The sequence below is a fragment of the Myotis lucifugus genome, unplaced genomic scaffold, assembly GCF_000147115.1.
Source record: "Myotis lucifugus unplaced genomic scaffold, Myoluc2.0 scaffold_23, whole genome shotgun sequence".
Taxonomy (NCBI): domain Eukaryota; kingdom Metazoa; phylum Chordata; class Mammalia; order Chiroptera; family Vespertilionidae; genus Myotis; species Myotis lucifugus.
The window spans coordinates 4,682,244-4,826,422 of NW_005871071.1; the positions used below are offsets into that span (position 1 = coordinate 4,682,244).

At 40.5% G+C, this 144,179-nt stretch overlaps 1 non-coding gene and 1 pseudogene across 1 annotated transcript; both read left to right on the plus strand.

The window, feature by feature from the left end:
* Nucleotides 1-18,407: 18,407 nt before the first annotated feature.
* On the plus strand, nt 18,408-110,646 carry LOC102418949 (annotated as a pseudogene).
* An 11,787-nt stretch (nt 110,647-122,433) lies between these two features.
* On the plus strand, nt 122,434-122,540 carry LOC111825378. Its single transcript, XR_002828543.1, has one exon. It is a non-coding gene; the product is annotated as a U6 spliceosomal RNA (small nuclear RNA).
* The last annotated feature ends 21,639 nt before the right edge of the window (nt 122,541-144,179 follow it).

The window sequence follows — 144,179 nt, forward strand, 5'->3', positions numbered from 1 at the left end:
AATATATTTCCCTGGAAGGACAAGTACACAACAAGAATGTGGGGAAAATACATCTTTAGTCTTGCTCATCTTCCCAGGTGCATTGCTCTTCACATCTGGGAGAGCTGAGGCTAAGTTCCTGTCTTCTCCACTGATAATAGTTCACATTCTTGTTTCTTTCCTTTTTATCTAAGCCATAACTCTCTCCCACAGTCTCCATTGTATGATGCAGTAAAAGACACAACTCATGAACCTCCTCAACAGTCCTTCACAGAATGTTGAACACACAGTAGTCAATAAATACTTATTCATTGTAATGCTAAGCATATTTTCCATGAGAAATGTGGCTGCAAGTAGCATAGCATTGCTATGCTGCAAAATGCATTAAAGATCAAATAAAATAGTCTTGCCTGACCCTGTTATCATTATGCATATTTCCTTCTTATATTTTGTCAAGTCACCATAACTTCCATATTGATAAATCCAGTAGTCATCTTGATCTATTACTGGTATTTGACATAGTTAATTACCTTCTCCTCCTTGACACACTGTACTCACCTGGTTTTCAGAATACTACATTCTTTCTTTTCCTCCTATTAACTGGTGCTCCTTCTCCCCAAACTTTTAATGTTGAAGTAACTGGTTCTTTTATATTCTTTATCCCCTCCCCTTACTTCCTTATCAATATCATCAAATCCCATTATTGACAAACTATTTGCCAGCAACTACCAGACCTCTTCTGAATTCCAGACTCAGTGATCAGCTGCCTACTAGTTCTAATAGATATTTCAAAATCAAAATGTCTAAAAGCAAACTCTCCACCATAGTCAATGTTGACTGCATTCCCCCTTTGCATCATTCTTGACTCCTCTTTTTCTCTCACACTCCATATCCAGTTTTTCAGAAAATTCTATGGACTTCACAGTAAATCCAGAATATGGTTACTTCTAATACCTCACTGCGGGAGCCACTATCATCTCTCCTGAATTACTCTAGTAATCATCTAACTGCTTCTATTCTTGTCCCTAACAGTCTCTTCACAACACAGCAACCAGAAAGAGATCATGTCACTTTTCTGCTCCAAACCCTCTAATGACTCCCAATTTCACTCAGAGTAAAAATTGTCCTTAAAATGGCTTACAAGATCCTGAATGACCTGGGGCCCAATTACCTCTCTGATCTCATCCCCTACCACTGCCCCCTCATTTACTCTGCTATAGCCACACTGACCTCCTTGCTACCCTTCAAACACATCAGGCATGCTTCTACCTCAGGGCCTTTGCACTAGTTGTTCCCTCTGCCTGACATGTTCCTTGCCCAAATATCCACATACTCAACTTACTCCCACATCTTCTTCAAGTGTTTACACAATGTCACCTTCCAAAATAAGGTTTACACTGACCACTTCAGTATTCACATCACTTACCTTCTTCTAATATGCTATATATTTTCATTTGTTGTATTTAATATTTATAACCTGTGTCCATATAGTCTAAGCTCCATGCAGGCCTGTATATTTGTTAGTTTTGTTCACTGCTGCACCCCTGATGCCATTAATATTGCCTGGCATGTAGAAAGTTCTCAAGAAACATTTGCTGAGCTAACTGAATGAAATAATGTGGAAAATGCATTATCAATGCTTTGACTTATGAAAGGATTTTAGAATGTAACCCATAGGGTAAGTATCATTGGCAAGGTAGGTATCATTGAAACAGCTAGTGAAGGTTGAGAGGGAAGTATGAGTATTAACAAACAGATTTGAAAATCATCAGCCAGAGAGTAGTCAATTTTCTCATTTTTCTGCAAAAGCAGAGCATTCCACCTATGATATAGGCATTCTAAATATGACCCTGGGGAGCACTATATAAGACTGGTACTTGATTAACAGCATCAAATATATAGAATAAAGGGTGGGAACCAGAGTACATTTTTAAACATTTGCTCAAATATATACCCTGATACAGAATTGCTTTCTGTGGTTTTCATTCCATCTCATTAATCCTTTTAGATCCTTCTCTTTGATCACCTGGGAAAGCAGAGTGGCATAAAAGTTAAGAGAAAGGACTAGGGAGCCATATTGTGTGGGTTTAAAACTCCACTTCACTGCTTACTACTTTAGCTGTTACTAACCCTCTCTGTCCTTTTCACTGAAGGCATTCAAGTATAAAATATGAAATAAAAAAGTCTGAAATGTGGTCCTCCAACCTGGTTTGTACAGTGCTAAGTTCATTACTTGAGGTAGTCTGCTGAGCATCCTCATGTGTAACAAAGATCTATATACCACAGTGAGCTAAAAATCTTCCTAATATAGTTACTACAGTTAAACAACAAAGTTAGCTCTGAGCTTCCAGAAGGAAGCTAAAGGGAAAGAATAAAGGCTCTCATTATCTGATAAAAGAAAGTATACCACTTAATTAAGAGAAACAAACATTTTTCCTAAAAGAAATTCTATGTGACTATTATATAAACAACATTGAATACTATAAATATTTTTCTGCAATTTAAAAAGGCATAGAAATGGTCTTTCTTTTGGATTTTTTTTTAATCCTCCCCCGAGGACATGCTTTCATTGATTTTTAGAGAGAGAGGAAGAAAGAAACACTGATGTGAGAGAAACATTGATCAGTTGCCTCCCATAGGCACCCCGACTAGGAATTGAACCCAAAACCTTTTGGCGTATGAGATGACACTCCAACCAACTGAGCCAGGGCTCTTTTGGATTTTTAAAAAGTACATCCTCAGTCCTGGCCAGTGTTCCTTAGTGATTAGAGCGTTGACCTGCCCATCAAAGGGTCTCGGGTTCTATTCCCTGTCAAGGGCACATACCTGGTTTGCAGGTTCAATCCCAACCCTGGTCAGGGCAAATGCAGGAAGCAACCAGTTGATGTGCCTCTCTCACAATGATGTTTCTCTCTTTCTCTTTTTCCTCTCCCTCCCTCCCTTCTACTTGCTCTAAAAATCAATGGAAAATATATCCTCCAGTGAGGATTAATTAACAGAAATTAAAACTAAAAAATAAACAAATCTTCAAAGTAAAATCTAAGAGCAGAAACCAACTCTAGGCAGAAGCAATTAGTGAAAGGCAGAAGCCTATGGGATTGGAAGGAAGGTATGGGCATGGTTTGCCAGCAGGAGGGACAATCAATGTCCTGGGTGAGAGCTGGGTGGTGGATGCAGCAAGTGCAGTATCAGGAACAAAAAGGTGACCTCATCGAGGTCCCCACCCTACACAACCTGGAATCATGCGAACAACTAGATAACGCACAGAGTGGGGAGAGGGGGCATTTTCAGCAAAGGATCTTAAAACAATAATGGGAAGTTATATGTAATTCAAAACAGATTTGGGACTCTTTCAATATTATTATTTGGTATTACAAGAAGTAAGTTTAAATAAATGTGTGCTTCTGGGTGGCCGCATTAATAAGATAATTCAGCTCTGTCAAGATAATATCTGGGAAAATGGATAGAAATTATCAGACTAGGAATTTCTGGATGAGGGCTAACCAACCAGCCTCATTTCCAAACACTCCCTGCTTCACCTGATGGTCCCAAAATAGTCACTGTTCTCACCTCTGTGCTTCGTATGTATGTCCCTCTTTTTGAAATGACCCTCTCTTTTCCCCTTTTAGCTCCATTCAACTCCTCACCCCTGCTCTGGATGTCACCTTCAGATGACCTTTCTTTCCTCCCTCACCTCAGGCTGCCAGGTGCCACTCCCCAGACATTTCTGTCACCATAACCAAGAGTACCTTCCACACTATTTCCTCTGGGTAACTTAGCAGCTCCTCTAGGCCAAGTACCAAGACTTATTCAACTTGATTTCCTCAGCACAGCACTTGACACACAATAATCAACCATTAAATGTCAACAGCAGGAAGAGAGTTAGGGGATAACGTCAGATGATTCATTCTTACAGAGTATCAGAGCATAACAGGGCCACTGAGGATAACATGACCATAGAAGGAGTGGTTATGAGGAAGAATAATAACAATGTTGGCATTTCACTTGGCAATGTAGGTATCATTGAAACAGGTAGTGAAGGTTGAGAGGGAAATGTGGGCATTAACAATACACATTTGAAAATCATCTGCTAGAAAGTAGTAGCTGAAACACTGAGAGATGAATTTTCCTTTCAATTGCACTCTAATGAGCAATTATCCTTTGACTAAGATCTTTCCATCTTTTTTTCCCTCCGTTGGGGACCATTACCACAGCATCAGGGTTAAATTTAAGCTTCTCAGCTTCATTTGAATAAAGTTCAAGGCCCTCCTTCAGACAATGCTACTCACCAACTCCAGGAAACTCATTGGCAACCCTCTGAACACATCTTGCCAATCACTTCCTGGGTGGTATTGCCACTTCCCTCCAATGAAATCCTTGAGGCATCCTTACTTTCAATGCCCTCTACCTCACACTTAGCTAATTCTTTCAAGTCAAAAATACAAAAGGTTCTTCAAACCTAAGACCCCCATATTGCTTCGTGAATATGTGTCTACCCAATCAGAATGCAGATCCTTGGCTACACTGAGTCTAAGTATAATAGTTCTGCATATTGAAACAATTGATGTTTAGGATATTAGTGGGAAGGAGACAGATTATTGAAACCCTGAGGCAGTTTTCAGATCATTGCTTCTCTACCAAATATCAATAATCTCTCTTCTTCTAAAGCCAGCACTATCCACTTTTTTGCCTCCATCCTGGAAGCTTTAGGATGGTGATTGTATTTTTTCTCCCGTATGACTCTAGCTCTGTTCTCATAATTCTCTGCATCTTTCTTATGGCTTTAGCATCCACATAGATGACCCTGGCTCACAGTTAGTTGATCACTCCAATTGGAACAACCTTCAATTCTATGTCATTTAAGCTGCCAATGGGAAAGTTTAAATATCATCACTTAAACCTTCTAGCTAACCTGTTCATTTTAAAAACCCGAAATGCCACATGGTAACCCTCCCACTCCACCATCCAGCTTCCTCTCCCAGGGAACCTGCTCTCTCTCATCAGCCATCTCCCCCACAGCTCTTAGACTCTTTCCTTCTGTGTATGAGAGTGAAAGATTTGTGTAGTGGTGCCTAGAAGATAAAAAGAGTTAATCAGGGAAAGTCCCAGCTCATAGTATGTGTTCTCTGAAGTAACCTTCTCCTCTCTCCTTTCCTCTTTGAATAAAGATCTAATGCTTCCCAAAGCAGCCCTTATAACTGTGAGCTTCTTAGACTATTCTAGAAACTCTATCCTCTTTTTGAATCAAAATCTGTCTCCCAAGGTTCCCACCCAGTGGTCCCTGTTCAGCTGTCTGGAATGCTAAGAATGAATGACTTTCTTCCCCCAGGTCAGTCTGCCTGCAATCCTCAGACAATCCACATAGCCGACATAGCCGCTGGAATCTTTTCTTCTCCAGGCTGACCACCTTGACGCCTCCTGCCCTTTCAAACACATATGCAGCAGCCATGTTAGTCTCCTGATATACTCCATTATCTCACCCACTAAGCAATAACTTCTGCCAGAACACCAGCCCCATTCAAAATTCCCCAAAACTATAATGTGAACACTTTCCTGGCTTGACAATTTTCCTTGTTCCAAAAATGCTTGAAAAATAACTCTTTTTTCACAACTTTATTTACAAATCAAACTCTACAAGGGAGGGAAAGGGGGGGAAAGAAGCTAACTGCCAGGACTGCAGAAAGCACTAATGCCAAGTGAATGGGGATTTTTTTAAAAGAGTCTTGAATCCTGAGGGCTTGTCTTGTTCTTTTAACTAGAAAGTTTGAGTCTTGATCCATTAATCCAAAGCTAATAAATGTCTGGTGGCAATTTGCCAGTCTGAACTCACAAGTGCGAGCTTATTTATTATTAGGAAGTAGCAATCTCTATGGGGAAATGCTTGCAAACAGGATTAGCAGAGCAAGGGGAGGGCAAAGCCTTTGGTGAAAAATGTGCCCATTGCTAATCAATGGCCAACAGCTTCTTGCTGGAATGAGTTGCAAAAAGCAATTGTAGCTCAGTGATCTTTGCATTCATCATTTGCCAGAGCGAGGAATAGACTTTGTATACTGGCTGAGTCAGGATTTCCAAAACTTTTCCACCAAAGTGCCCCTCATAGCATTAACCAATAAGGTTGTGTCCCTAAGAGCCCAAAATGTTGTTGAAGTCTCCTGTTTGTTCTTTAATATTCATGCATATTCAGCATCTCTGTCCATACTATTTCCACATTGGTCTTAATTTAAAAAGAAAAGGTTTCCCCATATCTTCATGTAATTCTGAGCCCGCAGCCCACAGACCATGCCCCTGGGGCTGCATACCCCTTATTTGAGAGAGGGAGCTGGGTCCCAATCCAAGAAAGGAGCCATACCCCCAGCAATCTGAAGGAGACCAGATTGTAGGTATCATGGCCATAGACCTGAATTTCTTATTCAGATCTATAAGTTAATTTATTTCAGGAGGAATTACAACAGAGAGGGTATAGCATTGTAATATCTCAGTATTGAAGACAGACAACAGCTTCACATTCATGTAACGTGACTAGAGGCCACTTACCCCCTCCAAGCCCGTTTCCTCACCTGTATCTACTGCCTAATTTGTTCTAAGGACTAAATCAGACCATGTGTATCAAGTGCTTAGCACAACAGGTGCAACGGAAATATTTGTTATCATTATATTGGTGGTATTACCAACCAAAGGGTTCTACAAAACCCTGTCTTTGTGTGCTAAAGAGAAACCTGGAAGTAGACTCTGAAGACTGGGAATCAAGTTTTGATTTTGCCATTAGCTGGCAATGTGTTCTTAAGTGAATCATTTGAGCTGAACCCAGCCTTCCTCATCTGTGAAAATGGGAATATGACACCTATTTATAGACCATCCAATGTCATTGTGAAGATCACATGAAATGACATATGCATGATGTATTTGAAAACATTTGATAAAATTATACACAGATATAAGCTAAAATTTACCTTCTCTTCTTTAAAGGTACACAGTGTTTACTATTTAAGGAGTTTTGGTGTATAGGAGAAACAAGGAAAAGATGTGAATAAAGCTATAATCTGAGCAATGGGGATGACCTCTGCCAACTGTGAGCTTTTCTCCCTCCAAAGCAATGCATAACAAAAATAAGAAATGATAATATTGAGCCTTCCACATGCCAGCCAGTATGCTAAATGCTTTACCTACAATCTCGTGTTTAATCCAAATAAACTATATATATTATGCTCCATTGATAACTAAAGAATTAAAATTCAGAGAGGGTAAGAAACTTGCCCAGATTAATAAAGCTAGGATTGGAACCAAATCTTAACCATTATGCTCTATTATTCCACTAGTCCAGTGAAAAGAGCCTATTCTGGAATTCTCTCTTGAGGCCCTTGTACATTCCTGGCTGATTCTACCTGCACGTGGCCAACCATCGGCTGAGGCTATGACATCAGTGACTAACTAGTAATGTCAGAGAAGGGGTGAGACTGAAGTTCTACACCTTCCCCTTCCTTCTGAGGAGCCAGCAGGTCTGAAATACTGTGGGGTTGGAGTTATAATGTCTAAGATTTTAATTCCAGCTCTACTGCTTGCCAAGTCTGTGACTCTGGGCATGTTACTTAACTTCTCTGAGGGTACAATAAACTTTATCATGCATAAAGTGAAATATTATCACCTCTAGCTTACAAAGATGGCTGGGAGGAATAGCAGATATTGTATAAAGTTTATAATACAAAGAAAGTGGCTCATAAATAGGAGCTATTATTATTAATTATCATTTTTATAATAAGGTTTAAATATTTCATAAAGAAAATCAAGATAAGTTTTCAGATGTCACATTACATGAAATTTAAAATCTCGGTATCCTTTTATATCTCTCCAAAGCATTAAGCAAGTATGAGCAACTATCCAGTAATTTATGTCCATTCCCAAATGGTCTGAATCTAAAAGACTTTACATCTTTTTTCCTAATCAAAAACCACCCTGAAGTGCTTAACTTCTGATAGGGAGAAGAAATCCATATAGGTTAGCAGAGCAATCTCCTAGGAGCATTAAAATGATTCTTGAATAATTTTCAAACCTAATTGTATTTGCACCTCCCACAGCTCTAAAGCCAAATCAAAATTCATTGACAAACAAGCAGAATCTTGCCAAGATCTCATGATTTATCATGTGAAATTTCATACACAGCACGTAACAAAGTAGCATGGGTTGAAGAGACATATGTTCAAATTTCCTGATGATTCGTATTTTCCCTCAAGAAAAATTGTCCAGGGAGTCAATCACTGGACCTCCTGGATTTGAGTTGATAAGCCCCTAATAGGCAAGCATGGATTTGATCAGGAAGAATCACCCCTGAAGTCCTGAAGATAAAAGGAAGGTGGTGGGTACCCCAGGTGGAGTACAGGAAGACATGCAGATTCTTGTTCCTCTAGGGGACAATAATCGTGGCTGAATCCTGAAAATGAGGGGGGAAAGGACAAATTCAAGGAGTAACTGTAAAATGGCCCCACAGGGTTCCTCAACTGTTCCTCCATCTCTCACACATTCTACCATAATTGCACAACAGCTTCCTGGAAGAGCCAGAAGAGTGAGTGAGAGACTGGAGGGAGGAGTAGGGGGATTCAGGTGGCTACACTCATATTACCCACAAGTCCCATGCCCAATGGTCCCACATAATTTAGGCCTCACACTTCCCTGAATGAGTAGGTCTTTATTGGTAAGACCAGCCAGTCAGCCAATTTAGCCAAAACAAGGACTAGACTGGTAATTCTCAAAGACCCAGACCCACTTACAAAAACCCACTGCTCCTAGAGAGGCATATAAGTAGAAGAGTTAAGATCTCAGATTCTGGAGCCAGGATCTTCTCTGCTAGGTTAACTAACAAGTTGTTTAACCTCTCTGTGCTTTAGTGTCTATATCTGAAAAGTGGAACTAATAATGATAGTACCTGTCTCACAGGGGTTGTGATGACAATTAGATGAGTAACCAGATATAAAATAGTTATAACAATGCCTGACACATAGTAGGTGCTCAATGCATGTTCTTATTATTCTAAACCAGGCACCCCTTTGTCATGTAATGACATAGCTTATTTACAGTTCACTAAATGTTTTCAGGTTCCCATTCAAATCTCATGACAACCCAGAGAGGCTCAAATACAGAACTCCTGGCTCAGAAAATCTACATGGTTTATCCAATGCCATGAACCTAATAATTATCAGAGGGGATAGCCTAAGGCAGTGGTCGGCAAACTGCGGCTCGCAAGCCACATGCGGCTCTTTGGCCCCTTGAATGTGGCTCTTCCACAAAATACCACGTGCGGGCGCGCATGTACAGTGCGATTGAAACTTCGCGGCCCATGCACAGAAGTCGGTATTTTGTGGAAGAGCCACACTGAATGGGCCAAAGAGCTGCATGTGGCTCATGAGCCGCAGTTTGCCAACCACTGACCTAAGGGTTTGGGTTTCAATTTTAGAGATCTTCTGTTTACATATCAATTACATAGCTTACTTATAGTTTTGGCTACAAAAATAAATTACATCAAAATGAACACTTTAAAATAAATCTTTATTGTGGAAAGTATTAGAGATGTTCCCTTTTGTTCCCCCACTTTCTTTTTTAACATTGCATCCACGTATGTATCTCAGCTGGGGATTACTCATTTCACGAGTGGGCTCCCGTATTCGCACTGGGGTCTTAGCACTCAGCTTGTGGGGGTGCCCTGTTAGGGCACAGGCCATTTCCAGGAACCAGATCCCGACCCTTTTCCATTTGTTCTCTTGGGTTTGAAGTGCTCCACCATCATGTGGAATAGGACCAAAGCCAGCAGGCAAAAAAACCCCCAAAAAACAGCTGTGGTGAAACTGGAGTTACCACTTAAAAACAAATAACTATTCTGGCCAGAATTTAGGTTCCTGAATTTCCATGTGTCAAGACAAGCAGCCCTGTAATAAGCTCTCTCCGCAAATAAAATTCTATCTGCACACCAATTAGATTGCACATATCCAAAAGGCAGACTAATCACACCTTTTAAAGTGGCCGATGATAGGATAATGTCGTAGCTGCAGAACCACTTAGGTACTCTGGGCCAGTTGGGGAATGCCACCCGGGCAGGTTGGAATTGCTCAGATTTGCAAATAGAACAGGTGAAAACAGAACCAGTGACAGCTGGTGGGTGATTATTCACAGATCCTCCTGATTCAGACAGGAGTACTGTCACATAAAAGGGAAGAATAGAAAAGGAGATGCCAAAAAAGCATTTGGTCCTTGAGTTCTCTGAAGAGGAACAGATGGACATAATCAATTACCTAAATAATTCAGAAGAGAGAAAAGGCTGCTTTCACCTGAATTATCCAGATAATTTTTAAGATCTAGTTTGAATGAGGGTTTCCTTTTCATCCAAATGAACTGCATGTATTTCCTGGTCCATCAAATAATTTACTTCTACGTGAACAGGCCTGGCTTACGAGACTACTATAACCAGGGGGATAACTGCTCCTGGTGATGTCCTTTCTCTTATGTTTGTACTTCAGGGAAGAATTGGTTTCAAGCCGAGTCCTTTTTTCTCCTTTGTGTAGTGGGAAGCTTTTCCTCTGGAAATGAACTGGGCTGGCTGGCCCTTTGATCCCATTGTGCGATTCTATCTCGTTCATCAAGCTTTGGCACCTGACCTGTTACAAGGGTATAGAAAATAGTACAATTTGAGCATTTCAAAGTGCCGGTTTTCTATTAAAAAACGGGGGGATGTATTTGAAAGCCACCTTTAGATCTACTTGCTTATCTGGGTTGCATTTTAACAAATTTTTGTGAAAGCATACCATTTATTCACCAAAATTGGAAAAAAATGAACAATGGTGAGTTTATATCCAAGCAAATATTACTTGAAACATACAAAATACAGCCACGACTGACAGAAAGAGAGCATCATCATATCAGGGTGGCATGTGAAAATAGCCCAGGCCTGAGCTTCGACACCTGCAATAAAGAGGACCAAGCAGCTGGGGTGAGAGCTCAGTGTTTTTTTTCCAGCACAGAAGGTTGTAGCTGTTTCCCCTCCACTCCATCATGTGGGTAGATCAGAAACGACACAGACATTTCCCTGGCCAGAAACCTCTTGGCTCCATCTTCATCAGGGGCGATTGATCAGCTTTTACTGATTACAGGAAATGGCTGTTAACTGGGTGAATAAATAACACATCTGGAGGCAGAGGTTCTAAGACGATTCAGAGCCCCCTCCTGCCTGACTCTCCTGCATAGCTCAGTGGAGTGAGCGCCTTCTCCCCACAAGAGACATATCGCATGCCCTATCTTTTCATCAGAAACGGAGAGCCTTGTAATTTCGGGCAACATAAAATGTCAAACATCAAAAAAATAAAAAGGTCATATTTTTTTGCAATAACTATGTTATGTGGCAAAGTGGAAGCAAAATCAACAAAGCCAAGGTGTTTGTCCTCCCCTGCTTTCGACTGAGATAAAATTCTACTCTTAGCTAAAAAATTATTTCTATTGTTTCCAATCAAATGCAATTTTAACTGTATTGATTCTCCTCAATTAAGTACACTTTAATGCTTTCCTTCATCATTTTTGTTGAACATTTTGAAACCTTCCCTTGTGGATTCTAACCCTGAGAAGAGTCTTCCTTAGCGACAACATCCCTGTTGGTGTTTAAACTTCCACAAAGCACTTGATGGAGACTAGCCCCGCCCTTCGCTGTACTGAGAATTCATGCCGCAACTCACTGTTGCTAGTCACACTTTTGCTTCCATTTGCTTGTGCTTCTGATTCTAATTCAATATGCTTTCATTCAGTTTGTAGAGTGCCCCTTTTTAGCCTCTAGCTGCTGGATGACACCATCTGTGATTGCCAAGGAAATTAAATTAAATTAAGTTAAAATTCAATCAACAGAAGATTGTTGCTTCTATGACTCTACTAGGAACCTTGAGAGCCTAAGTGTCTAAATGCCTCTCTCTTAATACAGAAACAGGCCAGCTCTGCTATGGCAACATTGGCCCATGGCTGAAGGCTCCCCCAGAGCCAGGGGCCAGTGACTGACCCCTTCCGTCTCACCTCGCATGGCCTGCAGTGGCTCAGACAGATTGGTTTGCTTCTGCAGTCTTTGCTTGGTTTAGGGAAATTTGTGTTTCTTACCAAAAGGACAGAAAACAAACTAAACCTTTTGGGTTTGTGCAAAAAAAAAAAAAAGATTGTTAATTTGCACTCTATACCAAAATAAATTCAAGATGGATTAAATGATTTTACAAATAAAAAAAATTGAATTTTTTTTAAAAAAGCAGTGCATTGATCTTAAGAATTTCTAAGCATTAAAAATACCAAGAAAAGTATTGATAGAGTTAGAGTTAAATACACTAAATTTGAGAAAGTCATATCAATGATATCATAAACAAAATATAAATACCAATGAAAAAAATAGAAAAAATGTAACATTTATGACAGGCATTATAACTTTAAGAGATATATAAACATACCCATACATATACAAATGTGTATAGACGCATAATAAAATAAAAATATTCCATTTATGGCGAACATATGTTAATAGAAATTAATAAATTAAAGAAATACAAATAAGCAACAATGCTTTCAAATTCACCTATTTTTTAAACCCTAGCACATGCACACACATTACAAAAACAATGAGAGACTACACAGCAAACTAACAAAGATTCAAAAATAATTATGTTAATTTGTGATGATGAAGTAACATAAAAACTTTCATACATTACTAGCAAACTGCAATATGCCACCATCTTCCTAATAGGAAATCTTAACATATTTAGGGAGAAATTTATCCCAAAGACAGAACCACCGATGTGCATAGAAATTTTTGTGGAAGAATGATTATAGCAGTTTTATTTATAACAAAAAATTTGGTAATAACCTAAATGCCAAACCGCTACAATAATTATATTAAATTTATTACAAAATATTACTCACTTTTAAAAATGTAATTATGTGAAGAAATGTTTAACATACATTACTACTACAAGCAGGATATAAAATTACATATGTATATGTATGTAAGTACATTTTTATATATGTACATATTAATTCAGATTTTGTTTAAAATATTATATGAATCATTTAAATATCATATGCTGTATTTAAAATATATGCATAAGTACATATACAATTGCAAAGATTGAAAAAAGGAAAAGAAAAACTTGACAAAATACAAACTAATTATCACCAAATGGTGAGAACATTTGTCATTTTAATAATCTTTATATATCTGTGTTTATCAAAAATGTCGAAAATAAAATAAGATGACTTTATAATATAAAAATAAATGTTGCTTTAAAAAGGGGGGGTTGCTTTTCCTGTCTCTCCCAAATGGCAAAAGTCTTGTTCCCTCGCTGTATAGTAAGGTATATTTCATTATCATTTCCCATAACCATGTTATAATTATCTTCTTAACCAGTTCATAACAGGAAGTGCAAAGACTCACAGTAAGGCAAAATACCAGTAAAAATTTCCCAAGGGAAAGAACTAAGTGGTTGAGCCAGGAAATGTGGTTTGCATTATCACATGTGGCTTCCCATTCTGCCTCCCCCACCTCAGATCTCCATGGCCCTGCCCTTTATCCCCCACCAACACTGCCCTGGAGCAAATGTGTTCAGATTTGGAAAGGAGATACTGCCAACCCACTCCTTGTTCCTATGTCATCACTTGAACCTTCACTTCCCAAAACCTGAGGCTCCCACAGGTAAACCCCAGGCACAGCATTCGGAATGATGTGTGTTCAGGAAGTCCAAGAAGTGTTTGTTATTTTGAATTCTGGTACCCCCAAATAGAGAACTAACATGCCACAAACCATTTGTTGAGCACTTACAATGTGCGGTTCCTCTGCTGAGCGTTTTACATGTATTCTCCTATTTTTATTCCTAAAACAACCCTGTAAGGTGCGCATAATTATCCCCATTTTACAGATAAGCCCCAATTTGAAACCTAGGAGGAAAAATAACCTGACTACATCCTTTAGTCAGAATCCAAATTCAAGTCAATGCCAGTGCCTACACGATAAATCATAGCACCATATTATCTCCAAATAAGTTAGAAAAACATGCTTTTAAAACCAACCTGGATTCAAGTTCTGCTACTGAATTTTGGTATTTAGAGGGGAGGCTCGGGGGCTCATTTATTTCCATCTTTCCCTCACTTTTTCAGTAGATTGTTACTTGTCATTATTTGTGGCTTTATTTTCCCAACCACCCATTAAGCAAACTTTAGTATTAGAAACCCACATATTATTAGTAGATCCCCAAAAGTAACTGAAAACTTTGTGTAGTTCAGGAAGATGTGTTGTTGTTATTCCTATTTTATGGATACATCCAAGGTATCCCAAGACATCTGAGGGAATCGCATAGCTAAAAAGTAAGAACCCCAAACTCAAGTACCTTGCAACCTGTCCCTGAGAACCAGCAGGAAAAGCCAGCAACATTAAAGTTTTTCACTCCCAACAGTTCTTGTCCCATAGATTGTTATCCCTACGCCATTTAAAAATAACTTGGCCTCTCTCTGAATAAAGCTAGCTGTATTTTAGAAGGCTAGTACTCTTTCGACATTCTCTCTTTTTCCATGGATTACATCTCTGTGATATTTGCTACATGCCAGGTATCGTTGTGAGTTCTTTATGTATATAGATTCATTTAGTGCTTTGAATAACCTATGAGTTAGGCACTATTATACCCATTTCACAGATAAGGAAACTCAGGTCACGGCTTAAATAATAGGCCAAAGTGTCAGACCTGGGATTTGAACCCAGGCAGCCTGACAAGTCTATACTCCATGCCACTACACTGCACTCTCTATGCCAGCCGTGGGCAAACTACGGCCTGCGGGCCGGATCCGGCCCGTTTGAAATGAATAAAACTAAAAAAAAAAAGACCGTACCCTTTTATGTAATGATGTTTACTTTGAATTTATATTAGTTCACACAAACACTCCATCCATGCTTTTGTTCCGGCCCTCCGGTCCAGTTTAAGAACCCATTGTGGCCCTCGAGTCAAAAAGTTTGCCCACCCCTGCTCTATGCAAATACATGGAAACTAGACCCTACAAGGGCCAGAGCTTTTATTCTGGTATTATTTACAACACCGCTGCTTAAAGATGTAGAAAATTTGGAGCAAATCCAGGGACACATAATGAAAATTATTAATGTTTGGAAAATGAAACATGTGAGGAAAGGTTAAGAGAAATGAAACTTCTCTTAGCCTTACAAAGAGAAGTATGAAGGGAAAGTTAATAGCTCTTCAAATGAATGAAGGATTATTATGGAGAGAATGGTAACCAGAATTTATTTCCACTCCACAAAGAGTATAATAGAAAACCAGCTTAAATCGCAGCAGGAGGAAATTAAACCAACTATAAGGAAGAACTTCCATTATTAGCATTCTTACTATGGTGAACTTCAACTTAACCAGCCTATTGCCAGTTCAAGCATTGATCCTAATGAGATGAAGAATTCCTTTTGACACTCCAATGATTAAATGGTACTCAGGATAATATTAGTTTCAAATGTTTTGTTTTATTTCCCAATTATTTGACAATCAGGCACCCATACCAGGCTAATATGAAAATCTTCAAATGAGACTATATGACTAGTCACACTATATGATTCCCTGACCTGTCGTTAGAAGGAGGTTACATGAAGCAACAACCTAGAGTACATATGGCATCACTTTACTGAGATCCCTGTGAACAAAAGCAGACAACCATTTATCTGGGCATTTTTGATGGAGTCCAGGTCAGAAGCAGGGTGGTGAATTGCATTGACCTCTTGTGGTTCCTTCCTGCTTGGTGATTCTATAACCCCCTACATTTGGTCATCCATCCCAATAAAGCTTCACTGTTAGACCCCATGGTTTCTTCACAACTGAAAGAATCAAGTACAGACATGGTACAGGTCAGAATTGTTGATGGGTAAGATGAATTGGACTCCAAGCTAACTTGAAAGAATCTTACTGTGTCTCTAGTTCAGATTTCCTTGATGTTGTCCTTGAATCACTTTGCATTAGAATTGCCTCTAGTCTGGCCAGCGTGGCTCAGTGGTTGAACATGGACCTATGAACCAGGAGGTCACTGTTCGATTCCGGTCAGGGCACATGCCCGGGTTGCAGGCTCAATCCCCAGTGTGGGGTGTGCAGGAAGCAGCCAATAAATGTTTCTCTCTCATCATTGATGTTTCTATCTTTCCCTTCTTCTCTGAAATCAATAAAAATATATTTTAAAAAAATAGAATTAGCCCGCCCCTGCAGGGATCCGCGCTAGGACAGAACCCCGGGTTCTCTCAAACCCGGAATGTGGGGCCTGGGCCCACAGTTCACAGCTCCCTGTCCCGCTCTTCCCCAGGCCCCCCACCTGCTGCTGCTGCCCCCGAGGAGCCAGGGCGGCCATGCCCTTCTGCCCAATGCCCGTGAGGCTGCCACCGCCCATCCACTCCACCGGGACAGCTGCTCCTTGACCCCGAGAACATCCAGTTTGATGTTTACTACAAGCTTTACCAACAGGGACGCTTATGTCAACTGGGCAGTGAATTCTGTGACCTGGAAGTTTTTGCTGAAGTATTGAGAGCTCTGGATAAAAGACATTTGCTTCATCATTGTTTCCAGGCTTTGCTGGATCGTGGTGTGAGAGTCGCTTCCGTTTTAGCCTACTCATTCAGCAGAAGGTGCTCTACTGAATCAGATGCTGCAGTAAAGGAAAGAGCCATTCAGGCTGGCTTTGTTTTAGGTGGCTTTCTTTCCGATGCAGGTTGGTACAGTGATGCTGAGCATGTTTTTCTGTCCTGCCTTCAGTTATGTACTCTACATGATGAGATGTTTCATTGGTTTTGTGCAGTAGAATGTTGTGTGAGTCAGAAGAAATAGCTTCCTAGAAGCCTAGCCTTTTCTCTTTGCTTACCTCTCTTTGAAACTAGTGAACAGGGACACATTCTCACGTCCTCCAACCCATATAAGATGGTCTGGGGAGAAAAACATTTTTAATTTTGCATTTCGCTGCCCTGAATATACTTATGGATCTATGCTAGGGGAGGGGAATCCTGGATAGGTAAATATCAATCCAGGGCCTGTCCTGGCTGTCTTCAGAAATTAGAAATAGGAAATTAGAAAACTATCCGGACCAAGAAACAAAGCTAAGTATAATACCAGCTTATTCCTTGTATTTCTAGACATTTTGTTCTTATGAATTTGAAATTTCAAAATAAAATTTGCTTCTACACACACACACACACAAAATAGAATAACCTCTTATACTATACTTGATTACAATTAATTAGAATCTCTAAAGAGGGCCCCAAGAATCTGCATTTTAAGCACTCTTCCCCTATATTTTTAAAAATCTACATTAAGCTCTAAGAACCATTGAGATTCATGTCTAACACCTTCATCCCACAACTGAGGGAAAAGAAGCCTAAAGAAACTAATGTTTTACCACTTAGTTACTTCAAGAATCAGGAATGGAATCAAATGTCCAAACTACCAAGTTAACAAATGTCCCATCTACTTGGAAGCATTACAAATAGATTTTTAGAAAATGTCCTGTGGAATATGTACTTGGCATCAAAGCAGTGATAAAACTGGTTTGTCTCTCTGAGAAATTCCACTCTTTGTCACAGAGAAAAATACTAATGGTCTATCTCAGTCAAGTGCTTGGCACTGCAAGTAACTGAATCTCATCTAAAAGTGACTTAAACTACAAAGAAATACATTATCTCATCCTAGAAGCAGTCCAGAGGTGCAGCAGGCTTCAGGGCCATTGATCCAGTGGTTCAATCCTGCCATCTGAAACCCCGTTCCATCATTTCTCCACTTCGCCATTCAGATCATTAGGCTAACTGTCACTTCTGTCTCTTAAGAGCAGAACTTTTTTTTGAGAAGGCCCAAGAAAGATTTTCCTTGCCTTTCATTGGCTCAAAGAAGTATAAGCTTATCCATTCCTCAACTGATTACTAGCAATGAGACTAAAAAATACTATAATTAGCTGTAATAATCAGCTGATATGGAATGGAGGTAGGTGAGTCCCCCATAATGTCCATATAAGCTGACAAGCAAATGGCCAAAGAAGCTCTCACACCTTTCCCTAGAAAGGGTTGATCCCCACATTCAAGGGCCTTGCCCACACCAAGTACTTTCCCAAATACTAATGTGCAGAGAGCTATTTCCACTTTCAGGGTGTGTTAACCAATTTTACCCTGGGACAAGGCCTTCCTGCCCTGTGCCTGCACCTACATTCATGACCACTGACTCAATGCTTTGGAAAGGGTAAGGTATGCTTTCTCATCCTTTATAATAAAAGCCTAATATGCAAATTGTTCCCTCAACTGGGAGTTCAACCACTCACTATGACGTGTGCTGAAAACCATGGGGTGGCACAGAACATGGTGGGCATCAGCAACCTGGTGCTGGCAGTGGACAGCAGTGCAGGCACTGCTGGCCCTAATGGGCCGGGATGAGAGCGGGACCGTGCAAGATGGTGGAGCAGGTGAGTGGGCAGCGCCAGGCCAAGACAGGTGCAAGCAGGACTGATCACCCCACTGATCACCCCACAGAGGGCAACCAGCATCCATTACAGAGAAAAGGCAAATAGCAATATTAAAATATTTCTTCTAATTATTTTCCTTTCAATGTGCACAAATCCGTGCACCAGGCCACTAGTAATAACATAAAACAAAACCCGTCATTACTGTGAAATATCAAAGCTGAAAAGATATGTCTGTCCCCTTAGAGACTGAGGTTTAAGTGCAAAAGGGTAAAGTATCCATGAAATAAAGAAAAGAGACAGGTTTCCAGTAATCCTGACTGTGTCTAGACAGGCGACATCTAAAAGCCATATTGGCCAGAACTGTTTTTGCCATCAATCTGCATGGCAATGGGGCCCAGAAGTATCAGTGACACCAGTGCCATTAGTATATAAGCAACGGAAGAGACAGGAGACAGCCCAGAGCACAGCTAGAGAGATCTTTCCAGCCCAATTATAGACAGGACTTCCGTATCATCAGAGTCCATTTTCCTATTTAATACTTTTCCCTGAAAAGGTAAAAACTAAAACCTAATATAAGGTGCTTGATGAAATGTCACTCAGTTGTGTTGAATAATTCATATTTGAGTTAATTCTTGGCATTCACAATAACAATATGACAATATTCTTGTTGTTTTTGTCTAATATAATTAGGTTTATATTTTAACCTAAACCTGCACACTATGCTTCTCCTACAAAACACAGGCATGTATCTTGCTATAAGGAAAACCATGTCTTTTTAAAATAATTCTATTTGTTAAGGAAAGGACAAAGGGCCTCCCTACAACTCAGGTTTTAAAAAGAGAAGTTAGTTTGAGTTTTGAAACAAACATTATAAATACTTCATAAATACTTCTTCTGGGTCAACTTTAGTGCTAGAAGTCAATGCTAATTAGCCAAAGTCAATGCTAATTAAAATGCATTGATAAAATAGAGACGGTAGAGAGAGGAATGACTAGTTAGTAATACTATGTTAACACTGCCATCATATGCAAATAGAAAGGTATACATAATAAGGTTTGATAGCAATGAAGAAGATCTAAGTTTTCCTCTGTTTTTCTATTTCTAATATAAAATAGAAGACTTTGCGACTAAAAGATTATTTTGGAACTCAACTTATAGAAAAGGTCTTCAGCTAAGGCAGTCTTAATAATAAGAGGTCAATGCAGAGAAATTAAGTCTGCAACAGCAGCTCAGAGGAGGTGATGTCTAAGCTGGAATTTGAACAATGAATGAAACTTTGCCAGGCAGAGGGGAACGAAGAAAAAAACATCCCCAAGAGAAGAAAGGGCAAGTGCAAGGCAGAGATGGGTGCAGTCACCTGCTATATTCAGGTCAACACACCACTTCATGCCCCTGAGGTGAAAAAGGGGATGTGGGATTCTTGAAAACAGGAGTGGGCCCCAAATGTCAAGTGCTGCAGAGAAGCTGACATGGGACATGAACGGAACATTCCCCAGAATGTCTGTGATATGGAAGTCAACAGAGACCTTGCTCTGAACAGTATCAATAGTCAAGGCCAGGTTGGGTTTAGTAAATGGGACTGTGAGGTATAAAAAGAATGAGCTCTGATAGGAAAAGGAAAGGTTGTCTAAAAACTCAAAACCATCATCGAACAAAAAGTAGGTTTTGTTCTGGTTTTGCCTAGAATGGGAGAACTTGATCACAGGTTAGTGTAAGGGAATGAGCAGAGAGAAAGAAGCTAAAGACACCATAGAAAATGGAGAGTGTTGACAGAGCAGCTAAGGTTCCAGATGAGAAAGGAGGAACAAAACAGGGAGGATAACACCTCCTTTGGGTCTAGAGAATGGAATCAGAGGAAAAGAAGTTTGCAGACAAGGAGGAGACAAGAAATTAAAAAGTTCCTGATTAATCTCAAACTTCTCGTAAGTATAAACCAAGGCTATTTATTTATATTAAACACTATTATGTTCCATACATGATTTAAAGTAGCTTTATAGGGTCATCCATCTACTGAGAGGTATTAGTACAGGCACTGGAGAGGGGACAGAGCTGTTGAGGGAAGGGAAAGCACTGACAAGAAAAGAAAGAGAAGTGGTAGGGGATCTTGAGCCCAAAGGGTACTAGAAGTCATGAACTTGGACTGACACAAATATGTATCATTTGTGACTTTCCTGAACAGTAGTCAACAGATTGGCTGTGCAGCTAGACATGTGTAAGAAATGTGTCAAAAACATAAGCGGAGAGAGATATAAAGGTATTGGTGAGAGAAGAGTTACGATGAACAGCAGCAATTTCAGGCTGGTGCAGAAAGAAAACAAGTCAAAAGAAAACTGACAAACTGAGAAGCTTGACAAATAGGTAGTGTTGGAGTTAAAGAGAAAGCAGGGAGGATGGAAGTTGCCATCATAAAGAAGAATCATCAAACTTGAAATTTCAGGCATGGAACAGTCTGCATGATGGGAAGGTGTTGCTGTGGATAAGAATTGTTAACGTGGAGCAGAGATGAAGGCCACTGGCGTTGAGGAGATCAAGGAATTGGAAAGAGGGTGCCAACTGCCTACATGATGGAAGACTTCACACGGTTCTTAATAGAAGTTGGAGTGGAGAAAAGTCTGCATGTCACAAGGGGGATTAGAAGGGGAGGAGAGCATATCAACAGCAATAGGGCATAGCCAGGAAAATAGCAAGCTCCACTGTGTGGGCTTCAAATCAGGGAGAATGTTTGGGGAAGGAAGAGAAATGGTATCAAAGAAGCCATGGCGAGTGAGAGACGCCATGGACAGAGAGAAGCTCAGACTCATCTAGGACACAAGACAAGTTGTGTCGCCGGATGAGAAACAAGTCATGGTTAGTGCCAGAAAGGAGGAGTGTTGGGAGATGAGGCTGAAGTACCAGAAACACAATGGAAAATACAGAGAGGGAGATCTGGGTACAGCCAGGAATCAAGGAAGAAGATGCCCCAGAGAAATATGGAGGCAACAGACTGAGGGAAGATTAGTAATAGCATATATAAGATGTCCAAGAACTTGGACTTGAATTGAATTAACTGATCTCAAGTTTTCCACTTTCTGGGTAATGCTGTTAGGGGGCAAAACAAGCCAGGAGCCAGAGAAGTATGGGGCCCAGTTGCATCTTCTCCCCGCGTTAGCCCTGTACAGAAGCTTCCCAAGGGCCCCCAGTAATATCTGGCCCAATGGCCTAGGCATCTCAATGTGCAATTTTATTAAGGTTAGCTGTTACCAGTAGTATCATGCAACTTTTTTTTTCTTCTGGCATGTTGGTAAATTTTCTGCTGAATTGTAGTTTATCTTTCCCAGCTTTAGTGTAGATGCTATAAAACTGTGATTGGTTTTACTGACCAGTTTAGTTAGGTTACAACCTGGCTAGTAGTTCTTCTGTTTTGTAATCTGGGAAGGAAATAAATTTTAGATGCCAATTGCCCTTCTTCTGCTATGGTCAAATGATCCAGAGAAATCAGCCCACTAATATTCACATCTTACATGAAATGGCATCTAGGTATTTGGGCCACAATTAATTAGTTATTAGAACTGGTACTACAAGTATTTATCATCTAAATTTCCCTGTCAATACTAATGTAAATTTTAACTATTTTTGCCACTTGTGAACCAAATGTTTTCTATGGGTTTTCTTTCATTGCCTATGGTTAACCATCTCAATTACAATAAGACCAGATATTTATAGACTTCCTTGTTCTCTTTATTAATTTGATCTTTAATCCTTTAAACCTATCTGTCACAATTGTCATAGTAACCCAGAAAATATGTCACCTCCCCAACCCCATAAAATGCCTAGATGAACATTTATACCATAATTATATTTATTCACGTGTATTCTTCCCAGCATATCCTTTGCCATGTACACATTTTGAAAAAATAAATCAAGAGCAAGGTTGTTTTGCCTGGCCAGTGTAGCTCATTGGTTGAGCATCGATCGACCTATGAACCAGGAGGTCACAGTTCAATTCCCTGTCAGGGCACATGCCCAAGTTGCAGGCTCAATCCCCAGTAGAGGGTGTGCAGGAGGCAGCTGATCAATAATTCTCTCTCATCATTGATCTTCCTATCTCTCTCTCCTTCTGCCTTCCTCTCTGATATCAATAAAAGTATATTTTTTTAAAAAAGAGAGAAAGGTTGTTTCACATTTTCCACATACACAACTTTAATGGATTTTTCTGTCTGCTTGTTTGAATCTATAATCACTGCTGCCTGCAGAGGTGGGTCTATGCACATAAACCTTATGCTCACTATAGATTAAGAGTTAAATTAAAGGGCCAGCCAGCATTTGCATCTAGAAAGAAAGGAGCAAAACCCTATAGGGCCCCCTCTCCACTCATCTAACTGTGTTCTTCATGAATATAGAGTAATCTTCATGTAAAGTAAGGTCTCTCAGCCTCAGCACTATTGATATTTGAAACTGAAAAAAATTTGGGGTGGGGGGGTGGGGGCAAGGGCTATCCTATGCATTTCAGAATGTTTGGCAATATCGCTGGCCCCTACCCAGTGTAGGGGATGTGTAAAGTGCCATGCCCCATAACCCCCAAGTTATAATAACCAACGAGGTCTCCAAACATGGCCAAATGTCCCCTTAGAAGCAAATCTGGTGAAGAACACCATTTAAAACACCACCTTCCCTCACCACCACCCCCACTCTCCGGAAGAATTGCTAGGGTTGGTGGGAAAGGAAAGAAACAGGGAGGGAGATGAGAAGGAGGGGAAAAGATCAAGAAGGGAAGAAGAGGGGGCAAGGCCAAGAAAAAAATAAAGGAGAGAAAGAAAACAAAATATGAGAAGAGAAAATAAAAAGAGTGAATGGGGAAATGCTTAGGAGGAAATTTAGATCCTAAATCCAAGTATGAGATGTATTTGTCTACCTTCCTCGAAGCCTAATCCTAATTTCAAAGATGAGAATTTTATGGCAACATCCTTAAACTCTCCCCACTTAAAAAAAAAGACCTGAGTTGATAAAGTTGCACATATAAGGGAATTTGAGAAAATATGAATCAGATTCTGTTAGATTCATCAATCAGAAATCAACCAATCCCACTGAAAATACTCACTCCCGGGAGCTGACTAGCAATTGTTGGGAGAAGGCTGTAGTACAGAGGGCTTTGCTCATCTGAAACTACTATTTGTCGTTTGTATGTTTGCTTAGCTTTGTTTTCCAATCATTATTTCAATATTCAGTTCTATGAATAAAATTTGAAACTTAGTTCATTGTTCTTAACTGAGGTTAGGACATGAGGCTGTGATGAGAGAAAACTGATAGCAATGGTATTTGGAAGCTGGACAATGGCTGGAGACAGCAATTGGTGAATCCCTTCAGGAGTTTAGATAAATGAATACTAACAAAGAAATCCAAACTATCTACCCATTGCTTTAGCAAGTTCACTAATTAGCAGCATGTATATACTAGTGTGTTTTTTACACTTTAAAAAATATTTTTTCACTGATTTTTTTAGAGAGAAAGAGAGAGGAAGAGAGAACCGTTAGCCAGTTGCCTCCTGCATGCACCTCAACCAGGGATCAAACCTGCAACCTGGGCATGTGCCCTGATGGAGAATCAAACCAGTGACTTTTCTGTGCATGGGACGACTCAACCAACTGAGCAACACTAGCCAGGGCAGCATGTATACAGTTTTTATGGGAATATCATTCCTATGCTTTAATAATATTGAGCTCCTAAAATATTTAAAACTATTCAAACTCAATTAAGGTATATTATATGATGGCAAACAGGTAGAAATTATAAAATAAAGTAACCTGGTTTGAAATAAATAAGTGATTTAGATTGTTCATAAATAACTATAACTTAACTAAATTAGCACTAGGTATCTCTCCACATGACACTAGCCTGTTAGCCTACAGATACAAACAGGATTGCATTAATAATAATCCTATATGTCACTGGCCCTTGCTCCCAACGCATCACCAAGACCCAGCCTCCTGGAAAAAGCTCCTAAGTTTGACTGGAATCCCAAGGGTTCTCCTAAGAATAGGTACAATGACTCAATCTATCATCCTAATCAGGCCTCTTCTGCTGGCAAGAGCCAATGCCCAGGGGGACCAAAGAGCCACGTGTTCTGAGGCTAGAGGGAAAGGATATCTGTTTATCTGGCTCCCTGTAGGCATTATGTTCTCTTGGAGAGAATTCAAAACATAGTTTCTTGAGATTCAAACAGGCCTTTTATAAAAATTTATCTTTATTGTTGAAGGTATTACATATGTCCCCTTTTTTCCCATTGATCCCCTCCACCCTGCATTCTCCACAGGCCCTCAGCACACTATTGTCTGTGTCTATGGGTTATGCATATATGCATGTAAATTATTTGGTTAATCTCTCCCCACCCACTCCCTGATCCCTGTTTTTCCTCTGAGATTCATCAGTCTGTTCCATGCTGCTAAGTTCATCAGTTTATTTTGTTCACTTAGCATAATACTCTCCAAGTCTCTCCATGATGTCTCTTACCCTTCTTTTTTACAGCTGCATAGTATTCCATGTCAAATAGGCCTTTTAAATATCACCTATTGTCTTCCTCTCCAATAGGGCCCTGACTAAAAGACTGTGAATGACAATCACCACAATGTTTGCCCCTCCCTCCAACTTCCACAACATGGTCAGGTACCACATGCTTGGCTCTCTCTTACCTTACGAAAAGATCCCTCTCTGGTGGCTCTTCAGGTCCTCATGAAAACAGACCTTTAGCCACCCTTCCCTACCAGCCTGCCAAACATGTGCAAGGGCCAATCAAGAGCCTTGGAGAGTCTTCTCCTATCAGACAGACTGTGATGGACTACACTGACTGTGTCTCTTCTCAGGGAATCAGATGCCACCCACAGCCTTTGCTAAGAGGGCCGTAGATGACGCAGCCCCCTTCCCAACCCAGGACAGTTTATTAGACCAAACGGAACCCCTGACCTGAAGAGGGGGCTTCCCAAGGTTGGTTAGAAACCTGTGCCTTAGAGAAGAAAGGAGAGCTGGGCCAATTAGATTGCTGTCTTGGAAACAAGTAGTGGCAGAACAGAAACCAACAAACATGCAATGGATTTATATCATCGGTATTAAATCCACTGACTTCTGCTGCCCTTGTCTTACCCTTGTGGAGGCCTGGGCATTAAATGAGCCTCTTGGTATCATTATAATCAAACTTCCTTTAAGTTCGTATCAGTTAGATATGATTTGTGCTCCTTGACACCAAATTCTGGTTAAAATTACTATATAGAAAAACAATCCCCAAAATGCTTAATTTTGGCCTCTCATTAATACTACCTGGTTCATTCAGAGAAAATTAATATACTTTCTGAACACATTAGAGGCTTCCCTGAATGATATAATTATCAGTCATTCAGGAATATGACTGGCATAGGGCCTCTGAGCTCAGGAGCATAAGAGACAGAAGTAAAGCAAATGAGGAGCTCAGCTCTTGGCCATCTTTGCTTCTCTTTGAGATGTTCTAAGAAAAGTCCAGGCTGTACTGCTGTCCCTGGTAAAATGTTTGAAAAGCTGTTCTTTATCAAGCCAATCTGTAAATATCATTAAATTTTAAAACCTGTGATTAAACTTTCTTAAGGCAAAAAGTCTGGGGGATGATGCAATAGACCTCTCTCGCTTGTGATTGCTAATGATTTTATTAATCCATTTCCCCCCATTTTGGTAATTTTCCACATTGTGGATTATGCTCTTCCCAAGCAGAATACAAAACTCGCATTTCAAGCCTCCCTTGCATATGACTAGCTCCCACCAAGCAGATTTGTCCAGTGAGACTTGGAAGAGAAAGGTGAATTCTATGAGACCACAGGCTCCTGGAAAGCATGGTCCTGGAGGGGTTGTGTTCATCTGCAGCCGTAGCAGAGGTTCTGCTGCTCAGGTGGTGGATGCATGAGTGACAGGTGGCAGCAGCAGTGGACTTTCTGCTGGAACAGTCCGTGGCATGATTGAGCATTCTTCCTGGCTGTGTGGCATCCATGCCTGGTTCTCTGACTGCCCCCCAAAATCTGTAAGCTCTCTGATACTGTGTAATAAATCCTTTTCTGCTTAATCGAACTTGAGGTGACTGCAATTGAAGCCTGTGATAGAAAGGCAGTGAGGAAAGCCTCTTCCACACCGGCAAGGAAAGCTGCTGCATCAGGGCTGAGCTGAACAACACAGAGAAAAAGAATGTCCGCAATGCCCGTGTGGGTCTGTGATGATCCACAAAGTCTCAAGTGGGTGGTTTATGAGTGGAAACGGAGAAGAACATTTTCAATGAAATGCAACAGAGTTTGCTACATGAAGTACACTTGCAGGGTCTCATCCTTCCCTCCTCTCCTCTCCTCTTCAAGCACTTATTTTGCTGTTTTCACATTCACTTGCTATTTATGTGTCTGTCCCCTCACTAGACTATGAGCTCCTTAAGAAGAGAAACTGTGCTTACCTTTTTGCTACTATGTTAGTGTCTGAGCACAGTATTTGGACTTAGTAGGTGCTCTAGCCATCCTTATTGGGTGTGTATGGTTGTTAGTTGCAAGATGCCCCCTGCTTTTCCTTTCTCAAATGATGGAATAGACAAGGGGGGAAACTTCCCCCGATTCTTTTTACTTTAGGATATGACCTCAAAAAGTCTGTATGGGGTGAGATCGAATGTATCCCGCCTACCAGGAGTCTTACTGACAGCTAACACTGGCCCTGGTGGTTCTCCAATTTGTATTTATATCTACACACGCCTCTTCCATCAAAATATGCCATATGCAACTAAAAGATACTGAATCAAATATTAATGCCCAAGATGCCCATGCGTTTTTGTAATGCCTTCAACTTTCTTTACAAAGGATTTTAATGCACTCTTGTAATTTTACTTCAGTACAGTGCAATCAGCAAATAGAGATTTCTCTCTGGGACCACAAAGACTTGTTAACTGCAGATTTACTATGCACATCCTAGTGAGGGAGAGAGCTGCTGTGTCAGACCCGCAGAAACTATCTCATCTCTGAGATCTTAGCATGAGGAAACCATGGAGCATGAGAAATACGTTTATTTGCCAGGCTCCTGGTAATTGTTTTTAAAACGTGAATTCAAAGCATTTCTTCTGAAGTGCCCATCCCTTTTTCTCTGTTAAATTTCTACCTGTTCAGTGAGGCTAAGCTTAAATGCTGCCTCCACAAACCCATGATTATGCAACCAGAATTAATTCCAGAGTACTTTGTTTCCATTTCACCTATCAAAAGCTCCTTTGTTTACTAATTATTTGTTTACATCTTATATCACCTACCAGATAAGCACCTTGAGGATGAGGACTAAATATTTTAAATCTTTGCATCCCAGAACATTGATGAAATTTTTGTTAACTGGATAAATGGTAAACTTTGTCACTTCTACTACCAGGATTAGGATGAAGAGATCCTGGCAGCTTAGGGAAAACAATAGCTTAAATAGACCATTGTAGTTAGGAATGAACCACTTTTTAAAAACATTGTTTCCTGGAGGACAAAAATCTGATATACAAGACAACTTGTGTATGAATTAGGATTGACAAAGCACACTAAGTTAGAATCAGCTTGTGGTAACTTCAAATGCTGGACCCCTAAAGGAAACGTAAGGCCTCTTCTGCCTTTTTCAATAACAACATACTCAGATTCATTGTTCTTCATATGCACTGCTACGTCCAGGCAGAGGGAAACTATAGCAGGCTGCTGGGTGGAGCTGTTTCCCTTCTCTCACACTGGCCCGCTCTTCACTGCCCTGTGACTTCTTCCTGCAGAATTATAATTAACTCTCAGCAAAATGAGTCACCAGTATTTAGCAAGCAGTTCTATGGCACTGTCAGATTTCAACTTATGCCACCCAGAAATGTTCATCAAGTGTGAACACTTAATAAATAGGTAGGTACTCACTAAATGGTACCCTGGAGACTGCGCTTATTTCTGCGCTCTCGCTCTCGCTCTCGCTCTCTCTCGCTCTCTCTCTCTCTCTCTCTCACACACACACACACACACACACTGCCAGAGGATTTTTTTCAGTTATTAGCAAAGATTTTCATAGTAATTTAATGTTGGGGTGTTTAGTTCCGGATCTATAAAAACAGCATTTCCTCCTGGGTTCCATGCCTACAATGCCAGCAGATTGCCCCTGGGCAGAAAGTGCTTTTGTCTTAGATTCACTTTTCCCAAAGTGTTTTTGGGAATGTTAACAGGCAAATTGTGAAATGCAAATCCTGTGGTCAAAAGTTTGGAAAATACTGAATTTAACAAAATTAAATGGCCTCACTGGGGGACTTCGCAGAGCCTTTCACATGAGAGCATGTACTGTGAAACTCACAAGGATTTATCGTTGGAACTTGTGTTCTGAACACACATTTTGAGAAATGCTAACTTATAATCGGACTGTTCTGAACTCCTTTCCTATCAAACTACCAATCATCTGTGATGGAGAAAGCACGAGTGAATGTCACTTTAGTGCTTTTCCTACAAATAATATCATAAAATGTAATGAATCTCATTACAAACATTTGCAAAACAAATTTTCAATACTGTAAAAAGAAATAAACTCCTAGGCATTACAAAATTATCTGACAACCATCAACTTTTGTTCATCATGCTTTACCTAGCCTTCTTCTTAGAGTGAATAATAATGATTATTATAGCTATTCTACAGGGAGTTTTTTAAATGTTCCAGGGATTGTGCTAAATGCAATTCTTAATTTAATCCTTAAACCTTACAAATTGCGGGGAGATACAAGATTGCCGTGGAGTAGGTGGAAACTACACTCACCTCCTCCCAGGACCAAACTGGAATTACAACTATAATATAGAGCAATCAACCTGAATAACAGCTGAAGCCTAGCTAAATAGAAGTCTTATAACCAAGGATTTACAGAAGCCACATTAAGACTGAGAGGAAGGGCAGAGACGCCGAAATGGCTGGCCTGTTTCCACGGGCAGTGGCTGAAATTCTGGAGGGATATCTCAGCTAAAAGTTTTCCCCAAAAAAGCATGGGGTCTCAACCCCATGCCAGGCTCCCCAGCCCAGAGCACTTGAACCAGGAAGAGGTGCCCACAGAACATCTGGCTGTGAAAAGCAGTGGGGATTCTGTCTACCTGGGAGAGATGGGAGTCTCCACCCAGTTCCTACCACACCCAGGCCTTCAACACAGTACTGTCTGAGTCCATGGGCTATGCACATATGCATATAAGCTCTTTGGTTAATATCTTCCCACCTCCCCTACCCCCTTCCCTCTGAGAACCCTCAGTCTGATCCATGCTTCCATGCCTCTGGAACTATTTTGCCTATCAGTCTATTTTGTTCATTAGATCCCACATATAAGTGAGATCATGTGACACTTGTCTTTCTCTGAGTGGCTTATTTCTCTTAGCATAATACTCTCCAAGTCCCTCCATGCTGTCTCAAAGGGAAAGAGACCCTTCTTCTATACAACTGCATAGTACCCATTGTGTAAATGTGCCACCGCTTTTTTATCCACTCATTTACTGATGGGCACTTGGGCTGTTTCCAGATCTTTGCTATTGTAAATTGCACTGCTATGAACATACATACATTGTATGGTGTTTCAGGTTTCTTAGGATATATTCCCAGAAGTGGGATATCTGGGTCAAATGGCAGTTCCATTTTTAATTTTTTGAGGAAACTCCATACTGTTTTCCACAGTGGCTGCACCAGTCTGCAATTCCACCAGCAGTATACTAGGGTTCTCTTTTCTCCACATCCTGGCAAACCCTGGTTGTTTGTTGATTTATTGATGATAGCCATTCTGGCAGGTGTAAGGTGATACCTCATTGTCATTTTAACTTGCATTTCTCTGATGATTAGTGACTTTGAGCACTTTTTCATATGTCTCTTGGCCATTTGTATGTGTCCTCTTTGGAGAAGTGTCTACTTAGGTCCTTTGCCCATTTTTTAATTGGATTGTATGTCTTCCATTTATTGAGTTGTATGAGGTTCTTTATATATTTCGAAAATTAACCCCTTATTCGATGTATCATTAGCAAATATGTTCTCCTATACAGTGAGTTCCCTTTGCATTTTGTTGGTTTCTTTTGCTATGCAGAAATGTTTATTTTGATGTAGTCCCCTTTGTTTATTTTTTCCTTTGTTTCTCTTGCCCTAGGAGATGTATCTGTGAAAATTCTGCTACATGAGAGATGATGAAATTTATATAATTTTATTAACCAATGTCACCCCAATAAATTCAATAAAAAATTTAAAAAAGAAAAACCTTACAAGGTGGGAAGTATTACTAAGGAAACTGAGACTTACTAGTAGAGAGCTGAAGGAACTCACCGAGGTAAGTGGCAGAGCTGGGATTCCAGGCCAGGTCTCCAGGCCCCAGGGTTCATGCCACTTTGGGGGTGGGGGTCCTCATTATTATATAACTCTCTACATTAATGTGCTATTCTCAGAGGTTTCCATACCGTGGCTGACTCTATGTTCATGTAAGCATTTTACCAACCAATGCCCTCCAAGAGGCTGAATTGTGATCCCTCCTTTGACTATCTTTTTAGGGCTAATGAGAGGGGAAGGTGCTAATGGCCCATTTCCCTCTCAGTCACTGCCTTTGGCTATTCTCATGGACTCCTTCAAGCACATCAGAATCAGAGAGGCTTCTTTCATGCTCTTTCAAAGAAAGACAGTCTGGAATTTAGTCACAAACTTTTCTTTTTAATTTTTAAATTACAGTTTAAATTAAATATTATTTTGTATTAGTTTCAGATATACAGCACAGCGGTTAGACAATCATATACTTTGCAAAGTGTTCTCCCTGATATTTCCTAGTCACGTTTGAATGTTGCCTCTCCTGCATTCTCTCATTTGGACAGCAGAGACAAAGAACTGTGTTCCTGATATCAGATTGCCCCCTGTGCGCTGAGGTCTAGGCTTCTCTCCCTCTTCATCCAAACAGGTAAGCATTATTAGTACCCCACCTTTTTTGCAGGTTATTCTTTAATCAATAAGGCTGTGGGGTAGCCATGGCATCATCCTAATTTTAATGTGAGGAAGCGAGGCACAGAAGTGAAATGTGAAAATTGAACCGGAATGCGTGGTGTTCCCCTGGGTAGAATAGCTTCCCAGGTTCTTGTCCAGGTGGAATTGAAGAATGAAACCAGGGACAAAAGGTGGTATAGGAAAAGATGGAAATTCACTGAGATACAAGCACAGGCTCCCACGTGGGGAGAGGGAGAGAGTCCCACTAAGTCCCTTTTTTCTACAGTTTATAAAGGCTGCAGTTCTTTGTATCTTGATATCCCCTCTGATTGGTCATTGTAGCAGCTTCAGAGCTCAAACCTCACGTGAGGTTCCCCTCTTCTTCTCCCTTATTGTTTTTCTATTCCCTTTGGCCTTCCTCCTCCCTCTTTGCATGAGGGGCTTCCTTCCCTTTATTCTGTAAATATATACCTTCTGGCAGCTCCCAGCTCTGCAACCCTGTGCTTTTCCCATGGACCCCTTAATTCCTAAAATTTCCTAAACCTGCCTATTTTACCCCTAAAAGCTCTTTTCAGAAGGACCCCCAAAGGTCCTGGCAGTGATAAGTTCTCAGGCTGTTCAAGCAGGGAATCAGATATCCACAATGATGCCAGATCTGCCTCTTCTGTGTCCTCACGGTACTCTTGTTCATCTCCTATGTGGATTTTTGCAACTGCCTGACCCATTAAAAGGTTAGTCAAGACTGCAATACAAACTCTTTGAAATGCTCTACAAGAACAAAGTGACTTTAACCCAGTGCTGAATAAGAGCTTTAGGTATGAAAGTTATAGCATAGGCTTTAAAGAGAGAGTTCGTTTACAAGTCTTTGGGATTAAACCACTGTCTTGAGTTCCTCTTGGTCTTCCTGTCTCCTGATCCCAGCATCATAATTCCACTAGACCTTCTTTGGGGACTTCTAGACTTTGTAGCCCTCTAGTCACCAGAGAGTAGTAACATGGGGTTTCAACTCGTGGGTTCTCACATCTCCATCTGGCCGATACTTTCAGGGTCAAATATCTTGAGATCTGAGTGTACATATGTAGTGCTGACACAAACACCTCTAAAGAATAAAACAAATGACCTCAATGTGGGTGGGGATGGTATTTGCTCCTTCTCACAGTCATCATATTCAAGTGAAAACAGCATACACTTAGGAACAAAGCAAACCTGGTTACTCTTAACCCAACTCTACCACATACTAGCTCTGTGAATTGGAGCAAATTATTTAACTTTTCTGAGTCTCAGATTCCTCACCTATGTATGGCAATTAATATACTCCTAAAAGTTTTAAGACTAAAATTAAATAATATATAAAAAATTCCAATCATATTGCCTGACACATAAGAGATAGATACTCAAACATACACGTCCTTCCTGCCCCTCAGCTTCTTGATTATAAAGTAACTAGATAATAATAATGTTTTGTCTCAAAGGAAGCTTTGAGAAAATATTGTGGGAATATCTAAAACACAGTAAATATTTAACAATGATAAAAGTAATAATAGTAGCATCTACCATTGCCATCATTACTGTATCATTACTATTATTATTATTACCCTCACCCAAGGATGTTTTCCATTGCTTCTAGACAGAGTGGAAGGGAGGGAAGGCGGGGAAGAGAGAGAAAGAAATATCAATGCGAGAGAGACTCATCGATTGGTTGCCCAAGGATGTTTTCCACCCAGGTACATGCCCTTGAGCAGGAATCGAACCCGAGACCCTTCAATGTGCAGGTGGATGCTCCAACCACTGAGCAACACTGGCCAGGGCAACCTGTTATTGTTATTAAAACACATGTGAACAACCTGATGATATGATTCAATTTTGTCTGTGATACTTGTGTGTCCCCACATGTCCTTATGACCAATGGAGGGAATGGGCAGATAGGTGAAGAGACCGTGAGTATCTCAACATTGCTTAAGTCTCAGGGGATTTTCCTTCCTTGAGTCAGTTCTACCCGAGCCTAATTTCTAATCAGGTAAATTGGAAAATCAGAATAAGGAATTGTTAAGCCTGATGACTGAAAATAAAAGCCTAGAGTATTTTCTTTGCTTTGCTTCTAGAGTTCATTAAGGATGAGAACGTTCAACCTAGACATGGAGGTTGCGAACCACCTCCCCTACCCACATTTCCTTAGGATAGCTTGGTCTTCTGTGGCTTACACAACCAAAGGCCCTGGGGTCACGTGGCTTCTTGTAGGTCCCAATTCACTGTGCTTGATTTGATTCATCTGCTACATATGAGTGAGTTTATCTAGTCTCTGCCATACCCCATATATATGTACATGTAGTAAAAAATCAAAATTCATTTACATTGCTAATTTTAAAATTCATGCCACCTTTCTCTGGCATTTTAATTGACATTAGCACAATAAATGCATTTGTATAACCCATTCATGCCATGGGGGGAGAGGGGGTTGGTAAATTTAGACTAAACTGTCACAAAAGAGTAAAATATTATCTTAAATGTACATTCACCTGAAAAAATCACCATCCTACCCATGAATTCTATCATCGTTAAACAATTCTTGTTTGTACTAATGTCATTGTGCATCTTTCTGCATGCTGTCTCTGCAACAGAACTATATTCAGGACTCTCTTCTGGAGCTGAGATGAAAATGTAGCATTATTTTATCCAAGATTTTAAATGCCTAGAGATATTGATCCAGCCTGCTAGCCTGCTCAGAAGGATGCCCCACTTGCTGCATTGTGCTTAGAGACAATCTAATAAAAGCTTGCTGAATAATAAACAATGGGAGCTCACCAATTCTAAAAATTTAGATTGACAGGAATAATCCCCTCCCTGGAAAAGACAGACCAGCAGGCGCTTCCCATAAACCCATTATTGCCCACTCACCCATAAGCCAATAGAAGATGTTGGATTATTGGAACTCCGAGCTTTAAGAGAAATTGCTTTCCTAAATTTGACCTCCCACACTAAATATAAAATATGGTCCATCTGTAATGAAGGGATTGCAGCCCAAACAGCCATCATCTCTCTGAGGCAGAGGTTAGAAGGTTGATGCACATTGGTTCCAAAGGGATGGGGATGAGGATGACCTTTTGCCTTGAAAATGGTCACTAGGAGCTGTAATGTGAGAGAAAGGGGTCAGGTATTAGCCAATAAAGAGTCTCAGAAGCTTCTGCCTTGTTAGATTCTTACATGGGGTGGGGTGGGGAAAGCCACAAAAGCAATATGAGCAAACAGCATCCATTCTTACAAACATGGGAATATAATACAGAGAGAATGTGAAACTGGATATACTTCAGATGCTGAATATGTTTCAAAGCCTTTCAAAATAAACAAGTATCTATAGATAGAAGACAGAGGATTTGTTTCAAAGCCTTTCAAAATAAACAAGTATCTGTAGATAGAAGACAGAGGATTTGGAAAGGAAAATAACTTCTATTTACTTGTGACATAGTTTTGACCATTTGATTGGTGTATCGGTATTGCTCTTTGCCCCCTACCTTCCAGGCTGATTCTTAAAAAAAAAGAAAGAAAGAAAGAAACTATTTTAAAAAACACACTTTATAAAAAATAATATATGTGCAATGACATGGATGAACCTAGAAGGTATTATGCTAAGTGAAATAAGTTAGACGGAAATAGACAAACATTATATGATTTCCCTCATATGTATTGGTTAGCAGAGGGGAAGAGGGTACAGGGAAGGTGAAATAAGTAAAGGAGGTAAACTGTATGGTGACGAATAGAAACTAGACTTTACAGGGAAGGTGAAATAAGTAAAGGAGGTAAACTGTATGGTGACGAATAGAAACTAGACTTTTGGTGGTGAGCATGATGTAGTATATACAGATGTCAACACCTAATGTTATAAACCAACATTACTGCAATAAAAAATAAATTTTTAAAATACCATAAATAATAAAATAAAATGGGAACAAATATTTTATGGAGTTCCCCACTGTTCATGTCCTGAGTTTTGTTGAATTCTAACAAGAGTCTCTGACAGCAATGGAAGGGTGGCCCCAAAATGTTGGATGCTTTGTCAGCAGCAGCTTTTAGCAAAAAATAAAATAAAATAAAAGTAAGGCTGCAGATCAAAGATTTCATCTGAGAGCTAAGTGCCCCATTGAAGGGAGGGCAATATTAAGCAGGGATCTGAACTGCATAGGCAGGAGTGGGGCACACCAGACTGATGGGAAGATGCACTGATGTATGCGTGCATTGATGCTGGAGCAGGTCAGAAGATAGTTCTAATAAACGCACAGGCACACACACACACACTCATCAGCCTCATGGATGCAATTAACAGGTTTCTGGCATATAGTTTCCAAATATAAGTGAGGGGAAATGAAGGTATCTGACTATGGATTATGCCATGATTGGTAATTTGGGAAGGCAAGATTGACCTGATGAATTATGAAAAAATTGAATGTGATACTGACTGCTCTCCTTTATCTCAAATAAGTCTTTTCTACTCAGGTCTCCCTCTCAAGCCATCTCTTCAAGGCCAGTGTTTTTAGCAGACCATTTTCAATGCATGGTAAACACATGGAAATTAAATTTTAAAGAAAAAAGAAACAATTAATAGGGATTTCAGATAGCAGTACACTCATCGGCTTAGTATGAGAAAGAAAAATGACAGAGTAATAGTGCCACTAGCAATTCTTAAGTCATGTGATTTTTTTTTTTTGGACAGATCAATGATGGTTGCCAAGCAACACACACACACACACACACATACACACGAAAAAGAAAAAGGGAGGGAAGCATTGTTATGTTTTGATAAAGATCTTTTTAAAAGAAATTTGTGAATTCCATACTGATATTATCATTATATTTTTCAGCTGTACGTTACTATAAAGGAGGGTTAGCCTCACTTATTGAAAATAGCTTTTTTGAACAATCGGCAACATGCAACATACATTTGGTAAATGAATAGTGAACTTTAAGAACAAGGGGTGAAAATTCATAGTTGCTATCTTAGAATGTTTTATTAATGACAAGTCTGTGTTTATTAATGAGTTTATTGCTTTTGTGTCATACTTATGTCACCATCAAATATTAATGTTTTCTATATTATAATAATATCTATTGATATAACTAAAATTTGCTTCCCAGTAGGTGTCATCATAAATAATACTTCTGAAATAACAAAATCAATAACAAGAATATTAGGGGGGCTTTATAGTATGTCAATGAAATGAATTCCACTTAAATGCTACATGTAAAATAAACCAAGTAAATATACCAACTTATAAATTTTTAATATATAAATATACAAATTATGGATATGGATCATATAATAGTCAAGAATAAGTTATCTGAAATAATAAAGACACTAAATAAATGAAAAGAGATTCCGTAAATTCTCTGATTTAAAGTCAAGATCCTGTTCATTATTGGAAATTAATAAGCATCCATTTCTTTCAATGTGACAGAAGATCATGTAGACAAGAGGTAGACTAAATGGTTCAAATAAATCCTAAATTCATTTACCCTTGGATAAGATGGCTGCTGTCCCTCCCTCCACTCCTCCTTTTACAATTGTAATCTCTTGTTCAGGAGCCATTTTTTTCAACCTTACATTGCACAGGATTGGATAGCGTCTGTGTGAGCAAGAGGCCTTCCCAGTGAATACCAAGGCAGCAATGTTTGCAGGCTTCTGGACCCTGAGTGGAGGCAACTGCCAGGGCAGATGGGAGCTTGGCTGTACTGCCTGGAGATCAATAGAGGACTTCAGTCTAGTGCTGCACAGAGCTCCTAATAAACACAGAGGGATGTATGCTTCCTTAACCAAGGGAGAAAACCATGGATATTCAACAGGACACAAACCTACCTACATTCTGTTTAAGTATCAGAATACCTCTATCATTGATTTCTCTCATAGGCAAGGCTGATAAAGGAGGCAAAACAGAAAGCATGCTCTTCTCTTCACCTCTTGCTTAATGCATCATTGGGTTGCCCACAGAGGTCCTGAACTTGGTATGTCCTGCTGGAACTTTCTTGATTTGCTCATACTGGTGCTAATCTAAGGGCAGTCCCTCTGGGCCTGGCTATCTCATGTGACAAAATCAAAGTGTATCACAGTGTAATGCCTTCACATGTAAACCTCCAGAATCATACTCAACCATTCAAGAATCTGCCATCTTAACCAAGAGCATCCATAATGGTACTTTTGGGCCCCAATGATACCCCAGAGTCATGAGGCTTTGGTATCTTTCAAGTCCTACATCACAGACAACTGCCTGTGTTACTATGGGCAGAGAAGAGTTAACCATAACAACATTCACTCAGGGGCTGTTTTAAGCCCTTCGCACATATTTCACACAAGTTTGGGGCAGGATTGTGAACCCCAAGCAGTCAGGCTCCCAAGGCTAGACTCTCAACCACTAACCCTCCGGTGGCCTCTTATGGACTGCCACCGTGTAAGAGGCTCTGGGTTGATATGTGCAGTTTCTAGCAGGGGACCCAATTTTGATGCTCCTATAGTGTCTTTTACTTTTTATTTTGAGGACCGCCTAGTTCTGAGGTTATTGATTTATACTACCTAAAGGAAATTTCTCACTCTGAATGTTGTACAAGCTACAGTAAGAATCAGTTGGGAACATCTAAAACAATACTCAGGGGCAATTCTATACATGTAAAGGTGGAAAGAGAGACCAAACTCCACGTGATGTAGACACAAGAGGTATTGTGCCATCGTCTCCTTGCTGGGCTCTGTAGTACTCTGGCCGAAGCTACAGGCAAGATCTCATTTGGGCTGGCTAGCTGCAGGGTCCCTGGGCCCCCAAGACTTTCTTATAGTACCCGGATTGCCAGCTCTAACTGCAGGAAAGAACTAAGCTGCCACTGGCATTGCTCTGCCCACTGTTTTCCATGTCCCTGGCCTTAGGTCTGTCTCCTCCAGCCTCCCACTTGGTGCTGGTCCCTGTCTTAACTCTCCGGGTTAACTCTGTATTAAGATGCTGCACACTGGCTCTTCAAAGATCATCTCCCAGAGCCAGGTCTCAGGCCCACCATCTTCTCAGCAACTCCATTCTCCTGATTATTTGATCAGAAGCCTCCAGGAACTCTCATGCGAAGTCTCAGAGTTCTTCAGTGTCTCACTGGCCAGTCTGGCCTCATGACTATACTAGGCACCCCCTGACCATTATCACTCTGAAAAGGTCTAGGGATTATGCCTCCATGTCCTGTAAGAAATACTAATTTTTGAACATGGCTTTTGAAAGACAGTCCTCAGTGAAACAGAATGTTTATTCTATGTGTTTATCTTTTTTTTTTCTTATATATTTTATTGATTTTTTACAGAGAGGAAAGGAGAGAGATAGAGAGTTAGAAACATCAATGAGAGAGAAACATCGATCAGCTGCCTCCTGCACATCTCCCACTGGGGATGTGCCCGCAACCCAGGTACATGCCCTTGACCGGAATCGAACCCGGGACCCTTCAGTCCGCAGGCCGACGCTCTATCCACTGAGCCAAACCGGTTTCGGCTATGTGTTTATCTTATAGAAATGATTCTTAAATTTCAGTGAGCATTGGACTCATCTGAGGTGCATGTTAGAATTACAGACCCACCTCACCTCTATCCACCTTCTAGAAAATTCTGCCTTGAAATGATAAGGCCCAGGGATTTGTATCGTTTAAAAGACAGTGCACTAACTATACTTCCAGAAAGACTGCACTGTGGTTTGTCCTGGTTTCCACTTCAACACTTGCCCCTGACTAATGAATCTGTGTCCCTGGGCCCAGAACAGACTGAAAATACAAAACAAAACAAATTTTTAACTCTTCCTTGTTCTTAAAATATTGCCTACTTCAATTGCCTTGGGAAACTAAGGCCAGAAAAAACAAGTGATTTGCTCAAGTTTTCAAAGTTAGCAGCAAATCTTAGAGGAGAACACATCTCCCATCTTCTAAAAATTTCCTCTACCACATCTCACTTTCTTCTCTAAAGTATTTTTTAAGACAATAAGTGGTGGGAATAATAAAACTAATATTTGACAGGGATCCAAGAATACTCATGGAAAAAAGACAGTCTCTTTAATAAATGGTGCTGAGATATAATTGGATATTCACATGTAAAAGAATAAAACTAGCCAGTATCGTAACACCACTCACAAAAATTAACTCAAAATGAACTAAAGACTTAAATATAAGACCTAGAATAAAATAATAAAAATCTATATATTAAGATACCATTTATTAGAAAATCTATAAAAGGCTGTGCAGATTTTTACATAATTCAAAGAATCACAGTTTTAGAAATATGGCATAGAAGTAACAAAGTGTTGATTTGATAGCTTAAAAACTAGCCATCTTGATATCCAATCCTACTTTTACCTTGCGTAAAAGTTCTCTGAAAAAAGAAATCCATCGGTGCCTCAGTTTCTTTATCTGTCATCAGCCCATATAAACATGGTACAATTAAAGATTATAATCAGCATTCAAAAAATTCAAAATACAAACATATTCTCACCTTCAACAAATAAAATAAAAGGTATCCAGGAGAGGTAAACTGAAATGATTCTTTCCATTACAAAAAGATTTACTACAATTACCTGAAAAACCATTCCTAAAGTATCACCAGTATGATTTATCTTATAGAAATTTTCCTTTAGAGCAACTATCCCCAAGATTGTATTTTACATTCTGGAAAATTGGAAAGCAAAAGCATTTTCCTTGGCAATGTTAGCAACAAGAAAGGCACAGAGACTGTCATCATCTAAAATGTTAAGAGAATTCAAAAATTCACTTATTTCATTCATATCAAATAAGAAATGATCACTGTTTTCTATGAAGAAACCATACTGCTAGAAAATTTGGTATTTGGCAAACTCAGCAATCGAAGGCCAACCAGGATCCAAATATGTTTAAGTTTAGTGAGTGAATGTGAAGGACGAAAATGTGTGTTGAATTATTTTTATATGGAAGTTATGTAGTACCATACCAGAAAGACATAATCATTGCTTTAAATTATGTGAAAACTAATATTTGACAAGGGATCCAAGAATACTCTATGGAAAAAAAGGCAGTCTCTTCAATAAATGGTGCTGAGATAATTGGATATTCACATATATAAGAATGAAACTGAACCCATATCATAACACCACTCACAAAAATTAACTAAAAATGGACTAAAGACTTAAATATAAGACCTAAAACTATGACACTCCTAGAAGAAAACAAAAGAATAAAGCTTCTTGACATGGGTCTTAGTAATGAAATTTTTAATATGATAACCTAAAGCACAAGTAACAAAATTTAAAAAATAAACAAATGGGACTACATCAGACTAAAAACCTTCTGCACAGCAAGAGAAACAATCAACAAAGTGAAAAGACAACCTACAGAATGGGAAAAAATATTTTCATACCATATATATGATAAGCGGTTAATTATATATCATATATACACTGAGTGGCCAGAATATTATGACCACCTGACGTTTGTAGGCAAATTAGCTATAATTTTGCGCTGAAGTTGCTAGAGGGCCAGACCATTATAAATAGGGAAGCAGGTTGTTTACCACGACAGTAGAAGTGATTTTTTTTCTCAAGATATGGGTAAACAATGCGATTTAACAGCCTTTGAACATGGGATATATTTGAACATGAGTGGCCAGATTATTATGACCACCTGACGTTTGTAGGCAAATTAGCCGTACACTGCATCGTATGGGATATGTAAGTCGAAGGCCTGTTTGAACACCTTTGCTGTCTGCAGTTATCAGGATAAAACGTCTCTAATTCGCACAGGAACACAAGGATTGGACAGTCGAGCATTGGAAAAAAGTCATGTGGTCCGATGAATCACGTTTCCAGTTGCATCATGCAGATGGCAGAGTGAGAATTTGGCAGAAACAGCATGAAAGCATTCACCCCATATGCATGAGTACAACCCTTCAAGCTGGTGGGGGCAGTGTTATGGTTTGGGGCATGTTTTCCTGGCATGATTTGGGCCCTTTAATTCGTGTGGAACAACGTCTGAATAGCACAACATACCTAAGTATCGTTGCTGATCAAGTTCTTCCTATCATGTTGATGGTGTATCCCAATGGAGATGGCTTCTTCCAACAATACAATGTGCCATGCCACGGTGCTTGTATTGTGCAGGAGTGGTTTCAAGAACATGAGGGAGACTTTACCTTGCTTAGGTGGTCCCCACAATCACCAGATCTCAATCCAATTGAGCATTTGTGGGATGAAGTTAAAAGAGCCATCAGGCAGCTGGTTCCACAACCATCAAATCTCACAGAACTGGACAGTGCTATTCATCAGGCATGGTGTCAGATTCCTCGCATCACCTTTCAACATCTCGTGGAGTCAATGCCAAGAATTGCCACAGTATTGAAGGCAAAAGGTGGCCCAATGAAGTACTGATGGGGTGGTCATAATAATCTGGCCACTCACGTTCAAATATATCCCACGTTCAAAGGCTGTTAAATCACGTTGTTTACCCATATCTTCAGAAAAAAATCACTTCTACTGTCGTGATAAACAACCTGCTTCCCTATTTATAATGGTCTGGCCCTCCAGCAACTTCAGCACGAAATTATAGCTAATTTGCCTACAAACATCAGGTGATCATAATAATCTGGCCACTCAGTGTGTATATATATATATATATATATATATATATATATATATATATATATATATATATATATATATTTCAGCCAAAGAAAGGAAACCCTATTATTTGCAACAACATAGATGGACTTTGAAGGCATTATGCTAAGTGAAATAAATCAGACAAAGACATTAAATACTATATGATCTCACTTATATGTGGAATTCTACAAAAAATAAATAAGAAATAATTCACAGACAAAAAGATCAGACATGTCGTTATAAGAGGCAGAAGGTAAGACGAGGGGGAATGGAGAAAGGTGGGTAAAAATTACAAACTTCCATTTATAAGATAAATAAGTTCTATAATGTACAGCATGATGACTATAACACTGATATATAATATATAGGAAAGTTAAGAGAGTAAATTCTAAGAGTTTTCATCAAAAGGAGAAAATTGTTTTCCTGTTTCTTTTCTTTCTATTGTATCTATATGAGAAAATGGATGTTGGATGAACCTATTGTGGTTATCATTTCACAATATATGTAAATTTAACTATCATTCTATATGCTTTAAATGTATACAATGATGTGTATCAATTATTTCTCAATAAAACTTAACCAATAAAAGAGAATTGTGTGACAAGAACTATATCCAGTGACTAAAGAAAAAGAGAGATCAATGCATTACTAAATAAAGAACTTTCTAGTTAACACTGCTCTGCAGAGAAGATGCAGTAGGCTCTATCCAGAAGATTAGGATCTCCCAGTAGGTCTCAAAGCCTTCTTTAGCTGGTTGTTTAACAATCTTCTACATAGCTCCTTGTTCAAATTCTTCCTCCATGACCTTCCTTCTTCATCCCCCTTCCCATTTACCCATTTATCATTCAGCCCCCATAGAGATCTTAAAGTTTGGGGGAAATACCAGCTTTTTATGGGAAGATTAAAAATCCCTGTGTAGGGCAATGCTCTCAGTTATAAGCAAAATAGATTTTGTTATTAAAAAGACAATTGCAATTATAAAGTTGCTTTGATAACATTACAAATCATGACAATTATATTTGCAGGGATTTTTATTTTACTGTTTCTTGACCCTAAAAAAACTTTAAGGAAATTAAGATTTATTTGGTCAAAACATGACATTTACTTCATTACTCAGTGCACTAAATTCTGTCTAAATAAATCCCATACTGATCTGACTTTACCCATGAAAATCTGTACAGTGAACTCCTAGTTTATTATGCCTACTTGAAAAGGGTAATTTAATAAGGCATCAGTACAAATACTTAATTGTGCAATGGCTATCGACAATGCCTTTAAACAGTTGCATATTTGCCAGATTGAGCTAATGGAAGTAGAATTGCCACTTAATGTCTCAGCTTGCACTGGTGGAAAATAAATTGTATCTGACATTCCTTTGGCTTTTAAAGGACATACTTAGATAATATTTACAGTCAAATTGATCTATTGTTGCATTTATGTTTTCTTGGGTTAAAAAGGGGGATCAAATGGGTACTAAAGGACAATATTTCTTTGTATGTGCTCAGTTCGGAATGCTTTTGCACACACTTGCCTCATTTACTGGGTATCTAACCAAAGTCTAAATATCTGAATGGAGAGTGAACATTTCAATCAGGTAAACAACTATTTTAGCTACAGCTCAAAGACCATATGTGTGGAAGGTCAGCTGGTCAGTCAGCTGGATTGTTCACTTTTCATGGAGGTCATGTAGTCAGGACTTGCTTCATTAAGCCACTGACACATTAAATATTGCAGTATCTTCTTCTGTTGTTGTGCGAAGGAAGAAGAAAGAGCTCGGAGAAGAGATCTAGTATTTCAACATCCGTTCCTTGCCAGGCAGTATGAAATTCAAAAACAGGCAAGTCTTATTATTGATGATGTCAAAAATCAGAAAAGTGTCTACTTGGAAGGTAGTGACAGGAAGCAAGCACAAGGGGCTTTAGGTACACTGTGATGTCCCATTTCTAGATCAGAGTACTGATTGCATGAATGTGTTTTGAACTCTCATGGCCTCATAATTTGGTTTTAGTCTAACACTGAAGAGTTGAATCTATTTTTATTTCAGCCCTATATTTGGGATCACTTTTCTCTAGAAGTCTATCCAACCTCCACCATGTCTTCAATGAAGAGAAAGAAGCTAGAAAATCTTTCTCTACACCATTCCAAACAGGAACAACCCTCACTCCTCTTACCCACTCATGTCCACAATAACAAAGGGAGAAATGTGAAATGTAAAGAGTCAAAGTCTAATCCTTTCAATAATTGTAAAAATATGTAAAATGCATACCTATAAGTGAGTGTGTTGCTCACATGGATTCACATTTTATATCCCCAATTAATTAGTAAAATTTTACTTAAAAAAAACACCTGATTACCCTAGAGTTAAAAGGCCATCTCAACAAAAAGCTTTGATAAGGTTATTTAAAACTTAATATTCTAGACAAAGAATAGCTCAACTATTCCAAGTAATATGGTAATGAATCGAATGTCATCGTGGATTTAACTACCATATCTGCCCACAATCTTCAGAATGTTCTAGGGCTCCAGAGAGCTTACCTAACTCTGACAGATCTTCTTATATAAAGCATGACACTGGACACCAAGTAATATCAAAAAAGACTCAGCAAAGTTAATTACTGTTCCTGATAAATCAACTCACAGTACCTGCTTAGTTTGATGGAGGATCTAAAGCATTAGGTTCTCATATACAGTTTCATTGACTTGTGTATAAAAAATTGACATGGCCTACATTCATTCATTCTACAAATACTTTTTTAATACTAGCAATATGCCAACATATAATGTACTAGACCCTGACTATACATTTCTAGTCAGTTAGGACAAATCTTATAGCAGCTAATGTTTCTCTCTCATCAATATTTCTCTCTCTCCCTCCTTCGCTCTGAAGTCAATAAAAACACATTTAATTTTTTTTAAAAGTACCTAAGATGATATTCACTCTTTATAATGAAAAAATGATCACAGATAAATTTATACAAAGGAGTTTTCATTTTTTAAACTCTTTATGCAGTGATTCTAAGTATATAAGTGTCTTTTCATTTTAAAATTAATATTTTTGTAGGAATATTAATGTAGGAAAAAATGCAGATGAATGGAACATGTGCTTTGGCCCTCCTTCTCCGTATTAATATCTTTTAGCTCAAGAATAAATGTCAATTCACCTGATGGCAGGTAACCACAGTGGGTATTTCACTCCAATAGAGGGAGACCCCCATCCATTATATAGTCAAAGTATGCAAGAGCTTAGCATACCTGACTTCATCTATATTCATTATTTTACACAATTATATGCCATTGATAATTGAAAGTGAAAATTATATTGTTTACATATCTCAAAGAAAAGTCTCTTTTCAATATTTCTTACCTTTATATTATATTATGTTTTTAGATAGACAGATAGAATACATTTTATCCTTAGTATGCTAAAGGATATTTTTAAAATTTAATAATACTCGAGAAGAATCAAAAGTGCCAAGTGTTTACATAATTGAGTTGAACAACTATTATTAAATCAGTGGCAATGGTTACCTTTTTCATAGAAGGTAGTTTGGATAAACTGTAAAACTATTTCAAATTCCCATAGAGTCTCCACCAATAGTTAAACTTCCATTCCTGTAACTAAGAAATGCCCGAGGGGATGATAACAATTTTCTTTTCCTCCTATTTTGTTAAGAACTAATAATAAAAAAAATCACAAGGAGTAATGAAAATCTACAGAATGAGGATCCATGTACACACTGTAAGAGGCATGGTTTATAAGGATCTTCTTATTCCAATTGGGGATTGTTCAAAGTGGTGGATTCTGTTGTACATCATATTGGTTCAGAGGTTTGGAGCAACAAAATTTCATCCTAATTCAGAAGATCAAAACATGAAATGAACAGGTCAGAAAAATCTGATGGGGTTAAGAAAGGCTAAAAGGGAACAGAGAAAGAAAAATACATGGTTTTACCTCAAGTTTATGCTGTTGAAATAAATAAGGGAGAACAATTATTCTGGAACATCCATTATTGTGGGCAATAAACACAATAAAGATAATTTAAATCAGTAACTGTTCAACCTTAAACTTTTAATTAGCCAACAGAACTAACTACCATGATCACAAATTTGCAGAGTGACTGATTCAGGAGGGTTTGAAGATCATTTACTTCATTCTTTTCTTCTTTTAACAAGATGAAACTACAACCCAGGAAAGAGAATCGGTTCCCCCAAGGTTGCCCAGCTACTGATGGACAGAGCTGAGTCTAAAACCCTAACCTCTGGACTAACATTCTTTATACTACACTCCAGGCTCTCTTCTGCAAAGAAAAACAACCAACAGTTATTGAGGAGATACTTTTTACCAACAATAATTCCCAGGATTTTCCAGAGATTCACTCTTTTGATCCTCTCAACAATAGTAAGAGTTGAGGTCTGTTACTGTCTCCATTTCACCACTGAAGAAACTGAGGCTTTAGTTAAGTAATTTACCCAAAGATACATAGCTATAGTGGCAGAGCTGAAATAACTATTGTTTGTGTACTCTAAAAATAAGTTGTGAACCCTAAATTATGAGTTTTATATACAGCTGAGCAGTTATTGAAAAATCAGCTTAACTTTCAAGAAAAGGTTGTCAGTTAAACATGATGTCTCATGTGTTGTCCATAATCGTCAAACCATAGGAGTAAAAAACACAAGAAGTGCACCTACCATATGTATAAATTAGGGCCTCCTATGTCCTATGTAACTCCTTCTCAACGAGCTCAAATCTAGCAGTAACAGTAGAAAATTAGACAAGTTTGTAAGGACAAGTGTATAAGGATAACAATCCTAAAGAGTATCTCCTAATCCTTAAGAGTTATTTTTATTTGTTTCATTTTGTATTTTTTAATATAATGACCTTTTAAAAAATGATGCCTGCTCATTATTTTTTTTTAAATCAAGCCACTTTGGAAAACATTTTAAATTTTAAAAATCACCGTAAGTCTCACTACCAAGAAATATCCATTAATCATTAACCTTGAGTGAAAATCATTATAGCCATTAATATATAAATAGACAGAAAGACAGATAGATAGATAGATAGATATGTGGAGAAATTGTACTTGATTTTAATCGAAGAAAAGGAACCTGAAATGAAACCGAGGATATTGCTGTACTTTGGATAAATGTTTTTTCATCACCTTCTAAAGAATCTTCTATAGTTTTAAAGGTTTAGAAGTACCATAGTTTATTTTTATCACGTTTCAACTTGACACAGTAGTTACTGATTTCTTGCTATGAAAGGTGAGGAAATAATCTCACCTACACTTGCTTTCACCTTCCATCTGCCTGACTCTCTAATTTGGGCTAGTTATAATTTTACATTTTCCATAGTTTATAACATTGGCATCCTATTCAGCCACCATAACTTTCACACTTCTTTAATCGTGGTTCTAACTTTTAACTGGATTCAAAACTCACTTCTTGTTTTTTCCATTATTTTGTCACTTTGAGGGTCTTGAATACATTTATTTTATGATATTTTATCAAGAAGTTATTTTAGCCCTAACCGGTTTGGCTCAGTGGATAGAGCGTCGGCCTGCGGACTGAAAGGTCCCAGGTTCGATTCCGGTCAAGGGCATGTACCTTGGTTGCAAGCACATCCCCCGTAGGAGGTGTGCAGGAGGCAGCTGATCAATGTTTCTCTCTCATAGATGTTTCTAACAATCTATCCCTCTCCCTTCCTCTCTGTAAAAAATCAATAAAATATATTAAAAAAATAAAAATAAAAATCATTAAAAAAAGAAGTTATTTTAAGTCAAAGAGTTTGTGGATATTGGATTTTCTTCATTCATTTCTTGCCTTTACAGATGCAGGCACTTCTCAGGGTGATTCCAATGTCTACCACCTCCCAGACCCAGAACCACATGTCACCTTCTCTCATCTACCCATAGTAAAGCAATTTAAACTTTTATACTGAGGCATATTTTATTTAATCCACTTCAGCTGTATAATCCAGTGATATTATTTAGTAACTTGAGTGATGCAATCATCACCACAAATCAGTTTTAGAACATTTTTATCCCCCCAATAAAAGCAGTTTATTCTTTTCTATTGCTGAGTAGTATTCCATTATAAGACTATTCCACATTTTCTTTATCCATTCACCAGCTGATGGACATTTAGGTTGTTTTCAATGTTGGGTTCTTATCCAGTAAGGCTGCTATGGATATTTGTGTGCAAGCCTTTGTCTGTACCTATACTTTCATTTCTTTTGAGTATATACTAAGAGTGGAATTGCTGGGCCATTTAGTTGTCTTTTGTTTAACTTTTAAAGAAAATTACTGTTTTCAAGGTATATGCACCATTTGACATTCCCATTAATGATGTATGAGGGTTCCTATTTCACCAAATGTTCACTGACATTTGTTATTCTCTTCTTATTAGTACAACCATCCTAGTGGGTATAAATCATTTCCTTAATGAGTAATGATAAGCACATTTTCTTGTATTCATTCGTTAGGCATTCATATACCTTCTTTGATGAAATGTCTGTTCATATCTTTTGCCCATTTTTGTTTGGGTGGTTTGTCTTCTTATTGCTCAGTTCTGAGTTCTTTGTAAATTCTGGATACAAATTCTATTACTAGGTATTTATTTTGCAAATATTGTCTCCCAGTTTTTTGTCTGTCTCTTTATTTTCTTAACTAGAGGCCCAGTGAACGAAATTCATGCACTCGGGGTTGGGGGGGATGTCCCTCAGCCCAGATTGAGAGAGGGCACAGGCCAGGCTGAGGGACCCCACCGGTGCACGATTGGGGCCGGGGAAGGACTGTGGGAGGGCTCCAGGGAGTGTCTGGCCCATCTCACTCAGTCCCGATTGGCAGGACCCCAGCAGCAAGCTCACCTACCAGTTGGAGCGTTTGCCCCCTGGTGGTCAGTGCACGTCATAGGGAGTGGTTGAGCAATCTTAGCATATCTTTAGCATATTATGCTTTGATTGGTTGAATGGCCGAACCAGACGACCGGACACTTAGCATATTAGGCTTTTATTATATAGGATGGTGTCTTTTGAAGAGCAAAAGTTTTTTAACTTAATGAGGTCCACTTTATCAATATTTTATTTTTATTCACTGTACTTTCAGTGTTATATCTAAAATATCATTGCCTGATTTAAGGTGTCAAAGATTTTATTCTGTTTTCTTCTCAAAGTTTTGTTTAAGCTTTTGCTTTTAAGTCTACAACTCATTTTGAGTTAATTTTTGTGTAGGATATGAGCTGAGGGTCTAATTTATCTTTTCAGATATAGATATTCCATTTTCCCTGCACCATTTATTGAACTGACTACCCTTTCTCCAAAGATTACCTTGGCACCTTTGTAAAAAAAGAAAAATTAATTGATTGCAAATACAAAAGATTTATTTCTAAACTTACAATCTGTTCCATTGATCCATAGCTATTCTTATCCTAGTGCCACACTGTCTTGATAATTGTAGTTGCATAATAAGTTTTAAAATTGGAAAGTAATGCAACAGCATGGATGGAACTGGAGAGCATTATGCTAAGTGAAATAAGCCAGTCAGAGAAAGATAAATATCACATGATCTCACTCATTTGTGGAATACAATGAACAACATAAAGTGATGAACAAAAACAGATCCAGAGACCGAGAAGCATCGATCAGACCATCAAACCTCAGAGGAAAGGTAGGGGAGGGTGGGAATAAGGGGGAGAGATCAACCAAAGGACTTATATGCAAGCATATAGGCCTAACCAATGGATACAGACAATAGGGGGGTGAGGGCATGAATGGGGGGATAGAGGGTAACGTGGGAATAAGGACACATATGTAATAACTTAATCCATAAAAAAAAAAACATTGCAGATATTGCCTCCATGAAGCCTACCACCTACATGGAGGCAGCTGCTGAGTCTTAAGTTCTACAATATTATTCCACTGCAACATTGAAACTTTTGTCCTAGTTTCATCCCTTTTCACTACTATAATAAACCAAAACCAACCTATGACAAATTGTTGCCATCTGGACACAAATAAAGAACTAAGCCCTCCAAAAAATAAAAAACAAAAAAACAAAAAAAAATTGGAAAGTAAAAGCTCTACAAATTTATCCTTTTTCAAATTTGTTTTTGACTATTCTAGATGTTTTATTTTTTTATATAAATCTTAAAAATCTGCATCAATGGGATTAAGGATAAAACAGATTGGTTTTAAGTCATTCAAACCACCAAAAGTCTGATACATCTTTTTACATAACAATGAGGCTTATCTGCTTCATTGAATAGCTACTTTAAGGTAATTTTTGCTCCTTACTTAAAGTTTCCAGGCTTTCCCTTATTTCCAATGCTGGTATTGACACACATGCCCCATTTTTAGATTTCTTCAGCCATTTCCATGGAAATTTGGGATTGGAGGAGTTAAATTGACTCATATCTCCATTTTAAACAACTTGCTTTTTAATTATAATTTTACAAGGGTATGTGAATAAAGAAACAAATAATGACACTGATATTGATCTTGTTTATAGGAACTACAGCCAAAAAATGTTGATTATAGTTATGCCATTATGTAGCAATGCCTTTGCTTCAATCAAAAAAATGTCCAAATTCTACTTGAGGCAAATCATTTCCCTAAAGCAGGCTGTCCACTCACAGAGTCATGGTTGCTTAAAAGCAATACAGTCTAGGCCAACTCCAATTTTTATCCTTCTTTCAGGATATATGCTGGTGTCTAAAAGCAAGCCATTGAGTTGAACTGGTCAGCACCAGTGGGAACAGAAGCAGCTTTCTTTGAAGCCAAGCTAGGCTGCCTGGCAATATGCTCTAGTAAACTGTTCAGTTTGAACTGATCTGTTCTGTCATAAGGCAAGACGTTTCCAGCTCCTGTTTGCTGATCTGGTGAATTACTTTCATGTAAACAATAGAAACACCATAGAGAGATACTGCTGAACCTACCCCCTTACAAACACAACCTGCCTACAACTACTGAGCATGCTCAGCCCAGACTACATAAATCATTTATGATGAGGGAAGACAAGAGAGAAAATTTACAAAGTAATTTAGACTGAAAAAGAAAATGGCACAGCAAAAAGCATGGGAGAGTTGGAGGACTAGGGTGGGAATGAAACAGGGGGGCAGCCACCACAGAGATCAGAAATGTCCTTGGAGAATCCCTTTTACTCCAATCAATCCTTCCAGTGCTTTCTCTAAAGGGAAAACTCACTTCTCTCCATGGAAGCCTAGGGCATCCTGGTGTTCATTTTAAAGCCAGTAAAAGTAAGCTGAAGATGTCACTTTTCAGTGGTTGAATTTGATCATCCCATTGCTGAGCCAGGCAAGTCCCACGCCATCACTCATGTACCTGCCTTCTCAAAGCATTTCAGTGTAGGTAATGAGGCCCACTTCAACAGAATGGAAGATGGCCCAGGGCAGGAGCAAAGCAGGGGAACACTCTTGTCCTATGTAGATTTGCTCTCGTCCTTGGCTCAACTTGGATTTTCTGTTATGTGATCAAGAAAGAAGACAGAAAAATCGGATGCTAATGCTCTTTGCTGGAGCCCAAGTCTGATCATTCAGGCATCAGCTCAGGTCCTGCAGATACTTACAAAACAGCACAGGATTCAGAGACAGAGCTCCCCGGGCCAAGGCCACTCTCTGCACTCTCTGTCTCTTTTGAGATATGTGTGGGGTCCAGGGAGATACTCAGGCCTTAAATAACCCACAAAGCCCACTGTTATTAAGGGTGTTGTGAGAGAGACACTAATTATTCATGCCCATCGTCCTATTTTAAAATTCCAACAGAAAGAAGATGTTTATAACTATAACTAGAGGCCCTGTGCATGAAATTCATGCACAGGGACGGGTGGGGGGGGGGGGAGTCCCTCAGCCCGGCCTGCACCCTCTCACAATCCGGGACTGCTGGCTCCTAACCTCTGATCTTCCTGCCTGCCTGATTGACCCTAATCACTCTGCCTGCCTGCCTGATCACCCCTAACTACTCACCTGCCTGCCTAATCATCCCTAACCACTCGCCTGCCTGCCTAATGCCCCTAACTGCTCGCCTGCCTGCCTGATTGCCCCTAATCACCTCTGCCTGCCTGCCTGATCACCCCTAACCACTCTGCCTGCCTAATGCCCCTAACCACTCGCCTGCCTGCCTTATTGCCCCTGTCTCTGCCTGCCTGCCTGGTCGCCCCTAACTGCTAGCCTGCCTGCCTGATCGCCCTTAATCACCTCTGCCTCGGCCCCCACCGCCGCGGCTTCATCCAGAAGGACATCCAGAATGATGTTCGGAAGGCCATCCGATCTAATTAGCATATAACACTTTTATTATTATAGATTCTCTAGTAAAGTGTAGAATAACTGGGTGAAAACACTGAATTTCAATGTGACTAGTTGTTATAACTGAACTTGGTGAACCAGGCAATGTATTCAGGTCATAATACTAGAAGCATATCACTGCACTTAGAAGAAATATTTTCCATGGACAGTGGAGTCTCATCATAAATGCATTTAACTTGAATTATATTGCATGAGTTAGGGAGAGAGATTGTTATTTAAATAATATTCTGTTATCGTTTTAAAAACATGCTCAGATTAGGAATGATAAGGGAGAAGTAAACCCACTATCCCCTCAGTTGAATAAGGGACAACAACCTGCAGCCCCCATACCCCTTACATATACACACACCCCTCCCAGCTCCCAATCCCATATGCTGTGTGGATGATCTTAGGGCCATTCATTTAGGGATAATTTTAATCACTCAGAATTGTCACCTCCTGTGCACACTTTACACCTAAACTCATTGCAATAAGGTTTGAGTGATTACAAACCTGGCTCCACACAGCTTATTGCAAGGCATCAAACTTTCATGAGACTGCTAAGTACCTGGGGATCTTGTTCAAATTCAGGTTCTGCTTCAATAGGTCTGGCATGGGGCCAGAGAGTCTGCATTTCTAACAAACTGGCAGGCGATGTCAATGTTGCTGAACCACAGACCACACTTTGAGTACAAAGGCTTATTATATGGATTTAGATACACAACATTCAACACATTTCTTGAGCATCTACTACATGCCAAGCACCATGCTATTTGTTGATGATAGAAGATACTATTTCTTTTTCTCAATGCTTTCACAGTCATGTTTGATATAAGTAAAACACTGCACAAAATAGAAATCTGCCCCCTAAAAAAGTGTGCCTTACATGGGTATAGTGTCTTACCACTTACAAAGCACTTTATTAAATTTTGTCCTATTTAATGCCTCAAACACAGGATCTTGCCTTTCCCTCCACTGTAGCATGTAACAGATGATTTTTTATGTTGGCATAGCTGCATGCATACTCCCAGTGATGAGGATTTCCTCATTGCCCCACTTCATGGATCGTTGAATACTAAAAATTGATTAAATGAAACCTATTCAGTGACATACTAACTGCATGCTCACATGTGTGTGAGAAGCATATAAAGCATATTCTGCTTTTGTTTTAATATAACCTATGTAGAGTAGTGGAAAGCCCAGGAGGATACATCTCTTTTTCTAATATGAAGTCCTCTGCTGACTAGCTATGTAACCACATGCAAGTTAGTTAACCTCTAAGGACCTCAATTTCCTCATCTTTAAGGAAGGAGCTGGACCAGGCGACCTCTGAGGTCCTTTCCAGCTCTACAATCTATGAGTCTATGACCCGCCCACCTTGAATTTGCTATAATCTGTGTTTTAGATCCCGAAGATAGATCTTTTCAACACCATCAGCACAACGCACCTCCCCTCAAGCCTTAGCTATGCTGGTTCTCACAGCAAAGCTTTGAAATTCCCAAATACTGTAAGCTCAGGCCTGCCAGAGCCACTGGAGCTGCTACTTCACAATTCAAGAAGTCAGCTATTGACTCCTGGCAATCTATATCTGCATTAAAATGGGGAGTTTTGGATTAATGTGGAGCTGAAAGCCCGACTGAGGCTCTTTGCTGCCAGCCTGTCTCTGTAATTGCAGCATGGATTTCACCAACCACAAAGGGCAAAATGAATGTGATCATCCCTAGTAGTCAATAACCCATCGATTTTTTTCTTTTGACTCTATGATTCACACAAATATTGAAGCTCATTTTTTAAGCAATGAGGCTTATTAATCTACATTCTTCAAAACGAGTGGCCCCTTCAATGAGGTGACCTCAAAAGGTTACTTAATATGCAAGACATGAGTTGATTAGTCACATTAAATTTTGTTTAATTCTTTCTCACATACACACACACACACTCATGTCTTCACTCTTATTTAAAATTGGCATTCCACGTTGGCAGAGGAACTTTGTGCTCATTATCATGCTATTATGTGTCTGATTGTGGAGGAATTATTAGGATGGAAATGTTGGCAAAGCTCATTCTGGTCTGTGGTGACTATTTTCTTGGTTGAGTGTTGTTTTTCACTCACCCCTACGGTTATAAACAGAATGTGTACAATAACACCTGTGGTTCCTAAAATGGAACAATGATCCAGGGCCATTTCTTCCCCAAATGGACGCTATTAATCTGCAGTAACAAATACATGTTAAGGTCGAGAGACAAAGGCAGCTCCAACAGAGTTCAATTGTGGTTGCTTCAAACCATACCAATTCTTTTAATTTCTTGTGATGCATGTTCCATTTTATGTTGCTTCTGGTTATTATATCTTCTGATATTTCTTTAGTCTATTATCTCCTTAATTTTGCTGTAAATTGAGACTCTGAATGGTTTGAAACCACATGTGTCAGATTTGTTTTTGTGTAGTTTGCTGTAAAATGCAGTGGTCTTCTCTCTTCCAATAGTTCTAGCTTTTGAAAATAATCAATAGTGATAAAAATTGGTCATCAAATCCCATCAGCTTTTTTCTTCAGGTAAGCTTCCCAAATTTGGTTCCTACTCTCAATCCCAATTTTAGATTAGTTGTTTTGGTTTCAAGGAAAAGATATAATTTGGTTTACTTCAGACAAAGAGGCTTTGGTTTACTTCAGACATGTAGGAATTAAGATGATGAAAATCTTGACCATGGAAATTTGGCCACACAGCATGGCTCAAAGTGATAGAACTTGCTTGGGAACTTGAGGTTCCTTCAGGATCCAGCATGACTAGTTACCAAGGTACCTTGCCATCAGGAATTTATTGATTACAATCCAACTATTTCACCACAGAGTGATTTTGCTTTGCTCTATGTCCTTTCAACTTTCACTCTGGCTTCTGGCTATTTAATTCTTTCTCTATTTCTCAATTTCAAATACTTCAAGTCACAAATCTAATTGTTCAACCACCCCTACTGGCCAATACTTTTGTGACAGATTATTCTATTGACCACTAGTCAAGTCTATAGATGGGCTATTCTTAGATTAAGCACCCATTCTTTTTTTTGACCACTTTATTGAGGTATGATTGACACATAAGAATTTTATATATTTAATGTACGCAACTTGATCTCCATAAGTATACATGTGTGAAACCATCACCACAATCTATAACAGAAACATACTCATCACCTCTAAAAGTGCCTCTCACTCTATTTATTTATTTATTTATTTATTTATTTATTTATTTATTTATTTATTACTAGAGGCCCGGTGCACAAAAATTTGTGCACTCGGCGGGGGGAGGGGTCCACCAGCCCGGCCTGTGCCCTCTCGCAGTCTGGGACCGCTCCGGACATAACGACCTGCTGGCTTAGGCCTGCTCCCAGGTGGCAGAGGGCAGACCCAATCCCTAGGTGCAGCCCCTGGTGGGGCTCAGAGCAGGGCCGATTGGGGAGTTGGGGCTCCGCCCCATCATGCACAGAGCAGGGCGGATCAGGAGGTTGCGATGCCACCCTCACTCACGCTCAGGGTAGGGCCGATTGGGGGGTTGGGGCACCGCCCCCTGTCACACTCAAGGCAAGGTCGATGGGGAGGTTGCGGCGCCACCCCCTGTCACGCACAGAGCAGGGCCCATCAGGGGGTTGGGGCGCTGCCCCCTGTCACTCACAGAGCAGGGCCCATCAGGGGGGTTGGGGCTCCGTACCCTGTCACACACACAGCAGGGTCGATCAGGGGGTTGGGGAGCTCCCCCCTGTCATGCACAGAGCAGGGCCGATCAGGGGGTTGAGGAGCTCCCCCCGTCACTCACAGAGTAGGGCCGATAGGGGAGCTGGGGCACCGCCCCCTGTCACACACAGAGCAGGGTGGATCAGGGGGTTGGGGCGCTGCACCCTGTCACACTGAGGGCAGGGCCAATGGGGAGGTTATGGCTCTACCCTGTCACACACAGAGCAAGGCCCGTGGAGGGGGGTTGGGGCGCCACCCTCTATCACCCACAGAGCAGGGCCGATCAGGGGGTTGGGGCGCCGCCACTGTCACACTCAGGGCAGGGCCGATGGAGAGGTTATGGCTCTACCCTGTCACACACAGAGCAGGGCCCGTGGGAGGGGGGGGGGGGGGTTGGGGCGCCGCACCCTGTCACACACAGAGCCGCAGGGCAATCAGGGGATTGGGGAGCTCCCCCCTATCAGGCACAGAGCAGGGCTAATCAGGGGGTTGGGGCGCCTTCCCCTGTCACGAACAGAGCATGGCGGATAGGGAGGTTGTGGCCCCGCCCCCTGTCACTCACAGAGCCGCAGGGCAATCAGGGGGTTTGGGTGCTGCCCCCCTGTCACGCTGATCCTGGTGCCGGGAGGCATATTACCCTTTTACTATATAGGATAGAGGCCTGGTGCACAGGTGGGGGCTGGATGGTTTGACCTGAAGGGTGTCCTGGATCAGGGTGGGGGTCCCCACTGGGGTGCCTGGCCAGTCTGGGTGAGGGGCTGAGGGCTGTTTTCCGGAAGCGGGTGACTGAAGCTCCCAACCGCTCCTTTTTTTCTTTTCTTTTTTTATTCTGGGCCAGCTTTAGCTCTGAGGCCTCGCTGCTGAAAACATCGATACAATGTTACGGTCCGGCTGGGTGAACCTGGCTGAATGAAAGCCGGTTTCTGGGGTTTTGTTTAGCTTCTTATTTGCAACATAGTACATAGTTGCTTAGAGTTGCAGCTGAGAGGCGGGCAGCAGCAGGCGGGGAACGTTGGAGTTCGCCGTCACTGGAGCAAGCAAGCCTCCCTGTTTGCTTCAGTGCATGGCTGCCAGCCGCCATCTTGGCTGACAGTTAATTTGCATAAGGATATGCTGATTAGCCAATGGGAAGGGTAGCAGTTGTACGCTAATTACCATGTTTCTCTTTTATTAGTGTAGATTAGTGTGTGTGTCTGTGTGTGTGATAAGAACACTTAATAAAATTCTACTCTCAGCAACTTTGTAAGTATCTAATACATTATTATTAGCAATAGGCACTGAACTGTACAGTAGCTCTCTTGGACTTTTTCATCTTTCATAATATTACCCCATTTCTCCCTCCCCCAATCCCTGAAAACCACCATTTCCTCTCTCTGCTTCTCTCAGTTTGACTATTTTAGATTCCTCTTATAAGCAGTATCATGTAGTTTTTGTACTTCTGTGACAGTCCTATTTCACTTAGCATAATGTCTTCTAGGTTCATCCATGTTGTTCCAAATGTTAAGCATCCTTTCTTGATTCAACAGATAATAGTCTATATCAACATGATTATTTATATGGAAGAGTATTGTAGCAGGAACCCCTTAAAGGGGAAATATAAGCAAGTCAGCATATTGAAGCTTGTCCTACCCATCATGCCCATGGTCTCTTGCTGAATTGAAACCTACATCATCAACTACCTAGACTTTTGCAATAATTTCTTTACTAGGATCCCAGTGCCTAAAGTCTATCCCAATTAATCTATTATCCATGGTGGTAATAACCTTGGGAAAATACCTAAACTCTCTGAACCTTATTATCTTTATCTATCTCATTTATTTAATGGGCATGATAGTTGAGAGTACTTGAGGATAGAATGCATGCAAAGTCTTAGTCATTTTTATCATTGTCCTATGACTACCTTATCCTGATTCTAAGAATTGTATTTGTTTATAAGAATGTCTCTCCCAGAGGAATGTGGACTCCTTTAGATCATAGATGAAGTCTTACTGACCTCTTTAACCCCTAGTCCCTGGCCCAGAGCCTAGCACAATTATCAACTCAAAATATATTGAATGAATGAAAGCATTAGCTAAATCCCAGAGAATACCATAACAAGGCTAAGATGAAAAAATAAAACCCATGTTTCCTTTAAAAACCAACTTTTCTTAATCTTCTTTATAACAAATAAATTTTACCTCTCCGTGTAAATTAGTTTAGAAATGGAAGATTGGTTGTGTACCTATCTGTGCTAAGGAAATGGAATGAGACCCTTTATAAAGTGAAGACTCAGCTATAGGAAGTGTCTCATGTCCCCTATATCATGGAATGCCAAACCCAGAGGGACCCCAGAAATGATATCTTCCAACCCTTTATTTTACTTTACTTATTTTATTTTGTAGAATTTTAACCTTTTATTGTATTTTTTATTTAATTTGTTGGGATGACATTGGTTAATAACATTATATGAGTTTTGAGAGTACAGTTCTATAATACCTCATCTGTATATTGCACTATGTTCTCACAACCCAAAGTCTAGTTTCCCTCCAACACCATATATTTGCCTTCCTTTTCCCTCTTCATCCTCCCTCACCCTTCTTTCCTATTGGTAACCACCCTTCTGTGGTCTGTATCTATGAGTTTGTTTTGTTTGTTTGTCTGTTTGTTGCTTTCTGTTTTATATCCCACAAATGAGTGAAATCATATGGTTCTTGTTCTTTTCCATCTAACTTATTTCTCTTAGCATGATACTCTCAGGCTCCATCCATGTTGTTGCAATGGCAGTAGTTCATCCTTTCTTATGGCTGGGTAGTGTTCCATTGTATATATGTACCACAACTTCTTTATCCAATCATCCATTGAAGGACACTTAGGTTGTGTCCATGTCTTGGCTACTGTTTAACCCTTTACAGTCAAAAGGAAGACCATGAGGCCCAGATAGGTGACATGGCTCACATGACTTTACTCTATAAGGTTGTACTAAGAACATGCCTGAAAACAAAAGTCATGTGTATGGACTCCCAAGGATGTACTTTACCAATGACTGGGGCCTTTCCTGCCTCTAAGATGGCATGCATCCAATACTTACTCAACAAGTTTTAAAATGTCCTGAAACATTTCCAAACCAAATTTATCTCTACTGGTTTGGAAATGTTTTAAACATAATTCCACTCGTATCCAATGAAGTAATGACACCACATTTTCCCTCTCAGAAAAAAAGTGAGTCTGGAGTCAAAACAGGTTTCCTCCTCTATCACTGCTCCACAAGAAAGAAAACCTGTTTGAGTCGTGGCTCACTTGCTTTCTTTGGACTGTAGTTTCTGCATCTGTAAAATGAGAGGGTTGGGCATGGTCACTGGTTTTGAAGCTAGGCTGCCCAGAGCCCTTGGGTTCCACAGGAATGCCACAGGGTCTATCTCAGGAGTGAGAAGCAGGGGTCCAGTTAGGCCTTAGTCTTTCCCATCTATTTTTAGCATTTTGTTCATTTTATAAATTTGGACATTTAAAAATCTCTAACTCATTTAAAATTAAATCTATCTCTACTTCTTTGGAAATTTTTTAATTATACAATTCTTGTCTGGGCCTTAAATTTCATCTCTCAACAGAAATAGGGCCAGAGAATGGTTTCAATGTTTCCAACTTCTAGATCATATATTGAAAATTCTCCTGTACCCAAAAAATATTTTAAAACTGCAACACTAAGTTATAAGAATTCTTCAAAGCCACAGAATTGGCCCACAACCCCTGAAAATCCCTGAATATGGATAATAATAAAAGTATTATTAAAAGTATATACAATACTGCAGTATTATCTATATGGTGCACAAAAATTTGTCAACATGTAAAACTCCACTTAACTGATATTTTCTCTTTTTTTGTCTGCATGGAAAATTTTAGCCAATTTGCTACTTTGTTCAATGTGATTCAACAAATTTGTTTTTTACCAAACTGTCTGTTTCTAGAGAGACACACTCTTGCTTCTAGCCCCAGAAAAACTCATGGAATTTATAGAAGTTGATCCAGGACTCAAGGCTGTCTTCTCCCTTAAAATTCTCACCCCTTCACTAGGAAGTCATCAAAATAGTCAGATTTAGCTGGTGTGCCACTTTGGTTCATTTATTCATTCAGAAACTCGAAAGAACTCTCTAGGTACAGAGTTGAAGGCAAGGTTCTTGCTATATAAGCAGATAGGCACATAGATCACTAAAATATTATGGGATGAGTACTAAGAGAGATATATTATACCAGAGACTAAGGGTAAAGGAAGCAGTTTGACATAAGGACAGAGTCAAAAAATAGGTCAAAGGAGACAAATATCTAAGACTTGCAGGTTACATAGGAATTCACACATATGGGCAAGCCCCAGTGGGATCAGATGAGGAGGGAAGTTATTTCTACAGAAGAAAGGGGACTTAAAAGGAATTCCAGGCAAACAGATAACCTGTTCAGCATCATGAAAGGGTATAGTGTTTCCAGGGAATCTCATATAATTCAGAATGGTAGGCAGTAGCATGATGCCAGGTAATAAGGTGGAAACACATTCAAGAGCAGAAAAATGCAAATATTCCTTCCTGGCAGGGTCAGGAGAGAGGCTTTATGAGAAGACTAAGTGGAGAGAGGGAAGGAGGTGGGCTGGAGAATTTTATTCCACAGAGCAGGCAAAAACACGAGAGATATTCTTTAAAGATCGGTGATTCTGTATATCAAAATAAAAGATGTCACTGTAAAGTGTGCAAGAATAAAAACCCAAACACAAGCAGGTCACTCTGGAATCAGGGTTGTGAATGACAGAAAGAAGTGCTGGGAATGAAGGAAAGGGCAGGGAAATGTCAAGTCGGCGAATAGAGATCGTGAACTCTCTCCAGAAAAAAGACAGAGCTCGGAGTAGGTAACAAAATAACTCAAACTCTAAAATAAACTGACTATGCTCAGGGTGCATTGCCAGCTGCTATCAGACCTAATCAAATGCTTCTCGACCTGCCCCAGGAAACGTCATGATCCCAGAAAGGACAAGGCAGACAAAAGCTGAAGATAACCAGCTAAGGAGGGGGGTTGAAGGGAAACAAACAGTAAAGAAAAAATAATCACAGATACTAAAAAAACAGGGGGCAGGGGGGTGGGGGAGAAGAAAGAAAGAAGGGAAAAAGAGTCCACCCTATCTCCCATTCAATTTCTTACTTAGGCAGCAAAAGGTTAAGAAAATTTAATTGCAAGGGATAAGAGTGTCACAGGAAAGCAAAACATGATCCAAAAGGGAAACCCTTCTTGTTATCTTGCCAGAGAAAGTGGTCACCTGCAGGTGTAAATTCAGAAATTAGACAAAGATCCCCTTCCCTGGCTACCCTGAGCCGCTGTCTGTCCCACATTACATCCCCACATCACCACCCCCAATAGAAAAACACTGCTGATTCCTAAAGTTCCTATAATTATCACTCTTCTGTTTGCTGAATTTAACAGCAACTTTTTTTTGCTGGTTATAATATGATCATCCCAGGGGTGAGGAAATTGGAGGAAGGTGGTCAAAAGGTACAACTTCCAATTATAAGGTAAATAATTACTAAAGATGTTATGTACAACCTGATGACTATAGTTAACACGAAGGAGGTTGGCCAGCCGCAGTGGGTGATATATAGGAAAGTTGTTAAGTAGTACACCCTAAGAGTTCTCAGTACAAGGAGAATTTTTTTCCTTTCTTTTCATTGTATCTATATGAGATTATGGAAGTTAACCAAACCAATTGTGGTTATCATTTCACAATATCTCTGAATCAAATCATTATGCTGTATAACTTAAACTTTCACAGTGATATATATCAATTATTTCTCAATAAAACTGGACCAGGAAAAATTTTTAATGTGAACTTCCTGAAGGATGGAGGGTCACATACATTATCAGAAATAATGTATCTGCTTGTTTCTTAGGATAAGCAGAGGTAGATAGAAAGGAGGTTACAAGATCACATTCCTCACTGGACAGAAATGTTCCCTCCATAAGTGGGATAAACACTTCTATTCCAGTGAAGAAGAGCTCCTCCAAGGGAGGCTGCTAACTAAAGATGCAATGCAATGCCATCATGGTTCAGCCTCAAGGTGCCCTTGGTCCTGTCTCTATGACAAGGACAACCAAGAACCCTCATATGAGCCAAACCTCTAAGTAGTGAATGAAGCCCCGCATATGCAAGGCATTGGGCCACGCAATGCTTGTGAGATCAAAAAGGCAGATCTATGCTCTTCAAAAGTTTGGAATCTAGTTGTGAAGACAATCTAGTTGTGGAGGTCTTAAGGGATATCCACCAGCCATGTAGCTAGTGTTAGATGAGGGATAGAGAACTGAGATCCAGGATCAAAGTAGGGAGTAGTCATTTCCATCTAGAATAATGCCTCACTTCTCAAAGCTGGGCCGCCTCAGCTTTAGGATTTATGGCCTTGGTTCAAGACCAGGAACTGAGCTGACTTAAAAAAAAAAAAGCTGGAAACCAGGGGGGGGGGGAGAAGGGGGGGGAGAGAAAGAAGAAAGAGATAGAGACAGAAGAAAGAGATAGGCCATAGAAGGAAACATGGGCAATTATTTCTGATCTTCTCTGAAACAATAATTTTCAAGTGTTCTTCCATCTTCTGCTGTAACAATTGTGGAATCACTAGTATAATTTGGGAGCCTTTCAGTGAAAGCCTATTATATCATTTTTTTATCTTTATAATGGTTCCCTTTTATTTGTACTTGCTCTTTCATTTGGAGGTATGGATCAGTTATCCATCCTCTGCTTCTGTGAGTGAGACCAGAATATAGCATAAGCATTAAATTGCACCTAGTATCACAGTTAAATATAGATAACAATGAATTAACAATGAAAGGAAGAAAAAATTACAAGTTTGAGTGAGCAAGATTATTTTGTATCACTAAATGAACAGCCAGCCACTTAAGCTACATTACTCTGCAGATTAAGGACTCTGAAAATTCTAACTCATGGTAGTTCAAATGTTTCAGGCTTCATCTGATGATAGTCCTAAACACTATTTATATGTTGCTCATTGGTCATTGTTTATTGCTGACATAATGTAATTTCTATAAACAAGTTTCAAATAATGCACCATGTTCCATCATACTATACTGAAGTTTTCCAAGTGCCTTCCTCATCCATCATGTTGCTTCTATGGAGGGTGGGAGGGGAGCTCCCCACCAACACGGACTTCCCAGGCCTGAATTCCCACATCATTACCTCAAGCCAAGTGGCTTGGGTATGACGCAGTGGATCTCCAGACTGAAAGCCCTCTCCCACCCACTGGAGTTGAAGCTCCACAAATACTGGACCAGTATATTCCCAGGTACTAAAACCCACTTCAAAAGCAGATTGCAAGACTACCTGCATTTCTCAGGCTCCTTGCTCTCCCACTGTAAGATCCTTGGAACTGGCGCATTGGGCTTCTCAGAAACTCCTGCTGCCACCCTAGAAACTCTTAGCATATAAACATCATTCCCTTTCTCTATCTCACAAATACACACACATCACATACATACACACACACACACACACACACACACACACACACACACACTGTGTATTATGAATCATCTAGGAGCAACTATTGATTTGCAGGTCAGAGGTGATACAGAACCCTAAGTCCTCAGCCTAAGGTCTCAATGGCCTGGTAATTGTGTACTCAGGAGCCAGCAAAATTTGCAGGTTTCTCCCCTTCTCAGCTTAGCTTTGGAAGTGTAACAACCACTGAGTTCAAAGGACACCCTGGCCTCTGAGGAATTGAGGGGTGCCGTTAGGAAGCTGATGACCTCGGCAGCTGTCAGAGCTGAAAATTGGCTGCCTTGAGCCTCTCGGCCAGCCCCCTTCACATCTGTGAAAGAAGCTGGTCACGCTTGATTCACTCCTCTTTGTCTTCGTGGATTTTAATCTTTCCTCCAAGCCTACGGGTGTTTATCAGGATATCAGAGGAAGGGAAGGAAAATATGATCTGCACTCCCTTGCTCACACATCTCACTCCCATACTCTACTATCAAACAGTCAGCCGAGGCTGCAGGCTGGAAGCAGGTACTTTCTTTGGAGAGTCCGTCACCCTCAAACATGGACTAACAGGAAAAAAAGTTCTCTTTTCTTACCCCCTCTTTTTGCATCACCAGGACCCTGCCTCCCCTGTGTAAACCCTCAGTCCTCCCTTCACCTGAGTGGCCCAGGTGCGTCTGTTGAGCATTTTCTCACAACAGTTCCCAAAGCCCCTCTTTTTCACTTGGTAAGCAGCTCCAGAAAACTCACCTCTACCACAGCCTTCCCAGTTGGATTAGAAGCCTGATGGGGGAGGAGCCTGCCTCTGCCACTAGCTATGCCTCCTCCACCAGTCCCTCTGATGCCACCAGCCAAAAAACTTAGAAGTGAAACCCAAAGACATTCCCAACTTTAAAGGCTCATGCTCTGTGGCCAATTCTAAATAATGCATTTCCCAGTGACTTCTACGAATTAGAGAAAAATCTCTACTGAGTCCTCACACCTAATATACATACCCTTTGCCTCATTGTAGTGTTTTATTTCTGTGGCCTTTTGAAATGCTGTTACTAACATGTTTTAATAAAATAAGACTATGACTAAAGCAGCTGCTTACACTTGCATTACATGATGTCCAGATGAATTCTCAACAGTTTAACAAAATAGTCTATGTCTACAAAGCTGCAAATGTGGATATACATAAATACCTGGATATTTTACCATGGGAAGCAATACATTCAGAGCATGGCTCATTTGGAGGTTTTGCCATCAGGGAGGCACCCTGATTGAACTCTGAACAGCTGCCCACCACAGTATTTGCTGCTGCTGAAATAACTTTGAATGACAAATAATCTTGATTATGATTAATCATCTCTTTGGCCTCAGAAAGAGCTCAGATTTGAAAATCCATCAAGATCCTACTGAAATGCAAAACTTAATATTTTTACCATCACTGTCTACCAGACCCTGAAACTGAAATTTTCCAAGCTTTATTCTGTGATGTTAAAGCATCCTAAACATTGCCATTTTCCCCATAAATGAAAAGCTTATCTTTGCACGGTGAAAATTAAACAAAATAATAATTATCTGAGTGAAGCCAAGAACACAAACTGAATATCAAGTACAAAATGTTTAAAGGAGGAATCTCTTTTTAGATATCTAAAATTATATTTCTAATTTTCCTTTGTTATCCCTCCTTATAGAGACATTTAAGCAAATAATATTAAACAAAGCCATGTACTAAATTTGGCACCATGTGTGCTTTTAGAATTGAGAATCCATAACTCAGTGTTTGTTTTTTTTAAATACTATTGGCTTTTTCCACTACCCTGCCTTGTATCCCTGTAGGATAAAAACCTTGGCAAGCATCCTGAAATGGCCAGGGGATAGGTGGCAGAATGTGCTCTGACCACTGAGATATTCTCATTGTTCACACACGGGCCACACCAAAGAGAGACTGACCTCTTTCCAACACTGACAAGTGAACATGAACAGCCCTGCAGACTTTGATTGGCGGTTCACTGGGTCTCTGACCTTGAATGACATTGCTGGCAGATTTTGATTGGCAGGCTGCACCACAGCAGACCACCTCCGGTACACATGCCCACTCTCCAGAAATTAGCCCTTATCTTTTTAAAAAAACATGGACTAAATATGAACCAAAATGTGACTGCAGGCATCAAACACAGTCTGGGGGGGAAAAAGCATGGTTTTTAATTTACAGCCCTCAGATCCCACTGTAATTGACATATTCAGTAATGCAATTGCTTAGCCTATGGTTGTATCTCCATGAGGCCAAACATCAGAATTAGATAAGAAAAATTCAGGCAGTTATATACATATACTGTCTACAGGGCACCAAACATTCAGATACTTAGTCACCTCCACATGTTTCTTAACATGCAAGCAAAACACCTAGGTGACCGATCAAAGGTTTCCCTTTTCTCTGGGTGTCTAGGCATATGAAGGGAAGTCTCAACCTCAGCCAGCAGCCCTCATCCCGCATGTCCTTGGGCAAGACAGAGGCTGGTGATACCTTTCTCACTTCTGGTGAATGAAAATAGGCTGACTTTAACCTAGTACTCCACAGAACACCCTAATTTTCCCCTAATAAATAAAAATGTATTTTCTAATTAAAAACCATTGCTTTATTTTTTAAACAAAATCAAGATGCTCCAAAATTGAAACAAACTGTGAATATCCCATATTCCTGGTTAAAAAAGACATGTTTTATACCTTTGGTCAACCTGGGTTCCTCCAGACACTCCACTAAAACGTGAGTGAAAGAATCTATAAATTACAAGCCTCTGAATGTAAAGAGAGAGAGAGAGAGAGAGAGAGAGAGAGAGAGAGAGAGAGAGAAGTAAACAACAGCAAGTGAAGGGTAGCAAAAAAAAAATTGGAATTAACAGAGTGGGAGGAATTAACAGAAGTAAAAATTGTTAACAACTAAATACCTGCAGAGAAGAATAAGAAATACAACAGTTCCCCCAACAGCATCTTGGGGAAGCTCAGGAATTGGATGCACCCAGTACCATCACACAAAGGGTAGGTGGGACTGAAAACAGGACAAGTGGACAAATGTTGGTATATGAGGCATTCAGATTCCAGGTTCCCTCCCAAGCCGCCAAACAACCAGCCATCTCTTATGCCACTGAGAGGTTTATTCTCTGGAGAAACTGAACCAAAGAAAATCCAGACTTGTGACACAGGCAGGACAAGAGCACTGTAGTGAAACAGAGGAGAATAAGAAAAAGCCCTCATCCTAAAAGGTAAGCCTCTAGCTGCCTTCTGTCACTCAACTGAAATACTGTGGTCAACCAGGTGTAGACCTCCCTGTGACAGTCAGGCTGGATTACTATATGGAAGGTTTATAAAGTCTCTCATTTTAGTCCATCAAATCTCATCAAATTTTTCAGATAATAGCTCAAATGGAGGTTACTAGTAAAAGTCAAAAATCACACTCAAAATTATCCTTGAAAGCACAAATATAGACAAATACATGAAAAATGGTGTAACTGATGTCCATAGGCCTGCAACATACATTACTCAGAACCAGGGATTTAATCTTGGCAGGGATGGTCTTGTTTGATGTATAAGTTTCCTGTGCCTGCTATAATAAGTCACCTCAAATTTGATTAACAGAATTTATTCTCTCACAGTTTTGGAAGCCAAAATTCCAAAATCAGCTTTATTGGGCCCAGACCAAGATGTCTGCAGGGCCACTATCCGTCCAGGGACTCTCAAATAAAATCTCTTTCCTCCCCTTTTCCAGCTTCTAGATCTACATTGCTTGGCTCATGACCCCTTTCTCTGTCTTCAAAGCCTGTGCCTAGCCCCTTCTTTCTCTGATTCTTCTCTCTGCGTCCTTTGCATGGCTTTATTTTTGTATGTGCTTGTGTCCAATCTTTCTTTTATAAGGACGCATGTCACTGTATGTAGGGCCCACCTGGACAATCCAGGATAATCTCCCCATCTCAAAATCCTTTGGTTAATCACCTCTTCCAAGTCCTCCCCCTCCCCCATATACTAGTAAGGTAACACTCACAGGTTCCAGAGATTAGGACATGGATATTCCTTAGGGGTAGGGGTGAGAGGGGCATTATTCAGCCTATCATGATTGGTAATCCAGGAACTGTGTCAAAATGTGCACTCTAGCAAGCCAGCTGGCTCATCACTCAGCCTAGTTTATAACTTCAAACATCCAAACTCAAGTACGTACTTGAAAGAGAAACACCCTAAAACCCAATCCTAAGCAAAACCAGGAAAAAAGGCAGGCATTTTAAAGAGAGAACCAGAGATAAGATCCCTTTAAAAAAGATAATTCACAGTTGTGGAAGGCCTGTCACTTAGCAAGAGCTGTGAGCCAATCAGATGCTCTGTCAAGAAGCAAACCAAGAGAAAACCTGCCTAATTGGATTGGCTGCCTTAATGGGCCAGAAGTCAACAAGTCAGAATGAAAAATATACTCAATTCAGCCACCTGGAATTGGTTGTAAAAAGGATGCAATAAAATAGGTCAATTTTCAGGAACTAGTAAGAGGGTCCACACCCAAATGGACTGAATACTTCTGTCTTTATACGCCTGTTTGTCACTTTGTGACCATAGCCTTAAGCCACTCGAGTGGGTGATCTATCTTGGTTTTAAAGGGTTAAAAATTAGTAAGTGAATTTATTCATTTTAAACATCCTTCCCAAGTACTGCCAATCAACTAAATCTGTCATGAGTTTGACCAATCGTACTAGTTCTCTCCCTGCTCAATGACATAGCTCATCCTTTTTAACATGTCAATACACTTTTAGTGCATGTTTTCATTAAAGTACATCTTCATGTGCCCTCTTCTCAGAATACCAGCACACTGTGTGCACATCTGTTGTTATCTTCCTCCAACAGGGAAATTGTCTTTGTAGTGGATTATATATTTGTGATTCAAATGGTCCACTCAGCCATAAAACTAACTGTTCACAGCACACTAAAATGGTTGTGGAAGAGGTGGAAATGGCTACTTCTGAGAATGGCTTCATCCTCGGGGAACTTCTTTTGGTCCTGACCCTCCATCCCTAGTTTACTCTTTGAGAAAATACTTGCTGAGCCCTGCCATGCAAGCCTCTCTACACAAGTCCCTGCTCCTAAGACTCTTGCAGTAGAATGTAACAGGGGCAGGTAGAGATGGCCTCATACTTCCCAGATTCTGGATCTTTATTATATATTGGAGCTATATCAAGCCTACTGGTCCTGTGTGTCCCCACAAAATCCATGTCTACTCAGAACATCAGAATGTGATCTTATTGGGAAATAGGATCTTTGAAGGTATAATTAGTTAAGAATCTTGAGATGAAATTGTCCTAGATTTAATGTAGTCCCTAAATCAAATGACCTATTGATATCATTTTCTCCCTTGCTAATACAAGGTAAGAGCATATTCCTTTATCCATGACTTATAGTAAACATATTTCCAAGATATTTTTCTAGTTCTCCATTAAGTTGACAGTTCATTCCTGTTTTAGTGGTGTTGATCTTATTCCTACAAGCCTTTGCTTTATGTCTTTCATTTTTCCCCCTAGCTGACATGTTAGCAGCATTCCCAAAAGAGTATCTGCTTGTAAGACCAGCATTTCTCTTACCTTTCTTTGGCCAATAGATCTTTCGGTCTATTAAAGCTAAAGATCATGTTTACAGAAAACTACCATTTGGACTGAATTGACCAAATACATGATATGGCATTTCCCTACACTCACAATTGATCATGTGTTTGAGTAAAGAGAACAAGCAGGTCAACTGTTTTGACATCAGTTTAATTCAATGCCTTCCCTTCCACATAAAACACAGCCTTGACTATCTAGCCAGGTTTAGATATTAAGGGTAAAAAACAAATGCCATTGGCTCATTACAAGCTTATATATTTGTTAACTCAGGGTGGTTAGCCAATTTGTCCTCTCTTGGTCAGATCATGGGAGCACATGGCTGTTACTGAGAGGTAGCAAGAAATGCCAACATTGGGTGCCAAATGGGGGCTGAGGGAAGAGATTCATTAGCTACACTGCAGGCAACGGCAAGAAATGGCCTTCAGCATTACTAGACGTCAAGCCCTGCTGGTCAAGGAAAGGCAAGAGGAACTCTAGTTCTCAAGCTGCACACAGACCCAGCCCAGATGTCAGAATGCCACCAACATGGTATTAAGGGCAGATAAGAAAAAGAAAGAACAAAGACTTGTAGGAATAAGGCCAACCTTATCTAAACAAGAAAGTGTCTATAAGGTGATAGTAAGATCAGGTGCAGTTCAGACAAGAAATCAACAATAGGCATGAGTGAGGAAGGAGAAATTAAGAAAAATTAATTCCAACAGAGTACAAAATTCTCTGGAGTCCAAGACAGCAAATAGAATCAGGGAAGGGGATGGGAGTTTTAACATTTATGAAGGACATCCTAGGTGTCAGGCACTATGCCAAACACTTTCAATATATTATTAGTTCACTGGTCCATTTTACATTTGAGGCTCAGAGGAATTAAATGACTTGCCCTTATAAACGTAACTGATAAGCAAATTCTAACCCAAGTCTGTCCATGTCCATAGCCCGTTTCAGTATTTCTCTAAGTATGGACTCAGGCAAACTGTGTCCAAGTCACCTGACATGCTTGTTAAAAACTCAGGCCCAGCACTCCTGAATCAGGTACTGTCTAGGTCAGCGGTCGCCAACCAGTGGTCTGAGGCCCACTGGTGGTCTGTGAGGTCCAAAAGGTTGGTGACCGCTGATCTAGATGATTCTGTATACAATGACATTCTAGAACTACTGTCCATCACAATGCTTCCTCTCTGAAGGAGACCTGCCCTCTGGGCTTTAAGTACATTTGCTTTACGTTGAACGATGGTCTTAGTGGTGGCAGAACTGAGTCCACAGTATGGGTGAAGTGCCCCAGCTATACAAAAGCAGGAACTCAAAATCCAGACTGATTATCCACAGAGCACGGTGAATCCAGCAGCCCCACTGGTCAGCAACCTCAGGTTTCACCCTAGAGCCTCCACACCAAAAGGAACCAACTAAGTAGCCATGACCACGTGGTCAGAATTGTGGCAGCAATCAGGAGGCCAGCTGTGGCACTGGACCCAAAATCTCTGATACTGAGAGTCAGTTCTCTCTTTCTTCCTCTGTGTAAAACTTGCCTGTTTCTTAACACTCCCTCACACCAGTTCAGCTTCCTTATATATAATCATAGCATAGCTGACACTAACTATAAACTTCCAGTGTGCCAGGTTCTGTTCTAGAATTTTTATATGTATTTATTCATGTGAGCTGACAACCACTTGAGGAAATAGGTATAATTTCTGTCCACATTTTACTGATGAGGAAACTAAAACACTAAGCGATTAAGCAACTTGTCTAGGGTGACCCAGCTAGCAAGTGTGGAAGCCGAAATTCTAATCAAAAAGAAGCCATACCTTTAGTCATGACACTTTTTTTTTCTCTGACAGTGGCTGTGGCACCACCATCAACATTCCTGGTGCTCACTAGGAAGGTTTAGGTGCCATCCTTGGACTCAGATTAGGAGTTAAATGCTGCCCTGAGCATTTGTGTCTGAGCAGCTATGGTGGGGAGACAGGATCTCAGCAAATTTTATTCAGTCACGTACGATTCTGCTGTGACACCGCAGATGAACATGATCTGAGACTTAAGTTAAATGAGCAGAGTGGCCAAACCTCAGCAGATGCATGCCACCCTATTTTATTTACCATGTGTCCATAAAGCATCGTGAACTCTCCAAAAGGCCTAATTTGGGATCCTAGAATGAGAAGAAAAAGAAGAAGAAAAAACCTCTCCCTTGTAAACAGAGAAATCAATATGAATGTGGATCTTTCAAGAGTTCCTGGGCGTGCACGCGCGCACACACACACACACACACATACACATACACACACAAAGGCGGCAGCAGTAGGACATGCTAGAGGATTGTCTCTAGTGGCTGAAGTGTCTACAACTGCCCAACAAGGTAAATCAAATCTGCTGCCAATACATTCTTCTGCTGTCCAGATAAAACGGCAGACTAAGCTGGTGAACTTTCACCCTTCACCCGCGCTCTTCAAGCCAAAGTACAGATTAAAAAAAATCAATAACCCCAATCGATGGGAAAATATTTTTAGTCTCTAACTGAACGATATGTTTTGACAAGGCCAAAGAGGAGCACAAAAGAATGGCAAAAGATAAAAGACAGAAAATTAGGAATTTGCTTTATTGGGGGAGGTGGAATCACCAATCACTTTCTTTTTCCCTTGCTGACATTCGTCTAAATTATCTCACAGCAAGGAAATAAAGTGTAAGGAGATGAATTTATAAAATGGCATGATTCACCGCCAAGCACCTTAAAACCTATTATTGCTCCCATTTTCTGTTACTATTTCCAAGAAAGCAATCTAGAGAAATGCCTGTGTTCAGAACAGAGTCGGAGGCAGGAGCATTTCCCCGCAGTGGACAGAGCAAACAATGGAACAGAGTCTCCCACCCGCTACCCCAACCTGGAGGTTCTATCCAATACTAAACACATCAGAAAGTGTTTAAAATACACCCAATTTGGCTCCATTTTCTCTCAAAATAACCACTGTTTTTCATAACCCAATACCCTGGAGGTCCTTTCATAACTGAGCAAATTAAACACATAATATCACCTTGTCTTCTGGCCCCTTAAGCAGTAATTTATTTTTTTACACAGAGCTAAGTCTGCTACATTTCCAAAAATAATTTCACATTTTTTTCTATATGGAATAAAAGTGATAAAGAAACATGAGACCCTGAATAACACAAACAGAAATTATCCAGCACTGGTTTGCTTTTTTGGTCTAAGAAAATTTTGAATATAGCGAATCATCTTGCCAATCGATTATCATTTTTAATTGTTTATAGCAGTAACAACAATTGGTGAATAGATTTATACATTCAAAAATCTATATAAATACAATAGACTGATAATTAGGCTAGTAGCTAACTATTTTACTTATTAATGCATTTCCTTCTCTTCCCTCCCAATATCAATGTCCTGCCTGTTATTTGATAAGCCTTTGATGTGAATTTAATAACTATCATTTTGCTAAATTCCTAATTTGCCCCTCTACCATAAATTTAAATACATATTTCTTATATACCCATGCTGATGACTACATCGACATAATAAGAGCCAAATAAACCCACAAAAATAGGTCAATTAAATATAAAAAGGTTGCCAAACCAATAGTTTGGCATCAGATATTTTGGTGGTCTAAGCATCCATTCAATAGCTATTTGATTAGCCAACTTTTTACACTGTTAGTAAGTTGCTTTTTTGTTGAGATTGACATAGACGCTATAAAGGCAATCATTCTGGCAGGATGAAAAGCTGTGGACAGTCCAATTCCCTGGGACTATTCCATAAGATCCTGTGGCCCATCTTGAACACTTAGGTTCTATTTATGTTAGTGCTAAAACCCTTCAGACTGTTACTACCCTTACTTCACAGACTCTCCAGTATACTTTGATATGCTCACACTTTTGTAATATGAATGATGTATTTTTCTGTCTCTAGTAATAAAAACCATATAATACTTGCTTCTTTTTTCTGAGCATTTACTATAACATGCTCTCTGTGATAAGCATTTTGTTTTTTACAAATTTGATCTTATTTATCCTAACAACAAACCTACAACATAGGTACTATTATCCCCACATTATAAGAGAGGAAAAGTCTTAGGGAGATGAGATAATTGCTCAAAGCCACAACAGTTAAGTGGTAGATCCAGGGCATAAACCCATTTCTGTCTGATTTGATATTTATACCACTAACTCATTCACCTAGATGGAATGGAGCTGATCAGATTAACTATCGGTAGTAGTTGGAATGATCAGAAAATTATACTTGATCAAGTCTTTAGTTCACAAATCATTCTGTCATACTCAGATGGGCATGAAAGGCACTTTTAATTTATTAAGTCCTCAGTTATAATACATTTATTAAGAATCTTTAATTCTGGGATATTTACATAGATACAGTTCATTAATAAATTCCCAACAGTTCCCCTTATTAAGGAATACTGTAATAAAAGATCAATGTGCATGATAAGCACATTATAAATATATTATGAGTGCATCCTATGTGTAGTTCATAAGCAAAACCCAGAATATAATATTTATTACCTGTGAAGATTCATTTCCTTCGAATCTTTTAGATAATTCTGCAGTATCAAACTGCCATATTTCACATATTTCCCCAAAATGGCTGTCAATAAAATGTCATGCTTCAGGTCGCCCGTGTGTTTATTTTTTTCCCCACAAAATGCCCATAGGACTTAGGACAATGTGCTTTCTCTTTTTAAAATTCCCTGGAAATAGTTACCATCGTGGGTGATTGTTGAAGCACTACTGATTGAAATGAGTAGGTAATTATGATGTTGAAAGCTTTCAACATGCCCAGGAAAGTGTGATGACTACTTGAATTAGCTAACAAAACATGTCCAATTGCTGCCAAAATATCTGTCACAAAAATCCATTATTTGTGGCTGGGAAGTTACCAACACTGTGAAAAACCAGAGTGACCTTTTATAGCTCTGACTAGATCATCTGTGACTCTATCATTTGCAAGTAAAACTCAGTGTACATGTGAATCCCAAAATGTTTTCCGAATGGAGAGACATGCAAGCCTCAGCGATTCCTTGGTCATTAAGAAGTTCAAAATATTCTATTTTCAATGGAGATTAGCCTTTTTTTAGCAAAATTTATTTAGCAAGCTCCTTTTCTCTTTTCCATAAACCCCAAAGTTTATTCTGATTAATGAAATAATATTAATAGTAATAAAGCTGTTAATATTGATTAAGCTGTGTACAAGGCACTTTGCTAAGTGAGACTTTACATTTATTAACTCATTTAATTCTCACCAAAAAACCTATCAGTTATCTACTATTATTCTCCCCATTTTAAAGATGACCTCTGAGATTAAGTAACTTCCCCAAAGACATGAAGCTAGTAAACCATGTAGCCAGAGTTCATTTACTTACCCATCACCAAGCACAGACCAGGCCCTGGGGCAGGCCCTCTTGGAGAGACATAATGAACAAGCAGACATAGCTCCTATTCTTGTGAAGGTTATTAGTTAGACTGAATCCCAAGTCTGACTTCAAAATCCATGCTTTTATCCACTATACCAACCCATCCGCAGGTGCATATTGATGGCTCACCTTGTTGGGAAAGGCAGTCTTATGTATGCAGCCTTTCTGGCCTAGAGCATTTCCTTACCAAGAGTTAAGGAGCCCTCAAAGCCTGTGCTGGACTTACCACCTTATTCAGGACTATCCCTGTTCAGGCTCAGTGTGCACTCCTTTGTTCTGCTTAAGGGTGTGTCTCATATGGCACCTGGCCAACCCACTCCTGCAGGGAGGGGATGGGGTCTTTCTGCTGCAGCACAAGAGAGGTGTGTGCAGGCCAACACCCCTGCATCACCTACTGAGAGGGCTCCGCTGACCATGGGGGACCAACGCCCACTACTAAAGCTGATCTTGCTGTCTCCTCTCTACGAGAGTAAAGTGTTGTTCCATCCATATTGTGTTTACTATGTTGTGTTTTCCTTGGCAACTCTCAAACCAAGATGCTGCAGAAGTGTTCAGACTTCCACTCCTGGTAATAGGCAAGAGATGCTATTTGCTCAACACACGTCATTCAGGTACTTCATGTATGTTATTTCTCTCAACCCTCAAAACATCCCAGTGAGTGGCAGAACCAGGATCAGAATTCACAGGTAAATCATACAACTTCCTCAGTAGCAGTGAGAAATCCCTTTGGTATGGGAGCTCATCTAATGCTCTGTCATCTCTGTGCCTTCCCCTCCATTCCCACCACCTTCCCCCAAGAATTTATTACATGAAGCTAAAATTGTGGCAGGAAAAAAATCCCCCTGGCTTCTTTCACACATGCTGGCTTCTCTTGTTCTTGAGGTCCTCAAGGATCAGCTCAAGTTTTCTAAAATACCAGCTAAATCACGTGATTGTCCCACCTCAGAAACCCTCACTGGATCCCCTCACAGTCTACTCAATAAATTCTCATTCCAGAGCCCGGCATTTGTAGCCCTTACCATGTGGATCCAGCTTATGCTCCAGCCATATCACTCCTGCTCCTGAGCATGAACTGCCCCTTGGGCACACTTTTTCTCTACTGACTGTCACCTGCCTTGTTCACACATACACCATGCTCAGTACATACAGAAGCCAAGAAGTGCCTCTGCTCCCCTGGGTCTCCTGCCTGGAATGTTACCCTCATTTCCAGGAGCAACTCCAGTTCCTTTGTCCATGGGGCTCTCCTCCACCTTGACAGTCCATGCCCATCTTGATTTCCTTTCACAAGTTAGTACCATATAGCTGACATTTATTCATTCAACACACACCCATCTGAATGCCCATTTTGTTCATCTAGGGCTGTGCTTTTGTCACTTCATGTTCAAAAGACATGAAGAAATAAAAGTATATGCAATGCCCGGCCAGTATGAATCAATGGTTGAGTGTCGACCTATGAACCAGGAGGTCACGGTTTGATTCCTGGTCAGGACACATGCCCAGGTTGCAGACTCAATTCCCAATGTGGGGCGTGCAGGAGACAGCCAATCAATGATTTTCCCTCATCATTGATGTTTCTCTCTCTCTCCTTCTCCCTTCCTCTCTGAAATCAATAGAAATGTATTTTTTAAAAGTGTATACAAGGTAGAGAGGCATTGGGGGGGAGTCACTATTGAATAGCTCAACCTGTAACAGGGGCCAGTCAGGATCAGCTTCCTGACAAATCAATAGCAGTATCCAAGGCAGTACTGTAAGAAGAATAGGACCAGAATCAAAGACTGACTTACATAAATAATTTATAGTTTCCTTAACAGTTCCATTGAGTTCATAAGGTTGTTTTGAGATTTAAATATGATAGGAAAAAGATTTCATCAAAAACTCTGATGGCAAACTGAACTGCAGTATTATCATGCATAGGTTTTGCCTCTCCAGTTAAATCCTAAATTCTTGAGCGGTAGAGACTGATACTAGAAGTTGATGCTCCAAGTCTAGCCTCTAGTCCATTTTTCTTAAACCTTCCAAAGCTTATCGCAGGACTGGAATAAAATCCAGATTTCTTTCCATAGCCTTAGGGCATTGGTACCTGTGTGGCCACTGCCAGGAATACATTACCCAGAGACCTCTGCATGGTGTGGTCTCACGGTCACCATGAAGTTTTCATGATGCAGGTCTCAGCTCAAACACTGTCCCTTCAGAGATACCCCTTGGTTCCACCATCCCTCACTCCCTTTTTATTGCTTTGTTTTCTATCCTTCGTAGCACCTGTCATTATCAGAAGTTATCCTACTAGAGTACAAGTTCCATCATCATCACTCCACTGTCTGGATCATAGCCTGGCAAAAGAAAGGTGTGTAGTATGTGTTGAATGAATGAGTCTCGGTGCAATTATGAACAATCTGAACTGAATCAAATTTTATATTAAGCCAATTTGACTGTGCTTAAACTATATACTCAGATGCCCCTCTTCCAGGCAAGACCCCGCTCCTTAGTAATCCTTGCCTCCAGGACTTTTGCAAAATCCCAAAATGCAGGAAGATAATGATTTTTCCCTTCTATGGCAAAATCCTCACCTCATCCAAGTGATGATACACAGAGCTTTTTAGGGCAACCATAGGAAAGAGAGATTTCCCTCCAGGAACAGTGCTAGGAAGGGAGAACAGAGGCCTACACCCTGTGAGGGAGCCTCCAAGCAAGGTAGCAAGATTTCAGTGGTCTTAAAGGTACATTTAAGGAGGTGAAACCATGAATATGTATACCCCAAACATGGCAGCAAAGCAGAGCCACCTGACGTCAAGGTCTTCCCTCTGAGGGTGTCAGTGGCCATGAGAATGGGCCGGATGTAAAAGACCGTGCCCTCCTTTCTCGAACACCACATAGCTGCCTGGCTTATTTAGATGAGGGAGAGGTCCAGGTAATGACTAGGTCTGAATGCCCCAGAAGCCTACCAAAATGAAGGTTCTGAGTCTGATTTTATTTATTTGAGTTCAGGAAAATTTAGAAGTGAACTTCTTTCACACCTGAAAGTGTGGACTGAGGCTCTGACCTGCTGCAAAGGCCTTGCCGATCAGTGTGGCCTGACCAGGCATGCCTCCAGCCTTCCTTTCATCTTTGCAAGGGAAAAACTCCCTGGAATAAGGTTCTTCAAATTGCTTTTTTCTTATGGAAAAGGAGACTTTATAGATACACACAGGGTACCACAAGCCTAGAATTCAGAAAACCTGAGTTTGAATCTGGAGTTATGTGGCCTTGGGCAACTCACTAAACCTCTCCAAGCCCCAAATCAATAAGATTCCAGGGCTGTGCAGGAGATAAAAGAGAAAGAGTTATGTGTATAAAAATACTAGGTGAAATGAACAGTCCAAACATTAACACTTTCTTCCCATGAAGGAAAGAAAAAATCAAAAATAATTTCAATATTAATTTCTAGCTCTGGCTATAAAACCAGTTCAGATGAGTCATCAAGCTATCCGTTTATCAGCGTGTATGTTCATTATCACGCAGGGAATGGAAGCTCCTTTTCCTCATCTCTGTAATTCTTACAATAACAAAGGCAACTTGAAATGAAGAAGCTGAGGCAAACCAGCTCCAAACTGCATTCCCTTTGCTCCCACTCTCATTACTTCTTTATATGCACAGTATTATGTAGGTTGGCCAACATCTGGGACATAAAAACCCTCAAGATTCAGTGAATTAACAATGCAGAAGCTTATTTCTTGATCATGTAATCATTCAGTGCAGGCCCAGGTGGGAGGAGGGTGGAGTGGATGGTGCTGTGCTCTCTATCCAGTCATTCAGAGACTCAGGGTTCCAGTGGTTCTGCCATCTTCAACTTGAGTTTACGAACTACATGGCACTGGCATCCAGTTGGCAGGCAAGAAGAGAGAGGGACTGGATAAGACAAATACTCGATTCTTAAATATCTCAACATGGAGAAAGAAAATAAAGCTGGGGGCCTCACACGTCCTGATTTAAAATATATTAAAAAGCTACAGCAGTAAAAAAAAAAAAATAGTGTTAGGAAAATCAGATACCCACATGCAAAAGGATAAAGTTGGAACCTAATCTTAAACCAGATACAAAAATTAACTCAAAATGATTGAAGACCAAAACATAAAACTTTTAGAAGAAAACTTAGAATGAAAGCTTCATGGCACTGGATTTGACAATTATTTCTTGGGTATGATACCAAAAGCATAGGCAATAAAAGCAAGAATAGGAATACATCAAACTTACATACTTCTGTGCAGAGAGGAAATAATCAACAGAATTAAAAGGCATCCTACAGAATAGGAGAAAATATCTGCAAACTATATTTATCTGATAAAGAGTTAATAGCAAGAATATATCAAGAATGCCCACAACTCAGCAACAAAAAGCAAATAGTACTCAAATACACGTTTTTCTAAGAAGATACAAAAAGGACTAAGAAGCATGTAAAAGGATGCTCAATATCTGTAAGCACTAGAAAAATGCAAATCAAAACAACAATGAGATATCACCTCACACCCATTAGGATGGCCCTTAACACAAAACAAAACAGACAAACAGAAAATAAGTACTGGCAAGAATGCAAAGGAACTGGAAACCTTGTGCACTGTTTATAGGAATGTAAAATGGTGTGGCTACTACGAAACAGTATGAAGGTTCCTCAACAACTTAAAAATAAAATTACTATATGTTTTAACAATCCACTTGTATATATCCAAAAGAATTTGAGACAGGATCTCAAAGATATATGTGTACACCCATGTTTGTTGCAGTACTAGTCACAATACCCAAGGATGGAAGTAATCTAAATGCCCATTGATAAATGAACAGATAAAGAAAATGTGGTATCTCTATATATAAAAGGCTTATATGCTAAGTGTCCCTCCCTCCATCTGACCGGTCACTATGATGTGCACTGAGCACCAGGAGGCAGACGCTCAATGCAGGAGCTGCTTAGCTGCAGTGACTTGGTAGCAGTGGTTCTCGGGTGATGCACCTCGAAACCAGAGAGGAGGGAGCCCAATTCCTTGCGGGGCCACACGATTCCACCTTCAGCCATGGGTTATGTTGTTGCTGGGGCACTATCGGCCTCGAATCTGGTTTACTGCACACTTGCGTTTGCATTCCACACCCTGTATGACAGCAACTTTGCAGAGTGCCCTCTCGCACTCCGGGACCCCTCAGGGGGTGTTAGAGAGCCGGTTTTGGCCCAATCCCCAAAGGCCAGGCCAAGGGACACCACCTGCCAGAGGGACCCCACTCACTCCGCAGACACCTTTCAAGCCACGGTGCCATTCCAGGTGTGGCCGGCCAGGAAGGGACCACGGGAGGTTGGCTCCAGTGCATGTCCGTCCCGTCTTGCCCAGTCCCGTCCCACCAGCCACCTTCTAATTAATTTCCTTTCAATGTGCACGAATTCGTGCACCGGGCCACTAGTATACATATAATGAAATATTATACAGCATTAAAAAATAAGTAAATACTGTCATTTGATATAACATGGATGAATCTTAAGGACATATGCTAAGTGAAATAAACAAGTCACAAAAAGAAAAGACTGCATTATTCTTCTTAAATGAGGTATCTGAAATAGTCTAACTCTTAGGAACAGAAAATAGGAAGGTGGTTGTCAGGGGCTTGGGAGAGGGAGAAAGGAGAGTTGTCGGTACAGAGTTTCACTTCTGCAAGATGAAGAAGTTCTAGAGATCTATTGCACAACAAGGTGTATATTGTTACCACTACTTTACTGTACACTTAAAAATGCTTAAGATATCCCTAGCCAGTTTGGCTCGGTGGGTAGAACCAAAGGGTCCCGGGTTCGATTCCAGTCAAGGGAATGTACCTCGGTTGCAGGCTCCTCCCTGGCCTGAGCCCTGGTCAGGGCACGTGCAGGAGGCAACCAATCGATGTGTTTCTCTCACATTGATGTTCCTCTCTGTCTTTCCCTCTCTCTTCCACTCTCTCTAAAAATCAATGGGAAAATATCCTTGGGTGAGGATTAAAATAAAATGGTTAAGATGGAAAGAAAAAAGGTGATGCATATGTATACTTACTGATATTGAGATGTTGATGATATATTATTACAAAAAGAAAGTTAGAAAATAGAATATATAATATGATCCCATTTTTAGAAATATATAGATATGCTATATATGTATATGTACATGCGTATGTATTTATAATACATATTTGCATATGTATGCTTATGTATTTGTATACATATGTATATTTTACATTTATATATTTTATACATATCTTTATAATATATAATTTAATATATAAAGTATGTATAAATTATATAAATAGAGTACCAGCACACCCTGGCAGATTTCATATGTATCTAATCTGTCCTTTTATTCCCAGTGCTCAGCATATAGATGGTTAGAAATACTTCATAAATAAATAAAAATATGTGCCATGAGAAATAATGGAAAGTTATACACCAAAATATTAACAATAGTCATCTCTGTGTTGCAATATTTTTTTGGTATTTACTAATCAGTATTTCTAGAATATTTTCTAATAAACGGTATTGTTTGTACTGAAAAATTAAGGCAATAGGTGGAGAAGAAATGCTTTGAGTACATAGTGAAATGGTTAAATTTAGCCCAATTGCTTGAAAAAGTACTTAAACTACCCTTTTTATTTGGGGGAGAGAAGGAGAGCCCTCAAGACACAAAGTACAATGATAAAAAAAGAAATTATGTCTAAATGGTTAGGTCAGGAGAAAGCTTGAAGAAGAGGTGGACAGGTCTAAAAGAATATGTGCATTTTCAATGTGTAAACAATAAGGAAATTCATTTCAAAGGGGAGACTAGACCAGTAATGGCATGAACACTGAACAATGGCATGAACACATGAGATGGGGTTTCAGTGATAATTAGTTGGAGGTAGACTTGGGCCTTTAAAGAAATGAGGTTAGAAAGAAAGGTATGAACTGATTGTAGGTGGAAGGTTAAATTTTGGATGTTGTTCTGTGTGTGGTAGAGAGCTAGTCCAATTGTGCTAGCAAAGGTATGGCATGGCCAAAGTACTGTTTTATAAAGATTTACCTGTCAACTACTTGTACATGGTCTCAAATTGGAAAGATTGGTTGAAAGTTTGAACAATATCCCAGGTTTGAGTTGATAGAGACCTGGACCAGGGAGGAGGAGAGAGGAGCAGAAATAGACAGCAAAGACAGATGTAAGAGACAATGAAGAAAGAGCCATTCGGACTTAGAGACTGACTTTGGCAGCCAAGGATGTTGCAGGCTTGAGGGAAGCACTGTGTGCTCTCACTTTGTTTTTCCCCACTGACATAAAATCCGGTTAAAATAAACATCCAGAATATCTTTGAAGGTAATTTCAAAAGGAAGTCTGTGTAGGCAAAAAGGTCAGCCAAGGACTTTGGGGTTTGCGGGGAGAGAGAGATTTTTGTTTTCCAGGTTTTTTTGGAGGACATGCTGTGGAGACTTGAATCAAACAATGGGGAGCGGAAGAAAGAAAATGAAGAAGATGTGGAATGACTGACATGGATATCCCAGGAGAGCGGGGGGGAGGGGATCCAGAGTAAGGCAAAGAAAAGGGAAGACACCCCATCTCTGAGACTGAAAGATGAGAGGATGTGCTGAGGTAGAGAGAAGTGGGAATTGTGAGCTCATACACCATCAGATAATCTCTGGTTTTCCTGTAGAGTTATGGGGTTTCCCGCCACACACAAAGGGAGTGAGGATTGAGCAGAAAAGCATGCATCTGAAACATGAGTGTGAAAAGGATCTCAGAAAATCAGAAGATGAATAAAGCTTCAGGCAGCGAGATTTGGCTGTGGGTCAGGTTCACAGGACTCAGCTGGAACCCAAGTCCCTTAGGAAGGAGGCTCTGAGGCTGGGAAATGCTTGACAAGCCAGTAGAAAATCATGGTAGGTTCAGAACACAGAGAGGGCTGTTGAGGCTGAGATAGATGGACAGAAGGGGACCCAAGGCTCAGGTGAGGAGGGAGAGGCTACACATAAAACGTCAGATCTGCTTTCAAACCTCAATCATAATCTTTGGTGATTTGGGATGACAGTGCCTTATGCACAAGTCTTTGAGCAGAACTATGGGGGAAATGGGTCTTTGAGAAAATAGTAAAGAGACCCCCTCAAACTGGCGGGGCATACTGAGGCAGCAGTAGTCTCATCACAAATGGAGACCCTCTAGGAGCCTCAAGTTGAACCAACCAGTAAGCACATATAACAGTGTGATGCCAGAAGGATAAAAAAATGTGGTAACCAGGAATATGTTTAAGCAAAACTGATATAAAGTGTTGAAGTAAAAGAAGGCACTTAGAATGACGTACTGGCAGAGAGCTGAGAAGGGGTCAAGCCAAAGATCTAAGCGTGCAGACTGACAGAGGCTCGGGACAAGAGAATCCTATGTTTCGCCCATTATCCAAGAGCGGTCGTGGAAGGGACACGTGAGACGTGCAGTTCTCAGATCTCAGATTCATTAGATCTCAGATCTAATGATGGCCAAGGTTACACTAGATGTTATATTAAACTGAAATTAATATTATTATTAATATTAACAAGAGTTACCATCTCTTGAGGGCTATTTGCCAGTATTTTTAAAGGTATCATTACATTAAATTATCACAACAATCCATTTCCTGGGTAAGGAAACTGAGATATAGAAAAAGCAATATTAACAATTATAAGCTCACAGAGATAATAACTGGAACGTCAGGACTTGAGCCCAAGTCTCTATAGAGCCCAAGCCTGTACTAGGCAGCAGCAGGCTTCTCTGGGATGGTTGCAAGAAAGGATCACCAGCAAGCCAAGAGGCAAAGGCTTTCCAGATACTTATATGCGAATTCAGCAGCCTCCTGGCCTGGGGCATCTGCAACATGCAGGTTACCCATATACAGATCTAAAGGCAGTTTCTAAATCAGCTAAACTAAAAACAGAAATCAACCAAAAACTTGTGTTGGTAGAAGATCTCTAGCAACATACCCAGCATCAAAGACAGCCCACATGAAAAGAAGGCCATGTTTAAAGGGCTTCCTAGACACACCAGCACACCCCACCAAGCCAGTGGGACACACTTCAGGGTGACTCCTTCTATCACCCCTCTCAAGAGATCCTGGTGTAGATCTCCTAATAACATCATATCCTAGGGACTGTCAGGTCCCAGGTCACCACCTTTAATATTGGTTGTGACTGGGAGTCATTTGGCATGTGTGACACTTTGTATCATCTGGGACTGGAGGAAATCAGGAGGGACAGGTGTCAATTCAGATGGCATTTTTCTAGCAGCTTCTGACATATGTGTACTCTCCACCTGTGTGTTGCATCTTCCTGCTCCCCCTGACCAAAGTGGAGTAGCTGTCCCAATTCACAGACCTCTTTGTAGCATTAGGACTTTAGGTAGAGGAGCAAGCTGACATTTAATACCAGTGAACAAATAATGAATATTGCTGGCCAACATCTGAACTGGAGTCAGTGTGTATCCATCTATATAGATAAAGAAGGTGAGTAGAGATGGGCAACTATAATGGGATGAAAAAAGGCAATAGACTCTGACATAATTATGTAAATCTTTGTATGGATCAGCTCTGTATTCAGTATGCATGGATCAAATATATACAATTATTTAAATACTACTTTTTTAAATTCAGTTAAATAGCTTTATGAGGACAGAATCCTAGTCTGATTCATCTTTCCCTCCCTTTCTATCAAGATTTCAGAGAGGAAGGAAGAGGGAGAGAGAGAGATAGGAACATCAATGATGATAGAGAATCATCATTTGGCCACCTCCTGCACCCCCCACACTGGGGATCGAGCCACAACTCGGGCATGTGCCCTGACTGGGAATTGAACCATGACCTCCAGGCTCATAGGTCAACGTTCAACCACTGAGCCACACTGGCCGGGCCTGTTAGTGCTTCTAAATGCAGCCTATCATCCATTTTTCTTTCTTTTTATAACCAGAAATTGAAGTGTGGTAGTTAAACTTCATGTCTGAATCACATACCACCTGATCGACCACAGTCTTCCTCCATAGCTCCAAGAGTTATTTGGACGAGGACTCGAGCCATCTTTTTTATGGCCATAGTAAGGAGCCCTGGGAAATAGCACTACCTAACTGTTTTCCAGATGATTGTCTCCACTGAGGTTATAACAACTCTGTGTTCTTTTGGAAATATCTGAATCACTCCTGGGAATGCTATTTCTAATCAACTTAGTCTTCACATACATGGACTTTTTTTAAGGGATCATACTACTTCAGAGCCAAAAGGGCCATATAAATTATCTATTCTGAACCCCTTATTCAACAGATGGGAAAGCATAGGCCCAGGAAGACAAGGGTCTTGCCTGTGGTCACACATCTGGTTGGAGACAGAACCAGGATGAAAAGCCCAGCCCATGTCCCCATTTTTCTTTATTCTAACTCCTTCTCCTCCTCAGTTCTCAACTTAAAGCCTTCCCTTACCTCCACCCCATCTAAATTAGATCCTCCTCCTACTCACCCTGATAGTGCTCTATGCCTTCATACATTTGTTTGTAGGGTTCTGTGTTGAATGTCTGTTATCCACCAGGCAATTCAATATCAGCAGTTTGCCAGGCACAGAATAGTCAATAAACATTTGTAGAGAAATGAGAGAATGAATGAATGAGTGAATAAATATTCTCCAATAAATTTTCCATTATACCATGCAGCCTTCATTTAATTATGTATCTAATATATCATTTTACTTTTTCTGACTATCCCAAAAATGTGCATTTTCTGTCTATTCAGAAACATTTATTAAAAAACAAACTCACAGATTTAAAAAGAAAAAAAAGTCTTTTAAAAAATAAGAGCTTTTCCCTAACTGGTTTGGCTCAATAGATAGAGCATCGGCCTGCAGACTCAAGGGTCCCAGGTTCGATTCCGGTCAAGGGCATGTACCTTGGTTGCGGGCACATACCCAGTAGGGAGTGTGCAGGAGGCAGCTGATCGATGTTTCTAACTCTCTATCCCTCTCCCTTCCTCTCTGTAAAAAAATCAATAAAATATATATTAAAAAAATAAGAGCTTCTAGATATATTAGAAACAGAAGTTTTATAAATTATTTTCAGGGACCCTTCATTCCTGTAGGGCTAGAACAAAGCTTTCTTTGATCTTCTTGCCCACTGTCTAGCACATAGTAGGATTGAAAAGTGGTAGAAATTTTAAAAACATTTATTGAATAAAAAATTTAAGAAATAAATAAGATACATACACTGTACATATGGCCAGATATTGGTAAATTATCTAATTGGTAAATGCTAAGCTAAAATATTACCCAAAATTTGCTTTTACATTTTCTCCAGGATAAGCCATCGTGTCTTCTGGACAGGCCCACATTCTGAGAACTAAACAGGAGGTAGATGGCACAGTGTTTGAACCTAAAGTGAGTACTTGGTCTTCATTATAAAAGGTTAGGAGCCCTGTGTCCTCAAAAGTGAGAATAAGTTGGGGTCACAGAGAGGACAAGGAATATACCATCCCCTGCCTGTCAAAGTAGCGGGGACTCCGAAGTGAGACTGTCGCTGCTCTATGTGGAAACCCAGCCATGCTGCAGCCTGCTGGCCCAGGCACAGCTGAAGAAAAGCCACCCACTGATCCAATAGAGCCCCCACACAGCATGAAGGCTGCAGTGGCCACCCCACATAGTCAGCTGGCCTGACCCAATTGCCCTTCAAACAGAAAGCACTTTTCTGAATTTCAGAGAGACCGGCTGCAGCCACCCCTGTGGCAGCCTTAGGTTAAGTCCACGAAAGCAAGGGTTAACATCCAGTGCTGTGAAGAGAAAGCACCGCCTGTATTATGTTAAACCCCCTTTATATAAAAGGAGAAATCCAACTGTTGTGCAGAAAATCCCTACCCTTTCCAATCGATGCTTCCTACCACTAGGGCATCTAGTAATTTCTGATTCAGTCTCCTGTAGCCTTTACTTCAATGACGGCAAAGCAGGCCAGGAACAGACAGCAGCCAGGCTCCTCATGGCAAACTATCAGCCCCACCCCGAGGTGAGTGTTGGGGGGTGATGCACAAAGCAGAGGAGATGTCACCGTAGGTCACACTGGGACTGTTTTAAGCCTGGCCCAGGTCCTCAATCATAGACTCAGAGTTCAAAGGGCTGCTAGGCTGTTAGTCACTGATCTTATCTCAAGGTGATAGTCACCTCTGGCCTTTCTGTAGACAGCAAGCCTGCTGTCCATCCATCTTGGAGCAGCTTGACACTGGATTCTCTACCCATTTTACAGCCAGTGAACATTTCCTATTGATTTATTGATTTGTGTCTGCCTGTGGAGGGAGCTTGGAACAGACTCTGTGTACACTCACAGCCTCCCGCATGGATTTTTTTTTCCTCCTTTCTTTTCTCCTTTTTATCAAGGCATGTTATCAGTCCAGGAAGCAGCAGGAATTAGAGCATGCAGGAGCCCAATTTACCAATGGTGAAAGTGCCTATCTCCCATTGGTCTACTTGTCTTTTCTTTCCTTTTCTCTTTACCTTCATTTGGTCCCGTTCTGTCTGAAATACTGGTCCCTCACTCATTCTTGTTTTGTTATGCTGTCTTTTCTCTTACCATTATTTGAGATAATTCTTAAATCCAACACAGAACAAGCCCAGAGAAGAGGGTTAGGAGAACTAACATGCTCTTTTTCCCTGTTCCCTGTTTGCTGTCACATCCCATTACAGGTGAGCACTTTATTTTCAAAAACAATACTTCCTCCTCACCCTTGGCTTTTGAATAAGCAATATTCAATTGCTTTGAATCATTTATAATTCAATTGAGTCATTCTGATTGCATTGCTTTCTCTTCTGGAAAAACAATTCTTTTTCAACATACTCATCCCTCCTGGAATTTCATGAATGAGCATTCAGAAGCCATAAAATGTGGTCCTTATACTTTTTAATCAGCAGAGCAAGGTTAAGAAAGTGCCTATGAAGCAAATCCCTTTCTTTAAGGAAGAGACAGAAAGTACAAAATCCTTATAAACACACATCTGCCAGATATAAAGTGCAACAATACAAATCATTGGAACAATAGCTAGTGTGTGTTATAAGCAGACCACGAGGCTATGCTTAGCAGTAATTACTTCCAAGTCATCTCAGACCAGACCTACAAATCACACCTCTGGATCCCACCTTCTTTACTGCCTTTGGAGTTTTCAGTAGAGGGAATCATTTATCTCCTAGTAGCAATTAGATGAAAAGATGACTACAGTGTCTTATGAGTAAAATATTGCATTGATCTGGACACTGGATACCCAGGTCACATGTTATTCACAAATACATTTTCTAAAAAAAAATAATTTGTTTTGCTGGAAAAAAAATTGTTCTTACAAGAGCAAAATTTCCCAAGTAGACAAACTGGAAGGTAAGGCTGCTTCAAATGTCTGTTATCCAGTCTCAGTGTTTTAAAAAATTTCTAAAGTTGTATGGAGTGGGCTCTCAGTAACCCCATTTTAATCCTCCTCCCCCCAAAAGCCTTCTCTTTCCACTTGGAGCTATCAGTTGTCCAAGAGACTTAATTGACCAATATAAGCTAGCTCCTATGCTTTCATCTGCTTATTTATTCACTTAAATATGTCACAGATTTTTTTAGTATTTCTTAATTACTTGTACTTAATCTTTTTTAAATTTACTTGAACTCAAGATTCCAGTGATAAACAATTAAAGTAAGGAAAAGCAATTAAAAACAAAATTAAAAATACAAATTAAAATATGTTACCATTTTTATCTATCAATTAGCAAAAAAAAAAGTAATGGTAATTCATGATTGATGAAATACGGTAATATGACTACCCTGTAGGCAGTGTAAGTTACTTTAAAAACCATTTTAAAAAATAATTGAGCAGCATATATCAACAGCCATTAGAATGAATATATCCTTTTAATCTAATCTATAGACATAATTCTAAATAATGAAAAATATGCTTAAAGAGTTTCATATCAGTGGTTCATGAAAATAGCACCAAACAAAAGAAAACAAAAAAATCTAAATTTTAAAAATATGAAATGATTAAGTTCTGTTATAGTCACTCAAGGTAATGAGCCATTATAAAGCATGGATGGTTAAGAAGAATATGTAACAAGGAGAAATTCCTCCACTCTAACATTAAGTAGAAGGGACTAGCAGATATTATCAACAATATCATTATGACTAGATGGAGAGAAATGGACAAAGAAAAAAATATACTGGAAAGAAAGTTTCTAAAGGCCAGTAATAATGTCAGGTAGAAATTATGAGATTCTAATCATTTTCTTCTCTTACCCAAGTGTTTTTTCAACTTGCATATATAATGTTTCTAGGAAAAAATAAACATAAAAATGTGAAAAAATGGAACAGTAACTTACCTTTGAAATGATTTGGGATGGTTCTCAAACATGTAATGAAATGTTTGCATTTTGATTTTCCTAACTGAGGAGTCACCAATGGAGCAGAGGTAGGCACTGGGCTATTTGGAAAAATGGTTTTGAAAGCAGCTTGACTTTTTCCCCCGCAAGTGATAGAAAGTTTTTCAGAGGTGAACAGGAGAGTCAGCAAACCAACAATAAGACAGGAATAACTAGATATCTGGAGATTGTGTGGTGCAGTAGAAACAAAGACTTTAGGTCAATTGCTCTGGATTCTAGACCCCATACAATCATTAATCAACTAAAGGCCTGATGCATGAAATTCGTGCAAGGGGCTCAGCCCTCACAGCCCTGGCTGCCTCATGGCCCTGCAGCCCTGCCCACTGGTCGTTCTGGAAGGTTGTTCCGCCTTCCAGTCTAATTAGCATATCAGCTCTATTATATAGGACTAGTGGCCCGGTGCACAAAATTTGTGCATGGGGGTCGGGGGAGAGGGGGTCCCCTCAGCCCAGCCTGCACCCTCTCCAATCGGGGATCCCTTGTGGGAGGTCAGATATCCCTCTTGCAATCTGGGACCGCTGGCTTCTAACCGCTCACCTGCCTGCCTGCCTGATCACCCCTAACTGCCTCTGCCTGCCTGCCTGATTGCCCCTAACCCCTTTGCCTGCCTGCCTGATTGCCTCTAACCCCTCTGCCTGCCTGCCTGCCTGATTGCCTCTAACCTCTCTGCCTTCCTGCCTGATCACCCCTAACTGCCTCTGCCTGCCAGCCTGATTTCACCCCAACTGCTCTCCCCTGTCAGCCTGATCTCGCCCCCAACTGCCTCTGCCTGCCTGATCACCCCCAACTGCCCACCCCTGCCGATCTGATCTCGCCCCCAACAGCCCTCCCCTGCCAGCCTCATCGCCCCTAACTGCCCTCCCCTGCTGGCCTGTCTCACTCCCAACTGCGCTCCCCTGCCAGCCTGATCTTGCTCCCAACTGCCCTCCCCTGCCAGCCTGATTGCCTCTAATTGCCTCTGCCCCAGTCCCCACCACCATGGCTTTGTCCAGAAGGAAGTCAGACGTCCGGAAGATGGCTGGTCAACCGGGTCTAATTAGGTATTACCCTTTTATTAATATAGATTAGGGGTGAGGGTGGATCAGTGAACTTCTTTATACTTTAGTATTTTTTTCATTCAAACATTTAAAATCACTTTTAATCATAATACTAAAAAGTATGATGGACCACTGGAAAACCAGGCAAAATACTTGCCATCACTAAGTTCCAGTTCTCACTTCCCCTATAAAATAATAATTATTTGATTTTTCTTTACCCTTCTTCTGGTTGGACTGGCTAGTTTATAAAGTAGCCCTTCAGTTTCATCATCTAGAATGGTGCCAGTATAGATGTCACTCACCCCTGTGGCAGGATGACTGTCTCTATTTCACTGCACACAGCCAGGCTGATGGCGAAGAGGCCTCCTGACAAGGGAGATGATGACCAATAACACAGGCCTTTAGGGGGGTGTGGCAGGAGGCCAGGCTGAGCCAATCCATTGACCTGCCTATATCTGGAAACAAACAAAAGTGAACTATAAGCCAGGTGTCCAGCAAGAGAACAAAGGTTGAAGCTAGGTATACCTTTAACAAGATTAAGTCAAAAGTTGGACAGAATTTTCTACCTGGATTCTCTTCTGATAGAGAGTCACTGTCAACAGATCCAAGCACCATATGAACATACTGTCAACAAAAATGGCAGAAGTCTAAGTGACCATTCTCCTTGCCAATAACAAATACCAATGCTTTTTCCTAAACTACTCTAAGAATCCAGAGGGTAAGTCACTTGTAATAACTACAGAGGCAGGTCTTGAACTGCTTTCTTTATTGAACTAGCTAGCATTCATCAAGCTCCACAATGTGCTAAGCAAAGAGAATGCAAAATAGAATAGGTACCATCCTAGTCTCTGAGGGGTTTGCAGTCCACTGGAAATAATAACCAAATGCTGCACACTTAGCTTCCTATACAAGATCTGGTGCTTTTGATGCTGTGCAGGATTTAACCTCCCAGCAGCCCTGTGAGATCTTGCTGTGTAAAAATGTACCAATCCATGACTGGGCATAGGCTGCCAGACTGGGAAAAGCACAAGGAGAAAATGAGCACAGAATGTAGCAGGCTCACAAAGTTGAAAGAGTATGTAAGAATTAGAGAAGGTAAATCACCACATGCTATTCTCTTGTGAAAGAAATACATTTGCATGTTTCCCACTACAGTGTACCCTGGAGTGCTAAGGAGAAGCAAAGACCCTTGGGACCCTCAGTTCAGAAAGGAGGTGTCTATAATTCCTATGAGTACTTCCTTGCCCAGTTCCTGCAGCTGCACGGTTCCAGCAACATCAGTCCTTGTCTTGAGGTCCAGAGAGCCAGGAGTTGGTAAGTGGAAGCTCCAGGGAGGAACCCTGGAGCTGACCCACCCAGCTGCAAATTTGGTGCTTATTTTTCTTATCAAATAGTCCAGAGTTCACACACCAGGAAACTATTTTCACAGGACGCAGAGAGCCCTCAGCCACTATCATTCTTTTCAAACCAACCCCCTATTCTATTGCCTCAATATTTTTGCCCCAAGTAAAACCTATGGAAAAAAATATAAATAGAAAAATGGGAGCCCACATCTTGCCTAAAATCATTCAGCCAACCTACAAACTCTTTGTGATATGGGCCAACATAGATCTATGTCCCCATATGTATCCATGCATCCATTCATACAGGCAATTCTAGAGCGAGGGAGTGGCACACTTGGAAGTCATTTGCCTGGACTGTGTGGTTGTAATTCTAAGGATTACCTGTATTAAGTATAACTATAGTTTGTACTGCAAAGGAAATACAGTTGGGTGGGTACTTCTCCCCATATCTGTACTGTGCATATGAACTTGCAGACAGAAATAAACATAAATGTAGACATTAACGTTATCTTAAAATGATTTCACTAATGTTGGTATTGGTATTTTTCATTGATTAGAACCTACTTTTGACTTATTCATGGCTTAATGTTGCTTGTTAAAAAAATAAAGCAGGCTCCTAATCATTCAACACACCTAGGGTGTGATAGTTGCAGCTTTCAGCATGTACTGATTACACAAGCTGACCATGATACAAAATCATTCATTCTTGCCTCCTTTCTGCCAGACTATTTCTGCACACGCCCCCATACCTCTGCCTCCCCCACCCTGTCCTGCCACTTGCTGATGCTATTTGCCAGGGAGTGAAGGTGTCTGTGAGCTCTGAAAATTGGATCACAGGGACAGTTCCATGCTGGCCCCAGTCATGCTGACGGCAAGACTGATCAATCAATACCCTGTGTGACACTTTCAGAATTCATTGAAAATGATGCCCTTTTCAAATGACACCCACATTTTATCGAAGGCAGCTTCAGTGGGGATAAAAAATACCACACCACAGTGTTTCTCTTCAACATATTTGGTTTCAGTAAACTTTGTTGGTTAGGACCAATGAATCTGGATCTCAAACCTTCCTGCTCCTATCTCCGAGCCTTTGAACAAGGAGATACAATGTTTAGGCAACAATGCAAACTGACGTTGAGTCCTGAAATCTCACATACAGCATAGAAGATGGCTATTCATCTTTCAATGCAATGGGTCTTTGAAAATTCTAGGTGCGTTGTGGACTTCCAGCACACCAGTCTCATAGAGAAAACCAGTAGAAATTTTCTTCAAGAATTAAATCTTAAAACTGCCAGGCTGCTGTTCTAAATATTTTTGAGGTGGGCTGTTTCTTACCTCCCCCCTATGATGCTAGGGGAGTAGAGGTGGGACGGGGGGAGGGGGAGAGAGACACAAAGGCAATAATTTGCTTTCTTTCCAATAAGTGTGCAGCTACCTAGGCCAGCCCAGAAGGTTAGCAGTGCTGCTTAATCAAACCAGATGGGAAACTCTGGCTTAATCGCTAAGTTCTAATGAGGTGACTGATAGTGTTGCCAGCACATCCTAAAATCAAGCAGCCCACCCAGGCCCCAGGAGTAGAGGTTCAAAGGGCATTAAGGGACTGGGGAACCAAAGAAGTGATTCCCTGACACTGGAGGACTCAGAAGAAAAGAGTAAGAGAAGAGAGCAGAAAGAATTAGGATCCCAGCTGCCACATTTAAATAAAACCCACATACTAACAGTTAAGAGCAGAGATTCTCAACTTGATCTTGCATCAGGATCACCTAGAGCAGTGGTTCTCAACCTTCCTAATGCCGCCACCCTTTAATACAGTTCTTCATGTTGTGGTGACCCCCAATTTCATTGTTACAAATTGAACATAATTAAAGCATAGTGATTAATCACAAAAACAGTATGTAATTATATATGTGTTTTCCAATGGTCTTAGGCGACCCCTGTGAAAGGGTCGTTCGACCCCCAAAGGGTCGCGACCCACAGGTTGAGAACCACTGACCTAGAGGGTTTGTTCAAACACAGGATGCTGGCCCTACCCCCGCATGTTTGATTCAGTAGATCTGCATGGGATCCTGGACTTTGCATTTCTAACAAGTTTCCATGTGATGCTGCTGCTGTTGCTCTTGGACCACATTTGGAGGACTACTAGTTTAGAGAACCTTTAACTTACCTACAAACCAAATAAACCCAGCTATGTAACTAGCACTAGAATTATTGTGTTTATTAGGGTAGATATAATAAAGCATCTCTTTAATAAACCAAATTGCCCAAAAACGTTATAGAGGGGTGTTTTTTTTTGTTTTTCACTTTTGTTTTTTGTTTTGTTTTGTTTTTCCTGCCTGGCACTGTGAAAGAACAAAGGTGGACTGTGAATTTTCTTCACTGACAATGACAATGCTACAAACAAAGTCCTTGGCAGTGCAAGCTCCCTTTAAGGTTCAGGGAGCAATCACCGGGGCCTGAGTATCCAGGTCAACTGAGTTAGCCAGATGCTGGTCAGTCACGGGGCTTTGGGCTGTCACAATAAATGGGCAATCAATGGGTCAACCCATTCCATTGTTGAAATAAAATCTAATGGCTGACCATTTCAACATCTGGTTCTCATGAAATCTGAGTGAGCTATCTTTAAATGGCCAAATTCTAAATATGAAGCAATTTGATTGGTCTCTCAGCAATTTTCTCTCTTAGCCAGTCAGGTTCATTATCAAGATCTGCCCAAAGTTCCTAAATTAAAATAACTAAATAATATTCCCTTTCTAACAGTAGTTCAAGAAGAGTTTATGAGGAATCACTATCTTTGTTTAGGATATCAAATGGAGGCAAGTCCACGAGCACACAAATATGAGAACTGATAGAGCATTCCTCTCCAGCCATGAGCATCACTTCATACAGAATCCCAGTATCTGTGGATTCACTTCTGGGCTGCTTTGCAGCACATAAGAATTTCACTTTCCATTGTCTTGTATGAGATTTATGAGTCCCTCCAACTGGAGATAATTTTTTTTTTAAAAAAAGGGAGGTATAAGAAATAGGAAAAGGAGCAAAAAAAGACAGCAAAACACAAGTGAGAGTTTTTGCAATGTTTTTCTCCATCTCTCGCAGGACGTTGAAAGAAGTAAAAACTGGCCTCAGAACTGCACTCCTGTGCCCTTGAAGGCAGGAAGCAGAGATATGAGCATGGGGCCTGGGCAGAGAGAGGCTCCAAGTATCTGTGCATTAGGGAGAGGAAAAGAGAAATACCTACTCAGAGAAATCAAATAGGTTCAATAAAATTTTCCCCAAAACTTGGAGCTTACTTGTTTGTTATTTTTATCTCTCTCTTTTTTTCTTTCTATCTATCTTTAGCATCCAAACCATTCTGCATTTCTGAATAAGAATGATTAGGGCCTGAGGTGAATGGCAACAACCCTAAACCTAAGCCATTACATGGGGGAAAGGCATTAAATATCTGAATAATGGGGAAGACACAAACAAAAGCTCTTCCCACATAAATGTTATAGGGGGTGGGAGGGAGAAGGGAAAAGAGATTAATTCATTTTTAAGTATTAAAAACAATGGTTGTTTTAAAATTCTAAATATCCTGCAGTAATCAAAGAAGGGCAAATAGAAATTAACTATGATGTAACTTTTATAACTAACTAATAATGGCTAATATCTCATTGGTGTTCTCTTTATTTAATGTATTAATTTTACTGCTTTATTTTCATCTCATTAAATAGTTAAAATAATGTGTGTGTGTGTGTGTTTGTGTGTGTGTGTGTGTGTGTGCCATCCACTTCCTCAGTTCCACAACTCTTGCCTGTAAGATCATCTGATTCTCAACCATGTATCCCCCTATCTGGGGGCAACTCCTACGTTGCACGTGCAAGTCAGTGAGCTCCACTACATTACTGACACTATGCACAGCTCTGTTTGAGGCAGGAGGTGGAGGAACAGGGAAGGACAGGCAGAGAGCAAGACAGTTTCTTTGACATTAAAGAGCTCACAATCTAGTGGTGGGGGCAGATGAACAAAAACTAAATTGTAATACAAGTGGAAAGTAGAGAAACAGTGTCCAAAGTGTTTCAGGACCACTGTTTGTGTGAGACTTACAAGGAGGAAGGTTCTAGAAGTTTTCACAATGGAAAACACATTTAATCTGAACTTTGAAAACCACATAAGACTTTGCCATGATAGAAATGGGGTCCGAAGAAGGGAGTAATCTAGTTAAAGTCTGTGGCCTATTCAAGAAACCTCGCTGTATCAGTTGGAATTCACAACCACCATGAGTATTGTGGGAGTGATGGATTTATATTCGGGATCAGACCTTACACAAAAAGGGAGGAGCAGGGGGGATGAAGCCTAGTAGGGGCAGCCAAGGGATCAGAGAAAAAGTCATTAGGCAGTTCAACTGGAGCACCTGCAAGAGAAGACAAACTAGAAATGCAAAAAAACAACAACAATCCAGGCAACCACCAAAATGACCACAAAGGAGAGACATGTGGGGAAGACTACTTGGGGGGAGGCTTCTCCCTCTTAAATAGCCAACACCTCTGCACACCCACGGTCAAGAGTCTTGAGGCCACTATTGACCATTAGGGTAGCAACTGAGTAGATGAGCTAAAAACACAGGCTGGAGAAGAGAAAGGACCAGCAGAATCTATGGGGTTCTGCATCTGACCATAACAAACTTCCAAAAGTAATGGCTGCTGCTTCTTCCTACCTCCCCAAGTTCAAGTTCTTTTGAGCAACTCTAACTATGAACCATACAGAGAAAGAAATCATTTCTACTTGAACAGATCAGTGGAGCATAAACCCAAAGCACAATTGTAAGCAGGAAAACTGGAAAGAGTGCTTTAAGACTATAAAATGTGTCCTGTCCTGAGGAAACTGGGCAGTCATTAAAAGTTTTAACAGCAAATCGCATACCTAATTTATCTTCATAAAGAATAACTTGAGTGGTTATCTGCCATATATCACAGATGGGGAATAGAGAAGAGGTTATTTATGTCTCCCTGGGTTTACTCAAGTTACTTCTCCGCCCTGAACTGCAATTCTTGCACATGCAGTGAAAAATTTCCCTCCTCACAGATACCATTCAAACACCACCTCCTCTGTGAAGCTTTCCCTGACTTCCCACTCGGAATTCATTTCCCCCTATGGGTTCCCAAAATACCCTGTACATTCTTCTATTGAAGCCCTTTTCATATTATGCTATACTTTTTGTTTTTATGTTTCTTTTTATCCAGTTAACTATAAGGCCCTTGAGAAGAGGGACCATGTTTTATTCATCATTGTATACCCAAGATTGGGTTCATAGTAAGTAATCATGGGAGGAAAAAAATGAATGAATGATAAATGAATGAATGAAACCCAATGGACATTAATGCAATAGTCTAGGCTAAAGATCCAGAGGCTGAACTAGAAGAATGGCAATAGGGAGAGAGAGAGAGTGAAGAATATCCAACTAACATTTAAAAACAGAATGGCTAAAATTTGGTACCAATTGATGGAATATGTAGAAGATAAGACATTAATAAAGGCTATAAATGAAGTAAACAAAGTGTAAGGTTGTACAAGGGATCATGGTTAAGTTTTATCAAAGAGATGAAATTGTTACAACATTAAGGAAGCTGTATGTACATAAAGTAAAATATACTTAAAGCAATATCTAACAAAATAGCCTGATTTATCAATGTAGTCAGACAACTAAGAGAGGTTAATAGTATTATATATCAGAATTTTCCATAGGAAAACTTAATTTCTAAATTTCCAACTCTATTTTCATTTTGTTTCACTTAGTTATCATCAAGCAACTTTAATTAAATCAAAAGAACTATAAAGTCATAACTTCTAATGCAATTTTATCATGAAGCATGTGACATTGTTGATTCATTACAGATTTTCAAAATGGCTCCACACTGAACTGAGCAAGCCAGAAAGCTCCTAATTACTTTTAATTAATTTATTTTTAATATGTTATTGATTTTTAGAGAGAGAGGAAGGGAGAGGGAGAGATAGAAATATCAATGAGAGAGAAACAATTGGCTGCCTCCTGCACGCCCCCTACTGGGGATAGAGCTCACAACTTAGACATGTGCCCAGACCTGGAATCAAACCAGCAACCTCTTGGTGCATTAGATGACCCTCAGCCTACTGAGCCACACCGGCCAGGCTGAGTAACATCATTTTTAATCTGGTGGCCTTGCTAAATCTGACCTGCTTTCACTGAGGAGGTCTCCTCCTTCAGTACAGCTAAGATACAATGAGTAGAATCCCAAAGCCACTCACACTCCAGGAATGTGGTCATTAGAGCTATATCATCCGTCACCTTTGGGTGGTAATTAGAAAAGGGAAGTCAATAACAATAGTACATAACACTACTTTACTAAGATTTAAACAAGTTGTAATATTGTTGAACATGTATTGATGAGACCAAATGTGCCACAGGCTATTGAGCACAAGGAGGACTTTGATGGGAGGCTTTTCATTATTAATTTGATGGGGTGAGGTTTATAGATATCGCAGCATACATTTTCATTGTTATTTGAGACCTGGTCTCCCACAGCCATCAAATCTAATCAGCATCTTGTGAGGTGACAGCCAAGGTGGGGGAGGATGCCTCAGAGGTCTGGATCTGGGACTAGCAACCCCATGAAAAGAAAGGAGCCAAGTCTTGTTGGCTTTACCAGGCTCTTTCCAAAGTATAGAAAATACCCTAGGGAAGAAAAGAAAAAGAACCTGTGACTCTTGGTGAAAAGAATCTCTGAGCTGAAAATCAAGAAGCCTAGGGTATCTTTGTTTGTTTGTTTGTTTTCTTTATTGATTAAGGTATTATATATGTGTCCTTACCCGCCCCCATTGCCCCCCCACACTCATGCCCTCACCCCACTGGTGTCTGTGTCCATTGGTTATGCTTATATGCATGTATACAAGTCCTTTGGTTGATTTCTCCTTCTTACCCCCAGCCTCCCCTACCTTCCCTCTGAGGTTTGATGGTCTGATCGATGCTTCTCTGCCTCTGGATCTGTTTTTGTCCATCAGTTTATGTTGTTCATTATATTCCACAAATGAGTGAGATCATGTGATAATTATCTTTCTCTGACTAGCTTATTTCGCTTAGCATAATGCTCTCCAGTTCCATCCATGCTATTGCAAATGGTAAGAATTCCTTCTTTTTTACAGCAGTGCAGTATTCCATTGTGTAGATGTACCACAGGTTTTTAATCCATTCATCTGCTGATGGGCATTTGGGCTATTTTCAAATCTTAGCTATTGTAAATTGTGCTGCTATGAACATAGGAGTGCATATATCCTTTCTGATTGGTGTTTCTTGTTTCTTGGGATATATTCCTAGAAGAGGGATCACTGGATCAAATGGGAGTTCCATTTTTAGTTTTTTGAGGGAACGTCATACTGTTCTCCACAGTGGCTGCACCAATCTGCATTTGCACCAGAAGTGCATGAGAGTTCCTTTTTCTCTGCATCCTCTCCAGCACTTGTCATTTGTTGATTTGTTGATATAGCCATTCTGACAGGTGTGAGATGGTAGGTACCTCACTGTCATTTTGATTTGCATTTCTCAGATGATTAGTGACTTTAAGCATGTTTTCATATGTCTCTTGGCCTTCCTTATGTCCTCTTTTGAAAAGTATCTATTTAGGTCTGTTGCCCATTTTTTAATTGGGTTGTTTATCTCCCTTTTGTTAAGTTGTATGAGTTCCCTGTAAATGTCGGAGATTAAACCCTTATTGGTGATAACATTGGCAAGTATGTTCTCCCAAGCAGTGGGCTTTCTTGTTGTTTTGTTGATGGTTTATTTTGCTGTACAGAAGCTTTTTATTTTGATGTAGTCCCACTTGTTTATTTTCTCTTTAGTTTCCATTTAGTTTCCCTAGGTGAAGATATTGCTTCGGCATATGTCTGGAATTTTGCTGCCTGTGTATTCCTCTAAGATGTTTATGTTTTCCCATCTTATGTTTAAGACCTTTATCCATTTTGAGTTTATTTTTGTGTATGGTGTAAGTTGGTGGTCTAGTTTCATTTTTTGCATGTATCTGTCCAATTTTCCCAACACCATTTATTAAAGAGACTGTCTTGACTCCATTGTATGCTCTTGCCTCCTTTGTCAAATATTAATTGAGCATAGAGGTTTGGGCCGATTTCTGAGTTCTCTATTATATTCCATTTATCTATATGTCTGTTCTTATGTCAGTACCAGGCAGTTTTGAGAACAGTGGCTTTGTAATATAGCTTGATATCTGGTATTGAGTTTCCTCCTACTTTGTTCTTCTTTCTCAGGATTGCTGCAGCTATTTGGGGTCTTTTTTTATTCCAGATGAATTTTGGAGAGTTCATTCTAGGTCTGTGAAATATGCTGTTGGTATTTTAAGGGGGAGTGCATTGAATCTATAGATTGCTTTGGGTAGTATGGACATTTTAATGATGTTGATTCTACCAACCCATGAACACAGTATGTTCTTCCATCTGTTTATGTCTTCCTCTATCTCTTTTTTCAGTGTCCTGTAGTTTTCTGAGTACAGGTCTTTTACCTCCTTAGTTAAGTTTATTCCTAGGTATCTTAATCTTTTTGGTGCAATGGTAAATGGGATTTTTTTTAGTCTCTCTTTCTGTAAGTTCACTATTGGTGTATAAAAATGCCATAGATTTCTTGGCATTAATTTTGTATCCTGCTACATTGCCAAATTCATTTATTAAGTCTAATAATTTTTTGATGGAGTCTTTAGGGTTTTCTATGTACAGTATCATGTCATCTGCGAATAATGACAGTTTAACATCTTCTTTTCTAATTTGGATACCTTTTATTTCTTCTTGTCTAATTGCTATGGCTAGTACTTCCAGAACTAAGTCGAACAGGAGTAGTGAAAGTGGGCATCCCTGTCTCATTCCTGGACTTAGGTGAAATGGTTTTAGTTTTTGCCCATTGAGTATGATGTTGGCTGTAGAAGAAGCCTAGGGTTTTAGTTAATCTCTGCTAGTAACTAGTTCTGCATCCTCAGGCATGGGTCTAATGTCACTGTAGCTATCTGGGCTAGAGTTTCTTTATCTATAAAATGATAATCTCTTAAGGTGATTTTCAAGCCCACTATTTTATGATTTTTTCTATCTTGGGTTATCTCTTCACTCTCATAGTTTAAATACCACCTACGTGCTGGAACTTCCTATTTGTATTTCCATCCCCAACCTCACTTCAACTCCAGACTGATATATATAACTTCGCACTTGGAAAATCCACTTAGATGGCATCTCAAACTTCACATATCCTTCTCTGTAAACCTGCTTCTCCACATCCCACCCCAGTCATCTCATCACAGTAAATGGCAACTGCAATCTGGAACTTTCCTTTGCATCCTCTTCCTCTCACACTCAAAATCTAACCCTTCAGCAAATTATGATGTCCATAATGCCCATCTTTTCCATCCTAACTGGTGTCTCATCCTTCACTCATGCCCATCCCTGGGCTATTCTCCACAAACCAGTAAGAATGGTCCTCTGCTCCTACCCCCAGACACCCTTACAGCTTACTCCTCCCTTCCTTCATGTCTTCATTTAAACTCACCTTACAGAGAGGCCGTTCCTAATAATACCATTAAAATGGTATTTGTATTTGTTTTGTGTGTTTTTGTTGTTGTTGTTGTTTGTCTTTTTGTTGTGTGTGTTGTTGTTTTTTGTTGTTGTTGTTTTTTGCTGTCTAACAAACCGCCACCAACTTAGTGGCTGAAAACAACATGCATTTATTTTCTCACCATTTCTATGGGTCAGGAGTCCTACAAGAATCCCATAAGGAGTCTCTCAAGGCTGCAATCAAGGTTGGCTGAGCTACACTCTCACCACAGTGCTTGACAGGAAAGAACCTGCTCCCAAGCTCATTCATGTTTTTGGCAGACCTAATTTCCTTGTGGCTCTATGGCTGAGATCCCTATTTTCTTACTAGCTGAAAACTGAATGGTGCTCTTGGCTCTGAGACTGCCCTCAGGTCCTTGCCATGTGGCCCTTTCCATAGGCAGTTCACAACCTGGTTGCTTTCTTCTTCAAGGCCAGAAAGAAAATTTATCTCTCACTCTGGTAGGTCTCAGTTACTCTTTTAAGGACTTTACATGATTAAAAGTCAGATCTAACCAGGAAAATCTCCTTTCTGATTAACTTAGAATCAACTGATTTGGGATCTTAATTACATCTTCAAAATCTCTCCACCTTTGCCATATAGCATAATCAAATTATAGAAGTTGTATTCCATCAGAGTCACATTTAAGTTACCATAACCTTTACTCCATCTCTTTTTATATTCTTTGTCCCCAACATATGATTTGTTTACTTGTTATTCTATTTCCCCTGAGTAAAATGAAAGATTCCTGAGAGCAAGAACTTTATATTGTTCACTGTCATTTCTCTGGCAACTAGAACAGTGTCTGGCATATAATCTGAGCTCAATAAATATTTGTTGAATGAAGAAATGAATGAATGAATCTAAACATAAATTTCTTTGACCCTTCACATTCCAGGAAGTCCCATATATTATCTCCCATGGTTTATTCCTCTAAGAAATTCTGGTCACTTACAAGTTAGCTCTGGTGAATACTTATTGAGCACTTATACTTTACCAGCCACTTGAACACACTGTAATTAATCCTCATAATCACACAATCTCTTCTGAGCCTGGCTGGTGAGAAATTGAATTTCAGGCATACTTTTAGGAGTCCTCTATGCTTCTAGTGGGTCCTAAGTATTTATCTATTCTCTCCTTCTTCTGTTTAGTAATAAAATTCTCAGTTTTAGCTAGGCACAGAGCCACCTGATTATAGAACCCCAACCCAGTTTCTCTTGAAACTAGATGTGGCAATAAATTAGATTCAAGTCAATGGGATGTGAGAAGTGATGAGCACAATTTTATCTCCATAAAGACAAGATCACTTGCCCCGAACTTCTCTTTTTCTCTTTTGTTAGGGCTGGAGCATAGACACGGAGGTGGGACATCTTTAACACTCCAAACAGGATCCTTAACCAGGGCTTGGCAGGTCTTCAAAGGGCCCGAAGACAGAATTTAGGGCGTCCAGAAATTTGGATGGAAACTTTCATCTTTATTTTCAATAACCTCCTATTAAAATTCAGCATTTTCTTTAATTATGAATGTAGGCAACAAACTATAGTAATATTCATTGTATCTATGACCTTGTCACCCTCAGACACCATAGATATTTTCATATCACACTACATTTATTCAGATATTATGAAATAAGTATTGGTGCCCATCACTATTTTGAAACTACAGTACTTATTGGACATACCACAGGATCCTACTCTTAATTAATAAGGAAGTATATATATTAGTACATCACAAATCTGTCTTTTAAATATTGTGATAATTGCATTTTACTATAATTTACTTCCTTTATAGTCCTCCTATGTATTTTTTAAAATATATATTTTTTATTGATTTCAGAGAGAGAGAGAGAGAGAGAGAGAGAGAGAGACATCAATGATGACAGAGAATCATGCCCTGCATGCCCTGCACTGGGGATAGAACCCACAATCTGGGCATGTGCCCTGACTGGGAATCAAACATGTCACTGAGCCATGTCAGCCAGGCCCTCCTGTGTATTTTTTCTTTTTAGACAGAGTCCACACACTTCATTATATTACCAAAAGAGCTATAGCATAAGAGTTTAAAATTCTGTCCTGGAAGATTGTAAGACATCAAGATGAGGAAAAACATGAAATTCTAAATGTCCTTGTGGTTCAGAGCTGCTTACCAGACCTGGACAGCTCACTTACTTCCAGACTGGAGAGAGAGAGAGAGAGAGAGAGAGAGAGAGAGAGAGAGAGAGAGAGAGAAGCCCTGTCTTCTAATTTGAGCCTCGTATTTTGAGGTTTCTATGCTACAGTAGCTGAGCCTACACTTTAGTCAGCATGTCCTCTCCAAAGTCAAGCCAGAGTCCTGGGGTACATAGCACTTAGGAAGGAACTCACCAGTCTTTATACCCCCTGTTACAACTGATGCACTCACCATCCAAGCCTGCATGTTCCTGGAAGACAGCAACAGTGGGCTGGTGACTTCTAATACCTGCTGGTCCTAGGGCAACAGTTCTTAAGGTCTGGCCCATCCATCACCCCAACCTCACTCATTAGAAGTACCAACAACTGCACTGAAAGGGATCACAGTGGTGTTCCTGACTCCATGGAACTCACCCAACACCACACCCTTCCTTGTCTCAAAAGAAATCATCTAAAGAAACCTCCTTTCTCTTTAGCTTGGACTACTTCTACCTCCCAAATTCAGTCATTCACCTCTATCGCCCTTACCCTCTGGAATGATCCAGAATAATTCATCTCAATGAGCTTACATTTCTGCAAACAAAATCCTTACTGGGTGTTGCCTGGAAACCTCTTCTTGCCATATCCACTCCCCTTCACAAAATTTCCACAGGCAGAAGACGCAAAAATGAGGTTGCCATCTTGTTACAGGGAAAGAAAAACTCCTTTCAGCAGTGAGAAAGAGGTTATTATCTCAGTATATTGTGTTATAGCTACTGCAACAATTCAAATATAAGATCTTCAGAGCTTGAAAATGAAAGGAGAGTGGCAACTGTAGAGAATATAAGGAGGTTGAATAAAAATAAATAGTGACTGGTTAGACGTGGAAGTATAGTGAAAAAAGAGAAACCAGAGTTGGCTGTAAGACTGAAGTTTAACTGAGCAAAAGAAGGATAAACAAAAGAGAAACATAGAAAGGAAACTCATTTTGGAGAAGACACAGTTTTGGGAGTTTGAAAATCCAAGAGGAAATTCCTCAGGGGTGTGGAATGAGAGCCCTGGGATCAGTATCTAGTAGATAGAGATGTTGAAAGGGGCCAGGAAAATGAAGGCCCTCACTGAGGCAGAGAATTAAGAGGAGAAAAAGCAGAAGACTACCTCTGGTCCTTGAGCAACACTCACTTTTAGTGAACAGAAGAAACCATCAAAGGAGACAGAGAGGGAACAACTAGAAAAGGAAAAATAAGATTAGGATAGTGCAAAGTCACAGGTAGCAGAGGCTGCGAGTAAAATGCATAGAGAAACTAAGGATAGGAACTGAGCAAAGATCAGCGAGTTTATTGATGAAAAGATGACTGATTAGTAGATAGCTTACTAATAATAGGTATCCATATAAATAAGACACCCTGAGGTACAGATATTACCAGGGACAGAGGCTGTCAAGATTCTGTTAAGGGCTACAATCTTCCCTAAAACCTTTTCCACAATTTCTAGAAAACTCACTACACAAAATATGTCTATGTGCTACTTACAACCCATAAAATGTCCCTGGTTTGAAAAATATCCACATTCCAGAAGGCATGATTCAAAGGCAAATAGGCTAGGAATTCTTAAATATATTCCATTGGCTCAATATCATGGAGAATATTTATTTTCACTTCACATACCAGAAAACTCTAGGTATTAGATATAGCAGCTCTTAATATACAAACATTTTCCCCCAAGCCGTGTCAATGAAGATATTTCCCTCAATTTTCATATTATATTGAAGGAATAATGTAAGTCCTATTTATGGCACTACCCAGTGCTTGCCTAAACCCTGTGAAGGTTCACCCACAATGGAATCAATAGATGGAATATAGAATTCATCTCACAGATGAATGACGCCTAATGGACCCTAGATTTTAATTCTAAGACATGAGCCCAAACTGAAAAAGCTAAAATAAAGAAAAAAATAGAAAAGGAAAAGGAAAGAAACAAAGAATAAGTTCTTCTACAAGTCAGAAACAAAGTGTACATATTTAGGCAAAGAAAAAATTATGCAATTTACAATGCCCTCATAACCTCTCTAGTGAACATGAATAAAACATTAACAGAAATTTTACAGATTAAATATTGAGGCGCTGGATGTTGCCACTCACCACAAATGAAAGCTTTTACCCTGACCAGTTATTTCCTTGTTAAAAGATTTTCGAAAGTCAGAACCATGATCAGAGAAAAATTAAAGAAGCCTCTTTTCCCTACCATTAGCCCCAAAAGAAAAGGAAAATGACAAATTTAGGTTATGCTGCACTTGCCTAACATCTGATCATTCAAAGGATTCTCATGGTTGCATGAATTTTTCAATTTCCCTCCAAATATCTGGCTGCATTTGGATGTAGGCTTGTATTTGGTCTCCAAGTTCTATTTTCATTAAAAATCAACTGTGTTGTTGCTAGCTATGGTATGGGGTCTGACATTCAGCAGTAGATGGCACTGGGTAGGTTCCAATCTGATATAAGTTGCAGGAAGCTGAAATGACCGGATCTTGGTGATGTTTTTAATCACAGTGGCCACAGTGGTTATTGCACACTCTTCTCCCATTCCCAATCCCGATTCTCCTCTACCCTCTCAGGCACTGGTCTACTTTGCTGAAATTGGAATTACCCAGCTCACACTTCCTGGCCCTCCACCCATCTTTGCACCTATCTATTCCTAAGAGATGGAGTCAGTCCTCAAACTTCTCCACTGTCTCCTTACCCTCGGCTGCAAACATTCATTGGCTTTTCCCATTTTGTTCTTGTGGAAAGAAATACCCTCCCTAATTTGAAGGGAGGCTTCATTTATCAATGCATTTTTCCATAGACTTCCCTTTCTTTTCTGTCAACCTTTTCTAACAAGTAAACTACAGTAGGAAGTAAGATAAATATGCACTCGGTAACAACAACAAAATAGAAAAAAAATCACATTCACAAAATTAAGAAATATATATTCTGAATATACAGAAAATTTAAATAAGAAAAATGTGCCTATAAAAAGAACATCACAATACTGATACACATAATTTTTTACTAAATGGACATGTGTTCTGGATGGGAAAACTGATTATCAAAAATATCCCAAAAAATAATGGAATATAAATTGGAAACATTTTCCTGGGGTACGTTTTGTTTATGCCTATCAAGAACCTTAAACATTTGACCATTTTTTTGAGTCAACTATACCATTTCTGAGAATCTATCTGACAGAAGTACAGATCAAAATGCATGCACATTTTGTATGTTTGTGTGTATGTTCATTTCAGTTTTATTTATGATAGTTAAAAAAAACTTAGACCCAACTTAAAATTTCAATGAAAGATGATTAAGAGAATATATGGCACATCTAAACAATAAAATGTTTTCCACTATTAAAATTCAATGTAGGGCAAACATTTTAGTAGGAATGACCTCTGGGTAATAGATTTAAGATAACAATTTTTTTTCTATTCCTTTATACTTTTCTGTATTTTCAAACTTATTTAAATGAGCATGTTATTTCCAAAATATAAAGTTAAATAATCAGAAGAAAAATTGAAAGGTGGGTGGGAAAAGCTCGTAAAAGAGTAGAGTTTTGTGTTAGGTGTGTGGTTTGGGTATCAAGCTAATCTAGTTTTAAGTCCTAGTTCTGACCTTTCTAGTTTTGTGACCTTGGTAAGACACTTCACCCTCCGGATCTCAGTGCCTCCTCCCTTTTATCTGAGGATAACAGTACTAACCCATAGGTTATTGAAATGATTAAATTATTTCATTCAGACCCTGGCTGTATATAGTAAGTCCTCAAATTAGGCTGTGATAGCTACTAATTCCCTAATTGCCCAGCTACAGAAATAGTCTTTTCCCTGAAGGCTGAGTCTCCCTTCCCCCAGCCAAACTCCCACCATTTCCCTTCCTGAAAATACTCTCATAAAGGGAAGAAAAAAATAAAGGGCAGGAGAGCGGTCCCAATATTACCTTTATAGAAGGAAAAAGACAGATGCACTCCCCACACTCACGGGAGGTAGACTGCTGGGGTTTGAGCAGCAGGTAGCAGAGGACTGAGAAGGCAAGTAGAGAGGCCTGAACTGTGTGTGTCACCACCATTTCACATGGATGCATGGGTGTGACTAGTCAAGGGAGAATCTATAGTCTGCCTGGACAGGAATCCAGATCAACTGTGGCTGAAACAGCCATGGGCTGACACTCTCATTTTCCAAAGGGAAAATTGGTCCCCATTCCCATGACCTACCACATACTCCTTTCCACCTTCAGAGGGTTATGCATACATTTTCTTCTGCTAGAAGGCACCCCCCTCCTTCCTACTCTCTATCAATGCCATCACCCTTTAGGGAGCAACTGCAGAATCACCTTCCTCCAGAGATCCTTCCCAGCCACCCAGTTCCCTGGAGTCCCACTTTTCCCCCTCCTGACTCACACCCTGCTCTTGCCTGCTAATGAGCTATTCCTTATGGCCTTGTGTCATCTTGCCAGGTCACAAGGAGTGGTCTTCCCTGTCTTCACCATGTGACCCACAAAACAGATGTTTGGAAAGACTGTGAATGAATAAATAATTTCCTGTTCGGGCTTGGATTAATGAAATCTGTTCCATGGGTAACTACCCTTTTCTTTAATTCCCCAGTTACAAGAGAATACAGGAGTAAGTCACTTCTCCATTTTTCATTCCAACAAAGAACCAGGACGCTGGTGCAGGTATACTGCTCCTTCTTTTTGTGACCTACAGCCCTGCAGGGTCTGCCTTGAATCACAGCCAACTGCATGGATTTTTAGTTTTGAATCTGCAGTACATACAGTCTCATCTCTCAGCAACCAGATATTGATCTCTGTCTCACTGAGTCTACACAAACTGGATTGCCTGAATTCAGGGGTTGTTTTTTAAGGAATAAATTCAGTAAATTAAATGGAGTGATGTGTGTTTTTTCTTACACTATGCCAAATAGCAAGTTTGACTCTTTTTATCTAGTTTTTCTAGTGACACAAAAATCTACAATGCAGAATGGGTATGAGGAAGCCATTATTCATGCCTCATCAGAAATGAGCCAAAGTTATAATTTTGCCAATTTCACCACAGCTGTATTTGTGCCTAAAGCAAGCCCTACCATCAGGTGTACATATAACAAAAGAAGAGTTTACGAGGACAAAGGCCGATACAGTGCTGGTTCACAGATCGGCAACAGAACATCACAGATGTTGCCTCCATGGTGAGCCAGTCATAGAGGCTGCAAATATTTAGTGAGCACCTCATGATGTACCAGATGCAGGAGCAAGATAGATGTGTACCTGTCCTCAGAAACTTGCAGGCTGGTGGGAAAGACAGACCTTTATCTGGTCACTATGGCTGTCATTGCAGGACCCTAGAAGAAGTAAAACGTTCTGTAAACACCCAGCTAGGCCCAGCCTAGCCTGCAGAGCAGTCCTTAAGAACCTATCATTTGATTCCAAAACGGCAGCCAGGAGGATGGCAGCGAGGGAGAGAGTGTGAGTGAGGGAGCAAAAGGAGAGTTTGTGAACATGTGGTGTGTGTGGGTGTGTGTGTGTGTGCGCGTGCGCGTGTGTCTGAGTGAGGGACAGCTAGATCTCACAGGACCTTCGGGGGCTAGTGGACCAGGCTCGCATAGCCAGGCAGCCTCTGCTACTGCTGTAATCTCTCCTGGAGCACCGGCTCTGCCGCAGAGGCCGTGCCATCTTGAAGGAGAGAGCTGCTGTGACTTGGAGTCCAGCCTCACCTCCACCCAGGGTGCTCTCAGACACCACCCAGGATCCTACAGCCACTCCGGCCAGGGACCTGCTGCCTCGGCTGCCAACCCACGGACACCAGGACTCCAGCCTCCCCAGCTGAGGGCTTCTGTGAGTTCTGGAGGGTGTTCCCCTCCTGACAGCCAGATGCTCTAGCCCCGGGCACCACAACCGCATGAGCAAAAAGCCAAGCCTTATGCAGCAGCCCCAGGTTCTGTGACCGCTCCAGCAGTCATGCGAGCAGCCACCTCCCACAACTACACAAGGAGCAGCTGCCCCGCAACCCCCCACCCCCAAAAAACAGCCACCACCCACAACCGTGCTGGGAGCAGTAGCCGTGCAACCATGAGGAGCAGCCACCACCTGTGAACACGCAAGGAGCAGCAGCCCCACAAGCAGCAGCCACCCCATGACCCCCCCCCCACAAGTAGCAGCTGCCACCCACAACTGTAGGAGGAGCAGCTGCCCCATGACCACATAAGGAGTGGCCGCTCCACAAGCAGCCACTGCGACCACCTGAGGAGTGGCTGCCCAGTGACCGTCCTAGGAGCAGCCACCGCCCATGACCACCTGAGGAGCAGCAGCCGCCGGTGACCGCACAACCCACCACCAAGCCCACTGCTGCAGCCACAGGCCTCATGAGACATGACACCTAGATCCTTTGGTGAGAGCAAAAATGGGAGACAGAAAATCAACCCCCAAGGAAAGAAAAGGATGAAGCGTCAGATAAGGAACTAAATGAAACAGAGGCATGCAATATGTCAGAGAAAGAATTTGGAATAAGGGTTATACAGTTTATAAACTGGATTTCCAAAAACCTATGTAAGAATCACGGGGGAAATAAAAAGTGATAGAGCTATAATAAAAAGTAATATGGAAGCTTTCAATAGTAGACTAGAAGAAGCGCAGGACCAAATTAGCGAATTAGAAGACAGGGAAACAAAACACACCCAATCTGAACTGCAACTGGAGAAAAATCAAAAGACAGGAAGAAAGCCTGAGAGAGCTTTGGGACAACATGAAATGAAGCAACATACATATAATAGGAGTTCCAGAATGACAAGAAGAAGAGCAAGGGTTAGAAAACCTATTTGAAGAAATAATGTCAGAAAACTTCCCTGATCTGGGGAAGAATAAAGTCACACAAGCACAGAGAGTTCCAAACAAGATGAACCCAAAAAGGCCCACACCAAGACACATCATAATGTTCAGGACAAAGATGGCAAATGTTCAGCAAATGTGTGATGGCAAATGTTCAGGACAAAGATTGAATCTTAAAGGCTGCAAGAGAGAGACAGAGATTGGCGGTCGCTCAGAGCGCAGTCACCGTTCTCTTTCCACCCGCAGCTTCCTTCACCAGCAAGACCATCACCCTCAAGGTGGAGCCCAGTGACACCATCGAGAATGTCAAGGCCAAGATCCAAGACAAAGAGGGCATCCCCCCGACCAGCAGCGGCTGATCTTCGCCGGCAAGCAGCTGAAAGACGGGCACACCCTTTCCGACTACAACATCCAGAAGGAGTCCACTCTGCACCTGGTCCTGCGCCTGAGAGGTGGGATGCAGATCTTCATGAAGACCTTGACCGGCAAGACCATCACCCTGGAGGTCGAGCCCAGTGACACCATCAAGAATGTCAAGGCCAAGATCCAAGACAAAGAGGGCATCCCCCCTGACCAGCAACGGCTGATCTTCACTGGTAAGCAGCTGGAAGATGGGCGCACCCTGTCCTACTACAACATCCAGAAGGCGTCCACTCTGCACCTGGTCCTGCGCTTGAGAGGTGGTGTCTAAGTTAATCCCTTTTAAGCTTTCAACAAATTTAAATTGCACTTTTCTTTCAATAAAATTGTTGCATTCCCCCCCCACCCCCAAAAAAAGAGAGAGAGACAGAAAGTTACCTACAAGGGATTTCCCATTAGATTATCAAATGCTTTCTCAACAGAAACCCATCAGACCAGAAAGGAATGGAAAGAAGTATACAAAGTGATGCAAAGCAAGGGACTGAATCCAAGAATACTCTATCCAGCAAGGCTATCATTCAAAACTGAAGGGGAAATAAGGAGCTTCACAGACAAAAAAAGGCTAAGGGAGTTTATCACTACCAAGCCAGCAATGCAAGAAATGCTAAAGGGACTGGTGTAAAAAGAAGGGGGTGGGGGAGAGGGAAGAATAAACACAGGCACAAAAAATAAAAATGGCTACAAACAAGTACCTATCAATAATAACTTTAAACATAAAAGGCCTAAATGCTCCAATCAAAAGACATTGAGTGGCTGAATGGATAATAAAACATGATCTATATATATGCTGTCTACAAGAAAGCATGATCTATATATATGCTGTCTACGTTAGAACAAGGGACTCACACAGACCAAAAGTGAAGGGATGGAAAAATATCTTTCAGACAAATGGAAATGAAAAAAAAAGCTGGGGTGGCAATAATTACATCTGACAAAATAGACCTCAAAGTGAAGGCCATAACAAGAGATAAGGAAAGCCACTTCATAATACTAAGGGGATCAATACAACAAGAGGATATAACTCTGGTAAACATATATGCACCCAATGCAGGAGCACCCAAATACATAAAAAAACTTCTGGAAGATATCAAGGGAGAGATCCACAGCAATATGATCATAGTAGGGGACTTTAATACCCCACTGACATCACTGGATAAATCCTCTAGACAAAAAAAAAATCAGCCAAGAAACAGTAATCCTAAATGACTCAGATGGACTTAACTGACATCTTCAGAACATTTCACCCCAAAGCTACAGAATATACATTCTTCTCAAGTGCACATGGGACATTTTCAAAGATAGGCCACATATTGGGTCACAGGCAAAGTATCTCCAAATTGAAGGAGATTGAAATCATATCAAACATCTTCTCAGACCACAATGGCAACATATTAGAAATCAACTACAATAAAAACAATCAAAAAATTCAAACACTTGGAGTAGCATGCTATTAAACAATGATTGGGTTACCAAAGAGATCAAAGAAGAAATTAAAAACATCCTGGAAACAAATGACAATGAAAACACAACATGGGGCACAGTGAAAGCAGTCCTGAGAGGGAAGTTCATAGTATTACAGGCCTACCTCAAAACACAAGAACAAGTGGTAATAAATTATCTAACTCTAAAACTTAAAGAATTAGAAAGAGAGCAATAAGAAAAGCCCAGAGTGAGCAGAAGGAAGGAGATAATAAAGATCAGAGCAGAAATAAATGACATAGAGACCAAAAACACAATACAAAAGATCAATGAAACCAAGAGCTGGTTCTTTGTAAAGATAAACAAGATTGCTGAACCTCCAGCCAGGCTCACCAAGAAGCAAAGAGAGAGGACCCAAATAAACAAAATCAGAAATCAAAGAGGCAAAATAACAACAGACCCCCACAGAAATACAAAATATTGTAAAAAAAAAAAATACTATGAACAACTCTACTCCAACAAACTAAACAACCTAGTGCCGTGGTCGGCAAACTAAGGCTCGTGAGCCACATGCGGCTCTTTGGCCCCTTGAGTGTGGCTCTTCCTAAGCCTTAGGAGTACCCTAATTAAGTTAATAACAATGTACCTACCTATATAGTTTCAGTTTAAAAAATCTGGCTCTCAAAAGAAATTTCAATCGTTGTACTGTTGATATTTGGCTCTGTTGACTAATGAGTTTGCCAACCACTGACCTAGAGGAAATGGACATATTCCTAGAAAAATATGACCTTCCAAAACTCAATCAAGAAGAATCAAAAAATCTCAACAGACTGATAACTAAGGAGGAAATTGAAGCAGTCATCAAAAAGCTTTCAGCAAACAAAAGCCTGGGGCCAGACGGCTTCACAAGAGAGTTTTACCAAACATTCAAAGAAGAACTAAAACCTATCCTTCTCAGACTATCCCAAAAAAATTCAAGAGGAAGGCACACTTCCAAGCTCTTTCTATGAAGCCAGCATTACTCTAATCCCAAAATGAGATAAAGACACTACAAAGAAAGAGAATTATAGGCCAGTATCCCTGATGAACATAGATGCTAATATCTTCAACAAAATTCTAGCAAATCAGATCCAGCATTACATTAGAAAGATCATACACCATGACCAAGTGGGATTTATTCCAGGGATGCAAGGCTGGCACAATATCCACAAATCAAAAAAAACATGATACATCACATAAACAAATTGACAGACAAAAATCACATAATCATATCAATTGATGCAGAAACGGCATTTGACAAAATCCAAGACCCTTTCCTGATAAAAACTCTGAGCAAAGTGGGAATAGAGGGATCATACCGCAACATAATAAAAGCCTTATATGACAGACCTACAGCCAACATCATACTCAATGGGCAAAAACTAAAACCATTTCACCTAAGAACAGGAACAAGACAGGGATGCCCACTTTCACCACTCCTGTTCCGCATAGTTCTGGAAGTGCTAGCCATAGCGATCAGACAAGAAGAAAAAATAAAAGGCATCCAAATTGGAAAAGAAGAGGTGAAACTGTCATTATTAACAGAAGACATGATATTGTACATAGAAAACCATAAAGACTCCATCAAAAAACTATTAGAACTAATAAATAAATTCGACAATGTAGCAGGATACAAAATTAACACCCAGAAATCTATGGCATTTTTATACACCAATAATAAACTCAAAGAAAGAGAAACTAAAAGAACAATCCCACCTACCACTGCAACAAAAAAATTAAAATACCTAGGAATAAATTTAACCATGGAGGTAAAGGACCTGTACTCAGAAAATTACAGGACGCTGATAAAAAAGATATAGAGGAAGACATAAACAAATAGAAGAATATACCGTGTTCATGGATTGGTAGAATCAACATCATTAAAATGTCCATACTACCCAAAGCAATCTATACATTCAATGCAATCACCATTAAAATGCCAACAGCATACTTCAAAGACCTAGAACACCCTCTCCAAAAGTTAATCTAGAATAAAAAATAAAATAAAATACAAAAGACCCCGAATAGCTGTAGCAATCTTGAGAAAGAAGAACGAAGTTGGAGGGATCACAATACCAGATATCAAGCTATACTACAAAGCCACTGTTCTCAAAACTGCCTGGTTCTGGCACAAGAACAGACATATAGACCAATGGAACAGAACAGAGAATCCAAAGATCAACCCAAGCCATTATGCTCAATTAATATTTGACAAAGGAGGCAAGAGCATACAATGGAGTCAAGACAGTCTCTTCAATAAATGGTGTTGGAAAAACTGGACAGATACATGCAAAAAAGTGAAACTAGACCACCCACTTACACCATACACAAAAACAAACTCAAAATGGATAAAGGACTTAAATGTAAGATGGGTAACCATAAAAATCCTAGAAGAATCCATAGGCAGCAAAATAGCAGACATCTGTCATAGCAATATCTTTACCGATTCAGCTCCTAGGGCAATGGAAACTAAGGAGAAAATAAACAAATGGGACTGCATCAAAATAAAAAGCTTCTGCACAGAAAAAAAAAACTATCAACAAACAATAAGAAAGCCCACTGCATGGGAGAATATATTTGCCAGTGTTATCTCCAATAAGGTTTTAATCTCCAAAATTTATAGGGAACTCATACAACTTAAAAAATGGAAGATAAACAATCCAATCAAAAAATGGGCAAAGGACCTAAATAGACACTTTTCAAAAGAAGACATACAGAAGGAAAAGAGACATATGAAAATATGCTCACAGTCACTAATCATCCAAGAGATGCAAATCAAAACAACAATGAGGTACCATCTCACACCTGTCAGAATGGCTGTCATCAACAAATCAACACACAAGTGCTGGAGAGGATGCAGAGAAAAAGGAACCCTCGTGCACTGCTGGTGGGAATGCAGACTGTAGGTGCAACCACTGTGGGTGGTGCAACCACTGTGGGAAAAGAGTATGAACTTCCTCAAAAAATTCAAATTGGAACTCCCATTTGACCCAGTAATCTCACTTCTAGGAATATATCCCAAGAAACCAGAAACACCAGTCAGAAAGGATATATGCAACCCTATGTTCATAGCAGCACCATTTACAATAGCTAAGATTTAGAAACAGCCTAAGTGCCCATCACCAGATAAGTGGATTAGAAAACTGTGGTACATCTACACAATGGAAATACACTGCTGTAAAAAAGAAGGAATTTTTACCATTTGCAACAATATAGATGGAACTGGAGAGCATTATGCTAAGCAAAATAAGCCAGTCAGAGAAAGATAAATATCACATGATCTCACTCATTTGTGGAATATAATGAACAACATAAACTGAACAAAAACAGCACCAGAGACATAGAAGCATCAGACTGTTCAACCTATGAGGGAAGGTGGGGGGAGGGGGTAAGAGATCAACCAAAGAACTTGTATGCATGCATATGAGCATAACCAATGAACACAGACAGGGATGGGGGTGTGAGGGCATGTGCTGGGTGGGTGGGGGCGGCTGGGGAGAGGCCAATGGGGGAAAAAGGAGACGTATGTAATACTTTAAACAATAAAGAATTTAAATTTAAAAAAATAACCTATCTTTTAAACAGAGCCCTGAAGGATAAGTAGAAGTCAGCTAGGTTAACTGGGGCCAGAAAGTGGGTGGGGCTTCAAAGGGAGAAAGATCATTCCAGGCAGAAGAGGCAGCATGCACCTGGGATAAAAGCACACATGGCCTGTTTGAGAAACTGAGCAATGTCCTCAGTGGCCAAATGGTACAAAAACAAGGAGGAATCCATAAGGGTTGGAGACTGGGAAATAATTAATTCTGAGCCTACAAGGCCAGGTAAGGATTCTAAACTTCTTTCTACATGCAAGGAGAAGGCACTTGAGAGCTTTCAGTTTGGTTCCTTTGGCTGCAATAAGGAGATGTGTTTGGTAAGGGGAAGGTGAAATCAGGGAGATGACTTAGGGGGCTGAGGCTAGAGCCCAAGCATGAGATGGTGGTAGCCTGGGTGGCATGGTGACAATGGGCATGGAGAAGAGAGGGCAGATTTGTGGAAGAGTTCCCAAAGAGAGGCAGTCCTCAAATCACATTGCTGCTTCCTTTTATTGAGTCAACCTCACAACTCATCCCCCTCGGCCTACTATATCCCACCATCCACTCATATCCTGGGAATATATATGAAAGTAGGGAGACCAGGTGGCCTTCCCTTGAGCCATGAGCAATTTTATTTATCTATCTACCACATTTATAATATCAATTGGAAAGAGATCCTCTGCCATTAAACATGCATATTCCCACTTCCATATCCAATTAATCACTGGAGAGACCCTTGGTTTTACAAAAGGAAAGAGACCAGTTTCAGCACAGCCACTAGCAACCAGAAATGAGCCTGAAAACTAAGTCCTCCATCTCTTCCCAGGCCAGGGTCCTGTCCACATGACCACTGAAGAGAAGATGGTGATCAGCGTCATGCTGCTCTGAGGTAAGAGGCTACCTGTCCTTCCCCTCCGCTTCTACAAGGCTCCGGCCACTTCAGGACTAAAATGGACATCATGGATTCTTAAGAGGATTTTTTTTAAAAAGAAACAAGTAATATGTTTCCTCCTCTATTGTGCATTTTCCCTAGAAGCCCTCTATAAAAGGTTTTTATTATCCAAGGCAGCCTTTGAGATGTCACTCCAGCCCTAAGTGTATTTGCATTAAGGTGCAGCTTATTTCTTGCATCTCCCAGAACCTTGCCCTCTTGCTATTAGTACATTCACAACCCCTCACACTCACAACAGAACAAGAGAAGTCAGAGTAGATGAAAAGAACCAGATCCATTTGCTCCTAACCAGGCCCCTTAAGAGCCTCTTAGAGGATCCCAGGTTACAAATATGTTCATCTTTTCCATTCACAAATACCTTTTTGAAGGCAAAGATGTGTCTATAAAATGGGACAAGAATAAAGTCTATTGTTCCCTTCTAGAATCCTTTCTTCAAAATGTTTTTACCCACTAACCACAAGACTGGCTTTCGATGTATACCATTTTTTCACAGATGTATTTTAAACATATACCTGTCTCTCTGGGATTCTGGGTTTCTGAGGAAATCAACATACTGAAAGGTGTGACACAGGGAAAGAATTTGATACTCTTGTTCTGAGGAACCAAGAGAGAAACCAGGGCTTTATTTATAAACCAGAAGAATTTCATGTACTTTAACAGAAACTTTGTATTGACTTCAAAACCTTTACAGGGATAATTTCTGCTTTCCATAACAATGATATCTATGGCATCTAGCTTTCCACTCTATATTGGTGACACAAGACAGAGGAAGGCCACATGTGATGAGTTCCATTATGCATCAGTTGCAGCCATGGAAATTCAAGAAAGACCCCCAACTTACCCCGTATCTTGAGAGTTTTAGACGTTATGTTGCTGACACTGTGCTGTGGCTAAAGGGTGAAAATAAAGATATTCTATAACCTTGGCTGTGAGCCTTGAACATGGCTGGATTGGTTTCTCACATCACAACTCATTTTTCCATGAGCCCCGGTGCCTGGATGCAAAATACTTTTTTTTTTCTTTGTCTCAAGAGCCTTTTTTTTTTTTCATTTTTACAATGGAGCGATGATGAAAAAATACATTAAACATGAGGATGAAAATCCTAATCTAAATTATCCTTCCAGTCATTCTAGTTGAAATACTCTATGAAACAGAATACTCCTCATGAAAAACATCTTTAGGAGAAACATAAAATAGGTTCTGGGAAAATTATTGTTTCTGGGGGATTTGACTTTTGTCCTGGTCATGCAGAGAGTGCTGCTCAGTGGTTAAGCCCTAGCTACTTTTGGGTCAGACCAACCTGGGCTCCATCTCTACTCTGTCATTTACAACTATGAGGACTTTGCAAGTTGATTAACGTTTAATTTCTGGGCAAGAAGAGGGTTGTGTAAACTGGAATAATAACTACTTTATATGATTACTAGGCTTAAGATAATATGCAAAAGAGCTTAGCATTGTGCCCGACAGATGTATTATTTATATTCATCTTAACTATTATTATATTTACTCGAGGGCCGGTGCACAAAATTCATGCATGGGGGGTGGGGTGGTCCTCAGCCCAATCTGCACCCTCTTCAATCTGGGACCCCCTGTGGGATCAGGCCTAAACCAGAAGTCAGACATCCCTCTCACAATCCGGGACCGCTGGCTCCTAACCGCTCACCTGCCTGCCTGTCTGCCTGATTGCCCCTAACTGCTTCTGCCTGCCAGCCTGATCGCCCCCAACTGCCCTCCCCTGCTGGCCTGATCACCCCCAACTGCCCTCCCCTGCTGCAACCCACCTCCTCCGCTGGGCCCCGCCTCCCCTGTGCGTGCGGCCATCTAGTGACAGCCATCTTGTGATGGCCATCTTGTGACGACATTAGGGCATGATGCGTGAGGGTATGACAACCACCTAGGCTATTATTACTATAGATTATACTTATTTTCAGTACAAGGCATAATCTTCATGTTCTTTTAGGCTAGTATGATGAAATGTCAAGCTATAACTATTATGTTCATAATGCAGTTTTAAAGAAACCAATTTTTATGACACCCTCTTAGTAAGTGAAGAAAATATTTTTAATTCAAACCAAAAATATTATTTTAATCAAATTTCCAGGATAATTCCTCAAATTCATATTTTACTTAAGTTACCCAAATAATGGCTTCAGTTATCCACATTCCATCGCAAGAGACTTTGGATGTGTCAATGAACTGCTGCTCTAAACTATTATTTTCTAAAATCAATCTATTTGGACAAATTTTGGCAAAGCCATAATAAGACTTCTAATAGTCCTGAGGAAATAACCAAGTAGTTTCAGGGCAGAAATTATCTATACTTTTATACACTACAGTTTCTTTATCTATTCATCCATCAATGTACACTCAGGTTGTTTCCATATCTCTTACAAGAAAAAAAAATTTAACTATGTATGGTCATGGATGTTAACTAGATTTATTGTGGTGATCAATTTGAAATATATACAAATATCAAATCATTATGTTATACACCTAAAACTAATGAAATGTTATATGTCAATTGTACTTTAATTTTTAAAAGTCACTATAAAAATCAAGTTTGAGAAAAAGGAACCCTCGTGTACTGCTGGTGGGAATGCAGACTGATGCAGCCACTGTGGAGAACAATATGGCGTTTCCTCAAAAAGTTAAAAATAGAACTCCCATTTGATCCAGTGATCCCACTTCTAGGACTATATCCCAAGAAACCAGAAACACCAATCAGAAAGGATATATGCACCCCTATGTTCATAGCAGCACAATTTACAATAGCTAAGATTTGGAAACAACCTAAGTGCCCATCAGCAGATGAGTGGATTAAAAACCTGTGGTACATCTACACAATGGAATACTACGCCACTATAAAAAAGAAGGAACTTTTACCATTTGCAACAGCATGAATGGAACTGGAGAGCAATATGCTAAGCGAGATAAGCCAGTCAGAGAAAGATAAATATCACATGATCTCACTCATATGTGGGATATAATGATTAACATAAACTGATGAACAAAAATAGACCTAGAGAAAAATGGCATGGGAGGTGGGAGGGAGGGGTTAGAGATCAACCAAAGGACTTGTATGCATGCATATTAGCATAACCAATGGACACAGACACTGGGGCGGTCGGGGCTTGCTCTCAGGGGTGGGGATGGCCGGGGGGGGTGGGTGATCAATTGAGGAAAAAGGAGACATATGTAAAACTTTAGACAATAAAAAAAATCTATTGCTTTTTTCTAAAAAGTTATTGAGGATATTATTTATCTATTTAACCACTATGTAATTCCAATATGTAGATAAGGGTGAGAACTATCTTTGAGATAGAGTAAGAAAAGCTTTACTTCTAGGTATATATCCAAAAAAATCCAAAACACTAATTTAAAAGTGTCTATACACCCCTATGTTCATTGCAGTGTTGCTTACAATAGCCAAGATATAAAAGCAAACCAAGTGCCTATCAATAGACAAGTGGATAAAAGTTGCAGAACATATACATAATGGAATATTACTTGCCCATAAAAACAAATGAAATCTTACCATTTGCGACAGCATTGATGAACATAAAGGATATCATGCTGAGTGAAATAAGTCAGCCGGAGAAAGACAAATACCATAGGATTTCACATATATGTGGTATCTAAAGAACAAAATAGAAACAGACTCACAGAAACAGAGAACATACTGATAGTTGTCAGAAGAGAAGAGGTTTGGGGGGCTGGGTGAAAAAGGTGAAGGGATTAAGAAGTAGAAATTGGTAGTTATAAAACAGTCACAGGGATGTAAAGTACAGCAGAGGAAATATAGTCAATATTTTTAAAATTATGTATGGTGCCAGGTGGTTACTAGAAATATCTGGGGGGAACACTGTGAAAGTATATGATTGTCTAACCCAGCCGTGGGCAAACTATGGCCCGCGGGCCGGATCCGGCCCATTTGAAATGAATAAAACTAAAAAAAAAAAAAGACCGTACCCTTTTATGTAATGATGTTTACTTTGAATTTATATTAGTTCACACAAACACTCCATCCATGCTTTTGTTCCGGCCCTCCGGTCCAGTTTAAGAACCCATTGTGGCCCTCGAGTCAAAAAGTTTGCCCACCCCTGGTCTAACCACTATGCTGTACACCTGAAACTAATACAAAATAATATTGAACGTAAACTGTAATTGAAAAATAAAATCTTTGTTTTAAAGAAGAAGGTTTTTAATCATAAATGATAATTCAGGTGACAAAGAATAAAATGTTTTCAGTCACAAATGATAACTCGGGTTATATAGAAAGAAGTATTTCAGTCATGTATGGAAAAGAAAAAAAGCTTTGTTTCCCCCAAGGAACAAGTATGTTCTGCCCTCTCCACTCTTAATACTTCCTCCTTATGGGCAATGTCAGCATGTTACTAAGCAGGTATCTCTTTACATTGGCTGCCAGGAAGCTTCAACTTCAATGAGCAAGTATATTTACTTATAATTCTACTAGAGGCTCGGTGCATGAAATTTGTGCACTCGGTGGGGGGGGGGGGGGTCCCTCAGCCTGGCCTGCCCCCTCTCCCAGTCCGGAAGCCCTCAAGGGATGTCCAACTGATGGCTTAGCGCTGCCACGAAGGCAGAAGAGGCTCCCGCCACCACTACTGCGCTCTCCAGCCATGAGCCCGGCTTCTGGCTGAGTGGCGCGCCCCCTGTGGGAGTGCACTAACCACCAGGGGACAGCTCCTACATTGAGCATCTGCCCTCTGGTGGTCAGTGTGCATCATAGCGACCAGTCATTCCACCGTTTGGTCAATTTGCATATTAGCCTTTTATTATATAGGATGATCTGCATGTTTGTGACCTAGCTTTCACTTACCCTTTATTTCTATTGCCTTTATATATGGGGTAACCCTAATTTTTAATTACATTTTACTGTAAGACTTTTATAAGCCACATCAAATCTAAGAGTGAAGTAAGAAGTTAGAAAGTCAGAAAGAAATGGAAAATTAATCACTATCAAACACCATTAGTGTAAAAGGCAAGTGTTATGAGCTTATATCAACAGAAGATTAGTCATTCTGGTTCTCCACAGCCTGTCCACATATGTCCTGGATTCATCACTAACAAGCTCTGTGACCTTAAGCAAAATATTTAACCTCTCTGTGCACATTTTCCTCAACTATATAATGGGCTTAATAATAGTACTCTTCTTATAGCATTGTTGTGAAAGTCAAGTGAGTTGATTCTGTAAAACAATGCCTGGCAATAACAGGTATTCTGTTAGCTACTGTTGTTATCAAGAACAAAAAAGAAGACATCATTATTGGTACAAAGAATCTCAGTGTCTAGTAAGATAAGTGCCTACACACAGACAGGAAAAATAGTGCAAAGGATGGTTTCATTGTTACTGTGTTTGACAACCAGCTCATTCAAAAATCATACTCTGCCCTTTTATTTACATTCCTGTCACTTTCTATATGTAATGTAGAGCCAAGAGAATTTTCTTCCTTAAATTCCAATCTACAAACATGGGGAAGTTAATATTTCATTGACATTTAATCTAATTGCCCATATGTGATAGCAATGATTATAGTACTTTGTCCCTGACATTTATGTTGCCTGAACATCACATGGCTTAAATTGGCCCACAAGCCATAACTGTCTTCAATTGCTATCTGTCTTTAACTTTTCTGGATTGAGAACAAAATTTCAGCACCAGAGTACATACTCTTTCACATGCAAACAAACCCAAACACACAAGCACATGTGTATACACAAAGGAGGTATGTGGGTACCATAACTGAAACCACCCCTGCCCAGTCAATCTGCTATTATTTTTCATCATTTCAATTGATTGTGCAGCAGTCAACTGGACTGATCATGTGGTGACCCAGCCTGGTCATTAAAACAGCTGTGATAATCAGATCAGCTGGCAGACAGTCAACTTTGTTCATCTAGAGATGGCAGGAGTCTCCCATGTCAAAAAATTTTGCAACCCTGAGGTAGACTTTATTATTGTAGACAGCATTCCTTTTTCAGGCCATTAACATAACTGGGATCCAATTATCAAGTTCACTTAAAGCATCACTTTTTGAAACAAGCACATAAACTGCAATCAAAACTTGGAATGCAGTGCTCACTTCAGCAGCACATATACTAAAATTGGAATGATACAGAGAAGATTAGCATAACCCCTGTACAAGGATGACATGCAAATTCATGAAGCATTCCATATTTAAAAAAAAAAAACACCTTGGAATGTATGTGCTACATCTACCGAGATCCTCCTGTTAAATAGTTGGAAAGGGGTGCCACAGAGACAACAAGGCTTTTTGGCTCCGGTATAAAGGGCTGGATTCTTATGGTGCTTTATTTCCCAATTTGTAATTCCAAAGTCTGAGCAGTGCCGATGTCTAGTTAGCTACATCTTCATGTCCTGTATGGTGGTGGGTACAGCTGGACAGAAGCAGGCTGCTGGTTCAGTGTGATTGTGTGGCCCAGCCTGAAAAGCCTCCTGGGACCATCAGTGTTCTGCAAATTACAGTCGGCCTGGCCTGAAGGTCAGCAGCCATCCCCCAGCAGGCACTGGCCGTCCCAGCCCACTGCCCTTGAGAAATTGGTGTGCTGCAAAACATATTTGCTCAGATACGGAGAGAAAGCGATTCTTCACCTAATTATATCCATTTGGCTCTGAACAGATAGATCAAGTCTCTTTGTGGGGAAACAAAGCAAGAAGGAAAGGGACGTTTATGTTTACTTGCTTGTTAAATCTCTGAAAATTTTGTAGGGAAGCTGTGTGTAGCTAAAATTAGATCATGAATGTTTATGCTTTGTGAATTGAACACACTATATAAATGAGGAAATGGAAAAGTGAGAGAAGGATAGAAAGAGAGAGGTGGGGCAAGAGTATGCACCCCAGCGCAGGGCTGTCTTACAGCAATGGCCATAGTGAATCCCTATCTACAAATAGCTCCCGGCACAAATGCCTTCTCTCTAGCCTGTCAAAATAACAGTCATTCTCCATCATTGAAATGCTTCTCTGAGTGCTGCTATTCAATCTTTCTCAGCTCTATGCAATGTCTTGACTCATTTGCAAAGAGAGCTGAGTGTAAGCCAGCATTTCACATGTAAGCTGTTTTGCCAACTTAGGGTTAAATCAGTACACAGAGAAGCCCAACTGGAATGGTCTGAAAGTACGCACACAGCAGCTTGGGAACCACATAATACGGGTGCACCAGCCCAATGGGGCAGAGCCAATTGACCTCAAGTCTATTTGGGCAAAATTGTACAGTAGGTAACATTTTCTTTGGCCCAGGAGGTTACCAGAGCTTTTACCCGCTATCTTCCTTCTTAGCTGGTGTCCAAAACAAGTTCCCTTATTCTTTATCTATTCCGTATCCATCTTCATCCTTACTCCCCTAATTTTGTCCTCTTAGACCATTCATTCACACTAAGATATATGACCGTTCTCTTGGGTTCAGCTGTATTTTAATTGGGGTCAACATAAAAGAGATGAAACTCTGGGTGGAATTTCAGGCCTTGTTCAGAGAAGGACTTAGGGCCATGTAAACCTTTCTGACTGACATTCCTAAACATCCCACCCTGCTGCAGGTCGCCACAGTCTCTGTTCTGTAGTGGACCCCAGAATCATCCCTTGTGGCTAAAGCTTTTTCTGCACAGCCATGCAGAGGGCTGACTTGGAAATTATCTTGAGCACAATGCTTGGTCCAGGAGCCCTGTGAAAGCATGGCCCTGGAGCAATAAGGCAGGTAAAATAGCTGGGAATGAGAGCCAACTTCCAGCCCAACTCCACCACATTCATCTGGAAAATGAGGATGTTCATTTTCATCTTGACCACACAGCACCTTGCACAACGGCAGCTGGAGCCTATCTAAGAAAGCCTTTGAACCCCCTTAGATTAAAGGGATTGTATAGTTTAAGAACAAAAGGATTCAAAGCCCTACTGTACAGTTTAAAACATTATTACTATCCTGGCTACTGGTCTCTAAGAGAGAGCCACTGCTTTTCTAGTTATTTTATCTTAATTTGCAAACAGTCCTAGCTGAATTGTTCATTTATTTTCAAAATCATGCCATTAGTTACAAGGTTAAGATTCAAATGGGCAGGGGAGAAAAAAAAGAAGCAAGCCAAAATGGACACCTAGATCTTTAGTAAGAGTTTTGTTTGCAAAGCATGCATTTCATTCCATCTGAAGGTAAAAACAAACACATGTGGGGAATGTTCTCTTCACTTCCAGCTCCATGGCATCCCGAGGTCTAGGGTCTGTCCAACTCTCCTGTCCTGGCTTAGGCTGAACAGCTTTGGGGTTCTGTTCTGGAAGCACTAGCTCTGTGAGACTACCATGTGGAATGCCCTATTCTTGGGGAGTCCATTATAGATCTCCAAACTGGAGGTTTGTTTTGGAGGTTCATGAATTTAGCCTTAAGGAAAAAAATGTGATTCAAACAACAAGTCATAGTTATATTCAGCTCAGAAAACTTCTGGCTAAGAAAGGAAGAAGGTAAGATGTAAAAAGGACAAACTGTGAAAGTGTCATGTACATCAGCAATATACTTAGTTGAAGCATACTAACCAATCTTCTCCACCATGTTCTATTGGTGGATTCATTCTTAACTCAATCCAAAATTGTATTCAATTCTTAAAAAGAAAGAAGAAAGAAAAGAACAAGACTGACTTTTTTGATTCTGTCATTAACTGTGGTAAAGGGTGGTTTTTCAGCCCCTAGATGGCTAAGGGCACTTCATAATAGAATCCAGCGCCTTTCACCCCTAAATCACTGATTTGAATCCAACCCAGGTCACTACTGACAGAATGTGATTACCTCTAGGTGCTGTCTAGTGGCCCATGTGGAATGAGCTGATGGTCTCTGTCCTGTTCCATGTGGGTAGTTGCCCACATCACCTCGTTGTCAGTTTCAAACGAGAAGCCAAGGAGTTAATGGATGTGGCACCAGAGCCCCCCTTGCCCTGGGAGGTGGTGCCCTCCAGGTCGGAGTGGAGGGCACTGCCTGCAATGTGTGAAGCCAGGCCCCGATCTCCCTCATCACTTTCTGGGACATCAATCCATCTCATTGTTCCATAATAACCTTTGCCATGGACAAAGAATAAAAGGCACGGCTGGGGTTTTATCCAGGATTTATTTCCATTTTTCCTGGCATGGAAGACTCCCAGTCATGAATGCCACCCACTTATGTATATCAACTTTCAATTCACCATCCTAATTAGAAAAACAGGAATTTATAACACCAATGCCATATGAATATTTAGTTTTCAAATAAAATGTTATTGTATTATGTTTTTCTATTTGCTTTGATGTAACAGATTTTGCTACAGAACAAAAAAAAGATTTAAACTCAACCAGAGCCACAGACACAGTACAGGAATTTCTATTCACAAGGACAAAGGCACGCATGTTGAGAAAGAATGACCATACATAATCCATACTCTAGGACTGTATATATTCCTACCCTTTAGAGATCATGTCATTCAACCCCCTCTTTTTCAATGAGTAAACTGACACCCACATAGGCAGTGTCTTGTTCCAGGTCACACCGTGAGACAATAACATGACTAAGATTGATGAGGAAGCCCCAGACCTGTGCTGCAGTGCTCTTGCACAGAAGCATTTCATTTCGTTTCCTTAGCAGGTGTTCGCTGAGCACTTCCTGTGAGCCAGGCACTCTGCTACATCCCGTGGTGGTGGCAGTGGTAGCCGTGGTCATGGAAGTGGGGGCATGGGGACAAGAAAGAAACTCTCCCAGCTCAGCATCTAGCACAGAGCCTGAGATGTCAATAAACAAGAATAGACGTATGAACAAAAGGTTACATATGAGGGTTATTTTCTGATAGGTTTTACAAGAGACATCCAGAGACAAATATTTAAGTAAACGTAATTTATTTTAGAAGTGATGCCAAGAAGCAATGACAAAAGAGAGGGGAAATAAGAGAGGGAAGAAAAAGAATGTCATACAGAGTGTGCTAGTTAGTAGGTTGCTACTGAGGGCACCTGGGGCACAGGGCATTCACTCCCAGCAGCTCCCACATGCTACTACAGTCACAGATGACCCTCACATAGTGGGTCATAGGAGCTGGCAACAGGAAACCATCAACCTTTCCAGAAACTGTGAGTGCTGAAGGGGTGTGAGTGGGGCAGCAACAGCTTCTGCTATAAGGGTTTATGATCTTGTTAAGAATATATCTAACATTTAGAAGACAGTCAGTAATACATAAGAAAGGAAATACAACATGGAGAGTGATTGCTGTGTTTCTCAATACAGGGCAGGTCCGGAAGAAGGTGCTACTTCCTGTGCAAAGGCCTGGCTCGCAGCACTGTCTGTTCCCTGGCCACCCATTCCCAGCCAGCAATGCAAGGTGCTCCACACCCCTCACCTCTTCACCTCTCTGCTCAGCCTCTTCCTTCAGCTATATGCTCCATAATGGCTCCTCTGCAGAATTTCTTCCTTCAAACGCCTTTGTCTGATCCCTAAGATCCTCCTATTTTAGCCCCCACCAAAGCAGCTTCCTCCATCATATTGTTTCACTCTCAGAGCCTCCAGAACTGGTTTCTCCCTCACGTTTCATCCTCCAAATATCTTCCTATTTTCCCCTCACCTCCCCAACATCTATGGTAATAAATAGGAATTTGTTTCTGAATAACAACAGATAGCAGTTGTTCAAGGGATTTAGTGAATAAATGAATCACCACATTACTAAGTCAAGCTGCCAGAAGTGCTCAGGGGAGAACAGGCCAGACACTGAACTGAGAATTTCATAGCAACTTTCAGTCCAATTCCTGAAGAAAATTAGACAGACCCCCACAGCCCTCGGGAATCAGCTGAGTTCCAGTGATGTTTGCCTTTAAAACCAGAGAAAAGCCCCCTTGGAATTCTCATGCCCAAGCACTGTGCAATCCCCAGAACCTTCGCTCAGCTCCAATTTCCCTCAAAGAAACTGTCTCAGTAATGTACACAGACTTAAGTGCATAGTTGCACAGACATTGAAATAAGGTGAAGGGAGGGAAATCTGTCTCAGAAGATGTCAGGGGGGATGAGGAATCATCTTCCATTTCCCTCTTGGGCAAACTATAAATATTTTGGAGGGGAAAGTTCATACAGAAATGATTATAAGAATTTTTTTAATTATCTTTTCTTTGAGGGAAGCTGCCTAATAGCTAAGAAGTGTCTTTTGTATGCAAAGAGCTAGCTGGGTGCTTTATACAGTATCTCATTTAATCCTAATAAAATCTTATGAATAATAATAAGTGGCAATATTTATTGAGGCAATATTCTGAGCACTATACTAACAACAATATATTGTCTTGCTCAAGCCTCACAACACCTTATTTTTATCCCCATTTTACTCATGGATAAACTGTGGCTTTGAAATATTCTATAATCTGCCCAAAGTCATGCAGCTCACTTGGAACCACTGGATCTGGAATCGCACACTGTCATAGGGGCACTCCAATGGTTTCTCACCCAGGATCTTCCAGATATGGTAGCTCCACTATCATGAGGTAATGGGGCACATGGTTACCTTTAAGAATGTCAATTTCAAAAAAGTTTGGGACACATTCCAAAAACCTAGCTCCTATATTTATCTATGGATCTTGCATCCATGAATATCTAAGGCTTTGAGACTGTACATACAGGAGGGTCACTTCTGCTCTTCACAGTCACTTTTGCAATCCCACTAGCACCAAAAATACGTGAGAGGAAATAATGTCCTCCACTTCTGCAAACCACAACCTCCTGCTGGAGGCAGGCTGAGGTCTGCAGATTTAGGAGTAGCCTTACACCTAGTTTCCAATACTGGGCCCAACTCAGCAGAGACTGGGAAATGAGAGCAGCACAAGAAGGCCCAAGATGCAGCACACACATTTTAGGAGAGACATACCTATCTGAGAGACAGGCGGTGAAGCCTGTTTTGTATTGACCCCCAAGAAAGCCCTGACTCCAAACTGTAGAGCTTAGTAGTACAAATGCCAAAAGGTAAGAGGGTAGCAAACAACTTAAGAGTGTTCCAAACAGGCATTGTTGCATTAAAAACTCAAAAACAAAGCTTCTGGATCCTCCCTAGTCTCTTGGCCTCAACCACCATAGTCATCACCAGCCCAGAACCCTAGTCATTTGAACCATTCTCTGGTTTATTATTTAATGCAAACCCCAAGTTACAATCTGGCTGGATTCACAGAGGCCTCAAGAAGTGGTTTAGAACTTGCATTTCCTGGGGACACAAAATTGTTAAGAGTAAGGGTTCCCCAGGCAGCCTGTGAAAGCCACCTGAGCTCATCTTGTATTATGCTTCTATTTTGGATGATGACAACCCGCCTCCCACTGACTCCTTCCCTAAAGCAGAGCAGCACTGTAGAGTTGTAGGGGTGGTGCTGTGGTTAGGAGCCCCATGGGATAACACCCCAAGGAGATCCGACCCTGGACTGAGGGTTCATCAGCAGGTCCATTGGTGACAACTCCTGCAGAGCAAATGCTAGAAGCAGAGCGGGGTGTGGAAGCAACTGCCCAAGGCGCAGGGTGGGGAGGTACCTGAGTAGCCATAGGAAGAGGTCTGAATCAGGAAACACATCATGGAAGCTGGGTGACTTCAACTCTCATCCACAAAGTATGGGAAATGACTAATACGTCTCATCTATAGGCTACTGTGAGGATTTAATGAGGAAGTGTAGTTGAAAGTCTCGTGACATGTGGCACTTCATATACACCAAACACACATGGATTAAGAGCATATTTGAATTGTAAAAGAAACTTTATATTATAATTAAACATAATACCTTAGATTTACACATTTCTCGTTTCATAACGCAATTTTGAGTATCTAAATTCCAATCCTTGCAACAGTCCTAAGGATGAGCATTTATACTGGAAACATAGGCTCAAGACAATTCAATGGCTTGCTCACAGTCACACACAAAGTGATAGAAGAGGCCCTGGACCCTAACTCTATAGGGAAGTCGGTCATAGATTTCTTAGTTCACTGTACTTAGTGTCTGGAAACAGTGATATGTAACCTCTCAGGTCAAAGCAAAATGGCATGGGCAGTTAGTCACCTTCCTCCCAAGTTCCAAATATTTGCCTTGTAGAAAAAGTAGAAGTAAGAATAATGATGAAGTAAAACAAAGAGATCTGCTAGAACCTGGCCCTGTGGTTTCCATTTTTCATTTACCCCAATTCCCTACAACTGGCTCTGACATTCCCCTCACTGGTCTCCTGTTTGTTCCCCGGGGCAACCCTACTAGTTATCAGAGCACCCATACCCCTTCCTTCCATTTTCCATGAAGCTAAAGCTTCAGAAAAGGGGCTGTTGGCTAATCCCACCCCTCCCCACTTTCCAGAAGTCAGCAAAGCTTGCCAGATTTCTCCAAGAACAAATTCCCACCTTTACTTTTTCCAGTGTTTTCCTGGTCATGTCACATAGCAGGCATGGTTAGGGAGGCAGGTCAGGTATGAGCATGGCCCTCGGTCATCATTCCAGTCCACACCACACAGCTCAGCCACCGCCTCCAGTTGTGTGCGCACTTTAAAGCCAAGACTCTATCTGTTTGACCTTTCTTTTGCCATCAGCCTCTGACCATTAGCAGGCCTAGTCATTCGTTTCCAAAAGAGGGGAGCAGGAACCTCTTTTGTCTGTTTGCTTTATCAAACCACAGTCACAGAAGTTTACTCAGAACAAAGATGTTCTCTGTGCCCTTCACCTGGCACATGGCCCTGACCAGAAGAAATGCATTTAATGGCGAAGTAGGAAGAAACAGAGCCAAAAGGTGTAGCCCCCACATGCACCTCATGCCCCTTCCCTTTGCAGCTCCTTGCCACAGCTGTCCTGTGATGATTGACAACATACACAAAAGGGGGGGCTGTATTTCTGGGGCTAAACATTAAGACAAAGACAGCCAGAGCTACTTAATTCTTTGAATGAGACAAACATAAATGGCACGTGGATGTGCAATAAGGTGTAAAAGAGGAAGTGAGATGCATTAGAACCAAGAGTGCATAATGTATTATCAACAGCTCTGCGGCTTTGATGGGCGAAGGCTTTTATACAGACTCTATATTGATAGGTATTTCAACCAGCAGTAAAAAACCGTTCTTGACATTCATCTATAGGGAAAAATATCCATGTACTCTTGGCTGTAGGACCAATTAGTCTGTGAAAGCAGTGGGGAGGGGGACAGAATATAAATGCAGGATGCATCCGCACTTGATTACTCTAATGAAATGTCCATTGATTCCTATAGATTAATGTGAGAAGAACAGCAGCTGCAGAGTGGCTAACACCTCTAGGTCAGCAGCTGTGTGTGGGGGTGGGGGTGGGGGCAGTTGTGCATGTGTGTGAACACCCCCACTAGTCTGATGCCATGGAGAAGAGAGAAAAGAAGGGGTGTGTGTGTGTCTGTGTGTGTGTGTGTGTGTGTGTGTGTGTGTGTGTGTGTCTTGAGGTGAGACTGTGCTGAACAGAATCAAGGAAAGGAAGGGTCTGGCTCTTAGAGATCAAGGTATGTCTGTGTCTGCCTATGGACAACAGGAATTCCACTCCAACACTTGCCAGGACCTGGACAGAGCGCTCCATTTCCCATTTCTTGTCCTACTCACACCCACATTTGACTTTGCTATGAGGGGGACAGAGCGCTTACAGGTCACCTAGTTTGGTTCAATTGATTTCATATAGCCTTCAACCACCCAGAGCAAAATGTGAAGTTCACAGATGGCTCTCTGCCCACTCACTGGTGCCCACCCTCCCCCTTCCCATCCCAAAGCTGACATTGGCTTGTCCAACCCAGTACTGTGCCTCGGGTAAATGTGCCAAATTAAGTTATTCACTCCCAAGCTTAGAGGATCCACCCCACCCCCATGTAATTACTGGGGAACTATTCTAGCCCTCCTGGAGCTGGCATCAATTTAAATTCTCCATCTCAAAAGAAAGAATACTTAAATGATGTTCATTCATTGCCAAGTAAACAGTTCTACCATGGCTACGAGAGCCTACTTTAGAAAATGCTATCTACGCAGGCCCATAGCAGAAGGTCTGAGGTCTGCCTGGGGTTTTAGCTAATCTCTCCTGGTAATATGCACAAAACTCATCTACATAAAAATGTACACTAATTAGTATATGTTTGCTCCATGTGGTTCTCGATAATTTCTACTTATTAAAAGGAAGGAAAGTCTGGGACCCAGGAGAACCCTGTGTATGCAAGCACCTAGTGGAGCTCTGAGGAACACTGAGTCCATTGCCACTGCCCCAGAAAGGAGCAGAGGCTCATGGGGATGCTCTCTGAGCCTCTGCAGAACAGCAAAGATGGGAAAGCCAGTGAGAAGAACAGGCTCTGAAAATATTTTCACACCAGAGAGGGACTTCTGCCCCAGCAGGAGAATTCAACACCCAACAACCATGAATCCCACCTAAGCCCAATGCAAAAGGAAACGTCAGCCTCGGTGTTCAGAGCCATGTCCTTCTTACTCGCTCAGAGGACTCTCCTGGCTAATCAGAACCTGCTGGTCATTCTGAGTTCTGTTTCTCAGAATCACTGCTTATACAAGACCAAAAAGAAAGGGGCCCTTCACTGAAGAGTCGAGAAAATGGATGACAGGATGAAACACATTAATAGCACTGTTAGGTATTTAACATGGCAAGAAAACTCCACACACTTTACCACAAAATACATACAGTCAGAAGTCAGCATCCATGTATTTGCTCCATTCATTATCATTAACATGATTTTAGATATAGTTAGAAACAGAACCTTTAACTGGAAATTTATGAAGATATATCCTAAAAAAAAACAAACCCTAATATACAAATCGACCGAACGACAGAACGACCTGGCGGAACAGCCAGCTGAACAACAGTCGCTATGATGAGCACTGACCACCAGACTGCGTTGAGCATCTGCCCGCCCCCCCACCCAGAGGGAGGTGACTGGTGGCAGTGATCAGGGTTGGGGCCAGCCAGTGGGCAGTGCCAGGCCACCAGCCAAGGCAGGTGCCAGCGGGGGTCCCCCTATCGCCCCACCCACCAGTTGCCCCACAGATGGCCCTGATCGCCAACCAGACCTAGGGACCCTACCCTATATATTGAGAATAGTCTCTTAAATTTAAAATTTAAAACCTGGCAAGGCTACTCTAACACTGAAAAAACAGGATGATGCAGCGATGACATGCATGGACTCTGGCTTGCACATTTTGTGGTCAGCCCTGATTCTGACACTTATAACTGTGTGACAAAGCCAATTATTTAACTTCTCTCTGCTTCAGTTTTTCCATCCATAAGATGGGAAAATGGTACTACTGCCTCAGAAGGATCATGTTATGTACTACTTTTTATAATCAGGGCAAAAAAAATGTAGCTGCCCATACAACAGCAAGATGCCTTTCACCTGTATGAAAAGTATGGTCACTGGTGCATCATGCAGTGTCCCGGATTGTGAGAGGGATGTCCAACTGCTGGTTTAGGCCTGACATCCCCCGAGGGGTCCCAGATTGCAAGAGGACGCAGGCCAGGCTGAGGGAAACCACCCCGTCCCCCTGCACAAATTTCGTGCACCAGGCCTCTAGTGTACACACACACACACACACACACACACACACACACACAGATACTGACTATAATGGGACCAAAATTCTCTGTGCACCAAACCTGATTAGATAGGTGGGTAGGTAAGTAGCTAGCTACAGGCCTAATTTTAAATGTAAATAGTCATAGTCTCCTGACTGCTCTCCTGCTAAGATAAGGTTTTCCGGTTTTCCAAGTCTCCTTCTCCTGTCTGCACCATATAAGTCTGTATTTTAAGGAATATAGGCCCGGTGTTCTTTTTTTATTGAGAAGCTGCAGAACTCTAACTGGTAGTTCAATAAATTGTATTACATCCCCCTTGCACTGAATGCCCTACACGCTTTGGCTTTCCATGTGTAATTGCAAGCTGTTATTAGCCCTGAGCTGTGTCCGTTACTGGCCACACTCTTGCTGAGCGGTCAATTTTTTCCCCTGCCATTTCCTTTGCTCACACCATGCTGACCACGTTGGCCAGAGGCAGCCCGAGGTTTATAGTGCAGCATTGATTTTTCTTTTCTCTCAATACTGACAGAATCATAGATCCAAGGCAAATAAAGAAATGCATTCTGGGGTGATGAAATGTCTTTCATTCAGGCTGGATTGAATCAAAGCCCATCACAGAAATGTAGGGGCTCTGAAATGCTAGGGAAGCTCATGCCTCAAATTGTGGAAAAATAAATTTTATGTGTTATCCCCTTTCCTTTGGATTTGTAAATCACTGGGGACTCAGATGGTCCAGCCAGTGACCAACTTGTGCAATGGGGCCATTGTAAACAAAGAGTGACTGTTAACCACCTTCAGTAATTGGGGCATTGCTTGTAATTCTGTTTGAAGGATAGTCATTTATTAGCTTAACACCCACAGTCTCCCAAAGAACTGTCTACTGTAAAAATATTGACTGAGGCTCAGCCTTTGCTAAGAAATGCAAGATAGCAATTCACACAAACTTGTGAAATTCAAGCACATTCCCTGTTACTGAGGGGTAGCAGTGACTGACTGCAGTAAATTGAGGAAATCTTCACTCAAACAAATGACTCAAGTTGACACTTGGTGAAAAGTAAATATGACCTCCACTAATTAATTTGGTGATATTCATACCTTGTTTATAGACATTAATCCAAGTTTGATCGTTAGCACACACAAGAGTCCATGTTCACAGAGACAGTGGATATTTAATGGAAAAACTCCTGGAGTGAGAAGTCAGAAGACCCGGATTTCCATCCTCACTCCTCCAATAACAACAAACCTTTAGCCCTGAACACATGACTAACACCTCTCTCAGTCTTTCTTTCTCATCTGCAGAATAGAGATGGTAATATCTACCACGAGTGGTTTTGATGGTTCAGTGGGATAATGTATGCAAAGTGTCTCATCCAAAACCAAGCACATGTCGATCACTTGTACAACATGAGTGGTTGAGCACTTACCTACTATATGGAGGCATCAAGATAGGCACTATGGATACAGCAGCAAGTTCCTGCCTTCATGGAAACTAACACCTGATGCACAGTGCATGAGTAGCAAGTGCACAAGATGACTGCTACATCATGATAATTATCATTAGTTGTAGTAGTAGGTTTTAGAAGTGGAAGGCTTTCACTACATGAACTTAGGTCCTTTCTAAATCTCAGACTCTTTAATACATGATCAATAATAACTATCTATCTGTGTGTGTATATTAGTATGTGTATTCCATTATATGTATAATTAGTATGCAGTAGAGGTTTGCACTTAAGCAGATCTGTCTGCCAAACAGCTCCTTTTCCATGTTCAAGTTTGGGACCATTCAAAAGTCATGTGTATATTTATTTGTTTTCAAATAAGCCTAATTCTAAAAAATAATTTTAAATAGTATATCATTTTAAATGCCATGAAACCCCCTAGAATGTCCAAAAAATAACTCACATTGTTATTTGTCTGAAACAGTAAATCTAAGTCCCCCAAACCTAAAAATATTACAAAGTATAGCCAATAAGTTTGATTTATTATAGGTACATGGAGGTACCAAGTAGTACAAGGACATCTTTGATTTCTGCTGATCTTAAAGACTAAACACCTCTCTGCCTCTATGACATCTAAGTTTCTGGAGAGGAGAAGCCTTCTGTTATTTTGCATTCATTCCAGGCACATAATAGGTGCTTAATGAATGTTAGTCAATCAATCAATCAGTGTCTCAATCAGTCAGACAGTCAGCTCTGCCTCAGGTTCTTCCATAAGCAAACTGCAAAAGCAGGTTTTCCTTTGTCGATATAGCTAAGAGCTAGGGAATCGTGACACATTTTGGTTCACAGTGCTCAGGATAACTATCTTGAAATTCAAAGTCTATTACCTGCAACTATTCTCTATAGTTCCCCGAGCTTCAGAAGACATGAAAACAGAAACCCATAGGAGACGAGGAACTCCACAAGTCAGAAATGCCTCGATCTTCTCCCTGTACTGGAGTGGAGAGGGAAGAAAGGCTTTTCATCTTTGTTTCTCACTGATCCTCTGTATTTCATATTGTCCTCTAGGAAGGATATCCTCTTCATTTTGTTTTTTTGTTTTATTTTTATTTTTATTTTTTTAATATATTTTATTGATTTTTTTACAGAGAGGAAGGGAGAGGGATAGAGAGTTAGAAACATCGATGAGAGAGAAACATCGATGAGAGAGAAACATCGATCAGCTGCCTTTTGCACACCCCCTCCTGGGGATGTGCCCGCAACCAAGGTACATGCCCTTGACCAGAATCGAACCTGGGACCCTTCAGTCCACAGGCCGACGCTCTATCCACTGAACAAACCGGTAGGGCTTGTTTTATTTTTAAATCTCAAGAGAATATCTCTTTCAATGTTTACTGACACCTAAGTTTGTTTTGAATGCCCCTTACCATTTTTCCGCATTTGGGCTGCAGTGAGTCACCTTTTTGAACATCTGTTTGATTTTTGACATATGACATAATTCCAATGGCCAAGCCATAATTATAAGCTTAAACAGCAATACTTATAAAATGCTAACACATATAAAATGCACTCCTGCTGTTTTTTCAAATAAGGATCAATTTGTAAAAGCCATTACTCACATTAGGAACATATGTCAATTTAGATTGTTCTTTATTCCAGAGTCTACTATTCTTAGGTAATTTATGCAAAGTGGATATTATAATTACTCAGGGCTGGAAATACTCTACTGAGTTCTACCTTTGGCCCTGAGAAATGTGCATTCAACAAGCATTTTCTAAATATCCAGGACATATCAGACACAGGGTATCTGCCTTCCTGAGGGAAACAAAAGCAAGCAAATGGTCAAGACTCAGCCGACAGGGGCCATGATGGAGGACATGCCTATGCCGCAGAGGGTAGAGCAGGGGTGGGCAAACTTTTTGACTCGAGGGCCACAATGGGTTCTTAAACTGGACTGGAGGGCCGGAACAAAAGCATGGATGGAGTGTTTGTGTGAACTAATATAAATTCAAAGTAAACATCATTACATAAAAGGGTACGGTCTTTTTTTTTTTTTAGTTTTATTCATTTCAAACGGGCCGGATCTGGCCCACGGGCCGTAGTTTGCCCACGGCTGGGCTAGAGGATGGTTTGCATCTGGAGTAAGGGGCATGGGCCAGAAAATGCTTCCCAGGCACTTCTGGGGTGAATTTTGCAGGAAGCATAAGACTAGAGCAAAGGAAGTTGAAGCCAAGAGGAAATTTGTTCTTAAATTTCCAGAGTGGCACCTCTTGTGCTCACTTCCTGGGTTGCCCATGAGCTATTCAGAGGAACATCTACACATGTTACAGTGCTGGGAGGGGAAACCTTCCAGGCCCAGGAAGAGGTGAGGTGGGAGGTGAGAACAAATTTCTCCCCAACTCCTTGCAGCATGAATCTGAGTGGTTCCCTCCAATACATGCACTTGGGGAGGTCAACTACCCACAGGTCAGAATCTCAGGGTTCTAAAGCCCTATAAGTTTTCCACATGCATTCAACCCCACTCAGTAGGCTCCTAGAATTTTGACCATGGCCTGATGGGGTATCTGGAAGAACAAAGTACATCAGTGATGGTTCAGGGTGACTAGGCTCGAGTCTGGCACAGGAAAGTTCAGCCTCGGCCTTAGTGGCTGGAAATGGGAATGGGATGAGGTAGGAGATGAGGCAAAGGAGGTAAAATCCGCTTTGGTGAAAGGAGAGAGGCAGAGCTAGAGTCAGCCTAAGGCCATGAGGACAAAGAAAATTCACCCTGAAAACCCAGCCAGTCTACTCCCAGGAGGTGGTCTGACAGTGCACGATTATCATTCACCTTAATTCAAATCAATTCTGATTTGCAGGAACATCAGCTGTTTGAAGAGATAGATGACCTCGCCAATACAGTTTTGCTTATCTTTTTCACTGACTAAATTAAATTAGTAAATTTAACAACAACAAAAAACTTTTTTTGGTGAGGAAAAATGTTTGCATGGAATCATGTAAATAAAAAGGGGGTATTAGAAATGTTGTGTGTGTGTGTGTGTGTGTGTGTGTGTGTGTGTGTTCAGACATACAGATGTGGCACCTCATGACTTACAGAAGACTTCAAGTCATCTAAAGAATGAATCATTCCTGGCATAGTAGGTACCAAAATGTGATACAATGTGATACATTAAAAGTGAATAAAGGATTATTGTCAATAATACTACATTTATTTTTTTTTCCTTCAGGCACTAAGGATTATATTGTGGTAGGAATGAGGAGAATGCTATTCTCCTCTGCCCAATCTTGCCTTAAATAACAATATTGCAGAAAAGATTAAAACTCATAGTTTGACTGTTTACATAAAAATATAAACATTTTTTGTTTTCAAATATGTAGTTTCTGGAGGTGTTGGAGCCAGGAGTGGGTAATTTTTCATATTTCCTTCTGATACATCTTATCCTCCTTATAAGAAGAATTGCCTTTCTCCTATAGAATTTTGGTGGTCCAACAGCCTTCCCATTTTGTTTTCTCTCTGTCTTTTCCAATCCAAGCTGGCAGTTTTTCTGCTGGCATAAAATTCTCAAAAACCTTGTGGGTTTCCTATGTGTGTCATACGAGTAAATCTACTCAATAATACTGTATTTCTAAAACAGTAAATATTTTGGAGTAAGATAGATGTAATTTTTTTCATTTATAGTATTATTCTTGTATTGGTTACTTTTAGAAACCTTCAGGGTAAGAATTGCCCAGATGCTACCCAGCATTCAGAAGGGCAAGCACACCCTTGTATGGGTGAATTTTATATGAATGTTAATAGGTTCCATCCTCTCTCTAGGATATATAGAGATCATTTAAGAGCAGAGCATATGGCACAGAAACCAAGATGGCAACATAGGTAAACACTGGTACTCGTTGCCTCCCACAACCACGTCAAAATTACAACTAAAATACAGAGCAACCATCATTCATAAATGCCTGAAAACTGGCTGAATGGAAGTCCTACAACTAGAGAAGTAAAGAAGAAAGTACATCTAGATTGGTAGGAGGGGCGGAGGCATTGAACAGACTGGTCCGACACCCACATGTGGCATTTTTTTAAATCAGAAGGGGTATCTCCACTGCGGAGGCCTCCCATGAGAAGCAAGGGGTCCCAGCCCCACACCAGACCCCAAGTCCAGAGTTCCAGAGCTGGGAAGAGAAGTCCTCATAACTTTCGGCTGTAAATACTAGCAGGGACTGTGGCTGAGTGACATGGAAGCAGTTCCTCTTAAATGGCCAGTGCACCGACTTACATAGTCCCGCTCCCTCTGAGCTCCAGCAATGGGCAGCAACTTTGGGGGATTCAGGGACATAAGGGGAGGAACTGGATTTTCTGACATAGGGGCAGGAACTTGGGGTGTTTTTGTCCCAGACAGGGGTGCTCACAGGGGTTATTGTTATTGTGCTGGGACCTCCCTTGTCACAGAGCTGACTAGCAGACATATATGGGTTTCCATTAGCCTGGCTCACACTGTTTGGTCCACCCTGGTGTTTCTCTGAGACCCTACCCCATCCAATTTGCAGCTCCACCCAAGCTGTTTGCAGGGGCTTTTCCATATGAATGGCCTGCCCTGGCTCAGGCTTCAGACATTCCTAACATCTCTCAAACAAGCAGCAGCTGGTGTCACCCTTACCTATCAATAAGAAACCCTAAACCTGGCATTATGGCCAGCCTGCCTTGCTTCACAGCTTGGCCTCACCTGGTCACTTCCAAGCCCAATACAAGTAGCAGTCATCTGCAGATCACTCTGCAGCTCTTGCCAGGTGGCCTCAGGCAGTGGCTGACTTTTCACCTTCAAGGGAGTTCCTCTTAAAGGGCCGGCACACAAACTTACACAGAGGCCTCAGAGTCAGCTCTAGACCATACCAGATTACAACTCTACACATCCACAAGCGACACACTCAAGGGGCAGATTCAGTGAGCACCAAAGCCCCACTGCTCCATAGGTGTATTTCCTGCACAACAGCTCTTCCACTGTAGTCTCAGCTGGTCCTCACAGCCAATTGGCCTGGAGGTCAATTCCTCCCAGTGACACCAACAGCAATCAAAGCTCAACTACAACACAGGGATGCACCTAGAGTGCCCAGATCAGGTGATTAGAAAGACTGAGTCAATGGGCCCTTCAGGACACCTACTACACAAGGCCACTCTACCAATGTGAGGAGACATAGTGGCTCTGCCTAATACACAGAAACAAACAAAGGGAAGCAGCCAAAATGTGGAGATAAAGAAACATGTCATAAGTGAAAAAATAGAAGAAATCTCCAGAAAAAGAACTAAATGAAATGGAAGCAAGCAAACTACGGGATATAGAGTTTAAAACAATGGTTATAAGGTTGCTCAAGGATCTTAATGAAAGCTTCAAGGGACTTAGTGAGACTTTCAAGGATCTTAGTGAGAATTTCAAAGACATAAAAAAGATCCAATAAGAAATTTATCATACACTAACTAAAATAAAGAATAATTTACAGGGATTCAACAGTAGGGTGGAAGATTCTGAGAATCAAATCAACAATTTGGAATATGAGGAAGCACAAAACACCCAATCAGAACAGCAAAAAAAAAAAAAAAAAAGAATCCAAAAATATGAAGATAAGAAGCCTCTGGGTCAACTTCAAGTGTACCCACATTTGCATTATGGGGGTGCCAGAAGGAAAAGAGAGAGAGCAAGATATTGAAAACGTATTTGAAGAAATAATGACAGAAAAAAACCAAGATGGCGGCATAGGTTAACGCCGGAGTTTGCTGCCTCGAACAACCACTTCAAAAATACAACTAAAAGACGGAACGGACATCATCCAGAACCACAGGAAGGCTGGCTGAATGGAAGTTCTACAACTAGGAGGAACCGAGAATCAGAGGAGGCGCAGTGCTGAAGTAAAATACTAAGGTGCGGAGTGCGCGCGGCGCGGGCTGGTGGCTGAGGGCGTGGTTGTCTGTTTCAATCCGGAGGGAGCCTCAGACTCAGAGCTCCAGATCCGGGTGAGTCTCTAGGGACCCAGACTCAAACGGGAGAAGCAGGACTGTCTGGCTACGGTCCCTCCGAGGTTTGCAGCTGTTGCTGGGACAGAGAGGCAGAGCCCCTGGGGATGGACTGAGAGCAGCCATAACTGCTCCCTCCTCCGCCCTGTTGATCCCCTGGGACCCGCCCCGCCCAAGCCCTGCACAGAGGCATTTGCTGGATAGCCTCAGGCAAAGGCTAGATTAGCACCTCCCTAGAGGACACAAGTTCTTCCACTGCAGACACAACTGATTATCACAGCCAGTCAGCCTGGAGGTCAAATCCCTCTAGTATTAACTATAACAATCAAGGCTTAACTACAACAAGACTGCACACAAAGACCACTAGGGGGTGCACCAAGAAAGTGTAAAAAATGCGGAGACAAAGAAACAGGACAAAACTATCAAGGGAGGATATTGAGTTCAGAACCACACTTTTGAGGTCTCTCAAGAGGCTTCTAGAGTCTGTCGATAAACTTGATGAGATGTACAGGAAATCTAATGAGACCCTCGATGGTGTGATAAAGGACCATCTAGAAAGTAAGCATACACTGACTGAAATAAAGAATATTATACAGACTCCCAACAGCAAACCAGAGGAGCACAAGAATCAAGTCAAAGATTTGAAATGCGAAGAAGCGAGAAACACCCAACCGGAAAAGCAAAATGAAAAAAGAACCCAAAAATACGAAGATAGTGTAAGGAGCCTCTGGGACAGCTTCAAACGTACCAACATCCGAATTATAGGGGTACCAGAAGATGAGAGAGAGCAAGATATTGAAAACCTATTTGAAGAAATAATGACAGAAAACTTCCCCCACCTGGTGAAAGAAATAGACTTCCAAGTCCAGGAAGTGCAGAGAACCCCAAACAAAAGGAATTCAAAGAGGACCACACCAACACACATCATAATTAAAATGCCAAGAGCAAAAGACAAAGAGAGAATCTTAAAAGCAGCAAGAGAAAGAAACTCAGTTACCTACAAGGGAATACCCATACGACTGTCAGCTGATTTCTCAACAGAAACTTTGCAGGCCAGAAGGGAGTGGCAAGAAATACTCAAAGTGATGAATAGCAAGAACCTACAACCAAGATTACTTTATCCAGCAAAGCTATCATTCAGAATTGAAGGTCAGATAAAGAGCTTCACAGATAAGGAAAAGCTAAAGGAGTTCATCACCACCAAACCAGTATTATATGAAATGCTGAAAGGTATCCTTTAAGAAGAGGAAGAAGAAGAAAAAGGTAAAGATACAAATTATGAACAACAAATATGCATCTATCAACAAATGAATCTAAGAATCAAGTGAATAAATAACCTGATGTACAGAATGAACTGGTGATTATAATAGAATCAGGGACATAGAAAGGGAATGAACTGACTATTCTTGGGGGGGAAAGGGGTGTGGGAGATGCGGGAAGAGACTGGACAAAAATCGTGCACCTATGGATGAACACAGTGGGTGGGGAGTGAGGGCGGAGGGTGGGGTGGGAGCTGGAAGGAGGGGAGTTATGGGGGGAAAAAAGAGGAACAACTGTAATAATCTGAACAATAAAGATTTAATTAAAAAAAAAGAAATAATGACAGAAAACTTCCCCTACCTGGTGAAAGAAATAGATTTACAAGTCAGGAAGTACAGAGAGTCCCAAACAAGAGGAACCCAAAGAGGCCCATACCAAGACACATCATAGTTAAAATGCCAAGGGTTAAAAACAAAGAGAGAATCTTAAAAGTAGCAAGAAAAAAGCAGTTAGTTATCTACAAGGGAGTGCCCATATGACTATCAGCTGATTTCCCAACAAATACTTTGCAGGCCAGAAGGGAGTGACAAGAAATATTCAAAGCTGAATAGCAAGGACCTACAACCAAGATTACTCAACCTAGCAGAGCTATCATTTGGAATTTGAAGGTCAAATAAAGAGCTCCACAGACAAGAAAAAGCTAAAGGAGTTCATCACTACCAAACCAGTATGACATAAAATGTTGAAGGGTATTCTTTAAGAAGAAGAAGAGGAGGAGGAGGAAGAAAAGGGGAAAACAATAAAATCATGAACAACAAATACATATATATCAACAATTGAATTTAAAAATCAAAATAAACAAACAAGGAATCTAATGAACAAAATAAAATGATGAACAAAATAGAACCAGAGGCATGGAAACATGAAACAGACTGATGAATCTCAGAGGGAAGGGGGAAGGTGGGAGGTGGGAAGATATTAACCAAAGATCTTATATGTATATATGCATTACCTATGGACATAGACAATAGCGTGATGAAGGCCTGGGGTGGGGGCAGAAATCAGGTGGAAAGAGCCAATGGGGGCAAAAGGGGAGGCATCTGTAATAATCTCAACAATAAACATTTAATAACAATATTAATAATAATTCATTATTTTTTACACTAGCAAAAATAGAGAGAGAGAGAGAGAAGAGCATATGGTGCCTCCCCCTAGAATCAAAAATTCCACATACAGTTGAAACCAGGCCTTGAAGGACAGACCAGTGTGGAAATAATGTATTCACTGATATACCCCAACACCTAGAACAGTTCCTGGCACATCAGAGCTACTCAATAAATATCTGTTGAATGAATGAGTGAGTGAACCTGTGAATGAATGAACAAAAACCTTGTTTCTGATAAATTCATACATCACCAACATAGCACATTGAACAGCACCCTCCAGACTCATGTGATGTTTTCTCTGCCTAGAACACACTTTTCCCAGATTTCCACACAGTTGACAGATCTTTATGAGTCAACTACCAATTATCTCCTAAGAGTGGCCCTCCCTGACCACAGTATTAAGAAGAAAAAAAAAATAAAATAAAATAAAATAAAAATAAAAATATATATATATTACCATCCCATTAGCAGTCACCAGCTATCTCCTTCTCTTATATTATCTTCCTTAGAGTAATTATTACTCTCATAAAATACATTATAATGTATTAGTTTTCCATGGCTATAATAGTCTTAGTGACGTAAAACAACAAATTCATTATCTTACAATTCTGCAGTTCAGAAGTCCAACGTGGGTCTCACTGGCTAAAATCAATTTGTCAGCAGGGCCACATTTCTTCCTGGAGACTCTAGGGGAGAATCCAATTTCTTTCCATTTTCAGCTTCTAGAGCCCAGCCACGTCAAATGGAGCATAGCCCCTTCCTCCTACTTCAAAGCCAGCAGCACTACATCTCTAACCAGTTGTCCAGAGTCACATCTCCCTCTCATCACAGAAACTTTTAATAATCTCTGCAATTAGATTGGGTGCACCTGAATAATCTAGTGTCATCTCCCATCTCAAAGTCCTTAATTTAATCACACTTGTGAAATCTCTTTTACTATGTATGTAAGACAACATATTCACAGATTCTAGGAATTAGGATGTGAACATCTAGGAAGGAGCATTATTCTGCCTAGTATATGTGACACCAATTTATTTTTTCTTGTTTCTTGTTTCACTCTCACAGGCTATAAGCGCCATGACAGCCAGGACGTTGCTGTATCTGCAGCACCCAGGACATTACCCCACACATGTTAGGCACTTAGTACATACTTGTCAATGAACGAATAAGTGAATGTTCCCCTGTGTATGGAACAAGTGGTTTGGCCTGATATTTTGCCTCTCTACCGCCCAGTTTTTATCCTGCTGTAAAGTACTTATGAGCCATTTAAATCATCCTATATATATTTGTAATAATGCCATCATTACTCAGAATTATCAAAGAGCTAAAATGGGACAAGGGCATTTTTTTAATGCCTCCCATCTATTTATTCCCAATGAAAAAGCAGTTGTTGAGTTTATCAAAAATCAAACTTTATTAGAATCCCCAA